The sequence below is a fragment of the Microtus oregoni genome, unplaced genomic scaffold (genome assembly GCF_018167655.1).
Source record: "Microtus oregoni isolate MIOR12 unplaced genomic scaffold, Mior012 000000F_ref0000247, whole genome shotgun sequence".
Taxonomy (NCBI): domain Eukaryota; kingdom Metazoa; phylum Chordata; class Mammalia; order Rodentia; family Cricetidae; genus Microtus; species Microtus oregoni.
The window spans coordinates 92,314,375-92,425,649 of NW_024543059.1; the positions used below are offsets into that span (position 1 = coordinate 92,314,375).

Below are 111,275 nucleotides of genomic sequence, written 5' to 3' on the forward strand. Positions count from 1 at the left end.
GAAGCCTGTGTGAGCAACAGAGTAATATTCTGTGTTCTGGGGTGAGGTGGGGATATGTTACAAGTTATATAATTTTAGGCTGGGCTGAAATTCCTCCTAGCAGGAAGAATATTTTTCCATCACTTTAAAAATTTTTTTTTAGATTTATTTTATTCAGATGAATACTTTGCCTGCATGTATGTCTGTGTATCACATGCATGCCTGGTGCCTGAGGAAGTGGTAAGCCTCCCTATAGGTGCTGGGAGTCGAACCCAGGCCCTTTGAAAGAACAACAGGTGCTCTTAACCACTGAGCCAACATCTCCAGCCTATCCACTGATTTTTTTTTTAGCAGAACACATTGGAACCTTACCTTTTAGCTCAAATAATATACATATATTAACTTTGTTATTTTGAGTACCTTCATCAGGAATCCTACGGAACTATGTTTTCAAAATAGGGTAAAATAGGGACAGGCATGGTTCTACATACCGGTAATCCTAGCACTCAAGAGTTCAAATCCAGCCTACATTGCATACTGAACTTTTTGTTGTTGTTGTTGTTGTTTGTTTTGTTTTTTGTTTTTGTTTTTTCGAGACAGGGTTTCTCTGTAGCTTTGGAGCCTGTCCTGTCTCTTATAGACCAGGATGGCCTCCAGCTCACAGAGATGCGCCTGCCTCTGCCTCCCGAGTGCTGGGATTAAAGGTGTGGGCACCACCGCCCGGCTGCATAATGAACTTTTGACTCAAAAAGGAATGGGAGGCCAGGCATGGCAGCACACATCTTTAATCCCAGTATTTGGGACCGAGGCAGACAAGCAGGTAGTTTCCTATGTGTTCAAAGACATTCTTTTTTTTTTTTTTTTTTTTTGGAGGGGGGATTCGAGACAGGCTTTCTCTGTGGCTTTGGAGCCTGTCATGGAACTATAGACCAGGCTGGTCTCGAACTCACAGAGATCCGCCTGCCTCTGTCTCCTGAGTGCTGGGATTTAAGGCGTGCGCCACCATGCCCGGCTGTTCAAAGACATTCTTGTTCTACCTATAAATTCGACGCCAGCCAGGGCTACATAGTGAGATTCCATCTCAAAAAATAAGAAGGATCAAGGGGATAAGCAATCATGTAGAGCCTAGAGCATAATATATCATTTAAGAACATTCCAAGACTCTGGAAACTTTGGTTCTCTTTAGAGGTTTCAGAACATGGCTTTGGAAGCAAGGGTTTTGTGAGGAGCAGCATGTAACATCTCTGTACTTCTGTCTTCTAGCTGCTGTGATTGGGACCCGACTGCATGCTGCTGTTGCAATTGCCTGCATTGTAATGGCCTTTTACGTCCTGTTTATCAAATGAATTCCCAAGTATCCCATTCGTGAACTGCCAACCAAGGGGATAAAGATGAAGAACTTGCCGGAAACCTGGACCAGTGTAGGAGAGTTCAGCTAGAATCACCAGTGTCCCTAAGATGACACTGCAGCATCTGTCTGCCATATGTGGGGGAACTCATGGTCACGAACATTATTTTTGCTCCAGGGGACTCCAGAAAGCCAACTTTTCTTGATTTCTCTGTTAATCAGCCCTCAGCAGCAAGTATATATCTCCAGATAAATCACACCCCTTGGATATATGATTATGTACCTTCTGCTTAAAAAAACCTGGAGTTCAATGGTAGAACATTTGTTTAGCATTGTCAGGGTCCTGGGTTTGATTCCCAACACTAAAAAAAAAAAAAAAAAAAAAAAACCGTAAACTGGTCATCTATTTTGCTCTTCGGTCTCATTAGAACTGAGACTCATCAGGGAAGGATATAAGGATACAGACTGTATTCAGACTTCCTGGAAGGGGAGACTTTTTTTTTTTCTTTTTTTTTGAAACTGGGTCCTTGCATAGCCCTGGCTGTCGTCAAGCTCTCAATGTAGACCAGGCTGGCCTCAAACTCACAGAGATCTGCCTACCTCTGTCTCCTGAGTGCTGGTATTAAAGGTGTGTGCCAGAAGATAATTTTTAAGGCTTGACTTTTTTATTGGCTAATTTGGATCTCGTGAATTGGGGAGGGAGGGTGGGACTGGGTGAGAAATAGGAGTTATGAAAGGCCAGGAAATGGTTTGAAATGAGCTGAAGAGAGCATGAATTTCAGTGTAGAGAGCGCAGATTGCCATGTGCTTGTAGCTTGAGGGTTTTCCCAAGAAAATCTGAGCGTATGTGCAATCCAGGGTTCTAGAGTTGGAGACTAGAAGCAGTGACTGAGACCAGGAAGCATTTGCTGCTTACTAGTGTTCCCAAAGATGACTCCACTTGACCAACTGATAGCAGAAACTGAACCAACTCTTGCTATTTTCTAAAGTTTTTTAAATTACATAGTGCTAAGTACTGTTACTTGGTTTTAAATACCAATGCCAGGGGAGGGAACTATTGAATGAATAATTAATTAATATATTTGGAATTCTGGTAGAAGAGATAAGTAAATTAGTATAACAATTCATATACTAGTAAATTCATTTAGTATAAGAATTTACTGTAATGAAAGCTTATATAGCTGGGAATTCTGTCATGTTATAAAAGACACAAGCTTCTTTATTCTGGGTTACAGCAGTGTTTAGTTGTTCCCTGCCAGCTCTCAGTTTTCTTCACACTGCAGTGGTCCACTGTTGTCTTTACTATAAGACCATGAGAAATCGAAATGAGAGGGGTCCCGATATTAACATATTGGACAGCTCATAGAATCCATTAATAAAATGAGTAAAGGAAAATGGAGCTTTCCAGCTGAGTATTCAGGGCTTTTCCTGAGCAGATGATGTTAGATGACTCAACATTTGAAGGGAAGACTTCTCCGCCCCTTCCTCCTTATGCCTGCAAAAGAATCAGCTGTTAGCTGTAAAGTCTACAACAACCTTAAAGTAGGTCTAATATTAATGCTAATACAGCAGGGTCTACACAGGCGGTCCAGTTGAACTGTCCATGGTAGAGCCTGAGGACCAGCGCTGGTCTGCACACGCTACAGGACAAGGCTGCTGGGAGCTTAGGTTCGATGCCTCTGAGTGCTGTGATTGTAGCAGTAGAAAGCACTGCACGCGTGAGCATCTCTCTCCAAGAACTCGTCCACGGGGCGGATTGCAACGATTGCTGTTTCCGTGGTCATTCCTGAGGACTGTTCACAGGGGAGAGACGAAATCTGGTGGGTCTGGAGAGATAGAGCCCGCCTGTGAGTTGGGTGTCCCGTGGGAGGCAGGTTCAGCACTAGTTTCTTCGGTTTTGGCGACCTGTTGTCACCAGTAGGGCTGATGTCTCCAGCTGTGGTCTGTAGAGCGGCTTCATTTCTTAGACAGCTTTTCATTCTGAGTCTCCTTCAAGGGTCCTCTTGGCCTAAATGCCTGAGTTGGTAGATTTTAAGATGTTTTCTCACCAGAATGTTCCAAAAAGTACATGAAGAAGCAAATAGCCTGTTTTACTTCTTAACTCTTGACTTTGTGTAAGCAGCTACATAGGAACCTGCTGTACTTATTATCTAGGCTGATGGCTCTCAAAAACTGACAAATTGTTCCTCTAGGGGTGGAGGTGTGAGGGTAGCAATATTGCCTCAGATTCAGGTTCATTACCACGAACCCTGTGCACCAGGATTAAATGAAATCAGCTCCTTTTTATAGTTGAAATACCATTTTTTATTCACCATTGTTGGCACAGTCCTTGAAAATAAACTTTTTTTTTTCCCCTGTGACTGTTGTCTGATTTGTTGTGTATGTTTATTGACCTGCTCAGCACTTCCTTGGGTTCTTCCCATAGCGTGGCGTGCTGGCTCACCTGCGTGATACTGTCCTCGGATGAGTTCCTTGTGAAGGTTACTGGGACTTGATAGAGTTCAGAAGATATGTTGGCCAAGCTTTCTCCTGGGGGAGCGGAATATAGCAAGTCAAAGATGAAGTCTACTAAATGAGGCAGGTAGCTCCGCTAATACACTCAACCAACAGGCCCATGATTAGAGACAATGCCATTATTGGTGAATTCCATTCTAAAGGGTTTCCGGGTTAACCACCCAGGCCTTAGAAAATATCTGAGCAATGGGATTCTGGAGCGTATTTTGGGTACTTTCCTCCATGTCTGTTTGTTGAAAGTGCCAAGTAAGGACTGGCACAAGTACAAATTACAGCTTCAGAAATAATTTTCTTCTAACGGCTAAAATTCGTCTACTTTGCCACACACCCCACCCTTATTGAAAAAGGACTGAGGATGAAATATTAACCTGCTCTCTGTGGTGAGAGACAAATCTACCTGTCATTTCACTCGTGGAATTGGAAAATCAGATTTATTTTTATTTATTTGGGTCTGACTATGTACCCCCGGCTTTCCTGTAACTTAGTATGTAGACTAGACTGGCCTTGAACTCAGAGGTTCGACCTGCTTCTGCCAATCACATGCTGGGGTTAAAGACATACACCACTGTGCCTCGCACAAAGATCTATTTTAATGGACTGAATGTAAATGGAGGCTCAGCAATATGACACTGGGCATCGTTTTGGGCAGCCAGGATACTGTATAAGTGAAGCTAGGGTTATTCGGTCGTACATGTCTCCATTTTACAGATACTCGGTTTCTTTAAGGACTTTGAATAAATGATACTTATAGGCTTACTAGGTGGTTCTGTGGGTTAGGGCGCCTGCTCACCAAATCTGTCAGGCTGAGTTTGATTTCAGGACTCACAAGTTAGAAAATCGACTCTTTGCAAGTTGTCCTTTGACCTCGACACGTGCACCATGACACACTGCGCTCCTCTGCCAATACATGTGATAAATGATGTTTATTGTCAGCGAGAAAGCACGCCTGTAAGAGTGTTCGCAGGATGCTTTTGCTAGTAATAATCTAGGGTTGCTAAGTCCACGGAAAATAAGGTCATTCACATATAAGTTTGCGACTGGATCATTTTCATAGCTAGAAATTGGATACTTTTTTTTTTTTTTTTTTTTTTTTTTGGTTTTTCGAGACAGGGTTTCTCTGTAGCTTTGGTGCCGGTCCCGGAACTAGCTCTTGTAGACCAGGCTGGCCTCGAACTCACAGAGATCCGCCTGCCTCTGCCTCCCGAGTGCTGGGATTAAAGGCGTGCGCCACCACCGCCCGGCGAAATTGGATACTTTTTAATTTGGGTCAAAGAAAAAAAAACAAAGAAAAACTAGACAAGGATATAAACATTTACATTTTATATAAACTGGTACATTGTAAAGAAGTCGGCCTTTCTGTCAGCTTGTAATCGCAGCACCAGGAAGCTGAAGCAGAAGGATCTTGAGTAGGACACCAGATTGGGCTACTTAAGACTTTTGTAAACAAAATACCTCTAAACCCAATTCTGTTTATGGAAATCGGTCCCTCTGTTCTGGGACCTCCCAGCCACACGGAGGCAGAAGAGAGTGCTCTGGGTAAAAAGCTGATTTGAGGGCGCTGCCGGACCACTCTGTGGCTCCTCCCAGAATCCTTTGAGACAGGACAGAGCGTTTAAAAGAGAGTGCAGCTTCCGCTTCCTCGCGAGTGGGAGCGTGGCCGGGGTCCTGGACGGAGCTAGTTTAGTGTGGTGTGGTGTTTCGTGCATGGCGCGTGTGGGCTGAGTGCGAGTGTGGATGTGGGAGTGTGTGTGCGCGCCTGGGGTGTGCGAGGCGAGTGAGTGTGTCCGCCCCGCGCCCCTCCCCCGCCTACACCTTGATCTTATTTGATCGGGTCGTGACCCCAGCCCCGCCGGGCCGTCCCGAAATGAAAAGCAGCCCTCCTGCGAAGCCCCCTCCGCGGGGCGCTGTGCAGCGAGGCCCCCCTGGGCGGTGGCAGTGCCGAGGTTCCCGAGGTCTCGGGATCGGTCCTGCGGGCCCGGCGCTCAGAAGTGATGAATTGATCAGATAGACGAGGCCGGGTCTGTCCCGGCCGCTGATTACCGAGGCGATTCTGATCTGAGCCCGACCCCAGGACCCGGCTGCCCAACCCCCGCTCACATCTGCAGCCTCGTGGGCTGACGTTCAGAGACCCGGGGTGTGAAAGCACCCAGAGCGGACGTCAAGCCGCCGCTGCTTGCAGATGGAGGCCTTTCTTTCTGCTGCCGTGGGTCCGTCCCCCTCTCCCCCCAGCCGCGTTTAAGCTGGGCTTGTTATCAGTAGCCTTCTACCTAGGGCTAAAAGGCGCTATGCACTGCTCAGCCTCTGCTGAGGAATGTGTCGGTTAGAGAACATAAACTTAGAAGCTGCAGGATCCAGGGACTCACTCCATATATAGTGAATTAGAATGGAGTGTGTAGGGTTTGGAGGCTTAAGGGTGGATGTTTTGTCTTAAGGCAACGTCCCTTTGTGAAGCTGGTGAACTTGGTTTGTAGCCGAGGATGATCTTCAGCTGCCTCTCTGCAATTCCCAGGCTCAAATTAAATATGTTGAGCTAAGACAAAACAACAACAAAACCTTTAGTATGTGTGTGTATTGTGTTCATGAGAGTATGGGCACTTTGGTGGTGTGCCGGGACACACATGCAAATGCTTGTGGAGGCCTGAGGTTGGCTTTAGTTCTTCCTGGGTGATCCCACCCCCCCACCCCACCCCCCACCCCCGCTTCATTTTCTGAGGCAGATCCTCTCCCCGAATGAGGAACTTTGTCCTAACTATCCATTTGCATACACACACACATCCAGGATTACAGGTGCATACACCGGTTTTTATGCGGATTTGGAGAATCCGGACTCTGATCCTCACTCTTGTGGCAAATACTTTATCTACTGAACCACTGCCCTAGCTCTAAAATAATTTTAGTTGACAGATACAGTGTGCTTACTTAGTGGTTACCAGTACTTTTGCGCATTGTGTAATGCCTACATTAGGCAACAGACTTTTCTGTGAAGCAGGATATTCTGAAGGGCTGCCCTGCCACTTTGTCTGGACAATGTTTGGCAGTCACTCTCTTTTGTGTTTTGCTTATTCAATTAGTATATATGTCAGCAGTTGAGGCAGGGGCATTTTCTTGCCCAGTATCTCATTTTTGCCACAAAGAAAGTAAACTCCATGTGGAGTTTCTTTGATGCCCATTATCTTCTCTGAAGTAGATTGGTGCTGCCAGGAGCAGACATGTCTCATTGTCATAAAAAAAAAAAAACTATTATATTAAAACATTTTAAATGCTATATTCTGTAGATCTATGAAGTGTTTGAAGATGACTTATCTATCTAATATGTCACTTTGTTTGACCTTGAAAACATACCTAATGTAACTACTAGTTTGATTATAATAGGTGATTAACTACTAACCTGCATTTCCTTATTATTTTAAACAGTTGATAAAATAATTTTCAAGGACTAGAAATTTGCATTGCATTGTTAAATGAGTTGTATAGGTACAATACCTTGAACAAGAGTAGAAATGTGCTGGGCGGTGGTGGCGCACGCCTTTAATCCCAGCACTCAGGAGGCAGAGGCGGGTGGATCTCTGTGAGTTCAAGACCAGCCTAGTCTACAAGAGCTAGTTCCAGGACAGGCTCCAAAGCTACAGAGAAACCTTGTCTCAAAAAACAAACAAAACAAAACAAACAATTTAAAAAGAGAATAGCAATGTATGTACTGTATGCTCTAGCAAAATTAACCTCAAATTTGTATAGATATACAAAATTTGTATACAATATACAAAACTCCAACCCTGTGTAAAACATTTAAAACTAGTAGTTGCTTTTTTTTTATTATTTATTTATTTATTATGCATATAATATTCTGTCTGTGTATATGCCTGAAGGCCAGAAGAGGGCACCAGACCTCACTACAGATGGTTATGACCATGTGGTTGACTGGGAATTGAACTCAGAACCATTGGAAGAGCAGGTAGTGCTCTTAACCACTGAGCCATCTCTCCAACCCCTAGTAGTTGCTTTTTAAAAGTAGATTGAATAATCTACCTTTTTATTTTATCATATTTATATTCCTTTTTTCTTTTCAAAACAAGAACCTTTAATCTAATATCTTTGTTTAGCCTTTTTCCTGACCATTACCAATAACAGCTTGTAACCAATCCCCCTAAACAATGACAAATATTCATAACCCAATGAAAGACCAAAAGCCATGCACCCCACCTCTTGGGAATGTGGGCATTATGTTCTTAAAATTACTTCCTAATGTCTAGGGGCAATGGAATCTTTAGGAGATCCTGAAAGGAAAAATTTGGGTTGTCAAGTCCTGGGAGAAGTAGTTGTGTCATTTGTTGTTCAGTCTCTGTGTAATGGGAAAGTTCAAGGCTTGTCTCAAGTTCTGGCTAGAGTAGTCAGTGAGGCTGGATCATCTCAGCCACTTCAAAATTGTTCTGAGCAGTTTGTAGTCCAAAGCCAATCTTTAGGTAGTGTTTTTAAGCTTATTGATGTTATAGTCCTGGAGAGATTGTTGTTGTGGAGCCCCATCCTCCTTTTGGAGACTTCAAAGGTCACTGTTAGTCCTGCTCACGGTTCACTGCAGAAAACTGATAGAGACTCAAACCCCAAATCATGTCAGGAAGGTAGATGAAACTTTTTTCTAGAATTAGTACTCTATATGACCACTAATATCATGACAAAAGATTTAGAATATATCTCTATATATAAGATTTAGAATATATATATCTTATAAAATTCATACCTTAAGAAAAGCTGCTTAAGAGTCAATATAAAACCAAAGGATTATGAGATTAGTGGCAATAAAGTAATCCTTAAATATTTGTTTTTCTTCTGTCCCATATCAGGTGGCTTTTCTGAAATGAGGCAGAGATTTTGATTTTACTATGATAAGCATGCTTGGGTTTAGAGAAGGAGAGAGCCACACTCCAACTCCAAAGCCAGCTTGAATCTCTAATTGGACTAGGACTATAAAAGGACCATTGGCATTATATGTCTGTAGAGAATAGCAGAAACAATAGTGAAATTTTATTCTGTTGGAAAGTGATATTCCAATAGGCCATACAAACAAACGAACAAATTCAGTTGTGCCTCCTGTAATTTCTCTTTAATCACATGGTTTCTTACAACAGGAATTAGGTTCTTTAATTGCTCTGGGAAGGAGTTTCCTCTATGATGGCAGGAAATGACTGAACCGAATTTGGCATAGTGGCCCACATGGAGTTTCCTGTTGGCAAAGGATTAGCTTGAATATCCCTTGTCGACCTACCTTCATTAGTCCAATGCCTGCCTTTGCCACACCTTCTGCACAATCCAGAAGGGAGGAATGTTCTGAATGGATCTTCAGGCAAGCTTTATTTATTAAAACACAAATAATATACCAGTATAATGAAAATGTGTTTACTAGCTTATTCTCCAGGCATACATTCAGATACCTTCCTAATATTTCCCAGGACCACCTGACCAGAAGTGGCACTTCCCACAATAGGCTGTGCCTTCCCATATCAATAATCAAGAAAATGTCCTACTCATCAGGCATGATATCACATGCTTTTAATTCCAGCACTCTGGAGGTAGAGTTAGTTGAATATCTGTGAGTTCAAAATCAGCCTGGTCTGCACAACAAGTTCCAGGACAGTCAGAGTTAGGTGATAGAGAGACCTGTCTCAAAAAGGAAGGAAGGAAGGAAGGAAGGAAGGAAGGAAAGAAGGAAGGAAGGAAGGAAGGGAGAAAATAAAATGAAATGCCCTGCAGACTTGTCTACAGTGTACTATTCTAATGGAGGCATTTTCTCGATTGAGGTTCTCTCTTTCCAGATTATTCTAGTTTGTGTCAAGCTGACAAGAAATTAGGGAGCACAAGAGTTTTGTTTAATTTTTAGACAGTGTCTCATTCTGTAGCCCTGGCCTAGAACTCACAGAAATCTGCCTGCCTCTGCCCCCAGTGCTGGGGTTAAAAGTTGTGCACCACTACAGTGGCTCAAAATGTGCTTTCTTAGCAGCTTTCTTTGTTGATGATCAGTTGGGGGAGGGGAAGAGGAGCAGGAAGCTCTGCTAGGACTTTCCCTTAGGGGAACAAAACAGAGCTCAGCTGTACAGCGGCTCTCTCCAGGAGAGGAACAGGACTGCTATATCCTGCGGGGAGACCATCACTCACTGCACCCCAGCTTTAGGTAGCCTGACTTTCGGACAAGTCAGGACACCTTTTCCTCTAGGCTGAGCTGTGCTATTGCAGCTGTAAGTACACCCAGACTTCTGATAGGTCAGAATATCTTTTCGGCTCCAGAGCTGTAACACTCACACTTCCCTACAGAGGATGTAGCATGTGTGCGGGTGAATGTATGAGTGTGTGTGCACGTGTGTATGGTGGCCAGAGGTACAGTCCACTCTTTTGTTTTGTTTTGTTTCTTTGAGAGGGGTTCTCTGTGTAGCCCTGGCTGCCCTGGAACTCACTCTGTAGACCAGGCCTCAAACTTAGAGATCCAATTGCCTCTGCCTTCTGAGTCCTGGAATTAAAGGCTTGAGCCACCATGCCTGGCTTCTTTTGTTTAAAAGTTATATTTGTGTGTATGAGTGTTTTGTCTGCATGTATGTTTGTACATCACATGTATGCATGGTGTCCACCGAGTCCAGGACAGGGTGTTAGATTCCCCTGAATAGTTGTTACAACTGTTAGCTGTCATGTGGGTGCTGGGAATCAAGTCCTGGTCCTCTCTGGAAGAGCAATTGCTGTGGAATAATCCTTCTGTACACTGTGAATATGTATTACTCTCATTGGTTAATAAAAAGCTGATAGGCCAGTAACCAGGTAGGAAAACCAAACTGAGAATGATGGGAAGGACGGCAGAATCTGGAGTCACCAATCAGACACAGAGGGAGCAGGAAATGAACATGCCATGCTAATAAAAGTATCGCCACGTGTGAGAGCGTAAATAAGGAATATTGGTTAAAATAACATGTAAGAGCTAGTTAGTAAGAGGTCTGAGCTATTGGCTGAGCGTTTGTAAGTAATATTAAGCCTCTGCGTGGTATTTGGAAACTGGTGGGCTGGAGAGAAACATCCTGCTACAAGCATCTACTACTCTTAACCACTGAACCACCTCTCCAGCTTCACCTCCCAGCTTTTTGAATGTGAGTTTTGGGAATTGAACTTGGATCCTTATTTTTATAAGGCAAGTTGATCCTGAGACATCTCATCCTTGCTAGGAGGTTGTTTTTCTTTTATCTAGTTACATATGAATCACAGCATTGTCTTTTCCTAGCTCTGTGGAGAATGTCATTAGTGTTTTGATAGGGATTACATTGACTCTGCAGAATGCTTTGGATATTTTAACAGTGTTGATTCTTCCAATGCACGAACATAGATTTCTTTGTGTGTGTGTGTGTGTGTGTGTGTGTGTGTGACAGAGAGTCCTGCTGGGCTGGTGCCAGAGGGTTAGCAAGCTACCCTGCTAGCCACAACCCCCTCTGGGCCATACCTGGCTTTAGCTCAGGAGTTAGCACCCAGCCACTATTCCATCCTTTGTGTTACAGATACCTTTGGTTGCTATATGTGAATCTTGTCTGAGTGTTTCCGATAGATAAAAAGTCAACACAAAACTTGATCAAGAGGAAATCCCGAAAGTCATGGTATCTCATGAATCAGGTATTTGCACTTGACATTGTGTTTTTGGAAGCTTCATTCTGTTTGTTCTGAGATATATAAATCTACTAACTAAAGTGTAAACATAGGGAAAATAAAGTTGCCGAAGGGCTGAGGGAAAGTGCTTCAGCCCACAGTGGCTGAGTCCCCCGAGGCCTAAAGGGTAAATTCATTTTCAAGGTGTCTCTGAGTTTTCATTTCGTGGACCCCTGTAAACCCACATACCCGCGCTGCGACACACATGACGTGTGTGCGTGCCTGTTTTTTGCAATTTCTCTCAGTGTTTATAGTTTTTACTGTAGAGATCATTCACATTGTGGTTTAAATTTATCACAAATAAGACTGCTTTCTTAATTTCTTGTTTACATAATTTCCTAATGGTATACAGAAATGTTTCTGAGGTTTTTGTTTTGTTTTTCTCCTGTACTGAGGATTGAACATGCCTTATACATGCTACCAATGAGCTATATCCATAATCCTTTTTATTTGAGACAAGATTTCTTTTCTCAGGCTAGCCTGAACTCATTTATAACCCAGGAAAGTTTTGAAATTATAATTATTCTGCCTCAATCCAAGAAGCTGGGATTACAGGCTTGCATGTTGATTTTTATCCAGCTGTGGGACAATGGTCTTGTACTCTGTAAAGATTTGTCACTTGTATAGGTTTAATAAAATGCTGGTTAGCCAGTAGCCAGGCAGGAAGTATAGGCAGGCTGACCAGAACAGGAGAATTCTGGGAAGAGGAAAGGCTCAGTCTGCAGTTGTCACCCAGACACAGAGGAAGCAAGATGAGAATGCCTCACTTGGTACCTTTGTACCAAGCCACATGGCTAACATAGACAAGAATTACGGGGTTAATGTAAGATGTAAGAATTAATTAATAAGGGCTGGAGAGATGGCTCAGTGGTTAAGAGCATTGTCTGCTCTTCCAAAGGTCCTGAGTTCAATTCCCAGCAACCACATGGTGGCTCACAACCATCTGTAATGAGGTCTGGTGCCATCTTCTGACCTGCAGACATACACACAGAATATTGTATCTATAATGAATAAATAAATAAATAAATAAAAAGAATTAATTAATAAGAAGCCTGAGCTAATAGGCCAACCAGTTTATAATTAATGTAAGTCTCTGTATATTTCTTTGGGACTGAACAGCCATGGGACTGGGTAGGGCAGAAGCCTCTGTCAACGTTATCCTGAAACTGTATTGAACTTACTGACTCTAGTAGATTTTGGTGAAATTGTTAGGGCTTTCTACCTGTAAGATCATGAGATCATGCCATCTACACACAATGACAGTTGGATTTCCTCCCCTCCAGTTCAGATGCTCTTCATTTGTCTTGGCTTTTTCTGGCTGGGACTTCAGCATCATACTGAATACAAGAGATGAGAATGGGTGTCTTTGCCTAGTCCCACATATCAGAGGGAACGCTTGCAGCTGTCTCCAATTCGGTGACACACTGGCTGTGGGCTTGTCGTATGTGGACTTAATACTGTTGGGGCCATGAGCTTCTACACATGATTTCTTCTGTTTTAATCCTGAAGGGATGTTGGATTTTATCAAATACCTTTTTCCATCTGGTGAGATGATCATACGGGTTTGATCTTTCAGCCTGTTGATGTGCTATATTATGTTCATTGATTTTTACATACTGAACTATCATCCCTGTCATGGACTCCATTTGATCACAGTGAATAATCCTTTTTATGTGCTATTGGGTTTGATTCATATCTTGTTGAGTTTTGCATTTATATTTGTCTTAATTGGTGTTCTATTGCTGTAAAGAGACACCATGACCTAACTTTTTTGTTTGTTGGTTGGTTTTTGGTTTGGTTTTATTTAAAAGATTTATTTATTTATTATGTAGACAGTGTTCTGTCTTCATGTATGCCTGCATGCCAGAAGAGGGCACCAGATCTTATTACAGATGGTTGTGAGCCATCATGTGGTTGCTGGGAATTGAACTCAGGACCTTTGGAAGAGCAGGCAATGCTCTTAACCACTGAGCCATCTCTCCAGCCCCCAAGTCAACTTTTTAAAGAAATATTTTAATTGGAATTTTGCTTGCAATTTCAGAGGCTTAGTCCATGACCATCCTGCCGGGGATTGTGGCAGCAGGCAGGCAGGTATGGTGCTGGAGCAGCACTGAGAGCTTACGTCAGATCCACAAGTTAGAGGCAGGAAGAGAGATGAGACTAGGTCTGGTGTGGGCTTTTGAAACCTTAAAGCCTACCCCACAGTGGTGCACCTTCTTCAACAAGGCCAGACCTCTTCACCTTTTCAAAACAGTTCACCAGTCAGGAAACAAATACTCAGATACATGAGCCTAGCCGGGAGAGGTGGGGCACCTTTAGCCCAGCCCCTTCTTACTCAAGCCACCATTACATTCATTACAAACAGAAACCTTTCATTTTTCCTGCTTTTAAATGTGTGTAAATAAGTGTAACATTGTTGAAATGTATTTGTGTTTGAGTGTGTAAGTGTGAGTTGTGCAAGTGTGTTTGTGTATGAGTATGTAAGTGTATGTGTGTCTTTATCTGGTTTTGGTATCAGGAGAATGCTGCCCTGAAAAACGAAATTTTAAGAATTCTTTCTAGTTCAAAATTTCAGAATGTTAAGCTTTTATTTTATTTTATTTTATTTGAGACAGAGCGTCATATCGGAGGTATTCAGCCTAGCCTTGAACTCACTGTACAGCCAAGGATGATCATGAATTCCTGATATTCCTTCCTCAGCCTCCCAAGTGCAGAAACTTCATATTGCACAGGGCAGCAGAGACTGAGAAGACTGGAAGTTTGAACAGAAAGGGAACATGGCAGTTCCTGGAAGAGCTCCCCTTTGTATTTGAGTCACAAATGAAACAATGTTGTCAGACTTAATTAGAAATAGAACTTTACAGTACACTGTTCTTTTATTTCTTTAAGACATTTTTTGAGACAGCTGGCCATGGACTAGCAGTTCCTCTGTTTCCCTATCTTCCCAGTGCGGGAGATTATAGGTGCACATCCCTGCAATACCATATAGTACAATATTCAAAAGGTCATCTAGCCATTTTAGTCGAGTTTTTTTTTTTTTTGTGACAACAGATTTTTTTTTTTTTTTTGTTTTTTCGAGACAGGGTTTCTCTGTGGCTTTGGAGCCTGTCCTGGAACTAGCTCTGTAGACCAGGCTGGCCTTGAACTCACAGAGATCCGCCTGCCTCTGCCTCCCGAGTGCTGGGATTAAAGGCGTGCGCCACCACGGCCCGGCGACAACAGATTCTTATGAGTGACTTGTGTCTGTGTGTGTATCCATATTTGTGTGGATTCATTCACGTGCCTCTGTGTGCACCTGAGAGACCAGAGGTTGAAGTTGGATGTCTTGTTTTGTTTGAGACAGGGTCTCTGACATGACCAGGAACTCAGCTGACTCATCCAGACTGGTTGGCTGGCAAGCCCCTCGAATCTGCCTTTCTCCCCACACAGTTGCCCCCACAGCAGTGGAGTTACAGATGTATGCTGGGGACCCCATGCTTGCCCAGCAAATACTTCATCCACTGAGCCATTTCCCCAGCCCCATGACTTGTAAGACTAGAAACCAAGTTAATGCATCACATTTTAGGTACCTTGAAATCCAAATACTACGTTTTTGAACAATGCTGGTGAGAACTGGCGCTATATGCCACAGGCAAAATCAACACAGAAAAGAGAGTTGACTTCCAGGCAGTAGAGAGACAGAGACTGGAGGATGGCAAGGAGTAGGACCAGGGAAAAGCAGATGAGTAGACTCAAGAGTCTAAAGTCTGTTAATGTGGCTTTAGCAGATAGCTACAGGGTACTTTTAGAACAGTGATAACTTGCTCATTTAGAGAGCGGACTACGTCCATTTCCTGTTTCCCTGACACTTAGCGTCGGATGCACTGACTGGCTCTGTGGGTCTGTGATTTTAGTTTACAAACATGTAAACTAAATAGTTGTGTCCCTTCCAAACCAGTGTTGTTCTGTCCTAAATCCTTCTGGCAAAATGACTTTTCAGGTTGCAACAGGACTCGATTCTAGAACTGGGGAGTTTTCCTCATTTTAAGAGTGCTCAATAGGGCTGGAGAGATGGCTCAGTGGTTAAGAGCATTGCCTGCTCTTCCAAAGGTCCTGAGTTCAATTCCTGGCAACCACATGGTGGCTCACAACCATCTGTAATGACGTCTGGTGCCCTCTTCTGGCCTGCAGACATACAGACAGAATATTGTATACATAATAAATAAATATAAAAAAACCTGCTCTTCATATGTAAAATACTTTTTAAAAAAAAGAGTGGTCAAAAGGTGGCGCGGGCAGCAGACACTTCAAGCTTCATCTTGAACAAAGCTATTTAATGGAGAAGGACAGCTGGATGCTCCACCATGATGAAACTAGCCCAGATGTCACCACTAGGTGGAGAAGAAGCCACCATCGTTTTTCCGGGAGTAACCTCCGTTGGTGGCTGCAGTGTGAGGAGACACTGGAGAAAAGAGAACCGGGTGAGCTGGAATTTCAGACCCTTTGCCCCCACCCCCTTTCCAAGTCCTTTAATCAATGCATTATTGTTGCCGTGAGAAGATTCTCGTAAAGAGGGGAAATTGGCATACAAGGGACTGATGGAAGTTATCTAAGGCCTTTGTTCCCAAATTCACTTCCTGTGTCTGCCCTGCTCAGAATGTCACCGAGGCCTAATCTAAAAACCTGAATCCCTAGTTCTATGGTCAGCATGTCCCCTAGTATTAGTCTAAATAGGTGACGGCTTCATCACCAATTCACACCCTAAATAAATAGTCTCTAAGCTTCCTGCCAGCCAGTAACCCCGATTCCTGGTGGCTCAGAGAGATTGCACCCCCACCCCACCCGCTGTGTGCCGCCTTGTCTTCTGACCCTCACCTATGGATCCCTGGATGCTGTGGATGGATTCTTTCTTAGGGTTGATCCAGTGTCTGAAGTTAGCTCTGGAAGTGACGGGAGCCGGAGGACATTCTCCAGGAAACTGGATCTTGCGTCTAGAAAATGGTGGGAAGACAAGAGAAGACAAGAGGAGAGTGACGTCAACCAAACAGGAAACGGTGAGAGGGAAAGATAACTTCATAAGATTTCAAGTTCAAGCTGGACGGTGGTGGCTCACGCCTTTAATCTCAGCACTCGGGAGGCAGAGGCAGGCGGATCTCTGTGAGTTCAAGGCCAGCCTGGTCTACAAGGGCTAGTTCCAGGCCAGCAACCAAAGCTACAGAGAAACCCTGTCTCGAAAAATCCACAAAAGAAAATGAAAAATAAAAAAGATCTCAAGTTCAAGACCTATTTACATTTTAGAATTATCAAAGCATTTGTCCAGATGAGAATTTCCACTCATTTTAGAAAATGGAATACAGGAATGAGGCCTAAGGATGTATCTCAGTGGTACAGCGCTTGCCTAGCATACATGACTAAAGCATTCTAAGTTTGATCCCCAGCACATCTAAGACAAAGAGAAAAGCAAACTATTCTGCAGATAAAAACCAACTATGTACTTGTTCATATTGCCACCCATCGTTTTACCTTACATGATTGATGGTAGCGGTCCTAGGACGGGGAGCGACTGCTGCCGTCACTTACCCACTGATATCCTGGATGGTCTCCTGCTGTAGCAGTGTCTCAGTTTTGTTCTTGAACGCCCCAGTGTGGTGGTCATACAAGGCGGCTAAGCGGAAATCCAGATCATCCTTCGGTATCTGCAGAGGAATCAGTCCTCCCACAGTTCACTTCGCTGATTTGTGCCTTGACCCCAGTCAGATTGTATCTCCCTGTTCTATTCAGATTGTAGCCAGAAGAGCAGGAACCCACCAGGACCAACACTGCCTTGTACACGGTGATGACTTGGTGACTCTCGTCCATAGGAATGGTCTCCCATGGTTACGTCTTTGGGTTTGACACATCTTATCTCATTCATGGTTATATTCAGCTTTTGATTTTTTTTTTTGGTTTGTTTTTGCTTTTGCTTTTCAAGGCAGGGTTTCTCTGTGGAGTCCTGGCTATCCTGGAACTCGTTTAGTAGACCAGGCTGGCCTCGAACTCAGAGAGATTCGTGTATGTGCACTACCACCATCTGGATCAGTCTTTGATTTACTGCGACGTGTGACAAGAAATTTGATAAAAGTAATTTGGAGCAAACTTTGTGACTTAGAAGGTCGGCTTTGGATTTGGTAAGATCTTGAATTGGGAACAAAAGGAAAGATGCTGAGGCACCTTAGACAACCTTAAAAAAGGATATTAATGCCAGTGGTAGTGGTGCGCGCCTTTACTCCCAGCACTCGGGAGGCTGAGGCAAGCGGATCTTGTGAATTTGAGGCCAGCCTGGTCTACAAAATGAGTTCCAGGACAGCGGGGCTGTTACACAGAAAAATCCTATCTCTAATAAGAAAAAAAAGAAAGAAAGAAAAGAAAAGGCTATTAATGCCAGGTATGCTGGTATAAACCTGTTACTCCAATACTCAGAAGACTGGTACAGAAGGAATAAGAGTTCCAGGCCAGTCTGGGCTAAATACTAAGTTTGAGGTCAGCTTTGACTATGCAGCAAGGTTCTATTTGAAACAAATTAGTTAACTAATTAATTAAAGTAAAACAGAAGGTACACGTTGAGCCCTAAGTGGATGCAAAAAGAAGTAGATTTCAATGCTAAGTACCTTCGGATCAAAAAAGTAGGCATCTCGCCTCATGGAGGTAACTGTGGGAGTTGAGCTGAGCCGATTCCAGGGTTCCAGCTGCTGAGCAAGGTGAGTTGGGCTCTTAAATGGTAGTTTCTGCAAAAGAGAAACAACATGCAGGATTTGGTTACGGGATGCCTTGGTGATGCAGCATGGGTCTCGTTCATCACCGTGCTCCAGCACGGGTCACGTTCACCACCGTGCTCCATCCCATTTTACTTGAATCTCAGGACAGCTTCAAAGAGAGATGTGATAACTGGGGAGGGGACTCTCTTAGCATTCTGAGTGAGAAATGATTGAAATGGACCAGGGAATCAGAAGAAGTGGGTGGGTCAGGATGCTGGGAGTAGAGGAGGCTTGGGGAACAGGTCAGAAAGACAATATATATGTTCATATTTAGAAGACCCAAGTTTGGAGAAAAGATGAAACATTTTTCTTTTTATGTTTTTTTAAAATTAATTTTTTAAAGAAACTATCTCTTCTCATTTTACATACCAATCCCAGTTCCTACTCCCTCCCCTCCTCCTGTCCTCTCCACCTTCCCCCCACCCCACTCCCCATCCACTCCTCAGAGAGGCTAAGGCTTCCCATGGGGAGTCAACAAAGTCTAGCACATTGCTTTGAGGCAGGACCAAGGTCCTCTCCACTATATCTAGGCTGAGCAAGGTATCTCTCCAAAAGGAATGGGCTCCAAAAGACAGAACAAGCAGTAGGGATAAACCCTGGTCCCACTGCCAGTGGCCCCACAGTCTGCCCTAACGACACAACTGTCACCTACATTCAGAGGGTCCAGTTTGGTTCTGTCCCTTCTCTGTACCATTTTCCACACCCTCATCTGGCCCCAACATCTCTACTATCCCTTTATCAAGGTATGTCTGCCACACTGTCACCTCTCCACAGAACCACACTTCTTCATGACCAACAATTACTATCTTCCCTTTGTCACCGTTCATGTCTCCAACCATTGTAGTGTGTGACCTCTCTTCCAGTGCCCACTGAAACTGTCCTGGTTGTTGAGCTGTGATCTCTGTGGCTACTAGAAAGATCTTTCCCAACCCCGACCTTATTTGATTCCTGAGATTTCTGGCACTGTAACTCTGTATAAGTGGAGACTGCTCTTTCGTTTTCTGGCCATTCAGACCCGAATAAATCACACAGAAACTGTATTAATTATAATACTGTTCAGCCAATGACTCAGGCATATTTCTAGCAAGCTCTTACATCTTGAATTAGCCCATTTCTGTTTGTTTATGTAAATGCACGAGGCTGTGGCTTACCAGGAAAGTTCTGTTTTGGCATTTTTCTCCTTAGGCAGCTACATGACATCTCCTTGACTCTGCCTATTCTTTATATCTCTATATCTATCTATCTATCTATCTATCTATCTATCTATCTATCTATCTTTGTTTGGATTTCCTGCCAGGCTTTACTCTGCTATTGGCCCAAACAGCTTTACTCATCAACCATTAAAAGGCAACACATATACAGAAGGACATCCCACACCACTCTGAATCCCCACAAATACTTCTCTATCTTCTGATGTCAGTTCCTTCTGGTTTAACTCTGGTCTCTGGCTATTACATCTTTCTTCTGCTTCTGGGCATGTTCCTTCTTGCTTTATTCTTAAATTCACAAGGCCTTTTCTACCACAATTTCAAACAGCACACTGGCCCTGTAGCTCCCAGACATACATCTTCAACCCTGACTTCTCAAGCCTGCCCACAGCAAAATCATTTAAAGATGTCACAGGCACCACAGAAACATACGCATGACTGATGTCAACACCTTTCTCCCCAAACCTGCTTCTTTGGGAGGCTCCACCTCAGTGACGGTGTTAGTTAGGCCCTCAGAACTCAGGAGTCTATCTTATATTTATCCATTTCCTTTGGCCCATATCGAGTTATCAAATTCCACTGCCCTGCCCTTTCCATCTCTCTCAAACATGCATCTTAGAGCCACGACACTGCTGTCGGTCACTCTGCAGGACTGCTGCACTTGCTGAGCTGAGACACTTCTGCCGTACCCAGTCCCCTTCTGTGTGTTCGTTCGTTCTTTCTTTCTTTCTTTCTTTCTCTCTTACTTTCTTAGAACCAGAAGAGTTCATTGTATTCATTGATCACTAATTCTGTGACAGACATACATAAAAGCCATCTCTGTACATTAATAAATTTAGTCTTTTATTATCAGCACACACTAGCCGTAGGAAACAGGCTTCATATATATATGTGTGTGTGTGTGTGTGTGTGTGCTCTGTCTGCACGGATGCCTGCATGCCAGAGAGCATCAGATCCCATTATAGACGGTTGTGAGCCACCATGTGGTTGCTGGGAATTGAACCCAGGACCTCTGAAAGAACAGCCAGTGCTCTTAATCGCTAAGCCATCTCTCCAGCCCTCATCACGATATTTTAATGCCTGCACAAGACTGTGACCACATTTATCCCCCATTATTCTTTCTTGTTCCTTTTCCAAACAGTCCCCTCTTTATTTTCATGTCCTACCCGCCCCCACACACACACACTTGTTTTGAGGATCAAATTCATACTGGACAAGTGCTCTACCACACAGCTACTCCAGTCTAACGTCTTTCATTTTAAACTAGATCTTGCATACACCACATCTGCCTCTCTGCATCTGCCTTGTTCCCCTTGTTATGTTACACCCATCTCCCCCCAAAATATAAATGTTCTTTATGACAGGATAATACTTGACTGTGCATGTCTAGCACGATTTATCCATTCCTGTGGACAGGTACCTGGGCTAGTTCTTTAACTCGGGCACTGTGACTATTAGGGCCATAGTAAAGGTGCAGGCATCTTTCTACCGACTCATTCCATTAGGGATCTGAGCAAATCCCAGCCAGCTGTCTTGAGACTCTGGATTCCACTTTCACTATGGCTACATTCTATTCACACAGTAGTCAAGGATGTGACCAAAGTACATTTCTATCAGCAGTGGCTTATTTACAACTAACTTACAGAGCACACGATACTCTTAAGACCAGTCTTTAAATGTTAATGGCACCCTCCCCCCATCAATCAAATTCACCCACATAGGTCACCAGTTTTAATTTTTAGGACAGTGTCTCATATCATCTAGGCTGGTCTTGAACCTGCTATGCTGTGGCTATCGGTTCCCCCATTTTGCTTATATTCATTTAACACACATTTACTGAAAGACATGTGCAGAGCTGTGTGATTTTTAACACACTCAGACCATGATGCTCCAGAGCTTGAAATCCCATGATTTCCAACACCTCCAGGCGGCTTCCTAACTCTTTGATGCAACATTCACAACACTCAGCCACCAAGGTCTGGTCTCTAAGAGCACCCATCGTGCTGTGTCTCTATTTCACACCCAACATTTAGCTTTTCTGGATTTGCAGCTTCCCAGACCACTCTGTCTCTCCTTCCCAGGCATATGCACCTTCTGCTTCCTTTCCCCTAAGTATCTGACTTTTCCTTCCCTTTTTCCTAACTTCACACACACACACACACACACACACACACACACACTTACTTTCATCTGTCCTGGCTGACTCATCGAGATGGCACTCACCTTTCCTGAGAAACCCTCCTTCAAGTTCCTCCTCTTAGGGCATTCTACCTGTGACTCCTTCACAGTAGTGTGCCCCTGTGGGAAGCACATTATTTGTGTTTGTTATGTGTGTGGGTTGTTGGAATCAGGTTCTTATAGCTAGGCAGACTTAGAATTCCTGGTTCTCCCGTCTTCACCTCCCAACTGCTGGGATTATAGGCATATGCTTGTCTTGTCTTTACTGATGCAGTTGCTGGCCTGTCTTTCCTACTAAACTAACTGGACAGTAACTTTATCTAATTTTAGACTACATGCCCTTAGAGTTTAGCAGAGTGCCTGGGATATAAATAACAAGATTGAATAGAAGGAAGCTCTTTTGATTGTTATCAAGCTCAAATTACCACTCATTTCACTTTATTGTGCACCTTCTCAAATATCCCCAATACTTAAACTAGGAAAAATATGGCTTGTATTTCCAGAGCACTAAACACAATTAAACAGACACAAAAACAGATGTGTTCTTGCATTAACCAGAGGACAGAGGTATCATGAAGACTTGCTTGAAGTATGACCTGGCGTCTCTCAGAGGGTTCTCATCTATTCCACATCTCATCTGTCTTTGGAGTACAGATCTCAAAGCAAGAAGGAAATAGTAATTTGGTGGAACTCAGCTTTCCCATCATTTATATTAGTCATTGCTTTGAGGGGCCTTATTCTACAGACTTTACTTCCCTCTCCTGAAAACCACTTCTGAAACGTTAGCAGACCCTAATAGTGGACCAAGGAGACAGACAGAAACCAGATTTCTCTGATACTAGGTGGTCTCACCAGAGTTAGGTTACCAGGATTCTGCTGGAGACCCCACTGGGAATTTCTGAGGAAACCTCAGTACCTTAGATGCCCGCAGATTTCCCAAGTGTGTGTCTTCCTCACTTAAAGCAAGGTGCGAGAAAGATTCCTGAGAGTGAGGCATACTTAAAGGCCCAAAGACTCAGAATTAGTTCCAGGAGATTAGCGCAGCCGCAGCACGACCTGGCTCGTAGAGGATCCCGGATCCCAATTGTTTGGAACGCCCAGTTTTTGGTTGCTAGGCAACTACCCCTGCATTTATGACAGAGACATATTCCCTTCGAGAGATGCGCCACCTGGCGGTTCAACTCAGAAGGCTCCTTGGGAGGAGGTTGTGAATACCGAGAAAGCAGACCTGGATTGCACTCTGGAGCTTCTGTAGGAAAACGCCGGCCTCCCACAGCACGGGAGTTCCGCAAAAGCTGACGAAAGACGTCCTTTAGGATGACTCAAAGGTTTCCTTCTCACCCTCGCCTAAAAGAAAGCGTCCCCATTTTCAAAGTAAATGAGATACGAGAATATCAGAAACCCAAAGATCTCACATGTCCTGATTGGAAAATTGTCGGTTAGGTCATTCTCCTTGCCGTTTAACTATGCAGACGTCAGGGTTGCTTATCGACCCGGTTGTAAAAACGTGGATGGATTTGGCGGGGTGAAAGTGGCTTTTGCACTTAGTGCTGGGGCCACTCTAGGAGACGATCCCTGGAAGGTTGTGATGACGTCTGTCTTCCCTTTATTATTTCACACGCCACGTTTACAAAATAAGATGTTTAGAAATAACCCCTGACCTGGAAGAGCAATAGGGGCGAAATGAACTGCTGAGATGTTTTTTTTTTTTTTTTTTGGTAGGGGAGAAGGGGTGTTCTTTTACCGAGCTTATTTACGTAAGCCTGTTGGGTTAGTTGCGAACCCTGGCGCGCGCACTCCCACGCCGCGCGCCAGCGGTGGCGGCTGCCATGGATACCGGCAGGTGAGCGGCAGAGGCGCGCGTGGTCCCTGCCCCACCCGCGCTGAGCGAAGAGGATGCGGTTGTCAAGGCGACATGGCTAGGAGGAGGAGAGGACCGAGGGAGGAGGAAGGATGGGCGGCCTTGGCGTAGCCGCAGGGAGGTGACTGAAGCGAGTCCAGCCCCTTGCATCCTCCCCCTGTGTACCTCCCTCCTCTTTTTTTCCTCCTTCTGCCAGAATAAGCAGCCACCGCAGCACCTGAGCCGCTACTGCCGCTGGCTCAGGACAGCGCTATGGCTGAGCCTGGTCTCAACCCTCATCCCTCTGCCAGAAGCGGAGGAAGAAGTGAAAGGCGCACATCCCGGCTTCTGTGGCTGTTGCTCTGGGCTGAGACCACCTTCCAGGTGACCCTGGGAACCGGACCCGAGCTTCACGCCTGCAAAGAGGTACTGTTCATTCCACCTCCTTGACCTGGTCTCACTTTGGTCAAAAAAAAAAAAAAAAAAAAAAAAAAGGCTTAGTCCAGATGGAGACCTTGGGGATCCAGAAATAGTTTCAGAGGCCACAGAGTTCAAATTACTCCAGGGATGAGGAGTAGGGGCTGGGGGGAGGGAAGCAGGCTGGCGTTGTGGTGGGAGAGACCAGCCCATTGAAGGATTCATAAAATAGATCACCCTCACAAGCTCTCGGCTCTGGCTCAGCAAATAAGGACCAAAGGAGTGACTGTTCCCAGAAATAAAGAGAAAGAAGACAAGCGTTGCATTCCAGGTGGGGTGAAATTACCTAAAAAGTGGTCAGAAACACTGAGAGGCGAAACAGAAAGAAGAAAGGATAAGGAGAAAGTTGGGGAAGGTAGTAGACTGGTCTCAGGAGCCTTGGGGTTTGAGGGTGGGAAGCTCGGAAGTGTGCCCTCCGTGTTAACACTCAATTGCCCTCAGGCTGCTAATAGTGGTCCTGCTGGCACGCCTTGCCTGTTCCCTTGTAGCTGTGTGCAGTGTTTAGCATGTTTTACGTGTTTTCTCTCACCCTTCCCTCTGAACTTCTGCTAACATATGCCATGAGTCTTTTTCAAGGTGTCTCTAAAACGTTAGCGACATAATCCAGGCAGTAGGAAGTGAATGTCTTTTAACAACGACAAAAATGCTTTTTGAAAATTGTTTTGGGGGAGGGAGGGATTTGACATTAGGAAGAGCAAAACTCGATAGTTCCTGTATTAGCAAAATAATATTTGATTTTTGCTCTAAGTGACTTAAGCACATATGGTAGTGTCAACAATAAAATATTTACAAGAACTATATTGGGGAAGGCAGAATAAAATTTATCTATGCAAAATGTGAGAGGTTTGAAATAATGCTAAATGTCAAACCCAGCTAAAGTTTTGAGGGGTTAAAGTAATCCCTCTAAGTCATCCATCAGTGCTCACTAACAATGCTGGTCCATTCCTATGAGGAGAAGTATTATTATAAGGAGGCCCCAAGCACTAGTCTGTCTGCAAGCATAACAAATCATGAAAGAAGCAAGGGGGATTTTTACACGAATAAAGTTAGATTCATTAATATTTAAATTGACCCGGGGATGGAGAGATGGCTCAGTGGTTAAGAGAACTTGGTGCTTTTGTAGAGGATCTGGGCTCAGTTTCCAGCTATCTGTAATTCCAGTTCTAGGGGATCTGACTCCCTCTTTTGGTCTCTGGGGGCACCGCATGCATGTGGGACACATACATGCATGCATGCAGGCAAGCACTCACATATAAAATTAAAAAAAAACAAACTGAAGTGACCCCTATGGCTGAGACGTAACTACAAGGATTATTTTAACCTCTCAAAACGTTTGCTAGGTTTTGCTAGACCTTGTTAGACTTTTGACATGTTTTCAAACCGCCCACATCTTGCATAGCATATAGAATGCTTGTCTAGCACCTATGAAGCCCCAGGTTTGATTCCCTGATGCTGAATACACAAGGCGTAGCAGCTCACATCTGTAATCTCAGCGTCAGCGAGGTAGAGGCAGTGGGATCAGAAATCCAAGTTCCTCCTCAGCTACAGAGTGAGAGGCAGGCTCCACAGAGTCACCCCCGACCTTCATTTGAAACGTGTGTACTCATATTAATACATATATCATAAAAAAATACCTACTGGGGAAAAACAGCAAAAACTGGAAAATGACCCGTCGGCAGGCTTCTCAGAATTTTTACTAGTCCCAGTAACACCCTGGCCCTGGCCATCTACATTTTTACCAAGCCGCTTTATGATGTCCGCTTCATGAGGTCTTTTAAAGATGACCAAGAACACGATGATCTTCCCAATGACACTGGCTTTGGTTCACTGGCCTTGGTGGCCTGTGGTCTAACTCCTTTGCCTAAGGATTAAACGCTGTCATTCTCTTTGAGGAAGATACGGATTCTACCATTCAACTGCTGGCTCTCACTAGACGTTTGCCCAGTGTGGACCATATGAGACATGAAGGCCTTAAACACTTACGTCATCTTGGTGGAGAGGGAGGGAAGGCTATCAACTTAAGAACTCTCCTTTGTGTGCAAACTGTGTCTTTAGATAAGTTTAAACAACCAATATTTGCTTAAGATTGGGTGAGCTGAAGGAGGTGGATAGGTGTGCAACACACCACAGGTTTTGGAGGCATGGAATAGACATTTTGATAACGCCAACCTCAGAGGGTCTTGAGGACCGAAATTAAAAAAAAAATACACCTCAAATACAAAAAAGGATTAGTTCACCCCCACTTCTTGGCTCAGGTTCTTTGATTAGATGCACGCTGCTGGCCAGGTTGGAATAGCTTTGGAGGCATGCTCGCTGGCCATGGGCATCAGCAAGCTCTGTTTACCCTCTCCTTGAGCAAACAGCCTCTAAACACCCTTAACTCCAAAAATAATGAGGAAAAGAATGCGTCCATTATTGTGGAGTTCTTCATTAGGCAATACGAACTGATCCAACTAGTTTGAGGGTTTCCAACCCTAACAGGTGAAAACCTAGCTCACGGGAGATTCACTCTTCTCCGGTCTTGATTTTCCTATGAATTTCCCAAGAGCCTGTGTCGGTTATCCATGCCAAGGTCTTTTATCACGCCAAGGCTGATCCTAGGGACGGTAATGCTGTCCTGGGCTCTCTATAAAAGCTGAGAGCTCCCGCGGAATTGAAGCAGGACGGAGGGAGACTTGGCTTTGAGGTTTTGATTGAGGTGGCAGAGCACTGGCGGGGAAACCTCTGGACCTGTGCTGGGCCTGGCACCTTCTGTCACAGGTTTACAACAGTCAGGGTCACAAACATCCTGGTTGATGTTTGTCCACATGAATCACTTCTCTAGCTCTGGGCTGGCCCAGGCGGCTAAGTGCTGGCTGGGAGCCAGATGTGTTTTTTTTTTTTTTTTATAGTGCGACAAATCTAAATCAAAGGAGGGAGCAGAAAACTGCCTTTGACACGGTCTGCCTAGTCCTGAGGCAACTGTGCTAATTGCCCCCAGAGGGACTTCCCACTCCATACCAAAAGGCCCAGGGGGTCCTAGGAATCTGGTGGACATGGATTGGAATAAAATTCGTTGCGTGACGACTGTGCCATTCAGTAAGGAATCAAGATCATTAACTTCCGACAGCCTCAGATTCCTGTCCTATAAAATGGAGCGAGTCCTGTCCATCTCACAGGGCTGTTGTGGGGAGTGAGTCGAATTAGACGGCGCACCTCAAAGACCTACCCCCAGGGTACCATAGGCCCGTGAGAAACGCTGGGAGGCAAAACAAGCTATGCACACAAATAACGTATGAACATTGACCCAGGTGAGGTGCATGTATGGTCAGCAGGAGTGGCGAGACAGAGGTGAGTAGAAGAGAAGGAAAAAAACCTGACCAGAATCACTGGTACTTGGCCAGCCTCTAGAGTAATCAGTTGTCTCGCTGGGCAGACACGGAGGCAGAGTGCCTTCTAGATAGAGGGAGAAGCCTGAAGAAAGTTCGACGTGGGGAGAATAGGAGATAAGGTCAGAATGTTAGAAACCAAGTAGAGAATCCATGAGGGATTTCTGGCCAGGATGACAGCCTACTCGGGGGGTATAAGCAGGGATATAGTTGAGGGTTAGGGCTATATTCCAGTTGTTAGAGTGCTTGCCTGGCCTTCAAAGAGCCCTGGATTCGAACCCAACATTATATAAACCAGGTGTAAGTGGCTCATGCGCTCCTGTAATCCACTCTTTAAAGTGTTTTTGTGTCTGTGTGTGGGTCTGTACATCTAAGTGTAGGTTCCCATAGAGCCCAGGAGTGTCAGAGCTCCCTGGAACTAGAATCACAGGACATGTTTGTGAGCTCAGTTTGGGTTCTCTGCAAGAGCAGTATGTGCCCTTAAACAATGAGCCATCTTGGGCTGGAGAGATGGCTCAGAGGTTAAGAGCCTCTTCCAGAGGTCCTGAGTTCAATTCCCAGCAACCACATGGTGGCCTCACAGCCCTCTATAATGAGATCAGGTGCCCTCTTCTGGGGTGCAAGCATACATGGAGCAGAATGTTGTATATATAATAAATAAATCTTTTTTTTTTTTTTAATGAGCCATCTCTCCAGTGCCACCACCCCCCTCCTGTCATTCTTAACACTCCGGATGTAGAGAGAGAAGGAATTCAGGGTCATCCTGGGCTACACAGAAAATTCAAGTCCAACCTGGGCTACATGAGACCTTGTTTAGAAAATAAAAGGAATAACACGGGGGGGGGGTGGAGAAGAAATGAAAAGAACATGGTTGAGTTGGATAAAAGCTCAGAGCAGAAGTGAGGAAGCCAGCTCGGGCTTTACCTGAGTCATTGAAGGGACTGCGTCAGGTTAGTGTGATAAATGGAAAGGCCTCTAGGAGACAGACAGGCTGACGGGAGAAGCTGGAGGATGGAAAGGATCAAAGGTGTAGGCACTGTTGAGGAGCAAGTTCAGATTTTCTCCCTGACTTTGGAGTAAGGGAATGGTAGAGGTTGCTAGCCGAAGCCAGAAAGAAGGCCCAGCCTTGGCGAGCAGGGTGACTGGTCCTTTTTCTCAGCGCCCGTTTCCTTACGAGCTTCTAGAGGGTCGAGGTGTCTAGAGTTCTTACCACATTACTTCCCAGTACAATCGATGGAAGCTTCTGGGGGGAGTGGAAATGATGGAAAACGACTCGTGTGGCCCGTGGTGGGGGCACAAGCTTTTAATCCCAGCACACTGGGGAGGCAGAGGCAGGCGGATCTCTGTGAGTTTGAGCCAGCCTAGTCTACAGAGCGAGTTCCAGTACAGCCAGAATTACATAGTAAGACCAAGTCTTCAAAAACAAAACAATGTATGTAACAGCAACAAAAAGAAAGAAAGAAAGAAAGAAAGAAAGAAAGAAAGGGGGAGAGAGAGTGTGTGTGTGTGTATGTGTGTGTGTGTGTTGGCAGAGGCGCCTCGCTTGTTCCCAGCCGCTCAGATCAGAAATAATTACACAGGGCTGGAGAGATGGCTCAGTGGTTAAGAGCACTGACTGCTCTGCCAGAGGACCCGGGTTCAATTCCCAGCACCCACATGGCAGCTCACAACTGTCTGAAGATCCAGTTGCAGGGGATCTGACACCTTCGCACCAATGCACAAAAAATAAAGTTAAATAAACCATAAATTATAAAAAAAAATTAGAAATAATTACACAGAAACTATATTATTGAAAACACAGCTTGGCCAATAGCTTAAGAGTATTGCTAGCTAGCTCTTATGTCCTAAATTAACCCAATTTTATTAATTGTGTACTGCCACGTGTCTGGCTTATCGGGCAAAGTATGCAATAAATGTTGGTGGGTATAGCCTCGTTAGAGGAAGTAAAATCAACACTGTCTCATAATAAAAATAAATTGTTAAGGGCCCCTGCTGGAGAGAGGGCTCAGTAGTTAAGAGCCGCTGGTCTTCAGTGGGCTAGGGTTCAATCCCAACACTCACATGGTGGCTCACAGCCATCTGTAACTCCAGCTGAAGGAGATCCAATGACCTCTTCTGGTGTCCACAGACACTAGGAACACACTTGGTTCACAGACCTCCATGCAGGCAAAATGCCCACACACATAAAAGTAAAACAAAAGCCACTAAGACCTAAAGAGATGGCTTGACTTGAAAGCTGAAGGTGGTGTCCCACATCTTCCCCAACCCCAAAAACCAATGAGTGTGGCGGCTGTGTGGGTAACTCTAGCACGTGGGACAGAGGGACAGACCGCCTCAGTTCCAAACATGCCTGGGCCACATTGGGACACCTTGGCTACAGAGTTAAACCCTATCTGAATACAGAACACGCACATTTCAAAAACAAGGAGAAGGAATAAGATGGGAAAGGTATCCCGGGAGGGTTGGTGGAGCCTGGCAAAGAGTCAGGAGGCCTGGAGATTAGTTCTATCCTCATGGCCACCAGCTGTAGGGGGCAACTGGCCACAAGTATGTCTAGGACCCTGAGGAATGAGATTATTAATCTTATTTTAATCAAATGAAAGTTAGATATTCAACTACTGAAAACCTTTTAACTTAGTTTAGGATAACTTGGGTAAATGAATGTATTTTTTTAACTGCAATTTTTATAAAGTCAACACAGAGATCAAACAGTTCTGATGAGGATTTGGTGCTGAATTGAGCTGTATTTTGTGTTAATTATTTATTGATTAGTTATTTTGTTGTTGGTGTTGTTGTTTTGAAGCAGGGTCTCACTGTGTAGCTCTGGCTGTCCTGGAACTCTCTCCGTAGACCAGGATGGCAATGAGCTGTATTTTTATGCCTGTCAAATTTGAAGACTGAGTGTAAGAAGAGCATCTCAATAATTTATAGTGACTATAAGTTGATATGATCTAGATAGTATCTAAATGTAATATTAAAATTAATTTCAACTTTTTCATTCTTTTTTTACATTTCTGAGGCAAGACAGGGTTTCTCTGCAGCTTTGAAGAGAGGCTCACATTTCAACGGGACTTTGCTGGCCTGGAGATACAGGTCTTGTGCATAGATCCAGGCCCCTTCTCCCACTTCAGTCACATGACCTCGGGCAAGACAGTCTCTTGCCTTCCTTCACCTCTTTGTCTGGAAGATGGAAGTAACTTGGTTCTTGCCTTTTCGTAATTGCTGGGAGGATTAAGCAAGATCATTTGCAAAAAGTATTGGGCAAAAAGTATTGCATGCCAGTAATGTGCTTGTTAGTCGTTTATGAGCTACTTTTAGCAGACTTTACAGGGTCATTAGATTGTCCTAAGTGACATCACAGTGGTGACAAACTGGAGGAACTTGCCTGGCCAGTCTCTAATGCCAGATTCTCACTGTGACTGTCCCTCTTGCCTTCTAACGCAAGTCAGCTGTTATCCCTCACTCTGGAGTCATGCGTTTCTCTCCTTCATCGAATCTTTTATTTATCTAGTTTTAGACAGTGTTGCTATGTGGCCCGGGCTAATTTTAGAACTCAAGATGCTCATGCTGACTTCCCCAGTGCTGGAGTTGAAGCATGTATCTGGCTTCAGTTCCCAGCACCCACATGGCAGCTCATAACCTAACTGTAGCTCCAGCCATAGAGGATCTGATACCTTCTTCTAGCCTTCATGGACACTGCATACTTGTGGTGTAAAGACCGACATACAGATAAAAATAAGTAATAGAAACTTAAAGGCCTGGTAGTTAGTGGTGACACACACCTTTAATCCCAGAACTCAGGAGGCAAAGGCAGGAGGATCTCTTGAGTTTGAGGCCAACCTGGCCTACTGAGTGAGTTCCAGAATAGCCAGGGCTACACAGAGAAACCCTGTCTCAAAGACAAAAACAAAACAAAGAATTAAAATAAAGACAGGCATGGTGGTTTAAGTTTGCAATCCCAGTACTAGGAAGGCTGATGGTTGTTTTTCTACAAGTTCGAGGCCAGACTGGCTACACAGCCAGACCTTGTTAAAGAAAGAAAAGATGAAAGAAGAAAGGAGCTAGAAAGAAAGAAAAGGTAGAGAAGAAAAGAAAAAGATAGGGTTGGGGATGTAGTTCATTGGTAGAGTACTGACCTAGAGTGGTTTTGATTCCCAGGAAAAACAGACTTCCCTTGACTGCCTCTCAGCTGCCACTCTGCGGAACTATGTGTGCTGCCCTTGCTAACTGCCCCTTTGAAAACCTTGTCTAACATCAGTGTCTCTCTCCTTTATCGAGCACATCCCACACTAATTTCCGTCCCCAGCACTTTCAAGAAAACGGCACTTATCCCATCTTTGGTCATGTCTCTGTTCGCAACGGTCTTCATCGACCACACTGAGAGCCTTGATGGCTTCGCGGTCTGCCTCTGCATCATTCCCCTGGCTTCAGGTTCAATTCCTAGAAATGAAGGGAAAAAGATGGGCATGGGACTTGATACTGTCTTAATACACTGGAGGGTCTCTGGGGAAATGAAAGGTATTAGCAAGCACTCTGTAGCCCGAAGGAGGGATAACGTTCGCAAACGTGGATCAACAATGAAGGTATCCTTGCTGTTACAGGACCTCTTCCCGCTGCCCATTTTTCCCTGTCCTGTGGATGGAATATAGGGCCTCAAGCATGCTGTGTCTGAAAGTGTGTCTCTATCTGAACCCTTACATTTTCAATGCAAATGTAGCTTTGACTTAGATAACTTTTCAATAATAGTAAGAAGAAGAGGAGGGGGAGGGGGAGGAAAAGAATCTGTGCCAGTTAGCTTTTGCCATGCCGCAAGCCTCCCTTAGATCTAGTGGTTTAAAGGAATAACCACTGTTTGGCTCAGGACTCTGGAGTTTCTCTGGGTGGACTGTGAAGCCTGGCCAGGATGGCTGCTCACTGCTGGGCTCCTGTATATGACTGTGGTTGGCCGGGGGGTTGCAAGCTTGCTAATCCAGGCTACCTCGTCCAGATGTCTGGCAATTGGCTGGCTGTTAGTGGGACACCTGTGAGCCTTTCCTTCCTTTTTCGTTTTTCAGTAGACTAGCTCAGACCTACTTATACTATGGTCCCAGAGTTCCAGACAGTGAGAGAGCATGTGTGTAGCTTATACCCAAGCATACATACACACAGAAATAAAATGAATTTGAGAATAATTTTTAAATGACTAAAAGCAACTTTAGGAAGAAAGGATTTATTTTAGCCCGTAGCTTATGGCTCACCACCAAGGGAAACTGAGGCAGGAACGCAAGGCAGGAGGAACTCAAAGGAGCAGAAACCATTAAGCAATGCTCCTTCCTCTCCATGTCTCATTCGGCTTGCTTATACAGCCCAAGACCACCTGCCCAGAGGAAGCACCGTCCACAGTGGGCTGAGTGCTCATACCCCAGTCATCAGTCAGGAAAGTGTGCTCCAGACATTGTCCACAGGCCAATTTTAGGGAGGCGGCTTCTCAGTTAAGGTTCCCAGGTGACTCTAGTTTGTGTCAAGTTGACAAAAACTGACCAGCATGGAGCGTTCCTTCATGGTTTCTGCAAGTCCTTCTTCCAGCCCCACCCGTCAAGTTCCAGTACCGAAATAAACACTGTAATACACCTTTTCGGTGTTGGCTCCATTGCCATTCAGTTAACTTAGCCCCCGTCCCTCCCCTCCCCTCTACTTCCCTTCCTTTTTTTTATGAGGCCAGGGTTCACTAGATAGCCCAGGCTAGCCTCAAACTGCTCATCATGTGCCGCAGCCTCCACGTGCTGGGATTATAGATGTGTACCAGCACATCCAGGTGTCATTTCTTCCTAGAAACGGGGATCCCCTAGTCAAAGAATGGATCATATAGTTTATATTGCTCAATATTCCTCAGTTTCTCTTTGGGAGAAATTACATCAATTTGATTTCCCATTAACCTTGTGTACAGCCTCATCTTTTCTCAAGTTGGAGTTTATAAATGAAAAATGTGAGATTTTAACCTAAGATGGGGGTTATTGTCACTTCCTCTTTCACTATAAAAATCATCCACACCCAGAAGGTGGCACGGGGTCCCCTGGAAGAGGAGTTACAGATGGTTGTGAGTCCCTGTGTGGATGCTGGAACTGAACCCATATCCTCCTGTAAGAATAAGTGCTCTCAACCGCTGAGCTGTCTCTTCAGACCTGTTTTTTTTTAAAAAACAATTTTATGTGTGTGTATGCATGCATGTGTGTATGCATGTGTGTGTGTGTGTGAGTGTGTGCATAACATGGAACACGGTGGCCGTCAGAAGACAGCTTGTGGAAATCAACTCTCTTCTTCCCTGATCATGTGAGTCCCAGGACTTGAACCCATGTTGTTAGGTGTGCGGCAAGTGCCTCCACTTGCTGAGCCACCTCAGGCTCAAGCACATAGTTTAACTATTCATCTTTTCTGACCAGAATGCAGACTATCTATGGGCTAATATCTTTGCATACTTTATTTATTCTCTACTTCCAAAGCTTATCACGTAGGAGGTGCTTCGCTTTCTTTTCCCGAATTAGCCCCTATTCTGTAGATGATGAAATTAAGGTACAAAAAGATATTAGCCTGTATGAAGATACTCAGCTAGTGAAAGGGCAGGATCTCAGGCAGCTGGGCGCTTAGCCGTCATGCTGTCTGCTGGTCCTTGCCCCGAAGCCAGTCAGTCCAAATGGTATACACAGCAAAGAGGAGGTTTCCAGTTTCCCTTGGGTCTAGAAGTCCCCAAAGACAAACCTCTGTCAACATTTCCACTTGACATTCTTCTTGAAATACTTTGTACGTCCTTAAAAAAAAGTCTATAAAAGTTGCATCAGAATTTGTGTCCTATTTATATTATATTGATTTCATTATGGTATATCTTACTGTATGTGTATGATGTGTATCTGGCCGCCAGAGCCACTTTGTGGAGCTGGTACCTGCCTGCCTTCCACCTTCACATAGGCTCTGTGGATTGAACCTGGGTTGTCAGGCTTGCACAGCAAGCAGTCAAAGCCGAGCCATCTCCCAGGCCTGTGCTCGGATGTATGTATCATACTGTAAAGAAGCTAGCATCTCACGGTCGACTCCAGTCATGTGTAACTATGCTCCAGGAATTAGCCTCTTACAGATCGGTGGAGATTTGTCTATCTCTGGAATAAATTCTTGAAAAGAAAACTACAGTGTCAAAGCGTGTGCTTCACATTTCTGTAGGCGTCCAGTGTCTAGTGAGCAACACGGGCTTCCAAAGACATCATTAGCCTTCTCCCTGATAGGCTCGCGGGAGGTGTTGGCTGTGGGAGCAGCCAGCGGAGCTCGCTGACCCCAGGGAATTACTGAGACATGAAGGGCAGAGCTGGAGGGCCAGTCGGCTTTATTAGGCAACCGGTTGTCTAAATCAAGGAAGTTAGGCAGTGGCTAAATTTTTTTTTTTTAATTTAAAGAAAAAAAAAAACCAAGAGTATGTCAAGCTCCTAGGTTTTGCTTGGTCTGTACTATGCTGCATTCCTTTCTTAGGCACCTCCTATGGGTGTTCCAGATTAAAGAACAGAACAGATCATTACAGTCAGGGCTTGACAGCTGCTAGAGACAAGTACGTCTTCATACACCGCTTTGCAAACGCCTCAAAGTCTCAGAAGCCTGACGTACGGCTCTCCTCTCTTCTTTCCCCTTTCGCTTGTCATGGATCATTAGTGCATTTTTGAAGACCTAGGTAACTGCATCGTGAAAGGGAAGTAGGGCGAGGCTCCTGGCTTCCTCCTTTTAACTGTGTGTGCGCGCGCATGTGCCTGTGGGCTCGTGCACCTGTGCACCCCACGCTAAGGTGCATGTGTGGAGGTCAGATGCTAACTCGTGAGAGTTGGATCTTTCTATTGTGTGGGTCTCGGGGATCAAACTCGGGTCTTCCTATGTGGCAGCAAGGGCCTTTACACACTGAGCCGTTTTGGGTCAGCCCAGGGGAATCGTTTTTTTCTAAACCTGCATCTTACTACTGCTACCAAATAAAAGGCAGAATTGCTAAATGCTTCCTTGTTAACGAGGGGAGGAGTAGCTGAAGGGTGTGGGCACAGGTGTGAGAGGTGAAGGCAGAGCCAGGCAGAGTGTAAACAGGAGTTCCTAGGAATTTCTCCGTGAAAGAAGGCATTCTTTCCACTTTTAGGGAACTCTAAAATGTAAGTGTTTTAAAATGCCATCAACACACTCCAACTTACTAGTATTATTTGGTGTGTGTGTGTATGTGTGTACATGTGCCACAGTGCACATGCGGAAGTCGGAATCTGTTCTTTCCCTCCACCGTGTGAGCCCCAGGGGCTGAACTCAGATCCTCAGGCTTGGCTGTCATGTCTTTGCTCGCTGAGCCACCTCTCCACCCTACCTGCACATCTGAAACTTTTACCTGCAGAACCCAAGGCCAAAGGAGGTCACCAGGTCTGCTCGTTCTAGGGACATCATCTACAGGTGCCTTCAGGATGCTGAGGATGTTGAGAAGGCATGCGTGGTGGGGAGTCCCCTCAGTTCTCATCTTCTTAAAAAAGTAAGTTCAGTCAAGGGATGTAGACTGTTTGAGCATAAGTTTATTTAGAAAAAACATCAGGAGCAAAGCAGGGACTCTAGAGAGATTGTAGTGGGCGCCCCAAGATGGGGAGCAGCTTGGTAGGTTGCACATTGTGGATTTTAAATGAGACTTAATGAATGTTTGTGAGCACAGTCGTGAGGCGAGATGAGCCCTTTTCTGTCTCAGATCGTGGTGGGCTAGATCTTCCTTTTAAGTCTTTCTTCTCATAATCACCACAAAAGGGAGAGATGTGGAGACACAATCCACGTTCTCAGATAGTGAGTCAGGTCCGTTAGGGAGTCAGACTCCTCATAGTGTGCACGTATGGGCAGATGCCCTGTGTGCCCACTTCTGACACAGAGGGCACAAGCTCGTTGTTTCAGTAGGATGACTGGCTGGTGACCCAGCTTCCAGGACCTGCCTGTCTCTGACCTCTAAGTGCTGGGATTACAGCCATGCACAGCCACATCTGGCGGTTGCTTGTTTGTTTTGGTTTTTGTTTTTCTACACAGGGTCCCATTATATTGGTTTGGAACGTGCTGAATAGATGAAGAGGGCCTCATATCGGCATGGTCCTCCCGACTCTGCCTCCCATGTGCTGGTGTTGCAGGCATGAGCCACGTACTGGGCTGTCAGGTTCTTAAAGTCTTGGTTGGATCGAGAACCTGAGCTGTGAACATTAGGGGAGATCCACCGATGACTCATTCTGTGAGAAAATAATCAGAGTATTATATATATGTGTGTATATACAACATGTACATATGCTCACACGTATGTATATGTATGTGACTAACCCCTGCAGTCACCGTACTATTAGGAAGTGCAGATCTTTCCTAACACATCACTGTGAACTGTTACAACACGAAGAAGGTTGTCAGACAGTAGAAAAGCATCCTGCAGAACTTGCAGAATGGGGCGTGGTGAGGCAGACCTAGGAGCCAGGGAGGCAGGGGCCAGCCAGGTCTACATAGGAAGTCCCAGGCCAAACAGGGCTACCGAAGGGGAACTTACCTTTCATAAGCAAAGTATTTTGGACATTCATCAGCTGGAGTTCCTTCAGAGCACCCTACCAACGTCTGCTGTCCTTGATTAAGGAGAGCTGATTCCATCAACTTGGGACAAACTTGGGACAGCCTTTCAGATCCACACATCTGGTGCAGGGGAGGAGCTGCCTCTTCCTGAGATGTTTTACACTTGCCAGTCAAGCAGCAGAGCTGGTCTCTTGATGATCCCTTCCCTTTGCTTGCGGCTCTCATCCTCCACCTATACAGGTTCTGGATTTTTTTTTTTTTTGCCTTCTTTGGACTATTGAGAAATATTCTCCATATCGGTAACTGGTTCCAGAGAATAGATATATCAGAGCACTTAATATTGAAAATGTCAGTAGCATTTTCTCTCTAGAAATTGTGGGTTATCATTGTTTATTCTTATAAAATACTTAATCTTTTCTCTGATGTTTAATTTTTTAAAATTATGTAGTGTGTGTTTGTGTGTGTGTGTGTGTGTGTGTGTGTGTGTGTAGTTGCGGGGAGGGTACAAGTATGTCACAGTATGAATGTGGAGGTCTGAGGACAACTTGCAGGAATCTGTCTGTTCCTTCCACCGTAAGGAACATACAGATAGAACCTATGGTTCGAACTCAAGTCGTCAGGCTTAACAGCAAGCACCTTCACCCACTTAGCCACCTCACTGATTTCTTATATTGAACAATGTTAATCTTCTAAAAATTAAACCAATGTATGCACCAAGTTATTTATTTTCGTTTGTTTTGTGAGACAGGCTCTCACGATGTAACCTTGACTGGCCTAGAACTCACTGTGTAGACTAGGCTAGCTTTGAACCCCCAGAGAGCTACCTGCCTCTGCCCTTGGCACACTGGGCTTACAGTCATGCGCCACCACACCAGCCTGTAAGCTATTTACCGAACATGATGAACTAGGAAAATAAAGACACGAAGAAGGATATGATATGAGCTCCACACCCACAGATACACGGCTGTGAAAGGAACAGGCAGCTGCGGGAAGCCACAGAGTGAAATGAAGTGCGTGACAGAATGGGGTCAGACAGGAGCCAGCAGCAGGCAAAGCAGCCACTGGGGACCAGCATCAGATCCCTGCCTAGCGGGTTCCCAGACTCAGGCAAGTTGCAGCATATCGGAGGTTCATCTAGCCAAGAAGCTGATCGGCTTCCTTTGAAAGGTGTTTGCAAGAATGAGGGGGACAAAAACGACCCCCACAGTGATTGACTCAGGCAGTCCCTTTGTGGTCGATTTATAGCACTGTGACTACGTGCTAACCAGTCCGGTGGCTTAAAATAACCAGGCGCACGCCATCGGTCCCGGAACTCCTGACGGAAGAGGCAGGCAGAGCTGTGAGTCTGAGGCCAGCCTGATCTACCTAGGGAGACCTTGTCTCCAAAGCAAAACTGGAATTTCTAGGCAAGGTGGTACAGGCCTTTAATCGTAGCACTGGGGAGACAGAGTTCCAGGCCAGCCAGGGCCACATAGTGAGACCCTATCTGAAAAACAAAAACGACAACAAAAAAAAGCAAAACAAAAAAACTGGAATTCTCTGAGTTCTAGAAGACAGAAGTCACAAGTCCAAGTCCACACAGCAGCAGAGGCCTCCACCCACGAGTGCCACAGGGAAGAATTCTTCCTTGCCTCTTCCCTGATTCTGGTGGTTGCTGTCCCTCGTGGTGACCCTTGGTTTGCGGCCTCTAGGAGGCCATGGTATTAATCTTGTATGTGTGTTGCTGTCTTCTCAGGAACTAATGATATCGGGCACTGAATTTACGACTCATCCTAATTTTATTCTCTTTTTTTTCAAGACAAGGTTTATCTGTGTAGCCCTGGCTGTCCTGGAACTCACTCTGTAGACCAGGCTGGCCTCGAACTCAGAGATCCTCATGCCTCTGTCACCCGATTGCTGGGATTAAAGGTGTGCGCCACCCCAGATTTGGGCTTATCCTCATTTAAAATAGCCTCAATTTAAGTAATTATATCTACAAAGACACTGTTTCAACTAAGGTTACACTCTAAGTCCCAGGTGACCCAGAATTTTAGTGAAAACACTGGTATACGAGCCTAAGGTGTGGGAACTATCCAGGGGCAGAATGCAAATGAGGGCTGGGGTGTAGGACTCAGCATATAGAGTGGTTGCTTATATAGGACTTATGTAGAGTGCTTGCCCCCATCAGTCACAAAGCCCTGAGTTCATCCCAGCCTCATGTAAATTGGGTGTGGTGGTGAGGGCAGAGGAATCAGGAATTCAAAGGTTGTTCTAGACTACATAGCAAGTTCCAGGACATGAGACTTAAAAGAGAGAGAAAGCGACAGAGACAAGAAAAACGTCTTTGGGCAAAGTCAATGTAGACTCCTCCCTTAAAAGTAATATTTATTTTATTTGCTGTGCATGTGTGTGCCTAGGTGCTTGTATGTGCATCCCATATTCTGTGTACCACATATGTACAGGAAGAGCCCTTGGCGGTCAGAAGAGGGTTTCCAACTTGAACTGGAATTGCCGAAGGTTGTGAGCTGCCGGGTGGATGCTGGGACCCAGACCTCAGTCCTCTGAAAGAACAGTACGACCTCTTAACAGTCAGGCCATCTCTCCAGGCTCCATCAAAGTTGGTGTCTTAAGGAAAAGAGAAAACTCTTGAGACTGAGGGTGGGATGTCTAAAGGAGGAATAACCCTATGAACAAAAAATTAATGCGAATAAACAGAAAAGTCATTTCTGTAGGCTAGAGTGTTGAAGAGAATGTCACAGAAGAAGGGGTGGGGAGTAGGGGATGGTGCACAGTTAAAAGCCCCTGTTGCCTGCAGAGAGGACCCAAGTTTGGTTCCTAGCATCCACCTGGTGGCTCACAATCATCCATAACTCCAGTTTTGAGTTCCAGGGGGATCTGGTGCCCTGTTCTCCCCTCTATAGGCATCAGACATACGGCCAGTGTAGGCCTAGCTGTCCCGGAACTCAGTTTGCAGACCAGGGCGGCATATCAATGTCTTGACAATGGAATTAGCATATCAGCGTTTCAACAGTGGAATTACTAATTTCATCATTAGCTATGAGCGAGGCAGGAACTTCTTTGTTCCAATCAGAATCCGAGAGTACACGCCTCCTCTTAACGGAACTTGGGAAGTTGTGGAAATGGAGCGTATTTTTTAAAGCCACGGTAATTTCTTTGGTCTCAGATTTAGATAGGAAGGGCTCTGGTGCGTCATTGCTATCTGTTAACCATCTGCAGGCAGGCCCTGCTCAGAGCAGCAGGGAAGCCCAGGCTGCTTGTTTATGGGTGGCTGTAAAATAAAGGAGCGGCAGTCTCTGTCCTTCCTCTGGGGCTGAAACACAAGCAATCCTCAGAAGCCGTCCTGGAAATGAGGGGTGTTTGGCATCCTGCCTAGTTTTTTTTTTCCACCAAATTTCATTCTTGGACCTAAGCCGCTTCTGCTCCCTCCGCCAAAGTGGGAGGTGCTAGTGTGCACTCGTCCTGGGTGGTGAGCTGCCTTCAGAGTGTTAGGGTGGGAATGGGTGGGCTGCCTGGTGGTGGAAAGGGAACCTGGGAGCAGCAGGGGTGTGCGCTCACCGATTTCAGCACGGACGAAGGAACATTTCACCTGCTAGCAGAAGCCACAGACTGTGAGCCAAGAAGGGCATGGGTCGAGGATCTCATGTCAGGGTCCTGTTGAGTGAGGGTGGTGGTCCACATTTATAATTCCAGCACTTGGGCGGCAGAGGCAGGATAGCTGCAAGTTCGAGACCAGCCTGGTCTACAGAGTGAGTTCCAGGGTACCTACCAGCCAGGTAATACAGAAGATACGTTCTTCCTATCCAAAAAAAAAAAAAAAAAAAAAAAAAAGTCTTAAAGAGAGAAAAAGAGCAGGAGAGATGGCTCCGGCAGTAAGAGCTTTCCATGCAAGCAAGAGGGCATGATTTCTGGGCTCCAACACACAAATAAAAAGAGGTGCCCTATAATCTCAGCTCTCATCCATCTGGGGAAGGTGAGGAGTTCAAGGTTATTCCTGGCTGCATTGCTAATACAAGGCCAGCCTGGGCTACGTGAGAGCCTGTCTTAAAAAAAAAAAATCAAACCAAAAAGAAAGAAAAAAGGGAGAAAAAACCAAAACAAAACAGTTGGGGATACAGTTCAGTGGCAGAGGCCTTTCCTGGTATATGACATGCTCCCAGGTTCCTAATAGAAATGAAAAAATCTTGCCAAGGCTCCCAGAGCCCAGCCCTGCCGGTGAGCAGCTGGCACACCTGACCCAACAGGTGTGCTCACAGATGAGACAGGTGACTGCTGGGCTGCTCTGCACCTGCTGCCCCTGTCCGGTAGCTTATCTCTGCAGAGGCCAGCCAGCCCTTCCAGGCTCCACTCTAAAAAGCTCCTTCGCTGCCTGCTTTTAAAACCTGTTTCTCGGGGGCTGGAGAGATGGCTCAGAGGTTAAGAGCTTCGCCTGCTCTACCAAAGGTCCTGAGTTCAATTCCCAGCAACCACATGGTGGCTCACAACCATCTGTAATGGGGTCTGGTGCCCTCTTCTGGCTTGCAGGCATAGACACAGACAAAATAAATAAATAAATATTAAAAAAAACAAAAACAAAAACCTGTTTCTCTCTGTGTGTGCTTGTGTGTCTGCGCATTGCATGTATGCCAGTGCCTGAGTACTCCAGGAGAGGAGTTCAGATCCCCTAGAACTGGAGTTACAGCTGGTTGTGAACCACCACAGAGGGTACTGGGAATTGAACCCGGGTCTTCCCATCTCTCCAGCCCCATACCCTGGCAGTCTTATCATAAGAGGCCAGGCCAGCCAGTTTTCTTCTCCCGATTTAAAAAGCAAAAGATGAATTCCCGTCTCTCATCGGGTTGCCTGGAGGAGGTCTCATCATTCACAGCAGAAGGAGCCCCAAGGGAATTCTGGTTTAAGGAACTGTCTCTGGCACTCTTGTCTCCCTTCCCTCTGTTTCAAGAATGGTGCTGTGTGGGGTCTAGGGTGTAGCTCAGGCAGAACGGCAGAGTTACCAAGGTGCAGGTTGGATTCATCTCCAGCTGTGGGCGGGGGGGGGGGGGGGTGTTGAGGGTAAATCCTGCACGATGGCACCTGTAATCCCAGCACTTGGGAAGGAGAGGTAAGAGGATCAGGAATTTCAGGACAGCCTGAGGCCAGCTGGGCTTGAATGAGAACGGCTGAACGTAGAGGAGTAATGTATTTCCTGTGTGAAAATGGCTGTGGGGGTGGGCGTGCAATGTAGCTGGTTAAATGCTCGCCTAGTCTACACAAAGCCCTGGGTTAGATCCTGGCTTTGCATAAACTGCAAACTGCGTGACTTGGCTCCTGCCTAAGATCCCAGCATTAAGAAGCAGAGGCAGCAAGATGACAAGTTCAAGGTCATCTCTGGTTGCGTGGAATACCTGAAACCCTGTTTCAATACAGGTGTAATCAATTTAATTTTTTTTTTTTTTTTTTTTGGATTTTTCGAGACAGGGTTTCTCCGTAGCTTTTTTTGGTTCCTGTCCTGGAACTAGCTCTTGTAGACCAGGCTGGCCTCTAACTCACAGAGATCAGCCTGCCTCTGCCTCCCGAGTGCTGGGATTAAAGGCATGCTCCATCACCGCCCGGCATCAATTTAATTTTTAAAGGCAGTGGTTGGGGGAGGAAGGAAAGTTTCTGGAAATGCTGCAATTGCTTATGATACTCAAAAGGCAAACAGGACCATGCCCGCCCTCCATGCCCACTGTCCACTCCAAGCAGATAACATTCCAGGTCCTCTTGCCTCCATCTCTGAATATTTGGGCTACAGGCATACAGGCCACTATGCTTGGCTCTGCTTTGATCTTTTCATTTTTTACTTTTTTTTCCATCTAAGAAGCCATCATTAAATTTCACAGCGCAGGACCAAGAACCATGCTTTTCTTTGTCTAGATAGAAAACGTGATACGTGAACATTGTGGCGAGGGCAACCATGTCCTCCAAATAGTTTCTTTCTTTCCTTCCTTCCTTCCTTCCTTCCTTCCTTTTTCTTTTGAGACAGGGTTTCTCTGTGTAGCCCTGACTGGCCTTAAACTCACAAAGATCCACCTGCCTCTCCCCCCCTGAGTGCTGGGATTAAAAGCGTGTGCCTCCACTGCCCAGCTTCTCCAAATTTTTCTCCGTAGCGTGGAGTATCCATAGTGTACCCCAGTGTTGCCTGATCTAGAAACAGGGCCTTTGCACATGAAATCCAGATAAGAACATGAGGGTGGGGCTTAATCTGACTACTGTTCTTAAGAAGGGTTTGGGAAATTTGGATTTAGGGGTACGCAGAAGTGAAAATGCCAGGTAAATCGGATTTCAGCAAAGTATGGTAGCACCTGTCTGTAACCCTAGCATTCAGAAAGCTGAGGCAGGGGGATCATCAATTCTAAACCAGTCTAAACTAGACACTGACTCAGAAAATCCAAAACAAAATAGTACACTGTAACAAACCAAGGAGCATCCCAGATCGCTGGTGGTCCCCACAAGTTAGGACAGGACCATAGAACATATTCTCCCTGTCTGCCTTCAGGGCTCTCTCCTGCTGAGCCCTTGATTTCCAGTTGGTATTCCTGAACTGTGAGGCAGCAAAAGTGTGGTTTAAGGCCACCCAGATGGTGTGATGTCCCAGCAGCTCTGGCCGACTACCACAGGCTTGGTGAGGTGTAACGGTGTGTGTACCATTTGTAGGGTGCCCTGAAGAGAGGTTGGCAAGGGTGTGTGTGTGTGTGTGTGTGTGTGTGTGTGTGTGTGTGTAAATACATGGAGGGCAGAGGACAACCTCAGGTGCTGTCCCCTCAGGCAGTACCCACTGTTTTGTTGCTTTTGTTGTTGCTGTTGAGAGAGTGTTTCTCACTGGCCGGGAACTTGACAAGTTGGTTCTACCCGTTGGCCTTCAGCGCCCTGGATCCACCAGTCTTTGTCCCCTGGGGCTGGGATAACAACACAGGCTGCCAAACTCTTCTGAAGCGAATCTTGCAAGGCCAGCCCTTATCAGCTGAGCACCCTGTCTAGCCCAGTTGCCATGTATCTCCTTATTGTTTGCAGTGGATTAATCAATTAGTTCTCGTGGTTCTGAGGAGCTAACGCAGGGCCTTCCATAGGCCAAGCAAGAGCTCTGTTTCTGAACAGCACCCCCGCTCAGTCCTCGAAATATTTTAATCCCTTAGAACAGTGGTCCTCAACCTTCCTAAAGCTGCGACCCTTTAAATCAGTTCCTCATGCTGTGATGACCCCTAACTGTAAAATTATTTCCTTGCTGCTCCATAGCTTCTAATTTTGCTACTGTTATGAATCATAATATGAATATCTGGTCCGTGACCCTGTAGAGGTCACGACCCACAGGTTGAGAACCACTGTCATGGAAGTCACAATGTTAGCCATCTGTGGTGTAACAGGGACGTCTGTCCTGGGTCAGAGTGGGTTAAAGGCCTCAGCCAGTTCCAAAGCCGTAAGAAATGTTTCAAAATATCCCTGGAGCGTCTGATGTTCAGAAACAGGAGCCCACGACAGCTCTGTTTCAGCAGGCATGACCCGGAAGCAGCAAGCCAATATGGCAACTGTCTATTGCTGCTGGAGTGTTGTGGAGGGCAGCGCTCTCCTTGTCTTGAGGTATCTGGGCCAGCATCAGGAAGGGGTGGGAACGGGGCCAACGTGGGCTGGTGGGATGTGAGGAGTGAGACATTAAGCAGGGCGTGCTGCAGAGTTGGGGTGGGGCTGGGAGTCGGGGTAGGGTGGGGTGGCATACAGTGTTCTCTTCTGATGCCGTCACCAAAGGCCAGTTAGAAACCTGAGTCTCTCTGGGGGGGGGGGAGGGCAAATGGTAAACATCTGATTTTTTTTTTTTAAAGCAGGGAATATTTCCATATAGCAACAAAGTCAAAGTACAAATGCAACATGAGAGATGGGTCCTTTCTTTTTCTTTTCTTTTTGGTTCAAGACAGGGTTTCTCTGTGGCTTTGAAGCCTGCCCTGGAGCTAGCTCTTGTAGACCAGGCTGGCCTTGAACTCACAGAGATCCGCCTGCCTCTGCCTCCCGAGTGCTGGGATTAAAGACGTGCATCACCACCGCCCGGCTCAATTTTCCCTTTAAAGATACCCTGGTGGGGGTGCACCCCTCACGGTCCTGAGTTCCTTGCTCATGCTCCGTCTCCTTCTGCTCCTGATTTGGACCTTGAGATTTCAGTCCTGTGCTCCAATGTGGGTCTCTGTCTCTGTCTCCTTCCATCGCTTGCTGAAGGTTAATATTCAGGAGGATGCCTATATGTTTTTCTTTGGGTTCTCCTTATTTAGCTTCTCTAGGATCACTAATTATAGGCTCAATATCCTTGGTTTATGGCTAGAAACCAAATATGAGTGAGTACATCCCATGTTCCTCTTTTTGTATCTGGCTTACCTCACTCAGGATAGTGTTTTCTATTTCCATCCATTTGTATGCAAAATTCAAGAAGTCCTTGTTTCTTACTGCTGAGTAGTACTCTAATATGTATATATTCCATACTTTCTTCATCCATTCTTCCATTGAAGGGCATCTAGGTTGTTTCCAGGTTCTGGCTATCACAAACAATGCTGCTATGAACATTGTAGAGCATATACTTTTGTTGTATGATAACTGGGAACTCACCAAGACCAGCTGGCCTGGGTCTGGAAAAGCCTGGGATAAAACCGGACTCTCTGAACATAGCAGACAATGAGGACTACTGAGAACTCAAGAACAATGGCAATGGGTTTCTGATCCTACTGCACGCACTGGTTTTGTGGGAGCCTAGGCAGTTTGGATGCTCAACTTACTAGACCTGGATGGAGGTGGGGGTTCCTTGGACTTCCCACAGAGCAGGGAACCCTGATTGCTTTTCGGGCTGAGGTGGGGGGTACTTAATTGGGGGAAGGGGAGGGAAATGGGAGGCGGTGGCGGGGAAGAGACAGAAATCTTTAATAAATAAATAAATTAAAAAATTAAAAAAAAAAGATACCCTGGTGGGCCAGAGCCATCTGAGAAGAGCAGGGCAGGCAGGGTCAGCTCAGGGTCAGCTGCTCCCTGGGCTGGTAAAATGCTGCTTCAGTAGAGTGCTGTCCCCCTATTCCCCCAGCTCTAAAAATTCTGCTAAAGAATCTTCTCTCTGCAGGAGGCATTATATGCTTTTTTTAAAAAACTTAGTATAAATGAAGTTTTTGAACATTTATATGAAGAAAAATAATTTGGAGATAGAGTTTTATGTAGCCCAGGCTGTCCTTAGACTCACTAAGTAGCAGAGGATACTTTGACCTTGGGATCCTCCTGCCTCCACCTCCCAAGTGCTGAGATTATAGGTGTGTGACCACCATGTCTGGTTTATGTGCCGCTAGGGATCAAACCCAAATTTGTTCCTCGGTTCCTCGGACAAATGACACAGAGTATTAAGTTATTTCAGAGTGATTTATCAGGCTATAAAAAGACACAGAGGGAACATGATCGCACACAGCAGAGTGGAGGAGCCGCTCTGGAAAGGGTTACACCCTGTGGCGCCATCTCTGTGACCAGAATAGGCAAGGCTATGATGCTAGGATGGACTGGTGGTTGCCAGGGAGGACACACTGTATAATGCAGCGTCACGTATGCGATACTATGTAATGGACACAGAACATTTACACATTTGCCCAAAGCCATAGAACGTAAGAGGTCCACAGTGGACCGGAGTGGGAAGGAAACATCCATCACTTCGTCTGCTTTGGTTGGAGTCCAGGGAGCGCCCAGAAAGTCCGTTTTCTTCTCAGTTTTGAGAACTTATAATTGTTTGCTTGCTTGTGGTTGGCTTTGTTTTTATTATTGTTTTATTTGGGGCTTTGTTGTTTCATTTGTTTATGAGACAAGGTTTCACTTCTTAGTCCTGGCTGGTCAGGAATTCACAGAGACCCACCTGCCTCTGCCCCTCTGAGGGCTGGGATCAAAGGTGTGCACACCCAGCCCTGCCGACAGGGTCTTACAGACTCCAGACTAGCCTCAGACTCCCCGTCAGATACAAGGTGACCTTGAACTTCTGATCTTTCTTTCTTTACCTTTTCAGGCACGCACCATCACACTGGTGGTTGAACCTGGGTCCTTCTTCCTTCCAGGCAAACAATCTGCCAAGCTATATCCTCAGCCCTGAGAACCCATGATTGATTTAAAAAACAAAATGGTTTTTTTTTTTTTTTTTTTGTTTTTTCGAGACAGGGTTTCTCTGTGGCTTTGGAGCCTGTCCTGGAACTAGCTCTATAGACCAGGCTGGTCTCGAACTCACAGAGATCCGCCTGCCTCTGCCTCCCGAGTGCTGGGATTAAAGGCGTGCGCCACCATCGCCCGACCCAAAATGGTTTTTAAGAAAAAGAAAAAGAAAAGAAAAAAAAGAAAGAAAGAAAAGAAAAGAAAGAAAGAAAAGGTTTTGAGAATTTCGGACTCTTGAAAACACATTACTGGTATCCTCCGGGTTCTACGGTCTGTAGAATAGTTTTCTAGGAGACTGTGGAGCTATAGCGGCTGGGAGGTATTTGTTATACCCATAGTGGAATTAAAGCCCTGTCCTCTGACTTATATCTGGAAGCGTGTGTCCTCCAGGCTGAAGTCCTCTGTCTCAAACAGCTGACGTGCAGACGGGCCATGTCCTCGGACAGGTTTGCATGAGCGAGGCGCTCGTTGGCCTGGTTGTCTTGTGCTTGGCTAAGAGCTCAGGTGAAAACAATCCCATGGAACACGTTGCTCTCATTAAAAAGCAAGCAACATGCATCTTTGAAATCCAGTCCCACAGAGCCCTGCCTCCTAGACAGATGTGCGCCCTCCTCCCACCCATCAGAAAACGGTAGGATTATCTAAAGGGACATTTTGTTTCTTGGTGACAAAGCCTTTCTTTTCAAGCCCAGGGATATTCGTGGCCAACCCTGAAAAGCCCCCTGCACCTGACACCTGGCCGCAGTTACAGGGCAGCAGGAACGTCAGCAGCGGCCTTTGTCTTTGGGAGATTAGCTTTGGGGAGTTGTTGAGGGGAAAACATTGGGGAAAGGACAGATGTTATTCCATATGCATGAGAAGACAGATTAAATGAGAGGGTGCGTCAGGGCAGGGAGAGGCAGTCAGGCAGGTCATCGCCGACAGATAGCAATGCCAAGGGCTCCTTAACTCGCTTCTGCTCTCTGACAGGGAGCCCAAGTGCTCGCTAAGGACCCCCTCTGGCAGGTCCTAGCATTCGCAGGTTTTTGTTTTTGTTTTATGTACTGGAAGGTTGAACTTAAGGCTGTACATGCTGCGTGGGCAAGGACTCTATGACCCCTGAGCTTCGTCCCCCTTCACCTGCTTTGTAAAACTCAGACTCCAAGACCTTTCCCGAACAGGTTCTTAGAGTCATCCTGAGAGGTGGGTGTTGTCGCCCAGATCTGGGGGTGTGAAGTGGATTGTTTTGTCCTCTTAGCAAAGTGTGACATACTCTATGTACAGACCAGGGAGCTCTGATGCCCACAAGCCTGCAGGGTGGATTGGGAGGCCAAGAGTAGGGTCCAGACCCCTGGGCTTCAGTTCCATCCCCCTGCATAGCTCGAGATGTTCATTCAGCCATTGACAAATCCTATGGCCAGCTTCTACGTCTGACGCTATTCTGGCACATGCTACATCTGTGAACAAAATACACGGCCGTGTCCAGTGGAGCTCACAGCTGATCTGGCATGAAGGTGAGGCAATGGATAACTAGGTTATAAAATGTGTTTGAAGGTAGTAAGTCCTTGGGGCTAAAAATCACTCTGGATTCGAGGGAGCGATATAGTTCAGTCAGCTCCAGGTGAGGGGTCTGTCACTGTCAATAGGAAAGCCAGACAGCAGGAATATAATTAGCAAGACTTCAGCAGGGCTGTGGGGGCAAAAGATGCATGGGGTGCCAGGACCCAGCCAACTGCCCATCAACCAGTGCCTACTTTACAAGACTGCTCAGTGTCTCCCAGAAGCCAAGGCTGTGCTCCAGACAGACAGTCAATGCTACAGACAGTCGGATAGTGGGGACAGTGTCCAGCCTGGCTCAGGGCATGGTAGAGCCCAATACTTGCTTTGTGTAGTGTGTCCCTGGGATGAGTGAGAGGGGTCTCTTTTGGGTTTGGGTCAAAGGAGAAGCCGGAAGTCAAGAGTAGAAAGGAGCATTGCTAAGAAGCAGCAATCCGAGATCAGTATTCTCCTAGACTCCTTAACTGGGATTCCCAGTACTCCTGGCACCATGTTGCTAGGTAACCTCCCATGGTAGAGGACAGCTGGCTGGGACCAGGCAGCTCGAGGCTTGTTGCCTGGTGGCTGCTGGGTCTGGTGCCTGCTCTAAGGGGAGGAGGAAACAAGTGGCCACCCAGGGCACTCAGAGAAAAACTCTAGGACATCCTTAATCCCGAGACTCTCCTTTGGTGCCCAACATTCAAGGAGAGATTCAGGTAGTCTGGGATGAGATGAGGCTCAGTTGGTAGCATGTTTGCCTAGCATGCTTGAAACTGGCTTTGATCCAGCACCACATAAAACCAAGCACGGGCTGGGTGGTGGTGGCGCACGCCTTTAATCCCAGCACTCCAGAAGCAGAGACAGGCGGATCTCTGTGAGTTCGAGGCCAGCCTGGTCTACAAGAGCTAGTTCCAGGACAAGCTCCAAAGCTACAGAGAAACCCTGTCTTGAAACCACCACACACACACACACAACACCGCCAAAACAAAACAAAACAAACACAGGGCCGGTGACATGGTTTAAAGGATAAAGACTCTTGCTTCCAAGCCTGACAGCCTGAATTTAACCCCTGAGACCTACACAGTCGAAGGAGAGAAACTGGCTTCCTCAAGTTCTCCAACCTCCGTATGCACTGCATGGCAGATAGGCACTCCCACCCCACATATGCATATACACATATACACAGATAGAAATGTAAGATATAATTAAGAAACGGGCAGGGGGCTGGAGAGATGGCTCAGTGGTTAAGAACACTGGCTGCTCTTCCAGAGGTCGTGAGTTCAATTCCCAGCAACCACATGGTGGCTCACAACCATCTGTAATGAGGTCTGGTGCCCTCTTCCTGCATGTGAGCATACATGTCGGCAGAATGTTGTATACATAATAAATAAATAAATCTAAAGAAAGGAAGGAAGGGAGGGAGGGAGGGAGGGGAGGGAGGGAGGGAGGGAGGGAGGGAGGGAGGGAGGGATGTGCCTGTAATCCCAACACTTGGGAAGTGGAACCAGGAGGGTTAGAACTGAGTCCATGGTCAGCCCAGGCGGGCACTTTAATGGTTCTGAGGGGTGAAACTTTCAGTGTAAACAAAATTTCACCTAAGAAGTATAAACATGTAACTCCGTTAAGAGCACAGCTTTCTTCTTCTCTTTGATGGGGCAGTCTTTCTAAACCCTTGGGCTCTGGGGCACAATTTGAAAATTTCTTGGTTGAAGTATTATAGCCTGAGTTTAGTGAAATATTAAATGACCTCCGGCTGCTAAGCCATTGTGACAGGTTTCATGTTTTTCTGGGTAAAGAGGAAACAGTTATAAAGTTAATGAAAAGTATAGACCTACTGCCCAGAAAAACATAAGTGGTTTAATTCTGCATCCCGTGGCACACAGAAAGTAGTCTATAAACCGCAAGCTAACAACCATTATCTTGCAGGAAATTTGTTTATCAAATGGGATAAAGTTTGTTATTTTTTATTCCTTTATTTATTTTATTTTATTTTCTTGTTTTTGTTTTTTTGGTTTTTCGAGACAGGGTTTCTCTGTAGTTTTTGGTGCCTGTCCTGGAACTAGCTCTTGTAGACCAGGCTGGCCTCGAACTCACAGACATCCGCCTGCCTCTGCCTCCCGAGTGCTGAGATTAAAGGCGTGCGCCACCACCGCCCGGCCAGTCCTTTATTTATTTTATATACATGAATATTTTGCCTGCACGTATTTCTGTGTACAGTGTTTGTGACTGTCACCCTCTGAGATCAGAAGGGCATCAGACACCCCCCCCCCGGAACTGAAGTTATAGATGGTTTTGGGGCACCATGTGGGTGCTGGGAATCGATTCCTCTGAGCCCAATACTTCAGATAATACTTAGAACACTGAGGTCTGAAAGAGGGAGGTGATGTAGAGACCACCTGTCTATCAAACACTATGTAGGACTGTTCTGATGAGCAGACAGAGTACCAGAAGGCCGGGACTGATGTGTCAGTCAGTGGTCCTAAAAGGATAAGGATGGGAGGCAGGAGGCAAAAGCGGACGTGGCTGCCCCCCCCCCCCATTTCCAGTTAGATAAGCTGGAGAGCAATAGGAAAGCTCCTCCCACCACTGACTTTATAACAGATGAGGGAGTTAAGGGTGTCACGCTCCAGAGCCTCAACCCATGCATGCACCACAACTCAAGCTGAGAAATCCCAGCGCTAAAAGAATAAAGAATGCCCGCTCACGAAAACATCCAGCTGGGGCTGTGCCTGGAAGTCTCGTGTAATGGGGACTGAGGTTTCAAACTGTGACATTTCTTTGAGCAGAGAATAAGCAGAGTAGAGCTTATTCCTGTTTTTAAGTGAAGGGCAAGTCCTCCTAACAGAGGAGGGGGGGGGGAGGGGAACCAAAGGCTTCCCATACCTGGCCTTAATCCACGGGCTCTGCTCCAGTCTCAGAGGTGCTTTCTGAGCCAAGAAGCCTCTACCCATTGACCTGTGTCCCCAGCTCATTGGCACTTGACACCTGAAACAGCTTAATCTCCAAAAGGAGACATTATCTCCAGAGGAACTGCTTTTCAGGGACTCTGAGAGGAGAAGGAGGGGGTGAGCCCGTGCGTGCGTGGGGCAGGGTGGGAAGTGTCCTTCTCCAGAACCCAAGGCATTAGTCACACTTAAGAACCTGTTCTTGAGACTCGCCCCTCCCAGCCGAGACAAACCCTGGCACTGCCGGCCTGCTCCCTGGGGTGACTGGGAGTCAGACTCCTGCCTGGTTCTGGCTTCTCCCTGGGGGTCGGGGAGACAGGAGTTAGCCCTCGTCCACCAGCAACCTCTCAGAAGCTGTTAATGGTTTATCCAATGACATTCATCCACTAAAATGATGTGGCTGAGATGTGTGGGTCGCAGCTGTGTGTCCATTTTACTGTAAATGAATGGGAGGCTCCGAGGAGAGCCTCCAGTGGGGGCAGGGAGTAGAAGCTCATGGGAAGTGGGGAAGCAAGAACGGCAGGAAGGGGGGGGGGCAAATTAAAGCAGGACAATGGGCACACAGGGCCCGCTGTGTTATTTTGATATTTGGAAATCATATTTAAAAACCTGGCATGGTGGCATACATCCATATTTCTTTCTCTAGGAAGCAGGAGGTAGGCATTCGATGAGTTTAATGCCAGCCTAGGCTACATAGCAAGACCTTGTTTCAAAAAAAAAATTATGTAGCCGGGTGGTGGTGGCGCACGCCTTTAATCCCAGCACTCGGGAGGCAGAGGCAGGCGGATCTCTGTGAGTTCGAGACCAGCCTGGTCTACAAGAGCTAGTTCCAGGACAGGCTCCAAAACCACAGAGAAACCCTGTCTCAAAAAACCAAAAAAAAAAAAAAAAAATTATAGACATAAATGTGAATCTTAAGTTTTCACAGCTTCAGGTACAGCACAAGTTTAAGGCTAGCCTGGGCTACATAAGACACGGTCTCACAAAACAATAAACAACAACAACAACAAACTTTTAAAGACCAGGCATGTTTGTTCTCTCCTGTATGTTTCTTTTCATTTATTTATCTATCTATTTATTAAAAATTTCCACCTCCTCCCTTCCTTCCATTTCCCTCCCCCCTCCCCCTCCCTCCTCCCTCTTCAGTCCTAAGAGAAGTCTTGAACCAGAGTCATAAAGAAACCCATTGTCTTAAAACTGATTGTTCCAGTCCAGGCGATGGTGGCGCATGCCTTTAATCCCAGCACTCGGGAGGCAGAGGCAGGTGGATCTCTGTGAGTTCGAGACCAGCCTGGTCTACAGAGCTAGTTCCGGGACAGGCTCCAAAGCCACAGAGAAACCCTGTCTCGAAAAAGCAAAAAAAAAAAAAAAAAAAAACAAAAACCTGATTGTTCCACTGCTGGGAATCTACCCAAAGAAAACAACACAAGAGACACAGGAAACATCATTGGAGTTCAATATAAAACAGAGAAAGCTTGAATGAAACCCAGTATCCAACAATAGAAGAACAGTTAAAGAAGTCGTGGCGCAATCATTAAAGGCACGGGAAGGCATTCTAAACGACCTGAAAGCCAGCAAAAGAGTCGCAACCCAAACCAGCATAGTGCACGACCTTTTCTTTGTACCTGTTCTTGATCCTAGGGACAAACCCAGGTCTGGACAGGCTCAGCGTCTGCTCTGCCATGGAGCCCCACGCCCCAGCCCTTCACTTTGTTTTAGAAACTTCATACAGAAGACCGGAAATGCAACTCCCAGGTGGAGCATATGCAAGACTCCTGAGTTTAAGCCCCACCACCAACCTCCCCAGCTGCCCCACCCAGCATGCGCAGAAAAATAATCTGGAAAGAGATACAGCGAAATATTAAAACTGATTCTCTCTCAGGCCACCTTTCACCTCGCAGGCAGGGCACATTTGTGGGGGACTTGGCCTGTTGACAGATGACCTACTTCTGGGTCTCCAGCAGGGTCAGTTCTCTTGCTGAGACCAATCGAAAGTCAGCCTTGGCCTAAGGGTCCAAAAATAAAGGAATGCAGTAAAATTGGGTGTGGGATGAGTTATTCTTTCCTTGATGGGCTTATAGCAGATCTATTTTTGAAATTTTTATTACATTCTATCTATCATCTCCCTGTTTTTCTGTTTGTCTACCATGTGTGTACTTGTAAGTACACACGCATGTGTACATGTCTGTGTATGGATGAAGCCAAAGACTGACATTGGCATGTCTTCCTTGGTCTGTCCCCACCTCATTTGTTTGAGAAGGGTCTCTCACGGAACCTGGAGCTCGCTGACACATCTAGATGAGTAGCCAGAAAACCCAGGGACCCTTGTACTCGAGCTCCCCAGTTCTGGGATGATGGGCAGAAACCACCATACCTGGATGATGCGGGTTGTTGGGACTAAACTGAGGTCCTCCTGCTTGCGCTCCAAAGACTTGGCTGATTAAGTTATCTCCCCAGACCCCCTGTCTGCTTTCGGTTCAGCTGTCAAACCAGGCCATCTGGAAGCAACACCCTTGGCAGCACGGCCGGAGGAATGCCCTGGCCGGAAGAAGGCTGGGATAGAATGCCGTGCTGCCAGTGGGTCACCTAGTCTTGTCCCTTCGGTGTTTCCGCCGGCCATCTGTCCCCTCTAGTCTGCGATTGCAGGTGTCATTTCTAGTAGCGAAGCTAAGTGTCTCTGGGGGCCTGCTTGCCACTGCTGGGAAAATGGGGGCAAACAGGAGTGTGCAATGGCAGTTTCGTGTCTTTGTTTTCTGGATGTATTTTATGATCTGTCTCCTCCCCACCTCGTCCTCATCAGCACACATCACAGAGATGTGGAAACCGGGACTCTTTCAGATCCCAGATCTTCAAGGCTCCTAATGCTGAGAGTGTCTCCCTAGAATGCGGAAGTCCCGGCATGTTCCGTATCACCAATATTGCCAGAGTTTGAATATTTTATTTGTAAAGGAGGAACAGAACGTCTGAAAACAAAACATTTTTTAGCACTTAATATTTTTTTGCACAGTTGCAACAAAAACGCTTTAAGAATCTGTGAAGAGCTATTGGGTAAGCCTCAGGGAGACCCTGAGACAGGGGATCGGCCAGTAGGACGCCATGATGCTGTCTTCCGCTGCTTAATCTTGGTGTCTTTTTTAGTTCAGCCAACTGAATGGTAATTGAAAATACATTTTTCCCCTAAAACAATTGGAGCTGTCTCTTGAATTTAGACTTGTAGGAAATCAGGTTTCCATGGGAAGGCCTATTTGACAGAATAACTCAAGAGTCTGGGTATGTTCTCCAGGATAGACAGCATAACGCTTTTGAAATTTAATTCTGAAAACATATAGCTTAGACCGGTCTTGAATTTGCAGTCCTTTCGCCTCAGCTTCCTGAGGGTTGAGATTACAGGTTTGTGCTACCACACACAGTCATAACATTTTTTCCCACTTTAATTACAGCACAGGGTTGGTGAGTTGGCTCAGCAGGTAAAGGTACCTTCAGCCAAACCCGAGGACGTGAGTTCAATCCCTGGGACCCACGTGGTGGTAGGAAAGCCGTCCTCTGGCCTCTAACATGTGTGCATACTGGACACACAAATAAATTAATTATTTAATGTAATTTTAAAGCAGTGTAACCATTTAGTTTCACACATAACCAAGCTTGCCATCTTAGCCATTAGTTTATTTATGTGCACGGGTGTTTTGTGCCACTTTTTAAAAAATATTTATTTATTTATTATGTATACAATATTCTGTCTGTGTGTATGCCTGCAGGCCAGAAGAGGACACCAGACCCCATTACAGATGGTTGTGAGCCACCATGTGGTTGCTGGGAATTGAACTCAGGACCTTTGGAAGAGCATCTCTCCAGCCCCTATTTTGTACCACTTTTGTGCCTGATGCCTGGGGAGACCAGAGCAAGGGACCTGAGCCTCTAGAGCTGGAGTTATGATGGCTGCAAGCTGCATCTGGGTGCTGGGGATCACACCCAGATCCTGTGGAAGAGCAGGAAGAAACTAGTGCTCTTACCCGCCAGGTCATTTCTCCTTGTTTTTCCACGAAGTAATTGAGGCTTAGAGAAGCTGAGCATCCTGAAACGGCAGTGGGGTAGTAGGATTATCTCTTAATTAAGGCAGCCCAAAGAGACCAGATCTCTTATGGGCCCCCCACTGCCTGCACTGTGGACCATACCTTTCTGTCACCAGCTCTTCAGCATCTACTTCCCTAGCTCTTGCGGTGGATGTCAACCATGCAAGGATGCAATCTGTAGATCGCCAACAGTCTCTGAAACATCATGTGCCAACTTAATGATCCTTGTGAAAGGAGAGAAGGAAAAGGGGAAGATGGAAAGAACGGGTTTCCGATTTTGTTAGTTTGCATTAGAGTCTCGTGTAGCTCAGGCTAGCCTCAGATTCCCTATGTAGCTGAGGATGACCTTGAATTTATGCTCCTTCCGTCTCTGCATCCCAAGTTCTGGAATTACAGACTTTTATCACCACACTCAGTATACGCTGTACTGGGGATGGATCCCAGAGCAAAAACTGTTACCAACTGAGTGGCATCTCTAGCTCAGGGAGGACAGATTCCCGTCCAAATACCATCCTGACCTGTCAATGTTTTCTTTTGTCAGTGCATCTGATACCTGGACAAGACCTAAAGATGTTATGTGGCGAAATTCTAAAGCTGGAGATCAGTACAACCCAACAGACAGTCCAACATGACAGTTAGGCAACATGGATTCCTGCTTGAAGGGTCTCCTCTCTTCTTTTTTGAGGGCCCAGGAGCATTACTTGGCTGGGTGGTGGGGGATGAGGCATGGATTGATTAAAGGTCCCCACCCTCATTTCTAAATGCTTTCATTAATTCTCAAAGAACAGGGAATAACCAATCCCTGTCGTGCCTGACACTGAAGTTTAGACATGTGTCATACCTGTGTGTGGAAGGAGGAAGACATTGTGTGCTGGGCAGATTACTGTGTGTGTGTCCTGTGTTAATCTGTGAAGTCTGCTGACTGTACACTTTCAAAAGCAGATGACTAGATCATTGAGATATTGTTGGTTCAGTGGTGAACCATGTCAAATTGATGGAATTAAGGAATGCCTAGGATGTGGGGTTGGAGGGACGGTTCAGCAGTTAAGAGCTCTTGTTGAGCTGGGCGATGGTGGCGCACGCCTTTAATCCCAGGACTCGGGAGGCAGAGGCAGGCAGATCTCTGTGCGTTCGAGGCCAGCCTGGTCTACAAGAGCTAGTTCCAGGACAGGGTCCAAAACCACAGAGAAACCCTGTCTTGAAAAACCAAAAAAAAAAAAAAAAAAAGAGCTCTTGTGCTCTCCCAGGAGTCCTGGGTTCGATTCCCAGTCCCCACATGAACTGCAGTCCCAGGGAAACTGAGGTCTTTGTCTCACTTCTTTGGGCACAGGCTTGCATGTGGTGCAGACGTGCAAGAAGACAAAACAGTTATGCACATAATATTTTAAAAATCTAAAAGAGAAATGCCCAGGACATTAGCGAGGCACACCCTCGAATGGTGTGTCTGTGAAGAAACATCTAGAGAGGATGAGCTGAAGGGAGTACCCACGCGGAATGTGACATCATTAGTCCGTGGGCTGGGGTCATTGACCGAATAAGGGAAAGGAGAAACCAACCCAGACGAGGGGTGGCATTCCCTTTCCTCCACTTTCTAGCCCACTGAAATGGGAGCAAACCGTCTCACTTCCCCACTGCCACATCTCCCCCGCCAAAGTGGACTACATAACCCCGGACACAAACCCAAATCAGCTCTTTTTTTAAAAAAAAAAAAAGATTTATTTATTATGTATACAACATTCTGCCTCCATGTATGCCCGCATGCCAGAGGAAGGCACCAGATCTCATTACAGATGGTTGTGAGCCATCATGTGGTTGCTGGGAATTGAACTCAGGACCTTTGGAAGAGCAGACAGTGCTCATAACCATTGAGCCATCTCTCCAGCCCCCAAATCAGCTCTTGCTCCCTTAAATTGCTTCTCATCGGTTGTTTGGCCAAAACAATGAGAAAAGTCACTAACACCACAGGGAGCTGACGTACCCACAGGACACTGAGCAGAACGGAGGACACACACCAGGTACTCCCTGCTCTAGCTCCGCCTGAGCGCCTCTTTCACCACGTGATCTTAAAGCGCAGTTCAGTCTGCAAAGCTGCAGCAGAGCTGCCAACTCCGGACGCTGCAGCAGGGCTGCTGTCTCTGGACGCTGCAACTCTCCCCACGAATGGCATGAAAAAAATTAACACATATTAAAAGGGAAATTTTTGAAGACTCAGAACTGCCATTCTTCCAGAAAATCTCTTAGCCTCCCAGCACCTGGAGAGAGCAAATGAAAGCCCGTGCAAAGGGACGGATTTGGCCCGTGCGCTTTCAGAAGGTCAAACGCAATTAGAACGAATTAAAATGATCTGTTTGAGTAGATGGGCTACTTTAACACCAGCTCTCGGGCCTCAAAAACAAACCTAGCTCGGCTTCCATGGATGACTGGTAGCATCTTATTTAACTTTTAGACTTGGCTGTGAAAGTTGGCCCGGTGTGTGTTTATGTTTTATCAGGCCTATAAAAGTGGGAGAGGATTCCTTCTGGGACAGTCTGAGTTCCAGCTCAGGTTGTGACTTACAGGTTCTGTGACCTTGGACAAGCTAGCCATTTTATCCCGCCATTTCAACTTGACAATGAAGAAAACAGCGTCTGCGCAGTCTGCCTCCTAGGGAATTGTGCCGGCTACACAAACAGCCAGGACCAGTGGGTTCACAGATAGAATCCCTTCTGCCTCGCGCTGCCAAATCTCTATTGAATATGCATACTGTGGGTTTCCCTTAACCCTTATTCTTGCAACAAGACCCTTTGAAAGTATCCTTTTTAGAACTAAAATCACGTTATGTTTAGCTGGCCTATTACCCCTCCCCCCCCCCATGACAGGATATTTATCTCTGAGACAAGGAAACAGCTAAAACCATGAAGAAAAAAGGGCCCAGAGAGATAGTAACCTTGGGCACAAAAAACCTCACCGTCCTGACAGGCTTTCTCTCCTTGGTGAAACTGACATTAAAATCCAAAGCCATACATTCTGGTATAAAATTCAGCTCCAGAAGACGGGTGAGGTGCACATCTGTAAATCTCAACATCTGAGCGGTGAAGGCAGGGAGATCTGGGAATTTGTGGATATCTTTGGCTATGCAAAGAATCCAAGGGTAGGGCCACCAGGTGCCACCTGCTGCCAAGCCTGACGACCTGAGTTCGATCCCTGGGACCCTGTGCTTCGTACTTTCATGTCAGCTTGGCACAAGCTAAAGTCCTACGAGAGCAGGGAACCTCAATTAGGAAACCGCCTCCATAAGACCAGGTTGTAGGCAAGCCTAGAGGGCATTTTCTTGATTAGTGACTGAGGGGGAGGGCTGAGCCCATGGTGGGTGGTGCCCCCCTGGGCTGGTGGTCCTGGATTCTATAAGAAATCAGGCTGACCAAACCATGGTGAGCAAGCCAGCAAGCAGCACCCCTCCAGGGCGTCAGCATCAGCTCCTGCCTCCAGGTTCCTGCCATGTTTGAGTTCCTGTCCTGACTTCTTCAATGATTAACAGTAAGATAGAAGTGTGATCTAAACAAACCCTTTCCTCCCCAAGCTGCTTGGGTCATGGTGTTTTAGGACATTAATTGTAACCCTAACTAAAACAGACCCACATGGGGGAAGAATAGAACTTGAGTTTTTCAAGTTGTCCTTTGGCTTCTACATGTACCCCATAGCACATGCAACCGCTCATGCATGCATGCACGCGCGCACACACACACAGACACATATGCACGCACGCACACACAGACACACATGGACGCACGCACACACGCATGCACACACATACACACACGCACGCAGGCACACGCACATGCAAACACACGCGCGTGCACACACATACATGCACACAACAAATTATATATAATTTTTAAAAAGAAAGTTCAGGGCGGGAGAGATGGTTCATCAGTTAAGAGCACTTGCTGCTCTGTTGGAGGACCCAGGTTCAATTCTCAGGCTCACACCTATCTCTGAGGCTGATTCCAGAGGACCTGATGCCTTCTTTTGAGCTCTATGGGTATGAAGCATGTGCGTGGTGAACAGACAGACAGACAAGCAGAGCTCTCATACAGACAAAAATAAACTCCACACACACCCAGTTCCAAACCCAGCCTGGGCAGTGTGAGACCCTACCCCAAACAAACAGAGAAAACAAACACTAAGGTTACAATTCGCTGACCTTCTGTTCTGCATCTTCTTCTGGAAGTGTTGAGTTCAGGTTACCACCCAAGTCTCGCTGGTCCAGCTTGGACTTGTGTGTGCTGGGCTGACAAAATGTATTTGGCAAATATTTACAAAGGAAGAAAAAAAAAGGACGTAGGCTACAATCGTTCTTCTTACCTACTAAGTTTCTGGAGTCCCAGGACTGGAAGCACTGAGTTCACCATATTCCAGCAACCCTGAGATACTGCTGCTTCTGAGACAGTTAAGATACAACACAGGGCTTCCTCGCCGTCTCAACGCTTGGATTTTATAGATGCTAAGTGGGAAAGTCACGTATCTCAGGATAGATAGCACAGTGTGCGTTTTACCAAAGTAAAGCTCTGATAGGCTCGATTAGCAGACTTCAGCCTGTCTCGTGATCAGCCCCAGCTCCTTGCATGCTGTCGGATCATGCTTCAGTGTGGCTGCGAGGGGGACATTCATTCTGCTTTGGTTGTAGATACAGTAACAATCAATTATATGCTTGGGCCATGAAATACTTGGCAGAACAAAAACAAACAGGACCGCGAAACACTTCTCAGAACAAAAGCAATCAGTTCTGTGGCTCAAAGGAAGGCTTGAAGGACCAGAACTGAGCGCTGAGTGCTGAGCTCCTGCTCGTCACAATCGCTTGAGTAGGGCTTCTTGTTGTTGGACTACATGCTTGGTTTGTGGGCCGTGCTTCTGTTTCCGGGTTCCACTTCAGGGAAAGCAGCTGGACAGCAAGTGCCCTGGTGCGGGGAAGTGTGGACATGTGTGTGTATCTGTGTGTGTGCACATATGTGTATGTGTGTCTGTGCATGTGTGTACATGTGTGTATGTGTATGTATGTGTGTATATGTATGTGTATGTGTGTCTATGTGTGTGTGTGTGTGTGTGTGTGTGTGTGTGTGAGAGAGAGAGAGAGAGAGAGAGAGAGAGAGAGAGAGAGAGAAACGGCAGCACATCACCTGCTGGGCTAAAGATGATATTTATACAACGCAATGCGAGTTTTCAGACTCCTTTTGATCTTTCGAGCAGAAGGAGAGCTAGAAATAAAGCTTTGTGTGACGATTGCTTTGTTTTTTGTTGGTTTGTTTGCTTTTTGATGGGCCAGCCTCTCCATTTAGAATGTTCTTGTCCTTAAATTCTTCTGTCTGGGCAAGAAAAACGCCTATTTTTGGCAGTTTGTTGTTGTCTGTTTTGTTTTTTGGACAGTCTTGCATAGCCGGGGCTGACCTTGAACTTGTAACCCTCGAACTGAGGGCATCGAGCATGCAATACAAGCACTCCCTGAGCTGGGTTACTTGGCCAGCCTTAGTCTGTTCTTTAGTTACGCCATCCCTCCCCTCCACAGGATGTTATATATATACAGCAGCAAAGAGAATCACATACAAACGTACTTCTAAGGGACTAAACCACAGCCAGATGGGGAAAAAAAATGATTCAAATTATTGTAGTTCTTCTAGGGGCTTTTTAATCTTTGGGTACCATGATGACTTGCTCCTTGCCAGAATCCTTGGGCCGTTACGGTAGTGAAGGGTGTTGGTAGCCCCACAGCGGGCAGGAACTGTCAATGACTAAGCACTGATGATGGACCTTCTGCCTGCCCCTGTCTCCCTTGCAGTCAGAGTACCACTATGAATACACCGCCTGCGACAGCACGGGTTCCAGGTGGAGGGTCGCCGTGCCACACACCCCGGGCCTGTGCACCAGCCTCCCCGACCCCGTCAAGGGCACCGAGTGCTGTAAGCACCCTTCCTGTCCCAGGGTCTCCCCGATCCTTAGCCCCTAGCCTTCCATGCCAGGCTGTTCTTAATGGGACAGATGCCAGATCTTTCGTCCACCGCCAACCCTTCTGGAACGCGGTGCAGAAATTTTATTTCGCCAGGTGTGGTGGCAAAGGCCTTTAAGCCCAGCTCTTAGGAGGTAGAGGCAGGTGGATCTCTGTAAGTTAGAGGCCAGCCTGGTCTACATAGTGAGCTCCAGGACAGCCAGGACTATAGAGAGAGACCTTGTCTCAAAAAAACCTAAAATCAAAACCAAAAAAAAACCCACAAAACAAAAGAACAAAAAGAAAGAAATGTTATTTAATAGATTCAACCTGAGTATCTGAATTTGCTTTTATTTTTCAATTTAGATCCAATGAGAACAATATAAACAATTCTAGATGCCTGCCACTCACACACGCACACACATGCACACACATGCACACACTCACACACACACACGCACATGCACACACACTCACACACATTCACACACTCACACACATGCACATACACACATGCACACTCACACATGCGCACACACACATGCACACTCACACATGCGCACACACACATGCACACACATACACACACACACACGCACACACACTCACACACACTCACACACATGCACACTCACACACATGCACACTCACACACACATGCACACTCACACACACATGCACACTCACACACACATGCACACTCACACATGCGCACACACACATGCACACACACATGCACACACACTCACACACACTCTCTCACACACATACACACACACACTCTCACACTCACACACTCTCACACATACATGCACACACTCTCTCTCACACACATGCACACTCACACACACATGCACACTCAAACATGCGCGCACACACATGCACACACACGCACACACACTCACACACATGCACTCACACACACATGCACACTCACACACACATGCACACACACACACGCACACACACTCACACACACTCACACACATGCACACTCACACACATGCACACTCACACACACATGCACACTCACACACACATGCACACTCACACATGCGCACACACACATGCACACACACATGCACACACACTCACACACACTCTCTCACACACATACACACACACACTCTCACACTCACACACTCTCACACATACATGCACACACTCTCTCTCACACACATGCACACTCACACACACATGCACACTCAAACATGCGCACACACACATGCACACACACTCACACACGCACACACACTCACACACATGCACACTCACACACACATGCACACTCACACACACATGCACACTCACACATGCGCACACACACATGCACACGCACACACACATGCACACGCACACACACATGCACACTCACACACACATGCACACTCACACATGCGCACACACACATGCACACGCACACACACATGCACACACACTCTCACACACATACACACACACACTCTCACACTCACACACACTCTCACACATACATGCACACTCTCTCACACACACACACTCACACACATGCACACACGCACACACACATGCACACACACTCACACACGCACACACACATGCGCACACACACGCAAACACACACACATACACTCACACACACATGCACACACACTCACACACATGCACACACACACACTCACACACACTCACACCCCCTCCCCCCCCACACCCTTCATTTTTCCTTTCTGCCTGTCTGTACATTTCTCTCTGATCTGCACCTCCCAGCCTCAGCAGTCTTTAGGGAATATTGCAATTTGCTTTTGTTTTTGAAAAGGAAGTCGAAGAAACGAGCTTGTGCAGATACTGGTTTTTTGGGTTTTTTTTTTTTTTGTTGTTGTTTTTTTTAAATACACTGGGCATCACTTCAGGGAGCCAGAACCTTGCAGTGTGACCAGAAGGGTGGTGACTGCAGCTCCCATCCCAACTTTGTGACTCAGTCCTCACAGCTTTCTATCCCCTGTGTCCTCTTCTTCTAGGAATGCAAATGGCATAACAATAAATTCCAGGAACTAGAGATGAGAGATCATTGAAAAAGTTGCAAAGGAGATAAAGGACTTTCAATTCCCACCTCAGTTTAGCCCAGTATCTCGTCCTTCCTTCCTTCCTTCCTTTCTCCCTCCCTCCCTCTTTCCCTTCAATCCTCCCTCCTTCCCTTCATTCCTCCCTCCCTCCTTCCCTCCCTCTCTCCTTCCACTCTCCTTCCTTCCTTCCTTCTTTCCTTCCTCCTTCCTTCCTTCCTTCCTTCCTTCCCTCCCTCCCCCCTCCCTACCTTCCGTTCCTTCCTTTCTTCTTTCTTTCCACAGGTCTCATATAAATGAGGCTGACCTTGAACTCCTACCTTCCCTTCCCAAGTGGTAGGAATGCTGGTGAGTCACCACCTTGCCTGACTTTAAAATACTTTTTTCTTTTTTAAAATGTTGGCTTTATTGAGACGCAACTACTTTGGCTAGGTTGTTTTATTTTTCTTAATTGAGAAAGGCCCTCTGAGTAGCCTTGGCTGCCCTAGAACTTGCTATGCGGACAAGGCTGATCTTCAACTTACAATACCTCCTCTTACTGACCATAAATCCCACCCTTTATCTGGCAAATTTCAGGGCCGCTAGAATCTTTGCAGCAACACTTATTTTTGTTTTGTTTTGTTTTTTGAGACAGGATTTCTTTGACTGTCTTAGAACTCAGAGATCCACCTACCTCTGCCTCTCAAGTGCTGGGATTAAAGGCGTGCGCCATCACTGCCCAGCTGTTCCTGGCAACTCTTAACCACTCACATTTTGGGGCATTTAGAGACCAAAAAGAAAGTTCTTAGCAACAGTCTCTCCTCAGTCTCCGTGGTAACCACAAATCTGCCTTATGTCCCTATGACTTTACTCGTGTGGTTTTCCATATAAATACCATCACACAAGATGTCCCTTAGCCCTAGGTTTCAGTGGTCCTGGCTCTAGCTTGCCTCCAGCCCCATCCCTCCTCCAGAGACCACAGTGACCTCAGCACCCCTCCCTTGTCCCTGCCCTACTTTCCAGCTTTCTCTTGCAATGCCGGAGAGTTTTTGGATATGAAGGACCAGTCCTGCAAGCCCTGCGCAGAGGGCCGCTACTCCCTCGGCACTGGCATCCGGTTTGATGAGTGGGATGAACTGCCTCATGGCTTTGCCAGCCTCTCGGCCAACCTGGAAGTCGATGACACCATCACTGAGTCCACAGAGAACTGCACTTCGTGAGTCTGGGAGCCAGCACCCAAGTCTCCTGGGGAAGGGGCTGCAGGGCATCCTGGGCACTGTTGTGTGCTGCTCCTGAGGCAGGTGGGAGAACACCTCACTCCCTGGGGGTGGGCACGGGAGGGGGGACTCATGGGTGTGACCGCTCCTTTGACCCATTCTAACCTAAGCTTACCACTGACATCTGTGAGAGACACACCTAAAGAAATAGGGGCAGGTGGATGAGGAACAACAAGTGTATAATAGACCAGCAGGTTTAAAACAAAAGCCAAAGCCGGGCGGTGGTGGCGCACGCCTTTAATCCCAGCACTTGGGAGGCAGAGGCAGGCGGATCTCTGTGAGTTCGAGACCAGCCTGGTCTACAAGAGCTAGTTCCAGGACAGGCTCCAAAACCACAGAGAAACCCTGTCTCGAAAAACCAAAAAAAAAAAAAAAAAAAAAAAAAAAAAAGCCAATTGGATTTTCTCTGTGGAATCTTGAGTCAGTAAATAAATTTCATGAACGGGATTAGAACACAATGTACGAAGCATTGGTTGTCTTGCTGGCTTTGGTGCCAAATGTCTAAAACTGGCTGTGTATGACATGTTGTGGATTTGGAGGGATCATGAATGAGAGTCTCTAACACCCTTGAGACCCATGTCTTAGTCACTGTTCTATTGCTGTGAGGAGACACCATGACCAAGGCAACCTATAAAAGAAAGCCTTTAATTGGGAGCTGGCTTACAGTTTTGGAGGGTGAGTCCACGCAGCAGGCAGGAAAGCGTGGCCCCGGAGCTGTAGCTGAGATCTTACATCTAATCCACAAGCACAAGACTGGACCTCTCATGGGCTTTTGAAACCTCTCCCAACAAGGCCACATGGCCCAATCCTTCTCAAAAGAGTTCCACCAACTAGGGACCAAGGATTCAATTATATGAGACTATCACGGCCGGTCTCATTTGACCCACCACATCGCAGTAGCTAGGAATCCCCAGCTCAGAAGGAGATCTTTGCCAGTCGTTGAAAAGCTCAGTGCCCCCTCCCGACTGGAGTCAGGGCTAGACAGCTGAGCATTGTATTCCAGATGTGCCCTTTAGGGACTCGGCCCTGTGCTGGATGTCCTACATAGGTTTTTCTTGAACCTACTCAGGAGCCCAGGGAAACTGGCGTTGTGACTTCCATTCTGCAGTGAAAAGCTGGAGGCCCAGTGAGGTTAAGCATTCCATCTTAATTTCCTAGCTCAAAACTGGTGGGACTGATCGCAGACACAGTCCCAAGTTTCTCCCGCTCCACACTGCCGCCTTCAAATCACATGACTGTGTGCCAGGTGGTGGTGGGTTCCAGGGAGGAAAACATTAGGATAAAAAGTTACATAAAGCAGTTCTGACAATATGTATGTCAGGAAAGCAAATGTTCTCTTTATACCGAAGCAAGTAAATGCGTAGCATGAATTCTAATTGGTCTTAATAATAAAAACCCAGGGTCAGATATAGGGGTTAATGCTGAAGATGAGAGAAGCAGAGCAGCCAGCCACCAGAGAGGTCTGTAAAAGAACTCTATCAATGCTCAGTCTGAAGGGGCAATCCTGTCCTCAGACTGCATCTCCAGACAGTGTCTGTCTCCACCAAACCTCAGACTGCACAATTCCTGTCTCCTCCTGCCTTATATTCCTCTCTCTGCCCAGCCATATCACTCCTGTCTCCACCTCCCTAGTGCCAGGATTAAAGGCATGGGATCCCAAGTGCTGGGATCATCTTTGCACGAGCTCTGTTTCTCTTTTAGACAGATTCAATCTCATGTAGCCCAGGGTGGTCTTGAACTAACAGAGATCCCTCTGCTTCTGTCCCCAGAGTCCTGGGGTTAAAGGTGTGAGCCTCCACTCCCTGGTCTCTAGTGGCTTAGCTCTGTACTCTGATCTTCAGGCAAGCTTTATTTGTTAAAACATAAAAGCAAAATATCACTACATAAATGCACTAAAAGGACCAAAGAATTGTGTTACACTTGAATCTCTCTCTCTCTCTCTCTCTCTCTCTCTCTCTCTTTTTTTTTTTTTTGGTTTTTCGAGACAGGGTTTCTCTGTAGCTTTGGAGCCTGTCCTGGAACTAGCTCTTGTAGACCAGGCTGACCTCGAACTCACAGAGATCTGCTTGCCTCTGCCTCCCAAGTGCTGGGATTAAAGGCGTGCGCCACCACTACCCGGCTTGAATTTCTCTTTTCAAAGTTTGTTTTTATGGTGCTGAACCTGGGGAGTTGAACCTGGGGCCTCACCCATGCTAACTCCCATTCCTGTGCTTAAATCTCTCAGGAGGACCAATGTTTGAACCACACCATTTAATCATCCAATTGCATTTTATTTATTTGTTTGTTTTTATTGAGAAAGTGTCTCTCTAAAATCTTGACTGGCCTGGAACTCATTATTTAGACCAGGTGGGCCTGGAAACTCACAGTGATCCACCTGCCTCTGCCTCCCTCCCAAGTGCTAGGATTAAAGGCGTGTGCCACCATGCCCAGCAAGTCATCCAATTTTGACATTAGAGTTCAAGTTTACATATCACAATCACTATCGCGATAGCTTGGTGGGGGGCAGATATAGAGCTAGAAAAGATGCAAGCGAGAAAGGAGGGACTGCGTGGGTTAAAACGATCTGGCGCCCGTCCTGTGTAAGCCCTAATATCAAACGTCGTTTGACCAGGGCTGGACAAGTTGCAGATCATCCATCTATCCGCTCCATCACTTCCCAACCTAGGAAGAGGGAAGGTTCCTCCTCCCTGGGGACCGAAGTGAGAGCGGTGGAAACCATTATCTCTCACTGAGGCAGGATGTGCGTAGGTTAATAACAGCTCCTGTATTCAAGGCACAGACCATCATGGAGCCTGGATCTCTTAAGGCATCCAGAGACATCCCTAGGAGGGAGAGAGGATGTCTCCTCATTAGAAATGGCCATCTGGAGAGATTTTAAAAGTCAGCAATTGAGCTGATAGTATGAACCTGGCTCTGGCTTTCTGGTATGCTGTCCCGTTACTTCCTGTTCAGCTGGACCAGCACCCCCTGCCCAGTCCACCTTGCAACCTCCCAGCTGCTCTTCTGCCTCCTCCAGGCCATGGTCATGACTCCACCCAGCAGCCAGCAGGATGAATACTCATCTAAACACAAGGGTTTCTTGCTCAGAATGCTGGGTTGAGCACCCATTGCTCTTGGGATGAGATCCAGTCCTTTCCCACAGCCCGGGGAAGCTGCTGTTCTCCTCTGTTCTCTGCCCATTTTGCCTGCATCTCCCAAACATCTCCCCTGCTGCTGCCATGCCGCAGCCACACCAGCTGGCCGGATGCTTTCCTCCTGAAACCTTAGAGTAGCCCTTCCACAGGCCTGTCCCTGGCTCTTACTTGGCTCTCACGTCTCAGAGTAAAAGTCAAGTCCTCAAAGAAACCATCCCTGCACCAGGAGCCTCCTAAAACAGACTCTGGTGTCACCTTGTCTTTTTGTTGTTGTTGTTGTTTTGTTTGTTTTTCGAGACAAGGATTTTCTGTAGCTTTGGAGCCTGCGCTGGCACCTTGTCATTCTTGTTACCATGCTCAGCACAGTTATTCCTATGTGATTAATCGTATTCGTTAAGTTTCTGTTCCCTCAACTAGGAACAGAATAGAAGCCCTAAGCAGGAGAGCACCGGCCGTGTCTCCAGCACCTAACACATCATTTTCCACAAAAGTAACACAGAACTAACCATGGGGAAGAGGACAAACTGTACAGTCTCCATGTCTGTCAGGACCCCCAAGGTTTTAAGAGTCACCCATGGATCTTGGGAGTAGGTCCCAGGTCCAGGGCATGGGAAACAGTCTGCCGTCAGACACTGAGGTCCCTAGAGGGAATCAGAGTTTAATCTAGTTCAATTCTGTTGTTGTGTTAAAAATGCCCCGAAAGAAGGCAACTTGATCGGGGGAGACATGTTTATTTCTATTTCCAGCTCCAGGCTACTGTCTGTCACTGAGAAGCAAGGTGATAGGAACTTGAAACAGCTAGTCTTGCCACTTTCATAGCCAAGAACAGCGAGAAACAAACACATGCTTGCTCACGCTTCGCTAGGTTTTGGCTCTCTTACACAGCACAGGGCCACCGCCTAGGGAGCAGCGCTGCTCACAGCGATCTGGTCCTCCTACATTAATAAGCAGTCATCCCCCACAGACGTGCCCGAGGATCAACCTGATCTAGATACTTCCTCATGAAGACTTGGAGCTGGAGAGGTGGCTCAGTGGTTAAGAGCACTTGCTGTCCTTGCAAAGGGCCTGGGTTCGGTTCCTAGCACCCACACGAGAGCTCACAAGTGTCTTCTGGCTTCCATGGGCACTACACACACAGTGTGCTAATATGTATGTGGGCAGAACTGAGTCTTTTCCAGGTGATTCTGTATTATGTTTGTCAAGTTGGCCATCAGCACAGTGTGGGGTTTGGTGTTGGGTGTGAGTGGATGGGAAGGAGCAGCAGCCAAGTAACCGTCAACAAGAATGAAAGAAAAGTAGACGTCGACATTAAACACAGTGACCACTAAAAACGCAGGCAGATCACACCTGACTGGCCTATGGTTAGTCTAATCTTATGCTCAGTCTCCTCTTCTTAAAAATGGTGGAAAGCCCGGTGCAGTGGTACACACCTTTAATCACAGGACTCAAGAGGCAGAGGCAGTTCAAGGACTGAGTTCAAGGACTGACTGGTTTCCACAGTAGTGCCAGGCAGACCAGGGATACACAGTGAGACTTTCTCAAAAACAAAAGTTGGTGCTAAAAATAGTGCTGTCCTTGTTGTTGTTGTTGGTGGTGGTGTTTTTCAAGAGAAGTTTTCTCTGTGTCACCCTGGCTGTCCTGGAACTTACACTGTAGTTTAGGCTGGCCTTGAACTCAGAGATTCGCCTACCTCTGCCTCCCAAGTTCTGGGATTAAAGGCCTGCATCACCATGCCCAGCTAATAGGGCTATTCTTAAATAATGTAATAGTGATTAAACAAGATATATATATATATATATATATATATATATATGTAAAAGTTGTAGCCCGGGTGTGTTGGTTTGAATAGGAATGGCCCCAATAGACTCATGTGTTTGATTGCGTGGTCCATAGGGAGTGGCACTATTAGGAGGTGTGGCCTGGTTGGAGGGAGTGGGCTTTGAGGTCTTCTATGCTCCAGCTAAGCCCAGCGTGGGATGCAGCCTCCTTCTACTACCTGTGAATCAGTATATAAAACTCTCAGCTCCTTCTCCAGCACCATGCAGACATACTTCTTGCCACACTGAGAAAGAACTAAACCTCTGACACTGTAAACCAGCTCAAGTTAGATGTTTTCCTTTACAAGAGTTGCCGTAGTCATGGTGTCTCTTCACAGCAATGGAATCCTTAACTAAGACACCAGGTGTTCTGGAATATACCTCTGAGCCCCGCACTTGGGACATCGGGGTAGGAAGACAGAGAGCTCCAGGCCTGGGCTACATTGCATATCTTTGTCTTAATGAAACAAAGGTGGGCTGGAGAGATGGAGGCTCAGTACTTAAGAGCACTGACTGCTCTTCCAGAAGACTGGGTTGGTTAGATTCTCAGTGCCCACATGGTGGCTCACAACCATCTGTAATTCTAGTTCTAGGGAATCCAGTGCCCTCTCTGATCTCTGTGGGCACCAGGCACGCATGTGGTACATGCAGGCAAAACACCCATGCACGCAAAATAAGAATAAATCCACCTAAAATAAGCTTAGGAAGAAAACGAAGGCTTAGAATGTGTAACTCAGTGGTAGTGCACACTCCAGCACATTCAAGGCCTCGGAACCAATCTCAGATCCCCAGCACTGATCGAGGGGTCGAGGAGAAGCGTCTAGAGCAATGCCTCTGACAATAGAAACCAACCAAACATGTTGTTGTTATTGAAGATAAAGTTCACCAGGGGCAACACTATCAAACACCGGAACCGTGATGCATTTTGCAGATGTACCCCACTTAGGGCTTCATTTTAATTGCATCAAACCTCGAGAGTTATTTGTAGCTGATACCGTGGAGTACATCAGCATTAAACGTCTCTTTCTTCAAGAGAATCAACACTGTTAAGTTAGCTGGGTCATTTTGGAAGAATTTGGTTTCTTTCCATTTTGATAATAATACCGACTGTTACTGGGCAGTCATGGTGCACACCTTTAATCCCAGCACTCAGGAAGCAGAGGCAGGCGGATCTCTGAGTTCGAGGCTGGCCTGGTCTATAGAGTGAGTTCCTCCAGGTCAGTCAAGGCTACACAGAGAAACAAAGCAAAACAAAACAATGAAACAAAACCCCAACTGTTGAGTTTGTAAGGCTTGGGCAGGCACAGGTGGACCCTGGGCACTGACTTAAAATTCTCCTAAAGGCTCTTGTTAGGCAGCTGGGAGCCTTGAACTAGACTCAGGCAAAACAGAAGCAGCAGAGCTGCCTCGGTTTACCCTTTTCTCACATTATTTGTTTGCTCTCCTGAGGTCCCTGGTACCAGGAGACTGAGGGACTTTATCATGCAAGACAAGGTTGGCTTCTGTCCGCTCAGAATCCACCGGGCAGCCAGGAAGACAGGGAAGTGAAGAATTAAATTGTGGCCAGAAAAGGACCAGGTCACAAAGAAGCTTCAGGAAACATGCCTACCCCTTGAGCCCCTCCCTTTCCCTTTGGAACCTTGTTCATTAGAGCTGCATGCATGTGCAGGCATGAGATGCTATTTATGGATCAGAGGCGACTTACCAGAGGCTATACCCATAAAGAAAAATGACCCCCTCCCGTAGCCCCTTAGCTAAGGGTAGAGCTTCAAATGCTTCACCCTCCTCCATCCAGGCTGGAGTGTCGACTGACTTGGTTTTGTTGTTATTGTTTTGGTTTTTGTTTATTTTTGTTTTTCGGGAAAGAGTTTTTTTCTGTGCTGCTTCAGAGCCTGTCCTAGAACTCCTGAGTCTGAAAATCCCCAGAATCCCTAACAGGAGAACATGGAACGTAAAGCATGGCACAAAGCCTTGTGGGATGTGCTGTTGCCATAACTCTCTGTCTCTGTTCTTTCCCAGGTCCAAGTGGGTTCCCCGAGGAGACTACATCGCTTCCAACACAGACGAATGCACAGCCACTCTGATGTACGCCGTCAACCTAAAGCAGTCTGGCACAGTTAACTTTGAATACTACTACCCAGACTCCAGCATCATCTTTGAGTTTTTTGTAAGTGCCTAGCCTGGGGAAAGGGAGGAGGGGTTTACAGAGAGGTCAGGAACCTCTGAGGTTCAGATTAATTTATAGGAATCAATCACAATTATAGCCGTGTTGGGGGAAGTGTTTTGGTTTTCACTCTAGAGAAAGCTGTGAGCAAAATGGGCTGAGGCCTGGGGAGCTGAGGAGAAAAGGCACAAGGCAAAGGACGCAGATGGTGAGGACAGAGCCTGTGGATTTCCTAGACGTTCCATCCTGTTCACCCTTGTTATGACATGCAAGTGGCTGAATTGGAAATTCTTTCTCTGGGGTCAATGTTCAGACATTGCTGAGTGTAGCTTACTTATCTGTTCTCGGTTTGGGAACTGGCAGCCCCTCTCTCACGAGATCAGTGTTGTAGAACATCAGGAAGCAGGGAGTGAGGTCCTCATCTCCTCAGGAGGCTGAGCCTCTCATCCCAAACCCCTTCTGCCTCAGGTCCAGAATGACCAGTGCCAGCCCAATGCTGATGACTCCAGGTGGATGAAAACTACGGAGAAAGGATGGGAATTCCACAGTGTGAGTACCACACCAGCGGCCCTCACGGTCCCGGAGGAGGGGCCAAGGGCCCTAAAGGGAAGCTTCTGCTCCAGCGCCCATGGAGGGAGGAGTCCTCTCCTCGTGGTTGATGGATTAGGCTATATGGTGGCCAGTTTGCTCCTGTGGCTTCATCCCAGGAGCCAGCGTTGGGGCTGGGTTTTCTGTAAAACCAGAGAATGATCGAATGCCAGTCTCCCTTACTGTCAATCCCTCTGGTCCAATAAGAAATGCTTGTAGTATATATGATGCAAGGACCATGTGTGGAGGACCAGAGAAGTGTGGGAGAGGGTTAGAAAGACAAAGCCTCAAGAGGCCATGCTGAGGAAGAGGAAGGAAAGGGTCAGAGTAGGCTCTGCTTAATCAGCGAGGGACCAGTGAGGTAAATTAGCAATGCCTGTCTTTTTTTTAACACCTACCTTATGTCTTTTTTTTTAAAGGTTGAGCTAAACAGAGGCAATAATGTCCTCTATTGGAGAACCACAGCTTTCTCAGTGTGGTCCAAAGTGTCCAAGCCTGTGCTTGTGAGAAACATTGCCATAACAGGTACAGAGAAAAGGCTCAGATCTGGGATCTGCTGCTGGCTTCCTGGACTCTTGGCTTCTAGGTGAGGGTGGGCATTGGTCCCCAGGGCCTTGGTGTCTGGGATCAATCTTGATTTTCTATGCCATTCTTTCTCCCCAGGGGTGGCTTACACTTCGGAATGTTTCCCCTGCAAGCCTGGCACATACGCCTCCAAACAGGGCTCCTCTTTCTGCAAGCTTTGTCCAGTCAACTCTTACTCCAATAAAGGAGAAACTTCTTGCCATCCATGTGATCCTGACAAATACTCAGGTGATGTTTGGGGGAGCAGGATATGGAGGAGGAGTGGGTACCAGTGAACATGCAAAGGAAAGCAGGAGACACATCCTGTTGGCCTATTACTGAAGACAATAATTCTTTGTTGATTTTTGTTGTTGTTGTTTTCTTGCTTGCTTTGGTAGGGAAAGGGGTATTAAGATATGTTGTTGGAGGCCACTGTTCATTTCATGGCCTCCCAGACTCCCGAAATAATCACACAGAAGCTTTATTATTTGCAATACTGTTTGGCCAATAGCTTAAGTGTATTGCTAACTAGCTCTTACACCTAGAACTAACCCATTTCCATCATTTTATATTTTACCATGAGGGTTATGGCCTACCGGCAAGGTTCCACCTGACAGCTCACATCTTTCCCCCTCTGGTGGCTATATGGCATCTCTCTACTCTGCCTTCTTTCTCCCAGCATTCAGTTTAGTTTTCCCTGCCTAGCTCTGCTCTGCCTTGCTGTAGGTCCAAAGCAGTTTCTTTATTCATTAATGGTAATCACAGAATACAGAGGAGAGTCCCACATGAAAGATAGGATCTGTTTAGCCCAAACTGGCTTTAATCTCAAACCTCAGTATGTAGCAGAGATTAGCTTTGAATTTCCTTCTTTTTTTCTTTTTCTTTTCCTTTTTTTTTTTTTTTTTTTTTTTGAGACAGGAGCTGCCTGGCACTCACTTTGTAGACCATGCTGGCCTCAAACATACAGAGACCCACCTGCATCTACCTCCTGAGTGCAGGTATTAAAGATGTGTGCCACCAGGCCCAGCTTGCCTTTGAATTTCTTTTTTTTTGTTTTGTTTTGTTTTGTTTTTCGAGACAGGGTTTCTCTGTAGCTTTTGGTGCCGGTCCTGGAACTAGCTCTTGTAGACCAGGCTGGCCTCAAACTCCCAGAGATCTGCCTGCCTCTGCCTCCCGAGTGCTGGGATTAAAGGCGTGAGCCACCAACCGCCCGGCTTGCCTTTGAATTTCTGCTCCCTCTGCTTTTACCTCCCAAGTATTGAGATTATAGGCAAATGTCACCATATATAAAAAAAGCTATTCAATTTTTATTTTTGATGGTAAGCAGTAATTACATATTTACATATGTATCAATGAACCAGCCTGCTTCCATCTTGGACTTGGAAGTCATCTTATAGTAAAGGTAAACTAGGTTCATTCCTGTTGATGATTAAATTGCTGTTTCTCAAAGACTGAGCTATGTCCCACCTGTAACCTTAACTACAATGGTTCTGTACTGCCTCATCCAGGAAATGACAACCACATCTTTGTTTCAAAAGTCATCAGACCACCTTGCAAGCCTACCTTTGATCAAAGGGTTATTATGACCACCTGTTGTTATGACCGCCTTGTTATAGTCTGCTTCTGTAACTCTGCCTATTTGCCTGCCAAATCCTCCATCTGAAAACCCCTGCTCCTGAGCTATAACCATTATCCTGCCCATGTTCAATGCTGACTTCTTGAACCCCGCCTCAGAGAGAGAGAACCCATGTGCCCAAATTTTAAAAAGCTTGCTTTAATTAATTTGGCCATGGTGATGGGATGTTGGTCTCTCTCCTTGAGTCTTTGGGATTAACAGTATGCGTGCAGTACAGTGTGATATTTCAATACATGCCTACCTTGTGGAGTGATCAAACCAGGCCACAGTCATCACAATTTGGCAACAAAGGTTGAAGAAAGAAGTTGGGATCTTTGGCCAGTCGAAGTGATATCCACTGAACACAAGGCAGACTTTTTCTCTTGTTTCTTTTGTTTTGTTGAGACAAATCTCAATGCTCTAAAGGAAAGTGGGGAGAGAAGCCTCCAAAAACATCCTGATTTGAAGAAAGAGGACCTGGGGCTGGAGAGACGGCTCAATGGTTCAAAGAGGGTACTGCTCCTGCATATGACCTGAGTTAGGTTTTCAGAGCCCGTGACACCCATGTACGGCAGCTCATAACTGCCTGTGATTCCAGCTCTGAGGAATCTGATACACTCCCCTGGTCTTCCTGAGCGCTGCGCTCACATACAGGATCCCAACCCACAAAGACACATCTTTTTTAACTTAATCTTTTTTTTTAAGAGAAGGAAAAGACAAGACCTGGTCATGTAAGAATATGTCAAAACACTGTTGTAAAGTAGGTACTAGCACCAAAGAGCACTCTGCTTACGCAGCCCAGTGATGGACACCAGGTCTAAACTCCAGAATTGGCTATGAAACAAGAAGGAAGGGGAAGGGGTCTGGTCTGCTCTTTCCCCTAGGAACCCTCATTAGGACTCTTTCTTCCCCTTCTTCTACAGCACACGACCCATTTGCATAGCTTCTCCTCCCCACATAATAATCCCCCCCCCCATGTGTCACTCAGGTGGTAAGATGTGTGGTTGTTAGCCCAGGACGGGCTGACCTGTGGCTCGCTTGCTGTTATGCTCCTGATACAAGAGCCCTATTTTTCTGCACAGATCTTGCCAAATGTTGTGTAGTTTTTCAGTCAGACAAGAAAGTTTAGATCTGGGAGGAAGTTTCTAGCCAAACATCTAAATTCCTGTTTTTCCACTTTAATTTTTATTCCTCTTCCCTTCTCCACCTCTATCAATGGTGTCTTTGTTGGTCTCTCATTGGCTCGGTTTCTAACTCAGCAATTGTGCAATGGTTTGAATGACAAGGTAGTTGTAGAAAAACTGTGTTTTGGCCAATGCTGTATAGGCTGATTTCTGTCCAAGCATTGTCGTGAAATTGTTAATCAAGGAGCTGAATTCTTAAAGCTCTTCTTTGCCAGCTGGGATCTTACGAGATGAATCTGCAGTTTCATGGGGACAAGATATTTGGGGTGGAAACATAGGTGAAACTAGAAGGTTCATGGGGTAATTTAGCATGATAGCTCCGGTCAACTCCTTTGTGCTATGTTAAATGCTAGCAGTCCATTTTCTAATTGAAGCCCATAAGGTTTAAGGGCAGGGTCTCCAGAACACACTTGCTGGGTTCAAATCTCAGCTTCACCACTCACCTAGGTGCGGTAGTACTTTCTCGTCAGGACCACCAGCCCAAAAATAGGAGACTTATTATTAGGAGACCTATTATTATTATAAGGAGACTTATTATTAATTAGGAACGCTTGGCTTTACCTTAGTCTTGCTAGTTCTTATAGCTTAAATTAACCAATATTTTTAAATCTACATTCTGCCGCATGGCTTGTTACCTCATCTCTGTCTGTACTGCACATCCCGCTCTCTCTGCATCTCACTTGCAAATCTTGTGCGTCTAAATTCCTCCTCCTTTTCCTCTCTCTCCCTGGAAAGCCCGCCTATGCTCTCCTGCCTAGCAACTGACCATTCAGCTCTTTATCAAACAAATCACAGCAATTCTTCTTTACCCAACACTTAGGGCCTGTCGCTTGTCTTTGCTGCAGTTTCTATATACATTTCTAGTGGAAGCCCAAGAAGCAACGGTGCCTCCATTTCTTTATCTCTAAAACAGAAGTGACAGTGATTGTATCTACCTCATGGTGACAGTGTGGGGACTGGCTAATACAGAGAAGGATCTAGAAATGGGCCTAGCAGTTTGTAATTGCTATTTTGTCTTTTAGTTTTTCAAGACAGGATGTCTCTGTGTAGCCTTGGCTGTTGTGAAACTCACTCTGCAGACCAGGCTGACCTCGAACTCACAATGATCTGCCTGCCTCTGCCTCCTGACTGCTGTCTAATTGCTATTTTTCAAAATTTTTTTCTTGTAATGTTGGGGATAGAACTCAGAACAGTGTACATACTAGGCAAGCCCTCCTCTACTGAGTTCTAACCCTAAGCACTGATCTATCTATCTATCTATCTATCTATCTATCTATCTATCTCATGGGGGGAGGCATGTGCATGAACATGTGTGCATGCCGCTGCACACATGTGGAGGTCAGAGAACAACTTTCAGGAAGGAGCCAGTCCTCTCCTGCTATATGGATCTCAGGAATCAGACTCAGGTGGTCAGTGTGGTGATCTCCTGTTCGCCTTGACCCCTGAGCACTAACCTTATTAATTCATGCTTCATGAAGGCCTGTCCATATTCCCACCTCTTCTAATATGAAAATGTTCTCACCGCAGCTTACAATAATAGGTCACGTGTATAGAAGTTCACATTCAATGCGACTTTATCTCATTTATTACTCAGAGCCTAACATGGGAGTGAGCTCCCCATTTACAAATGAGAGGTGAGTTCCCAGAGGCAGAAGGGCCCACCAAGAGTCTGAGCTGGTAGGAGCTGAGCCTTAATGTACCTTGGGTCCTGTGTCTGCTGAGGAAATGGGTCCCAGGGAGAACACCGTACTGGAAGTGGAGTGAAAATATTGGCAGGAGAAGGGAGGCACAGAAGGAGGACCCCGGCCCGGAGGTAAAGGCCTTCTTGCATCTTCCCCAGGAACAGTCCCCTCAAGCCACGCGCACTCCCTCAGCCGACCAAACATGTAGGTGACTTTTTCACACTTGACTAATGCCCAACTTAAACCCTTTGGTTTCCTAGACTTGAGCTAGAAAAGCGAGGTCTGTCTCAGCATTCGAGTTAATCATTTATGAAAGGCATTTTCTCAGTGGTCTGTGTGTAAACAGCTGGGCCATTTCTGCTAAAACAGACCTGGGGTGTCAGGTTAAGCAAATGTTTAATCAGCAGAACAAAGGTCTTTGTGCCAAATACACCTTCTACCTTGTGCTCTGCCAGGTTTGATACACAAGGCCCTGGGAACTGGCACGTGTTCAGCACCTCCCCCAAATCTCCCCTGGCCCAGTCAGTCAACAGCCTCCGAATTGGGCCTCCTGCTTGTTTACCCAATAAATGAACTGAGAAGATTCCAGCTGTTTCCCAGCCCTTCCTTCCTTCTGTCCTGCCTAATGAGACAGGGACAGAAGAGGTGGGGAGATGTTCAGCCTCGGGGACTCCCAGTGCAGGTCGACAAGGCACCCTTTGCAGAGTTTCTGATGCAGGAAGTTGTCTGGGAGAAGGAAGGAACCAGCTGAGGAATGAGGCCTCTTTAGAAGGTGGGGAAGAGGTTCCTAAACCTTAGTCAATCTCCTGGTTTGTTGGAATTTTTTTGGGACTACCAACTAACTCCCAAAGAAAGACACAGTGATTTATTATTAATTACGAGTGTTTGACATTAACGCAGGCTTGTCCCATCAGCTCTTTTAACTTAATTCAACCCGCTCCTATTCATCTACGTTTTGCCTCAGGGTTTTTTACTTTGCTTTGATTCCGGATGTTCTACTTTCCTGCTTCCTCCCTGTCTGTCTGGCCCTCGGTGTCTTCCTGGTGTCTCTTTTTCTTTCTTTCCCCTTTTTGAGCCTAAATTCCTCCTCTTAGTTACTCTTCTTGCCCAGAAGGCCTCTCTCACTTTTGGCCATTCAGCTTTTTATTAGATCAGTTGGGTGCCTTAGGCAGGCAAGGTAAAACGGCAACACATCTTTACATAGGTAAACAAATGCAGCACATCTTTGCATAGGTAAACAAATATTTCATAACATTTTCCCTTTTTCGGCTAAATAAAAAGAAAGGTTTTAGCATTAACATAGTAAGAGTACATACAATAAGCATTTTCACTTCATCTGAAGTTTCTACTTACTGTGCCGGCTGCTCAAGTGCTCTGCTCAACAGTAGCGCCTCTCAAAGGAGCTGTATCTATTTTTTTTTGTTTTTGTTTTTGTTTTTGTCTCCCCCCCCCCCATTTTTTTCTCCAGCTTTCTCAGGCCCTGTGTGGAAATTCCAGCCCCACACTTGGCACCATCCTAGGGCAGTTCTTTTTTTTTTTTTTTTTTAAGATTTATTTATTTATTATGTATACAACATTCTGCCTCAATGTATGCTCGCACGCCAGAGGAGGGCGCCAGATCTCAGTACAGATGATTGTGAGCCACCATGTGGTTGCTGGGAATTGAACTCAGGACCTCTGGAAGAGCAGCCAGTGCTCTTAACCTCTGAGCCATCTCTCCAGCCCCCCACCCCCACCCCAGGGCAGTTCTTAAATAAAAAGAATGTGCAGGCTTGCAGGCCATAATAGCGACTGCCATTTCTTTTTAATATAAAAAAATCTATTGTTTATTTATATGTATGTGTGTGTATCTTTGTGAATGTATCTGCACCTACATGTAGGTTCCCAGCGAGTTCAGAGAAGATCCTCTGTAGCTGGAGTTGAAGGCGGTTATGCCCTGCTCAGTGTGGGTGGAACTGAACTCTAGTCTCCGAAAGCACAAGTGCTGAGCCATTCCCTCAGCTCCCAACGCTGACATTCTGAGAGTGTCTGCATACAGCGGGCCAGGCGCGTGCTGGCTCCCTGGCTGTAGTAACACCACTGTTACTCCTGCTCCTGGGATGAGGGAGCTGAGAGAGGTTAAGTAATTTGCCTAACATGACACAGCTACTAAATAACGAGTCAGGATCCAAACCTAGATCCGCCTCGCTTGCAATCTCGCTGGATGACACCATGCTGCCTATCAAGTAATATGAGATTTCTTTTAAGCGTCCTTCCTCAATATCCAGGAGAGGCTGCCTCACCCTTATGAAATGCTTCTCTGCAGAGGACACAGCATTCATATTAGAAGTGGTGGATGCAGCAGTTAGGGGAATTACAATCCCATAAAGCAGTGTGTTCTTACTCATTTTTTCTCTCAAGTGTGTGTGTATGCACACGTCTATGTGTTCATGTGGGGGGGGGGGCACATGTGCGAATGCAGGTTTGCGCCTGCAATCCTAGCCCTCCGAGACGCTAAAGCGGAATTGGTTCAAATCTAAGGCCAGCCAGGACTTCACGGTGAGTTTCAGGTCAAGCTATCCCACCCCCTTCCCTCCCCCCCCCCCAAAAAAAAGGAGGAGGAGGCAAACAATAAAAACAGAAAGCGAATGCTTTCTAGAAGTCTGTGTAGTGACACACCCATGGCCTGGGGCACTGCTGGCCACTAGCCAGTACCCAGGAGTGGCTGGTGTTAGTGTAAGAGCTGGGCTGCTCTCTTGTATAACTTGAAATATTTTTTTTCTTCCCTTGGTCCTTCAGAAAAAGGATCTTCCACCTGCAAAGCGCGCCCAGCCTGCACAGACAAGGATTATTTCTATACCCACACAGCCTGTGATGCTAATGGAGAGGTGGGTAGCACACTTGGAGCCCCCCCTCCCCCCCCCCCCGTTCCCTGTTCCTTAGACACAGTGAAACTGACACAAGAGAAACCCCCACCAACCTGCACGATGAACCCAGGCTAGTGGGGGGGGGCAAAGGACATGGCTTCGAGTTCAGGTAGGACACTCTTTCTGCCCGTGTGTCACTCAGCATTGACACGTGTTCTTTTTCAAACCCACCCCGTTCTCTTTTGCTTGGTTTCTCTCCTTTGCTCACCCATGGGCCCCACCTGCCCATCCCCACCTGCTGCTCTCCACAGAGACCCAGTCTCGTGTGCTCGCTGCTTCAGGGGAGAGCAGAGGACATCTCTTCCCACTTCCAACTCCCTGGAGAATGGCCTAACCGGTTCTAGTGCCCACAGTTTCTCCCCAGCCCCCACCCACACTAGACTTCCTACCCCTGTAGTCTGGTTGTCTCTGGGCTGACAAGCAATGTTTCTGTGAACTGATGCGTCAGGTTGTGAACCAAAGGCCACTGAGGCCCGGCGGTGGTGGCGCACGCCTTTAATCCCAGCACTCGGGAGGCAGAGGCAGGTGGATCTCTGTGAGTTCGAGACCAGCCTGGTCTACAAGAGCTAGTTCCAGGACAGGCTCCAAAACCATAAAGAAACCCTGTCTCGAAAAACCAAAAAAAAAAAAAAACAAAGGCCACTGAGATACAACTCCACACTCACAGAGCTCCCAAGGGCAGCAGGGAGGCGCCAGACAGTGGGATTACAGCACTTGGTCTACAGAGCGAGTCCCGGTATGGCCAGGGCTGCACAGAGAAACCTTGTTGAAAAACAAAACAAAACCAACAAACAGACAGAGGAGAAAGAGGATCCCACCACCATGAAGCAATGGAGGGGACATGTAGGGCCTGGAAGAATCCTAAAGAACAGAACGAGCCGGAGGAGCCGGAGAAAGCCTTTTTGAAAATGCTAATCAACAGTCACAAATATTGAGAGGGGCAAGTGGAGTTTTGTTTTGACTGTTTTGAAGTAGTCTCATTATATATACAGTGCTAGCCTAGAACTTAGAGCGATCCTCCTGCCTCTGCCTCCTGAGCACTGGGATTAAAGGTGTGCATAACCATGCTCGACTGATAAAAAGATTTTTATTTTTGGCAAGAGTATACAAATCTTTACGGGAGACAACTGGTCACCACCTCCTCTATCACAGAACCCTGATTAGATGCACCCTTCCTCCTCTGGCTAACATTGTTTGGCAGACAGTCACTGTGGCAAACATGTGGCCAGAACAGAATTCTCTACTGTTTCTGGAGTTCTCATCCTGGGCCAGATCTCTGGTATCCTCCAACCCCCATGTTCTGCTTTGAAACAGGGTCTACATCCCACCCATGCTGAATCTTGCTTACTTCATGTTTGCAGACACAGCTCATGTACAAATGGGCCATGCCAAAAATCTGTGGTGAGGACCTCGAGGGATCAGTGAAGCTGCCCGCCTCTGGTGTGAAGACCCAATGCCCGCCCTGCAACCCAGGCTTCTTCAAAACCAACAACAGCACCTGCGAACCCTGCCCCTACGGCTCATACTCCAATGGCTCTGGTAACAACACCCTTGCTCTGTTTCCTACATCCTCTCCATCCTAATATTGGGGGTTGGTGATTCCCAGAGGAGCTAGCCAAGTGCCCTCTGCCCATCCTCTGAAGGCAGTGAAGGGCAGGCCAGTTCTGAGGACCAGGTTCAGGAATCTCTAGGTTAGGGTCAGATTGCCCTGTCTTCTACCTCACTGTCTCTGCGAGCATGACTCAGGCCTTGAGAGTCTCAGTCTTCACAAGAGAGGTGTCCAGGATGCGGCAAAGATGCTAACTAGAAAGTCCATGGGGCTAAGATGACCAACTGGACAGAATGGCAACCTATAAGTTACAGGACACAAGGGAGTTGGGGGAGGAGTGATGGGTACCTGCTAGAACAAATGCATTTGATGACAATGTGGGAATCCTGTGATGTACCTGAGAGAGCTTAAAAGGTGCATCAAAGCGAATGATCAGTAGGGACAGCTGGAGTTCTGGTCAGTGTGTCTAATTTAAACGGGTTGTTTTGAGTACCTCTGACCTAACTTCGTGCTGCAGCACCGCGCAGTCGGTCCACTGTTTGGCGGCCTCTTGTCTGTCTGGCAGCAGGTTCAGACACTGACCTGGTCTTGTGCTTCTTCTAGATTGTACCCACTGCCCAGCGGGAACTGAGCCTGCGGTGGGATTTGAATACAAATGGTGGAACACGCTGCCCTCCAACATGGAAACTACTGTTCTCAGCGGAATCAACTTTGAGTACAAAGTCCTGACCGGTGACTGCCTCTCCCCCCTTACCCCGGGACTGCCTCTCCCCACTTACCCCGGTGACTGCCTCTCCCCCCTTACCCCGTGACTGCCTCTCCCCCCTTACCCCGGGACTGCCTCTCCCCACTTACCCTGGTGACTGCCTCTCCCCCCTTACCCTGGTGACTGCCTCTCCCCCCCTTACCCCGGGACTGCCTCTCCCCCCTTACCCTGGTGACTGCCTCTCCCCGCTTACCCCGTGACTGCCTCTCCCCCCTTACCCCGGGACTGCCTCTCCCCCCTTACCCCGGTGACTGCCTCTCCCCCCTTACCCCGGGACTGCCTCTCCCCCCTTACCCCGGGACTGCCTCTCCCCCCTTACCCTGGTGACTGCCTCTCCCCGCTTACCCCGGTGACTGCCTCTCCCCACCTACCCCGGTGACTGCCTCTCCCCCCTTACCCCGGTGACTGCCTCTCCCCCCTTACCCTGGTGACTGCCTCTCCCCACTTACCCCGGTGACTGCCTCTCCCCCCTTACCCCGGGACTGCCTCTCCCCCCTTACCCCGGGACTGCCTCTCCCCGCTTACCCTGCGCTGTCACTCTTGGCTCTCCCACTGGGAATCATAACTCCCTTGAGAGTTCCGCTCCCTCCACGGACACGCCACCATCGTTTAGTTTCAGAGAGAGAAAGGAGCTAGGAAAAGCATATACAAGCCGGTCTTGGTGGCTCAGGCCTGTAATCTCAAGCACTCAAGAGACTGAGGCAGGAGCATTACTGCAAATATGAGGCAATAGTGAATTCCAGGCTGGTCTTAGTGTGAAATCCTTCTCAAAACAACAAAAATACTAAAAAAAGAAAGCAAAAGAGGTTGAGGCATCAGTATTACCACAAATCCTGGATAGCCTAGGCTAACAGAGTGAGATCTGGTCTAGAGAGAAGAAAGGAAGGGGGTTGGGGAGAAAGAGAGAAAGAGGGAGGAAAGAAGGTAAATAAGAAGAAAGGAAGATAGTAGTAAGTTAGTTGCCGGATAAGCATCGGGTCTGGATACCTCGCAGGACAGTGTTATTATCATATTGACCCTTCCCTCTCCTTTCCCAGGCTGGGAGGTGGCTGGTGACTACATTTATACGGCTGTTGGAGCCTCAGACAACGACTTCATGATTCTCACTCTAGTTGTGCCAGGATTTAGGTGAGGACTACAAAACCAGGGCAGCCCAAGCCAACCTGGCCTCTTCCACAGCCCACGTCCTTGAGAAGGTGACGTGGAGAGGCCTCCAGATTCGAGTTTTGTTTTCACTTCGGTACCAGTCCAGAACAGAGAAGAGCACACCATGACCACATTAACTATACACCAAGACATGTTCTTAGTTAATTTTTATTTTGTATGTGTACGAGTGTTTGCCTGCATGTATGTGTATGCCCCATGAAAGGACAGAAGGGACACTAGATTCTCTAGACCTGAAGTGACAGACAACTGCAAGCCACCATGTAGGTGCTCAGAATGGAACCCCAGTCCTTTGCAAGAGCAGCCAGTACCCGGAATCGCTGAGCAGTCTCTGTAGATCACCCCTGCACCCATGATGGTTTATTTTGAATGTCAGCTTGAGATTTGGAATCACCTAGGAGACATACCTCTACGTATGTTGAGAAGGGAATTTCTGGAAAGGTCTAAGGAGGAAGAGCTACTGTCTATGCTGGTCAGGGTCTAACTAAGGGGGAAGAGCTGTCTATGCGAGTCAGGGTCTAACTAAGGAGGAAGGGCTTTCTATGCGGGTTGAGGTCTGACTAAGGAGAATGAGCTATCTATGTGGGTTGGGGTCCTAGGCCTCAGCCTAGGAAGGAGGAAGTGAGTGGAGTGGCAGCATGTGTCTGGCTGCTACCTGACTTTGGATGCACCTGGTCACCTCATACTTCCCTGCTTCCCTCATGTGGACTGTATCCCCTTAAACTGGGAGCCGGGATAAGCCCTTCCTCCCTTAGCTGCTTCCTGTTCAGTGACTTATCACAGCAGTGAAACAAACTGATGCAGGACCCATGCCGTGTTGGTCTACCCAGCTTCTCTCACTGGCTGGCCACGTCAATCCTTCCTCCTCATGACAGCAGCGAGAGTTTTAAAGACTTAGAAATAACGTCACAGCAGGGCTGGAGAGAAGGCTCAGGCTGCTCTTCCAGAGTCCCTGAGTTCAAGTCCCAGCACCCTCATGGTGGCTCACAACCATCTGTAGTGAGATCAGATGCCCTCTTCTGGCGTTCAGACATACATGCAGGCAGAATACTTGTATACATAAAATAAATAAATCTTTAAAAAATTTTAAAGAGGGGCTGGAGAGATGGCTCAGAGGTTAAAAACATTGCCTGTTCTTCCAAAGGTCCTGTTCGATTCCCAGCAACCACATGGTGGCTCACAACCATCTGTAATGGGGTCTGGTGCCCTCTTCTGGCCTACAGGCATATACACAGGCAGAATATTGTATACATAATAAATAAATAAATATTTTAAAAAATTTAAAGAGAAAATAAGGCCACAGTACCACTTACAGTTTATTTTTATGAAATTTTAATAGATAATTTAATATGCTTTGTGTGTATGAATGTTTTACATAGATGTGTGTATATACACCTTGTGTGTGTCAGTTTGATCCCCTGGAACTGAGGCTGTGTATGCTTGTGAACCTGGGTCCTCTGCAAGAGTAACAAGCGCTCTAAACCACTGAGCCATCTCTCGAGTTCATTGTTACTTGAGGCAAGAAGATTGAGTAGGATGGTTCTTACTGCATTTTATAAAGTATGTTACCACCCTGAGTACTGTTGGGCAGCGATACTATAACGAGAGATAAAGATAATTATCACTTCCATTCGTTAGCCAAGGGAGCTACTCATTGGCCAGGTGAAGGTCATATAGCTTGGATGGCGTAGTTGGACTTAGGTCTCAATCTTTCCAACTCCTCCCCCAGGTCCCTCAAACCCTCAACTGACCCTTTCTGCTGTCTAGACTCTTTAAGTAGCCCTGCTTGGCCTTGGAGATGATCTGTAGTTGATGTCCCGCAGACCTCCCCAGTCAGTGATGGCCGACACAGAGAACAAAGAGGTGGCCAGGATCACATTTGTCTTCGAGACCGTCTGCTCTGTGAACTGTGAGCTCTACTTCATGGTGGTATGTTTCTTCTCTCAGTAGCTGGGGGTTTCTGCCGGAGGGTGGGCCCAGCTTGCCCTAGCGGTAAGGCGATGGGATGGGCGACCATTATGGTGATTCCACAGGGCACGAGCCCAGAGTGACTACCAGGGGCTCCTTAGTACTTAGAACAGATCTGACCAGTGTGACAGCACACAGGGTAGTGCCTGCTTCCTGGAGCAATGACCCCTTCCTCACTTGTCTATCCCGGGCTCAGGGCATGAACTCTAGGACCAACACTCCAGTGGAGACGTGGAAAGGCCCCAAAGGCAAACAGTCCTATACCTACATTATCGAGGAGAATGCTACTGTGAGCTTCACATGGGCCTTCCAGAGGACCACTGTGCACAAAACTGTGAGTCCCTCTCCATCCCAGGGGCAGACTGTGTGCACGGGAGGAATCTTGGTGTGAGCTCATGCACGCTTCTGAGAAGGCTTGGCGTAGCCCTCTGAGGGCTTGTAGCCTTTTCTACACGGTTTCCAGGGAAGATAGCGTTACATACCTTCAATCATCTGTCCCTCCTTGCAATCCCCAGCATGGGTGAAGCCAGATCTGCAGCTATTTTTAAGAAACACCACTCTGCTTTTCTTTCGTTTTTGAGACAGGGTCTTGGCACATAACTCAGGCTGACCTGGAACTTTGGATCTTCCAGTTTTACCCTTCCCAGAACTAGATTACCAAACCTGGCTTCTCGGGGCAGTGGTGGCACACACCTTTAATCCTGGCACTTGGGAGGCAGAGGCAGGCGGATATCTTTGAGTTCGAGGCCAGCCTGGTCTACAAGAGCTCATTTCAGGACAGCAAGGGTTACACAGGGAAACCCTGTCTCCAAAAAGCCAAAAAGAAAAGAAAAAAAAAGTCATTGTCTTTTTAAAGCTAAACCCACTATTTCTAATGTTACTAATTTTAATTAGCATACAAAGGATCATCACTAAAGAAAGTGAGAAAGATGCTTCTCAGGTTCTTCCTAGGTATCATGGGATAAGCCTTAAGAACTGGGGACGTGTCTCACTTAGTAAAAGCTCTTGCCATATGAGCCTGAAGAACCCATGTTTGATCTCGAGCACCCATGTAAAAACCAGGACATGAGACAGTTCAATGAGAGACCCTGTCTCAAAAAGTAAGGTGGGGATGGTAAAAGAATGTCTGGTGTCAGCCGGGCGGTGGTGGCTGTGCCTTTAATACAGCGCTTGGGAGGCAGAGGCACAAGGATCTCTATATCTCTATGAGTTCGAGGCCAGACTGGTCTACAGAGTGAGTTCCAGGACAGTTAGAGCTGTTACACAGAGAAACTCTGTCTCAAACCACCCCTCCCGCCCCCAAAAAAAAGAAAAAAAAAAGAAACACCAAAAAAGAAAGGAAGGAAGGAAGGAAGGAAGGAAGAAAAGGAAAGGTGGTGGACTTGTTTCTACTTCTGGCTTCCACATGCATATTCACATATGTGAACACACATGGACATGCACATATATACATGTACATATATGATGTACACACAAATAAATAAAGTAAAAATAAAATCGACTTTCTGCACTTAGAAGAGCTGCTGCTGGCTCAGGCCTCCCCTTCCTTTGACCTTGTTTTCTCATCTCCAGGGCAGAAAGTACACTAATGATGTTGCCAAGATCTACTCCATCAATGTCACCAACGTCATGGGTGGCGTGGCCTCCTACTGCCGTCCCTGCGCCCTAGAAGCCTCTGATGTGGGCTCCTCCTGCACCTCTTGTCCTGCTGGCCATTACATTGACCGAGATTCCGGAACCTGCCACCTCTGCCCCCCTAACACCATCCTGAAAGCCCACCAGCCTTACGGCACACAAGCCTGTGTGCCCTGTGGCTCCGGGACCAAGAGCAATAAGGTGCCAGCAGTCTGCCACACATGGTGACCTTTGCCCTCTGCTTGGATGGGTGCTGGGTTCTGGATGGGATTCTCGGGGGTGGGGGGCTGATACCCACATGCTATCCCTAGCAACACCCACGCCATCCCATGCTCAGGTTGTTGTGGAGGACACCAACAGGGTGTGATACCAACAAGGTGGTTGAGTTCTTAGCAGGAGGTCTTGTCTTCCCTCTGTAGTAGACAAGTCTCATCTTCCGCTAGTGGAGCCCTTGCTAGTGACCTTGAGGTCCAGAGGGCTATTTGGCCTCTGTGCAGACACCTGAAGGGAAGAAATAGTGGGGATGGGGTCTGTGGCTCAAATTCAGCCTAGTCCAATCCAACCTGTGCACACAGGAATCTGCCCCCTCTTTCTTGGGGAAGGTGAGTCAACCTTTAATGGGACATATATGTTGGCATTGCTGGCCTCCACCCAGGGCTTGGTCTGTTCTGCTAGATCTCTGCAAAGATCCCCTGAAGTTTCACATCCACAACATACCTGTACGAGCCAGGCGTGGTGGTGCATACCTGTAATCCCAACACTTGCGGAGTAGAGGAAAGAAAGTCAAGAGCTCAAGATTACTCTTATCTACACAGCAACCTTGAGGCCAGCATAGAACCAAGATTCTGTCTCAAAAAACCAAAACCTAAAACAAGACAAAACCCCAAAGACAGTACCCGTGATTAAATGGTCTGAGATACACATTTGCAGTCATAACCGGTTTGTATTTTACTGATCACCCCATGAGATCAATCTTTAAATTTGTTTATTTATTTATGAGATCAGGTCCTGTGTATTCTAGATTGACTTCAAACACGGTGTAGTCCCGAGAGTGACCTCAGATTCCAGAACCTTCTGCTTTGTTTATTTGCAAACTGTGTACGATTGTCCTACAGACCCTACCTTTTTAGGAGTGCCTGGGACATTCTCCATAGCCTTCTTTCCCAGGAGCTCCCCCTGCTGCTGTGGGAGGGAATGGCAGTGTGTCAGGCTACCTTTAATAGTCCCTAAGGCACAAGAAACAGGAAGCAAGGCCCCTCCCACAGTTCAGTTTCCTACAGAGAACCCCAGAAAGAGGAGGCAAAGCTCAGTGTGTTTTAAATGGCCACGTATGTTCTGCACATGGAAGCCTCTTTCTTGCCACTCTGGAACCCTTATTTCCGTTAGGGCCCCATTGTCTTCTGCTTGAAAGAGACGCTTGGTCAAAGAGCCCTTGCCCAGCCTGCACGAGGCTCTCGGTTGAATTTCTAGCACTACTAAAAACAAACTCAGACAGAAGTTCTCCAGTGAATACTGGCATCTGGGAACCTCAGAATTCTGCAGCGGAATATTTATGCACCACAGTAAACCACAGGTCCATTCAAAGACTTTGAGACAAGGGGACATTTCAAGGGCATGAATGAAAATTGTGTCAGACATATTGGAACAGGGATCCTGGGCCACGATAATTAATACAAAGTGGCTTCGGTCCAAGGCTGTGTGGACAGTTGCCAGGCAGATGTCCTTGTCAAAATCCTTTGTGTATATATAGGGACGTCCTTGCAGGAATATTGACGCTGGCAGTTCTGTCAGCGTCTTTCATGACAGCCACCATGGGCGATTGTATACGAACCCCCTTTCAGCCATGTTCATCTTCTGTGTGCCGTTAACTGAATGGCAAGGTAGATCCTCTCAGGGTCTGTTCCGCTAATGTCCACTGCAGTCCTTTCTTCCCTTCCTCTTTCGGTCCGCTCAGTCTGGAGCAGCTTGGCGAGATCTGTTACACCCCACTGCAGCCCTGACGCCTCAGACCGCCTGCTGACCCGACCCTTCTCCCCTCAGATCCACTCCCTCTGCTACAATGACTGCACCTTCTCCTTCACCCGAAGCAATCCCACCAGGACGTTCAACTACAACTTCTCAGCTCTGGCTGGCACCGTCTCTCTGGCAGGAGCGCCGAGCTTCACTTCGAAAGGGCTGAAGTATTTCCATCACTTCACCCTGAGTCTCTGTGGGAACCAGGTAGGCTGTGCGAGCTAGCGGCGTGAGAACCGGAAAGGGGGCTGGGATGAGAGAAGTAAGGAGGTTTAATAGTGGCAACTCTCCCTGAGGATTGCTTTTTTATTTTTGGTTTTTCGAGACAGGGTTTCTCTGTGGCTTTAGAGCCTGTCCTGGAACTAGCTCTTGTAGACCAGGCTGGTCTCGAACTCACAGAGATCCGCCTGCCTCTGCCTCCCAAGTGCTGGGATTAAAGGCGTGTGCCACCACCGCCCGGCTCTGAGGATTGCTCTTATTCCTAAAATTAAATGTGCAATAAATACTTAGGGAAATAAAAAATGTTTTAAAAGTAAGATCTTTGTTTACTGTTCCCTGAACTTCCCTCAGAGATATTAAAAATTTTCAGATTTTGGAAGCATTTCCCGTTTTGAAGTTCTAGACTGGGAATCCTCGAGTGGGGAATATGAAACCATCACACAACCAGAAAGCTTTACAAGAGAAACGCTTCCAGCCTCCAGTTATTTCTGATACCCGATACTCATCCTCTTTACACAAGAATAAGCGGAGGGCTGGGACTTGGTTGGTAAGGCACTGGCCACGCAAACAGAGGACCCTAGTTCAGATTCCGAGCACCCAGGTCAAAGCCAGGCAAGGCAGCTTGTGCCCACAATCCCGGTGTTGGGAGGCAGACAGACAAACGCCTGGAGCTTTCTAGCTGCTAATTGGTGAGCTCCAGGTTCAGTGGGACACCAAGGAAATAAGATGGCATGTGACTGAGAAAGACACCCGACTTTGGCCTCAGAAGCTTGCAGATCCGCACAGACACGCACTCATGGACACAGAGCCCTCCATCACCACCCCACATCGGACTAGGCAGAGTCAAGAACAGCGGCACACATTTGTGGTCCCACCTACTCAAGAGGCTGAGGCAGGAGGATCATTGGAGCCTAGGAAGTGAAAGTCAGCCTGGGTAACATAAAGAGATCTTGAGACCCCCTTGATCCATATGGTGGAAGGAGAGAACCTGTAAGATATCTGCTCTCCCTAAGCATGCACACGGGTTCACACTTCCACTTCTTCTTCTTCTTTTTTTAAATATGTATTTATTATGTATACAATATTCTGTCTCTGTGTATGCCTGAAGGTCAGAAGAGGGCACCAGACCTCATTCCAGATCGTTGTGAGCCACCATGTGGTTGCTGGGAATTGAACTCAGGACCTTTGGAAGAGCAGGCAATGCTCTTAACCTCTGAGCCATCTCTCCAGCCCCCACACTTCCACTTCTGACCGTATGCACACACACAAAATAAATGAACAAATGTAATTAAAAAAAACAACGTAAGGCAGAAGAGAAGCCTTAAAGAAGCAGTCTTTGGTAGCAATGCGTTGTTTTCTGGAAGCTGGATAAAATAAGCCACCCTTAGTTTCTCTACATGGATCATTTTTTTTTTGGGGGGGGGGGTCTTCGAGACAGGGTTTCTCTGTGGTTTTGGAGCCTGTCCTGGAACTAGCTCTGTAGACCAGGCTGGTCTCGAACTCACAGAGATCCGCCTGCCTCTGCCTCCCGAGTGCTGGGATTAAAGGCTTGCGCCACCACCGCCCTGCTTACATGGATCATTTTTGACATAGGCAGTGAAAATAACATGAAGGTCTTTATGAGGGGAGAATTCATCACCGGCCACTTTATGCTCCTACAACCTCAAAGCAGAACTGTAAAGAGGGATCCCGCCACTAACACTCTTGACTGATGACACGGGAGCTATAATTAACAGTGGAAAGGAACTAGCAAACCCCATTTCCACTGCCCTGGAACACCGAGCTCTAGAGCAGAGTCCGCATCTCCGTGCTGAGGAGGCCTCTGCATGGAAACAATGGATTTCTACAGAAACCGTGCCACGGTGTAAAAGAATTCAGAAAGAGTAGCGATGGGTGTCACTTGCTTTAGAAGTAAAGGCCTCTGGAGTAGGAGATGCGGTTACTGGGAAGACAGATCATGAAAGCAAAAGTGGCTGGTCTCCTGCGTGCGTGCATGCGTTAGGAGAGGTGATGTGGGGAATCCTTTTATTCCTGCTTCAGCCTCCCAGGGGAAAGGTAAACATCTGTGTGGCTAGCCATGTAAAGTTATTAAGGACTGGAGGAGCCAGGCATGGTGGGACTTAAACAGTACTGGCCCTCAGAAAGTTGGGGGGAATCTGGATCTGGAGTTCAAAGCCAGGCTATGTAGTACATTGTTTAAAAAAAAAAAAAAAAGGAAGAAAGGAAGGAAAGAGGGAGGGAGGGAAGGAGGGAAGACGGGAGAGAAGGAAGAAAGGCAACAATTTCCTTCTCTCAATACAGGTTTCGTTTTACTTTATTTTGCTCTTTCACAGAACAGAAGGGAGAGGCTGAAAACATAGCTGAGCAGTTGAACAGTCTGACCTTGAGATCATTCTCCCAGAACCTCCCTCTCCCCTAAAAGGTTATCATTTAAGACACAGCCTTAACCATTTTGAGGCCTTTAGTGTCTAGCAATCCCACCTTTTTCGGGAGCCTGAGACAGGTGATCATTAGTTCTAGGTCAGACTGGGTTATTTAGCAAAAGTTCATTAAAAAAAAAAAAAAAAAAGCCGGGCGATGGTGGCGCACGCCTTTAATCCCAGCACTCGGGAGGCAGAGGTAGGCGGATCTCTGTGAGTTCGAGACCAGCCTTGTCTACAGAGCTAGTTCCAGGACAGGCTCCAAAGCCACAGAGAAACCCTGTTCCGGAAAAAAAAAAAAAAAAAAAAAAAAAAAAAAAGTCAGGGGATTAGATGTTCTGCCTCAAGGTTCTAGGGTCCGTTTGATTCCCTGGGAGTCTCTGTCTAGACAGTGCTTCCAAGACAAACAGCTGAACCAAGGGAGAGAGGAAGAGGACATCAGTCATCCCGGATGGTCCAGTAAATATCACTGGCTTCAGGAATCGTTACATAACTCAGCTTCTGTGCCGAGTATGGACCCAGCTACAGAAGGACCCTTAATCAGCTGGTTAGCACTCCAAAGCAGCTGCTGCCACCACAGTCTAGGTGACCTAAGAACACAGGCTGGAGACTTTGGGACTAGGGTCCCGAAACTGGGACACTGACCTTATCTTTACCATCCCCAGCCCTTCCTCTGCCTTCGGTCTTCTTGATAGCGCCATTCTACTGTAACATCTGACGGGAAAGTTTAACTCTTGGGTGTTTTTTTTTAAAAAGGTCCCTTTTGGTACTTGTCTATGACCGTATGCTTTTCCCCACATTTCCCTACTAGGGGAAAAAAATGGCTGTGTGCACAGACAATGTCACTGATATCCGGATCCCTGAAGGTGAGGCCGGTTTCTCCAAGTCCATCACAGCCTATGTCTGTCAGGTGGTCATCATTCCCTCAGAGGTGACAGGCTACAAGGCCGGGGTGTCTTCACAGCCGGTCAGTCTTGCTGACCGACTTGTTGGTGAGTAACCTCCAGATTTGGCTAACCATGTGTGTGTGTGTGTGTGGTTGTATATGTGTGTGTGTGGTTGTGTATTGTCTCTCTCTGAGTCTGTATTTGTGTGCCCATGTGTCTGTGTCTCTCTGTGTGTGTCTTATTTGTCTCTCTCCCTCTCTCTCTGTCTGTCTGTCTGTGTTTGTGTGTCCATATGTCTTTGTGTGTGTGTGTCTCTGTGTCTGTGTTTGTGTATGTGTATGTCTCTGTGTGTGTCTCTCTGTGTGTTTATGTATATATGTGTGTCTCTTTATCACTCACTGTCTGTGTTTGCATGTGTGTGTGTCTGTGAGAGTGTGTGTCTCTTTGTGTATGTGTGTTTGTTTATGTCTCTGTGTGTGTTTGTGTGTATGTTTGTTTCTGTGTCTCCCTGTGTGTATGTGTATGTTTGTTTGTATGTCTCTATGTGTATATGTGTGTTTGCTTGTGTGCCTCTGTCTGTGTGTATGTGTGTGTTTGTGTGTGTGTTTGTTTGTGTGTCTCTGTGTGTATGTGTGTGTGTGTATGTTTGTTTGTGTGTCTCTGTGTGTATGTGTTTGTGTGTGTGTGTTTGTTTCCATGTCTTCCTGTGTGTGTGTGTGTTTGTGTGTCTCTGTGTGTATGTGTGTGTTTGTGTGTGTGTTAGAGGATGTGAGACTGAAATGCATACGGCCCTTTGTTTTCAACTCCATTCCATGTGCCCCTGGCCTCTCTGCTCAGCCTTGGGTTCCCTTTCGTGTGAGTTACTTAGCGATATGATGAAATGCAGATTGGTGGCTGACAGCCCTTGAGAGCAGTGAAGTAGTTGCCAGCTAATGCTAGAGAGAGAGCTAATTGGGAGCTCTGATTTGACAGGAGTGTCGACAGACATGACTTTGGAAGGAATCGTCTCCCCAGCTGAACTCTTCCACCCAGAGACCTCAGGGCTCCCGGACGTAGTCTTCTTTTTCAGGTGAGGATGAGAGACCAGGGTGAGGCCAGTGAAACCTTGGACTCTCCCACAAATCTGCACCCCTCCCTCTCTATCCACCTCCTACTTGTCAAGTCTGAGCAGGTTCTGAGGTCTAGGACTACCAGTCATCAGAGTAAATGCTGGCTGTAACTTGACCCGGGCCTTTCGCATTTTACTGGGGTTATTATGCACTGGGGTGGGGAGAAATATGGAGGATCTCCACAGACATCCCTTCCTGAAGGAGGTCCCAGCATGCCCTAGCCTTTTCTTTCTTAGGCCAGCTATGCATTGCCCGCTTGACTAGATCTCCCTGGTCCCCACTCTCTCCACATAAAAACCAAAGTTTGGCCTTCCCTGTTTGTTAAGCTAGCCCCTGAGGTCTTACTTGGCCAGTGAAGGATCACCCCATGTTGACTCCATATAATGGCTCCCCAATTACAGTGGCACAATTCCTTCCCTCATGCTGTTGGCTTTCACCGCAGATCCAACGATGTGACCCAGTCCTGCAGTTCCGGAAGATCAACCACCATCCGCCTCAGGTGCAACCCCATGAAAGCTGCTCCTGGCACCCTGCGGCTCCCCAGGTAATCCCCGGGCAGGGAGGTAACACTAGCCACAGCCTTGGACTCATCCCATCCCACGGCCGGGAGATTATTTAAAAGGGGGAAAAGATCATTGTAGATTCATGGGCCCTTGGGGACACAGTCATGGCCCCTAGATCTTAACTCAAAATAAAAAATAATCCCAGCACTTGGAAGGCAGAGGCAGGTGGATCTCTGAGTTAGACACCAACTTGGTCTACGTGTCAAATTTCAGGCCACTGGGGTGAGACGGTGAGACCTTGTCTCAAAGCAGGGGAGGGGGACAGGATATTTTGATCTGCGGATGATGTGGAAGCGGAGAAGATCTTCCTTACCATTGGATGGTCTGTAAGGAGAAAGAAAGGTTCCTTACCAATGTGAATATCACACTCAGCAAAGTACAGAGCTAACCCAGAAACCAGGTGTGGGAGTGCCTGCCTGTAATTGCAGAACTTGGGAGAGAAGAACAGAAGGACCAAGACATTTTTGCATATTACTGGGGCCATTATGCACTGGGGCAGGGAGAAATACGAAGGATCTCCATAGACTTCCCTTCGCTAAAGGAGGCCCCTTTTTATTATTTAATTTAATTTATTTATTTTGTCTAGGCCAGTGCATTGCCCCCCACCCCCGCCCCAGATAGATCTCCCTTGCCCTCACTCTCTCTACATGAAGACCACAGTTTGTGCCCCAGTTGAGGTTGCTCTCAGCTACCTAGTGAATTCAAGGCTAGCCTGGGTTACAGGAGATGCCACCTTCAAAAACAAAACAGCATCCCTCACCCCCCCAACAGACAAACCAGGGGCTGAGGAAATAGCTCAGTAGGGAAAGTGCTTGGTGCATAATCATGAAGATATAAGCTAGCTCGCTAGCCCCTAACATGCTAGGTAAGATGCTAGGCATGGTGTCCCGCTTGGGTTCGCAGTACTGGAGAGCTGGAGACAGGAGACAGGTGGATGTCCGGAGATCACTTGGCCAGCCAACCTCCCCACATCCGCATGCCCCAAGTCCCAGTGAAACAAAGTGGACAAGACATCTCCCGAGGAACAACACCCAAGGTTAACCTCTCACCTTCACAGGTCATACATGAATATGCACAGCACACGTCTATGCCCGAACTCCATCTCAACTACAATCCCTCCGCCAGGGAGCTGTAGAAAAGTGGCCACTGTAAAATGTCCACGGGGAGAACAGGAGTCCTTTAGGGGTTGGGAGTGTGCTAGGCTCAGACATCTTAAACTGAGCTCTCATTTGACGTCAGCAGAAACAGGTGGGGAAACTGGAGACCAAACTTGCAAGCCGGTCATGGTGGCTCCTCCGTACATTTCCAGCGGGTGGGAGGCCAAGACATGCATTGCTGTGTGCTTAATATCTGTTTGAACTCAAGAGTAAGACCCTGTCCCAGAAAGAAGAGAGGGAGGAAGGAAAGAGGGAGGGAAAGAGGGAACACATGAGCCACGGGCAGGTTGAGGGAAGGATTTTGGGGAGAGAGGAGATGAATTAGGCAAGAAGTGAAACGGGCATCCAAACAGACCTTCCACCAACCCATCACACGGCAACGTCCTTTCTGTTTTTGCTAGCATGTGCTCTGATGGGACCTGCGACGGCTGTAACTTCCACTTCCTATGGGAGAGTGCGGCTGCTTGTCCACTCTGCTCAGCCTCCGACTATCACACTTTCATGAGCAGTTGTGTGGCTGGGATTCAGGTAGGTCACCCTCTGCTTGGGGACATCCCCGAGAGGAGAGATGACGAGTTCTGAGGTCCCCGTTTTTTCTCTCCAACAGAAGACGACTTACATGTGGCGGGAACCAAAGATGTGTTCTGGGGGCATCTCCCTGCCTGAGCAGAGAGTCACCATCTGCAAGACAATAGATTTCTGGCTAAAAGTGGGCATCTCTGCTGGCACCTGCACTGCCATCCTGCTCACCGTCCTGACCTGCTACTTTTGGAAGAAGAATCAAAAGTACATGGTGGGGGGTTGGAGTCTGGGGAACGTCGGGGTTGGACCCTTGAGCAGGAAAAGTATCTGAGGATGTTACTCAGAATTTTCCTTGGAGTTGGCGAATGACCCTGTGATTGGCCAGAGGCTTTTAAAGACTCTCATCCATTGTAGGCCTTCATTCTCAAGCAGGGATGGCTATCTAAAATTCGCTAAAGAAAAACTAAGCCAGGTCTGGTGGTGCAGGTCTTTAATGCCTGTACTTAGGAGGGAGAGACAAGTAGACCTCTGTGAGTTTGAGGTCAGCCTGATTTGCATAATGAGACTCTGTCTCAAAAAGAAAGAAAGATAGAAAGGAAGGAAGGAAGGAAGGAAGGATCGAGTATCCTTGGGCTGAGGTTGTAGATCAGTGACAGTGCTTGCCTAGCATGCAAGACACCAGGATTCAAAAATCCAACAAAAAAAAAGGACAATATTTTTAATTTGTTGTTTTTATTAGCAATGCAAAGACAAGGTATAGAGTTACATGCCGGTAATCCCAACACTTGGGAGGTAGAGGCAAGAGAACAGTTTAGGGTCACCTTCCAGTTACATATCAGTTCTCCAGGTCAGCCTGGGCTATAAGAAACCCTGTCTCATAAAAACCAAAAACAAATAAACAGGGCATGACTTTATAATTTCAATATTCCTGTTTTGAGAAACAGCCAACCTTAAAGAAAAAACCAAGCCGGGTGATGGTGGTGCATGCCTTTAATCCCAGCATTTGGGAGGCAGAGGCGGGGGATCTCTGTGAGTTCAAGCCCAGCCTGGTCTACAGAGCAAATTCCAGGACAGGTTCCAAATGCTACACAGAGAAATTTTGTCTCTAAAAACTAAAAAAGAGAAAGAAAGAAAGAAAGAAAGAAAGAAAAGAAAGAGCCGATATTCCTTCTGTTCACCTACCCTTCATACCCTTTCACAAGGCTTCCGTCTCCTTACCTATATGACAGGAGGGGGCTATCTATTTGTTGCCCAATCGTTCCCCTCACTCCTACATTCCCGTATCTTGCCTCTTCTTCTTTCTTGTTTCACAGACTAGAATACAAATACTCCAAACTGGTCATGAATGCTACCCTCAAAGACTGTGACCTGCCAGCAGCCGACAGTTGCGCCATCATGGAAGGAGAGGACGTGGAAGACGATCTCATCTTTACCAGCAAGAAGACACTCTTTGGGAAGATCAAATCCTTTACCTCTAAGGTAGAGAGGGACTGGAAGTGAGCTGAGGGTCAGCTAGAGGGGTGGAGAGGACACTGGGACACTGAATGGCCCTGCTCCATTTAAGACCTATTCTCTGTTCCCAGCTCCCAGCACTGTCCTAGCCTCTCCACGAAACACCACCTTCTTCCTTCTGTCTTCATGTTAATACTCTCTTCCCTGGGGCCAAGGCTTCACCCTGCTCCTTCCTCCTGTGTGTTCTAGTAGATAGATTGTTAGGGCCTTTTAACTTCCAGAAGGAGTATTGAACAGTCCCCGTGTGATCATTTTACACACACACACACACACACACACACACACACACGCACACACCCAGAGAACGGTGGAGAGAGAGAAGTTTTTTGTTTTTTTGTTTTGTTTTTTGAGTGAAGGGGAGGCCGTCTCCAGGTTCAATCAGTTTCCGATAGAAACAAGGCTGGCAGAGCCTTTATCCAGTGGAGGGTGCTATCCCCACAGTGTGTGGGCCCCGTCCCGAGGGGCTGAGTCATAGCCAAGTCTAAACTGCGCCCGGTATGTAATTCTGAACTGGGCTGGCTGGCTCTGTGTGGGTGGGTTTGGTGAGTGTGAAGCTCGTAAACGCAACATAGACACCACCATCTCTGGGCGTAGGGCCAGCAGAGGGCACCCAAACAATTCCTCCGGGGCTGAACACACACCTGACTGCTGCACAAGGGAGTCTTTCAAACAGGTGTGAGTGGGGCAGGCGGGATAAGAGGACGGGAGGGGGCGGGAAGGGGTGGCAGTAGGTGTCCAATGTTTGCGTCTAATCCTTTGTGCCAACTTGTCAGGGTGACTCCCGCGCCCACTTTGCTTTTGATGTTTTCCCTTCCAACCAGTGCGAGGATAGGCATTCTGGAGACAGACCCCTTGGGTCCGTCTGGGATCTCTAGAACTAAGCAAAGATGCAAACCAGGAGCCAGGATTTTCTTCTTCTCTGAGCCTGTTCCTATGTTCCCACAAAGCCCCAAAGAGCGGGAAGTCCAGAGGGTTCCTTCTGTCACCTGTTTTCCGTTTTTCTTCTTTGTCCCCTAATTTGCTCCTGTGCAGCAGCCAGCTCCTGTCCCCCATCTCTCTTTCAGAGGACTCCTGATGGATTTGACTCGGTGCCGCTGAAGACATCTTCAGGAGGCCCAGACATGGACCTGTGAGAGGCGCAGGCCCTGCCTCGCCTGCCTCTCACCTGGGCGCATCACCCTGCAGGCCTGTGGCAACTTAGGTGCCAGCATCCTGGACTCCCCACTGCTGGGAATCTTCTCCTCATTGTGGCCTTATCAGAAGTTTGGATTTCAGACCCTTGTTTTTTATAGAGTACCCAAACCTTTCTCTCTGCTTGCCTCAAACTGACCAAATATACCCACACTTTGTGTATGGTTTCCTTGCTCGCATCTTGTCTCCTGAAACAGCCCACCCACTGGAGTTACACCCATCCGCCCATAATTCTTACAGCTCTCAAGTGAAAAGAGTTCTCTTTGAAGGATAGAATTGACCTGTGGCCTCCTGTTTGAGGGCAGGAACAGCTGAAAGTTCTTTCGGTCAGATAAAGGCCTTCGACTCGCGGTCTCTTTAGGAGAGAGGCTGTGGGTGAGGGGAGGCTGGGGACTGACGCAGTCTTCACAGTAGCCTGGGTTCATTCCTTCTGAGTAATGAGCTTGAACAGGGAGCCACGGACAGTCTGAGGGCAAGGTGAGTTGAAGCCTGTGTCACGAGAGACTGGAAAAAATACAAAGAAAGGCAAGAAAGAAGGGGTTTTTCTTGTTCTGTTTTATAACCTGAAACCTCATTTCCTTCTCTTAAACGATAAATATTTTCACTAATGACAGAGGAGATTATTTATCAAGAACTTGCCCAAAGCCCTTGTAGACCTGTTCCCACAACTGATGTTTTAGAATGTTCTTTCCACGTCCTTAGGGCACGAAAAAGAACCAGGTAAGTCCAGCTTTATCTTCTGTTGGCTCCACTGGGAAACGCCCATCTGTGGGCGCCTCAGTCCTCAAGGCCTAGGGCATCACGGGAAGGAACATCTTATTTGGAAAGAACACGGGAGAACAGGGTTTTAATGGGGGAGCACTAGAGACTCCGGCACACAATGGCATGGACCAGCTTTGGCCATGATGTCTGCTAGGTTACAGAGCTGCTAACTTCTAGATTGACCAGAAAGGAACTGCATGTAAGGCAGATGCGGTCCAGTCTTCAGGAAGGAAGAGCAGGGATGTGTTACAAGGTCTGCACCTGACCAGGACACTTGTCACCCCCAAGCCTCTGTCCTGTTCTCTTTTCATTTGTGTGCTAAAAATCTAAAAGACTCCTGGCTTCCATTTCTGGTGACACGCCTTTGAAAGGTGAGTGGACTAGTTACCGACTCACACAGGTAGGGTGGTTTCCTCTCCCCCTCTTCTCCCTTTTACTCCAGCTATAACTGATGAAGTATCTAGAAGAATTTCCAGCTAACTTTTTCCTCCTACTCCTGAGAGTTCTACTCTTTCATCCCATGCCAGAATGACCGTCTCTTGGTTGAGCCCCAGTTGCCTCATGGTCTACACCTGTGCCCTTTCCCCAGTGACAGGCAGTTGGCACAGGACAGAGGCGCGTTTCCAAGTGGTCTGTCGGCCACAAAGTGGCTTGCTCATGTGGTTATCCATGGCTGCCCTGGCGACAGTTTCGAAGGGTGAAGCTATGCCGTGGCTTCTGACCATCAAAGGCATCCACGGTGACCAGGTGCAAGTAGAAACTTTCCTTTGACCCCCCCCCCCCCAAGCTGTCCCTCATTGTGTGATCTCAGGACGTTGACCATGCTGGGATAGTCCTGCTTGGATATGTACCCACAGGCCATGAGCTCACAGGCAGTCCCCTGCAGCCCCTTGGGCTTCTGCTCCTTGTGGAATGGCTGCTTCCTGTGATGGAGATTATAGGAGATACTTAGACTGCTCTTCAAGATGTAGGGAAAGGTTCATCTCTGTGGGTGTCTGGAGTTGAGTGGGACCCCCACCCCAGCATCCTCAGACCGCACTGATTTGATGAGCACTGAAGGAAGGGATCACCTGGTTTATCTAGTAGCTCAGCAGCTTCAGACAATTTCAGCATCTCTATTAACATAATATACATACTGTGCAAGTCACCCTTTCAAGGCCCCCAGTTCAGTGACTTTGGGTATATTGATTTTAGTTTTCTGTGCTGCGGATGAAACCCAGGGCTTCTCACGTGTCAGGCAAAGTGTTCTACTAGTGAGCCACATCAGTGACAATGAACATACAGTTTAGAACACATTAGCCCTCGAGCCAGGGCTGTGGTTGTTTGCACAAGCTTTAGGGGCAGAGCATTAGCTCAGGAAACAGTGTTTAAATTCCATATGGATGTCTAGAGTCCTAAAATACACAATTTCATCCTATCGTTATCCTTGTATCTGGCTGGGAATACAAACAAAGATTACGGTATATCAAAGGACCAGGGGATTTCTTATGTCATCAAGACCTTTTTTTTGTCTGACTATAGCAAAGCTAAGATTGACTATATTTATACAACAGAAGCTTTGTAAAAGATTTTTCAGTTTCGCGAAATCCTATTGGTGTCTCGTCAGGACAGGTCGGATTTCCTTTTTATTCTGTCTCCCAAGCATTTATAGTTTGTTAGGGATGGATGTTGCATGCCTTTTTTAAAAAAAAAAATAAAAACATATCTTTTGAGCTGTCTCTCTTGAATTTTGGGTGTGGGTGGCTGGACAGGTGAGCAAGAAAAGGTGTCTTTGACGTGAAGTCAGAAAAAGTGAACAGAGAAAGGAGCACAGACTTCAGACCAATATGCAGGATGAAGGCTGGATCGTTCTTGCCACCTACTGAGGAATTAATGCCGAATGCCTCATTTTCTGTACCAAGATTGGGTGAGAGACAAGTGACTTCACACGTAAAAGACAGCGTGTTAGGTCCCTTCCCCAAGTCAGGTTTCTCTCGCGTGACATCAGCCAGCCACACAAGGCTTCCACAAACACAGAAGAACTTAGCTTCTCCTGGTAGGAAGAGGATTATCACAAACTAGAAGTGGAGAAAGTTCTAGAGATATTACAGACCTATCATTTCCCGGGGCGGCTGGGTTTTTCTGATTCTGTTCTTTCTTTCCCTCTAGTTGTGTACACTGAGACCCCAGAACTGTACCCCCCACAAGTTTAGACTGCCACAGGCATTTGAACCTGAATTTTATATGGCATGAATGTTCTACATTGGTCTCTGGCTGGGGCGGGAGGAGGACTCTTTGGCATCCAACAAGTTTTTCCTCCTCCAGCTCCTGCCACTCTTCTGTCATTAGAGCCTTCTTTTTTTCCTGGCTTTTCAAGAGAGGGTCTATCTATGTAGTCCTGGCTATCCTAGAACTCACTATAGACCAGGCCGGCCTCAAGATCCACCCGCCTCGGCCTCCCAGTGTTGGGACAAAAGGTGAGTGCCACCAAGGCCTGTCATTAGAGTCTTTTATATCCTCTTCCTCTATCCCTTCTTTTTGTTTTGGCTTTGTTAGGCTTGGTTTGTTTTTGAGACACTGTATGTAGCCTAGACTGGCTAGAACTGATTATGTAGCCCAGGCTGGCCTCAAACTCATGGCAATCGCACATGCCTATGTTTTGGTTTTATGCGTATGTATAGGTCTGTCATGTTTTTGGTTTTGTTTTTTTGTTGTTTGTTTGTTTTTATTTTCAAGACAGGGTTTCTCTGTAGTTTTTGGTGCCTGTCCTGGAACTAGCTCTTGTAGACCAGTCCTGCCTCTGCCTCCCAAGTGCTGGGATTAAAGGTGTGCGCCACCACCGCCCGGCTATGTCTGTCATGTTGTTGCTGTGTGTGCGTTGAAATCTTTATTCATTTACTTTGTATGTGAATGCGTGTTTAGTCTGCATGCATGTTTGTGCATCACATGTATGCCTGAAACCTGCGGTGGGCAGGAAGAGGTGTCAGATCCCCTGGAACTGGAGTTTCCGACGGTTGCTAGCCAATACGTGCCTGCTGGGAATTGAACCCAGGCCCTCTGGAAGAGCAGCCAGTGCTCTTAGCTGCAAAGCCATCTCTCCGGCCCCATCGTCTATTTTGTTTTGTTTTGGTTTTTTGTTACAAATTACAAAGTAAATTTATTTAGCACCAATGATACACTTTAGCGTTATACAGTAAATAGAAGCAAGTTTTCAAATTTCTTGCAGGTTACTCTTTGAGATTCAGGAACACTAAATAGTATTTCCAGAAATTCTCAGCAGTTTCAAGGTTATGATTATTTTAAACATACTTCCAACACTAAATTCATACTTCACACTCTGTTATATAGATAATTAGAACTCGTGTTTAAAGGAAGAAATACTTTCCGGGCAGTGGTTGTGCATGCCTTCAATCCCAGCATTCAGGAGTCAGAGGCAGGCGGTGTAATGAGCTGTTCTGTCTCTTTAAGAGACAAGCCATGCCCCCTCCCCCCTGTCCTCTGAGGCAGGCAGATCTTGCAGTGGCCTGTGCCATCCTTGCCTGGGACTGGCTGCTCTTGGAACCCACTGCCAACTGCCAGCCACCACATGGCCCGCTGCCTGCCCCACTCTGGACCTGCAGCATATTTTTATTAATCCATTTCAGGCTGATCTCTGTGAGTTCGAGACCAGGCTGGTCTACACAGCTAGTTCCAGGACAGCCAGAGCTATACATAGAGACCCTGTCTCGAAAAACCAAAAAAAAAAAAAGTACGAAAGATCCTCTTGTAGTGTTGCAAAGGAGGACGCCTTGCTGGTGCTGTGTTGTGAGATAGGATCTCATATGTTCCAGGCTGGGCCTGAACTGGGCCAAGAATGACCTTAACTCCTGATCTATCTGCTCACCATTCGCTGAGAGGGACCATGACTAGATAATAAAGATGCTGAACTTCCAAGATGGCTGGCTTCTTCTTGGCCTTCCTGACCTGAGACCCCAAAGCTTGGTAGTTTAAAATCAAAGGCCTGAAGGGTCTTTTATCCTGCCAGGAGGGCCTCCAGCCTGTACACCCAGGCAACAAATTCACGTTTGTGGATCAGAGTCCCTATCTTTGTTCCAACAACGCCAGCGCCACTCCCCTCACTCCACTCCCTCAAGGACAGACAAAGTTTTGGCTTCTTCCTGCTTTGCAGAGGGTCTTCTGTGTGCCTTTGTAGGTAGTAAAAGTCTTTTTTCCTGTTCTGGAACTAGCTCTTGTAGACCAGGCTGGCCTCGAACTCACAAAGATCCACCTGCTTCTGCCTCCCGAGTGCTGGGCTTAAAGGTGTGCACCAGTACCGCCCAGCTGTCTTTACCAGGTGATTCTGTTTGCTGTCTGAGATTTCTCTGCCTGCTGTGCTTGAGATTTTTCCTGCTTTCTAATCCTTTATCTGGCAGAGAAAAGACCCTGCCCCAGTACCAGCGGGGCGTGGGTTCTCAATCCACCAGGCTACACCTGTGAATGTGAGAGGACGGTTTGCAGGGGTTGGTTCTCTTTTTCCACTCTGTGGGTCCCTGGGGGCTTGAACTCAGATCATCAGGCTTAGTGGCAGGCCATTCCCTAGTAGGCTGTCTTGCCCATTTGCTTGTTTTTGTTTTTGTTTTTGTTTTGTTTTTCTGAAGCAAGGGCTCAGTATACAGCTCCAGGTTAGTCTTGAACTCGCTGTGCGTCCCAAGCTAGCCTCACACTTGAGATTCTTCTACCCTTGCTCGCCAAGTGCTGGAATTATGGGCGCCCACCACTGTGTTAGCTTTCGCATCCTTTTTCTGACTCCTGTGCCCTTGAAATGAACACAAATCTCTGTGGCCTCCTTGGCAGGCAGGACAAGCTGGTTGTGTATGACCCGCTTCTGTTTTGCCTGGGTGATGCTATTATCGAACTTGGATCATAACTTGCATCCCAACTCAGGTGCTGAGATCTGACCATCCTCGGTAGAACAGTTTAAAGAGCCAGGTTAAAGGTGAAAAGCAACAGAGGTAGAAGCAGGCAGGCCTCTGAGTAAGGGTTAGATCACCAGCCTGGTCTACAAAGTGAGCAGGGCTACACAGGGAAACCTTGTCTCAAACAAACCAAAATGAGAAGCAGAGCCAGGTGTGGTGGTGCACACCTTTAATCCCAGCACTCTGGAGGCAGAGGCAGGCGATGTCTGTGAGTTCGAAGCTAGCCTGGTAAAAATAGGAGTTCCAGGACAAAACAAAACAAAAAAGTGGGAAGCAGACAAAGATTTACTCAATATGACCACATTGGAAAGAGGGACAAAGGGATCCAGGGAGCTCTCCAAGTCTGTCTTCAGGGTCCTATAGTGAAATCTAAGTTTAAATAGAGGGCTGAAGGTGCCCACAACTAAGCGGCCCCAGGAAAGGTGTGCTCTTGCCCACCATGTGGGCTCAGCCAGGTGCACTATCTTAGTTCTTAGACGTCTGGGAGACCTCTTTTCAGACTTCCCCTTTCTTTCTCAGCGTGGGGTTCCTGGGCAAATTCCTGCTTTAGGGTCCTTTGTTTCACGGTGAGATTGAGGGCTACAGTGTCCCAGTGTCCCTTTAGAATCTCTTCATTCTGTCTGGCTGCAGCAGTACGTTGTAGCTGGTGGTCCTGGCGGTTAAATATTTCAAATATCACTCCTCCCTGTGGGATAGAATGAAAACTCTAAGCAGTAGAGAAGGAAAGGAAATGTTATCTGTTAAGCCCAGATTAAATGCTTTGATGATGTTGCCTGTTCTCAGAAAAGCCTAGAGGCAGGCACGCACTGTTCCTGTTAGGACCGAGAAAGAAATTCCAGTAACTGTGACCCTGGCCCGCAGGTTCCCAGCACCCTCCTCGGCTCTCCCAGGAGCAGTCCCTCCTTCTGCCACACTCCTTAGTGGCATTTCCTCCCTCCTGGTCTAAGCTCCTCTCTTCTTCCTTTACTCCTGACAGACCTATCTCACAGAGCCTTCAAGGTCACCGATTTTGAAAGGTTCTGTCTTCCCGAAAGGACAGACGCGTAAAGGCGAAAGTTAGATCACAACCACACAGTAGTGCTGCTGTTTGTTTTCTTAAATTTAACATAATCCGTAAGCCCCAAGACAAAAACTACAGGCAGATCCAAGCTTGAAATCAGACAGAGTGGGGCAGAATTACACAGATAATTTTAAGGATTCCCCAGTCACTGACAAAGAAGAGTGTCCAGAGAAGAAGATAACTTGCTACTTTGTCTAAAATTTTTTTTCTTTTTATTTGTTTTTTGAGACAGGGTTTCTCTGTGTAGCCCTGACTGTCCCAGAACTCACTCTGTAAGACTGGGCTGGCCTTGAACTCACAGATCTGCCTCCTGAGTGCTAGTATCAAAGGTGCAGACCACCATCCAGCTAACAGTTAGCTTTGTCTAAACCTTTAAGAAGACATTTAAAGGCTGAGAATGCAGCTCAGTTGGTAAAAGTGCTTGCCAGCATACTGGAAGCCTGAGATTCAATTCCCAGTACCATAAAACTAGGTGTAGTCACCCTTGGCTGTATAATGATACTCCACCCCACACACTGAACAAAAGCTGGTTGTGGTTGTCCCAGCACTTGGGTGGCTGAGGTAAGAGGATTGATGTGAGTTGGAGGTCAACCTCTGTAACAGAGTGAAACTGTCTCAATACCTCAATTAAAAACCCAAAGTAGTCAGGCAGTGGTGGCGCACACCTTTAATCCCAGCACTCGGGAGGCAGAGGCAGGCAGATCTCTGTGAGTTCGAGGCCAGCTTGGTCTACAAGATAGGCTCCAAAGCTACAGAGAAACCCTGTCTCAAACAAAAATAAAAATAAAATAAAACCCAAACTAAAACAACAGCAAAGAAAACCAGCTAATGGAGTGTGGTGACTTGTGACTGTAACCTTAGCCTTCAGTGATTAGTGGGTAGTGTTCAGGTAGAAAGAAAGTCCACCCCATGCCCCCTCCCCTGGGAGTTTCCTCAGTTCAGACTCCACCCCCAAGAAAGCCCGCCAAACGATGACCTCTCCCCAGAGATGCTCAAGACCACTCCTACAGAGCATTTAAACTGCACCCCCCTCCCCAAGAACAAACACGTGGTTTTCTGATCTTCCTTCCCTATCTCTTCTGGGGGGCTGGAAAGCCACCCAGGAGCATTGGTATCCATTAAACATGGGTTTTTTTTCTAATTCGGCTTGATTTGGTCTGATTCAGATTATCGCCTCAGCAGAGAGGCTTATGGGAATGCAGAAACTTTTCAAGTAGAGATTTGCTATGAATTCAAAGACAGCATGTTCCAGACCAGTGTGGGCTATAGAATGAGACCCTGTTCAAGTAATTTATTTTTAATTAAAAAGCTCACAACCCCACATAAAGTGCACCTTCTTACATGGTGTAGTGTGGCAGGAGTATTGGCTTGTCACCCCAATTCTGTGTGAGGGATAGGCTGGCTCAGCTCCCCCACCCCCAGGTCTGGGAGCTTTCCTTGATCCAGGGAATCTCAAAGTTCCTTTTGAGCCACCCAGGGGGAGCAGCCTCCCCCTTTGTTACAGGTCTCCCTGAGAGAAGGGGATGGAAAACCCAGCACAGGGATGACTCTGGGAACAGCACAATAAAAACTAGCATGGAGCCAAGTGAGCACGTGCATTGCCTTTAATCCCAGCTCTCAGAAAGCAGAAGCAGACGAATCTTCGTGAGTTTGAAGTCATGCTGGTCCACATAGAGAGTACCAGGACAGCCAGGACCCCGGAAAGAGACTTTGTCTCAAAAACCAAACAAACTAGCATGTGGGCTGGAAAGATGGTCTCAGTGGCTGTGGCTGAGAGCCTCACTCACTCACTGCTCTACCAAAGAGCCATGCTTTGCGTCCCAGCACCCCATCAAGTGTCTCAAGAACATATATAACTCCAGCTCCAGGGGATCCAGTACCCAGTCCTGGCCACAGAGGAGCGCGTGAGTGCGTGCGCGCGCACACACACACACACACACACACACACCTTAAAAAATAAAAACCCAAATGTCTTGGGAAATGTGGGGAGCACCAGTCACTGGCCTAATTCCATAGAGTCATCTCAGGCTCTATTTTTGTCACTTTAACCTTTTTCCCCTCCTGAGTGTCTTCTGAAATCTCCATAGGTTCCAGGAATTATAGAAATGATTGATTAGCATATTTTTTTTTTCGAGACAGAGTTTCTCTGTGGAGCCTTTTCTGGAACTAGCTCTTGTAGACCAGGCTGGCCTTGGCCTCTAACTCACAGAGATCTGCCTGCCCTTGCCTTCTGAGTGCTGGGATTAAAGGGTTATGTAGAGCTGCTGGCGTCTGCCTCTGATGACACATGCTACCAAGCCTGACTGGGTTTTGATTTTTGACACATGCTGGCCCTGAACTCATGATTCTGCTTCTCCACCTCCCAAGGGATGGAATCATGGACATGCACCACCTCACCTAACCAAGGGAGGTAGTTTCATACGAGGTCTTTTTAAGAGTAACTGTGAGCTGGGCAGTGGTGGTGCATGCTGGTGGTGTACGTACACCCTTAATCCCAGTTGCAGCTTCTGGAGGCACTCCAGTTTGAAGAGCTGTGGGGTGAACCCAGTAATGAGACGCCTCCTCGCCTCTGGGGAGATAAAGTTATCTTCATGGATGCTGGCGAGGGACAGCTTGTACAGGTTCCTCACGTGGACCAGGTAAGGAGCCAAGTCAAGCAAGAAAGCTGGATTGCAGGAGAAATGAAGGCCCAGTGTTTCTGCATACTCCAGGCTCACCTTTTCTGAGACCCTCTTGTTATAATGGGATGGTGACTAAATCTGGTGCCATCCCCCCACTGCATGAGGTAGGAGGACCTCTAGCTAAGGGGTCCATCCCGGACAACCAAGCCCACTGCCACCTTTAAGGGCTGCTTCGCTTCTGCCTTAGAATGGCCTGCCACTGCTCGAGTCTCGCTTGAGGTCTGTGGTAGCCGATCATCCATGGACGCACATCCAAATAGTTCTTCTGACCCGCAGGCCATAAATCCAGCACTTTCAGCTTGTACTCCCTGGGGTGAGCCTTCTGGATAAGCAGTTTATCAATCTCTTCTAGGACAACTTGTACTTGGATCTCCAAGTAGATTGTTCTCCTCCTCAAAGCTCCGAGAGGGCATGGGGGGAAAGGTCAGGAAGACACTATAGCCCTCAGGACCTCAGCGTGATTACCATCACAGGCTTGCTTAGACAGTTGTGGTTACGAGTACTAAGGGTAGGCTCTTTATAACAGTGTTGACCAAGGCCTCATCTCTCAGCAGGCTCTGCCCAGCCAGGACCTGAAGTGTGAGTAGGGTCTTACTGCTCATCTTGGTGGCTCTTCAGGGAGAAAGATCCCGGAGAAGCATCAGATGTGACAGAGAGCTTTCTATCCCAGTCAGCTAGGTATGACTATGAGCTTCTGGACTGAAACCAGCACTCTTAACCACTGGGCTATCTCCCCATCCCAAAGAGAGAAGTTATAATTTAATGATAAGACTAATGTCAAAAAATGCCTAGAGGAATTCTTTAAAAGATTTATTATATGAGTGTTCTATCTGCATGTATGCCTGCACACCAGAATAGGGCACCAGATCTCATTACAGATGGTTGTGAGCCACCATGTGGTTGCTGGGAAATGAATTCAGGGCCTCTGGAAGAGCATCCAGTGCTCTTAACCTCTGACCAGTCCCCTAGAGGTTCTCTCTCTCTCTCTCTCTCTCTCGCCAGAATTTCAAAGTAATAACTGGAATTACATTGGCAGCTTCCATGAAGTATTGGAGCAGAGGCACTCCCTCCGCCCCTACCCCACAGAAACCCCTGTCACTGCTTTTTTTTTTTTTTTTTTTTTTAAATATTTATTTATTTATTATGTATACAATGTTCTGTCTGTGTGTTTGTCTGCAGACCAGAAGAGGGCACCAGACCTCATTACAGATGGTTGTGAGCCACCATGTGGTTGCTGGGAATTGAACTCAGGACCTTTGGAAGAGCAGGCAATGCTCTTAACCACTGAGCCATCTCTCCAGCCCCTCCTGTCACTGCTTTAATACTTTATACAGATCTTGTCCTCACAGGCTTTCAGTGACCTCAACATTTCAAGGAGGGCCTCCACATGTTTTCTGCTAAGATTGTAGCTGTACTTAACATTTATCCCCATTATAATTTTTTCACTTGATTTCCATTTTCTAGCATTCTGGTTGCTAGATATTCAGAGAAATCTGCTTTTTAGAAATAGGATGGAACACAAGAAGGTTAGAGTAGGGTTTTTTGGGGGGGGTGTTGGTTTTGATCTTTTTAGTAGATATTAACTATGTCAATGTTTGATACTATACAAAAGTGGTAGGTTTGGTTGTGTGTCTGTTTTTTATTGAGTTTTTTTTTTTTTTCCTGAGACAGGGTTTGTTTTTGAAACAGCCCTGACTGTCCTGAATTGTAGACCGGGCTGGCCTTGAACTCACAGAGATCTTCCTGCCTCTACCTCCCAATTGCTGGGATTAAAGCCACCACTGTCCAGTTAAGTTAATAAGACAGGTTCTTATTATATGGTTCTGACTGGCCTGAAACTCAGTATGTAGACCGGGTTGTGTAGATCTGCTGACATCTGCCTCTGATGACACATGTTACCAAGCCTGTCTGGGTTTTGATTTTTGACACATGCTGGCCCTGAACTCATGATTCTGCTTCTCCACCTCCCAAGGGATGGAATCATGGACATGCACCACCTCACCTAACCAAGGGAGGTAGTTTCAAATGTGGTCTTCTCACTAAGAGTAACTGTGAGCTGGGCGGTGGTGGTGCATGCTGGTGGTGCACACCCTTAATCCCAGTACTCGGGAGGCAGAGGCAGGCAATCTCTGTGAGTTCAAGACCAGCCCTGGTCTTCAGAGCCAGTTCCAGGACAGGCTGCAAAGCTACACAGAGAAACCCTGTCTCAAAAAACAAACAAAACCAAATAGTAGCGGTGAGTATGTAGGGTAAGCATGGGTGGTGATTCCAACACTCCCCACATAGAAGCGAGTCAGCCTGGTCTGCATAGAGATTTGTTCTCAACGAAACAAGAATCATATGAATGTGTTTGTGGGGCAGCTTGACAAAGCTCGAATTCAGTAAACATGGAATAGTACCCAGTCAGTTTCAGTCCTAAATACGTGCCACAGCTTCTTACAAAGGCCAGCTGGATGACAGGCACTCAAGAGAGGTGTACATTGTCACATAGAGGCATCTCCAGACACACAGCCCTTCGTCCTGCCTTTAAACCTAAAACAGTAGCCCAGACCGCAGGAGACCAGGAAGGGACACACCAAAATCACCCTGCCTCCTCAGTCTCCTTCGGGGTCTCTATTAAGCCCTATATTTCAGTGGGCTTGGC

The 111,275-nt window shown here is 46.9% G+C and overlaps 3 protein-coding genes and 1 non-coding gene across 5 annotated transcripts in view; 3 read left to right on the forward strand and 1 right to left on the reverse strand.

The window, feature by feature from the left end:
• The window catches only part of Tmem167b (transmembrane protein 167B), a 4,909-nt gene extending 2,899 nt beyond the window's left edge, over positions 1 to 2,010 (forward strand). The window contains exon 3 of the mRNA XM_041655253.1: positions 1,243 to 2,010. Within this exon, the coding sequence (XP_041511187.1) occupies positions 1,243 to 1,325 (83 nt within the window). The 3' untranslated portion in view covers positions 1,326 to 2,010. The remainder of the gene's footprint in view (positions 1 to 1,242) is intronic.
• Positions 2,011 to 5,478: 3,468 nt separating this feature from the next.
• LOC121455066 lies at positions 5,479 to 5,900 on the forward strand. Its single transcript, XR_005975422.1, has one exon.
• A 9,932-nt stretch (positions 5,901 to 15,832) lies between these two features.
• On the reverse strand, positions 15,833 to 22,699 carry CUNH1orf194 (chromosome unknown C1orf194 homolog). Its single transcript, XM_041659026.1, has 5 exons — positions 22,585 to 22,699; positions 18,136 to 18,252; positions 17,069 to 17,184; positions 16,364 to 16,479; positions 15,833 to 15,950 (listed from the first exon to the last, which is right to left on the reverse strand). The coding sequence occupies exons 1-5, from the start codon at positions 22,663 to 22,665 to the stop codon at positions 15,880 to 15,882; spliced, it is 501 nt and encodes a 166-aa protein (XP_041514960.1). The 5' UTR covers positions 22,666 to 22,699; the 3' UTR covers positions 15,833 to 15,879.
• An 817-nt stretch (positions 22,700 to 23,516) lies between these two features.
• Positions 23,517 to 101,651, forward strand: Elapor1 (endosome-lysosome associated apoptosis and autophagy regulator 1). Of its 2 annotated transcripts, XM_041652516.1 has the most exons (22): positions 23,518 to 23,934; positions 61,424 to 61,544; positions 64,612 to 64,804; positions 71,836 to 71,983; positions 72,449 to 72,529; positions 72,988 to 73,093; positions 73,232 to 73,381; positions 80,392 to 80,480; positions 81,881 to 82,058; positions 82,672 to 82,800; positions 83,872 to 83,962; positions 85,822 to 85,927; positions 86,163 to 86,300; positions 87,539 to 87,802; positions 89,642 to 89,821; positions 93,065 to 93,245; positions 94,113 to 94,209; positions 94,692 to 94,793; positions 96,371 to 96,497; positions 96,577 to 96,755; positions 97,805 to 97,970; positions 99,068 to 101,651. In XM_041652516.1, exons 1-22 carry the CDS (start codon positions 23,782 to 23,784, stop codon positions 99,134 to 99,136), a joined length of 3,048 nt encoding a protein of 1,015 aa, XP_041508450.1. In that variant the 5' UTR covers positions 23,518 to 23,781; the 3' UTR covers positions 99,137 to 101,651. The 2 variants fall into 2 exon arrangements, with proteins under 2 accessions (XP_041508459.1, XP_041508450.1); XM_041652525.1 differs by lacking the exon at positions 86,163 to 86,300 and having other exon boundaries at positions 23,517 to 23,934.
• Positions 101,652 to 111,275: the final 9,624 nt, after the last annotated feature.

What these genes read in the sequence shown, in the direction of transcription:
- Elapor1 (XM_041652516.1), top strand. Translation starts at nt 23,782, where the DNA reads ATGGCTGAGCCTGGTCTCAACCCTCATCCCTCTGCCAGAAGCGGAGGA. An exon ending in TCTTGCTGACCGACTTGTTG is followed by an intron (nt 93,246 to 94,112) that starts GTGAGTAACCTC and finishes CTGATTTGACAG; the next exon opens with GAGTGTCGACAGACATGACT. An exon ending in GTTGTGTGGCTGGGATTCAG is followed by an intron (nt 96,498 to 96,576) that starts GTAGGTCACCCT and finishes TCTCTCCAACAG; the next exon opens with AAGACGACTTACATGTGGCG.
- CUNH1orf194 (XM_041659026.1), bottom strand. Translation starts at nt 22,665, where the DNA reads ATGCCTCACTCTCAGGAATCTTTCTCGCACCTTGCTTTAAGTGAGGAA. An exon ending in GAAATCTGCGGGCATCTAAG is followed by an intron (nt 18,253 to 22,584) that starts GTACTGAGGTTT and finishes TCTCTTTTGCAG; the next exon opens with AAACTACCATTTAAGAGCCC. An exon ending in ACCATCCAGGATATCAGTGG is followed by an intron (nt 16,480 to 17,068) that starts GTAAGTGACGGC and finishes ACCATTTTCTAG; the next exon opens with ACGCAAGATCCAGTTTCCTG.